The sequence below is a fragment of the Sorghum bicolor genome, chromosome 6 (genome assembly GCF_000003195.3).
Source record: "Sorghum bicolor cultivar BTx623 chromosome 6, Sorghum_bicolor_NCBIv3, whole genome shotgun sequence".
NCBI lineage: Eukaryota > Viridiplantae > Streptophyta > Magnoliopsida > Poales > Poaceae > Sorghum > Sorghum bicolor.
In genome coordinates this window covers 44,036,211-44,180,389 of record NC_012875.2, presented here as the reverse complement: position 1 = coordinate 44,180,389, position 144,179 = coordinate 44,036,211, and the positions used below count along the sequence as shown (strand labels likewise).

General features: G+C 42.7%; 9 protein-coding genes, 1 long non-coding RNA gene and 1 pseudogene across 19 annotated transcripts; 3 read left to right on the top strand and 8 right to left on the bottom strand.

Annotated features, from left to right (window-relative positions):
- LOC110436176 lies at positions 40,067-41,658 on the top strand. Its single transcript, XR_002453910.1, has 3 exons — positions 40,067-40,306; positions 40,420-40,572; positions 41,537-41,658. It is a non-coding gene; the product is annotated as an uncharacterized LOC110436176 (long non-coding RNA).
- On the top strand, positions 49,344-49,912 carry LOC110436477 (anthocyanin regulatory Lc protein-like). Its single transcript, XM_021463579.1, has 3 exons — positions 49,344-49,603; positions 49,695-49,791; positions 49,883-49,912. Exons 1-3 carry the CDS (start codon positions 49,344-49,346, stop codon positions 49,910-49,912), a joined length of 387 nt encoding a protein of 128 aa, XP_021319254.1.
- Positions 49,911-52,080, top strand: LOC8073018 (anthocyanin regulatory R-S protein). The gene is made up of 5 exons (XM_021462539.1): positions 49,911-49,984; positions 50,114-50,170; positions 50,289-50,984; positions 51,099-51,524; positions 51,657-52,080. Exons 1-5 carry the CDS (start codon positions 49,958-49,960, stop codon positions 51,726-51,728), a joined length of 1,278 nt encoding a protein of 425 aa, XP_021318214.1. The 5' UTR covers positions 49,911-49,957; the 3' UTR covers positions 51,729-52,080.
- Positions 56,148-60,842, bottom strand: LOC8073017 (G-type lectin S-receptor-like serine/threonine-protein kinase At2g19130). 2 transcript variants are annotated; one of them, XM_021462538.1, is made up of 2 exons: positions 59,197-60,842; positions 58,916-59,093 (listed from the first exon to the last, which is right to left on the bottom strand). In XM_021462538.1, exons 1-2 carry the CDS (start codon positions 60,356-60,358, stop codon positions 59,047-59,049), a joined length of 1,209 nt encoding a protein of 402 aa, XP_021318213.1. In that variant the 5' UTR covers positions 60,359-60,842; the 3' UTR covers positions 58,916-59,046. The 2 variants fall into 2 exon arrangements, with proteins under 2 accessions (XP_002446462.2, XP_021318213.1); XM_002446417.2 differs by having other exon boundaries at positions 56,148-60,832.
- LOC8073016 (upstream activation factor subunit UAF30) lies at positions 61,661-73,222 on the bottom strand. Of its 4 annotated transcripts, none has more exons than XM_002446416.2 (3): positions 72,974-73,193; positions 72,653-72,850; positions 61,661-61,958 (listed from the first exon to the last, which is right to left on the bottom strand). In XM_002446416.2, the coding sequence occupies exons 1-3, from the start codon at positions 73,181-73,183 to the stop codon at positions 61,830-61,832; spliced, it is 537 nt and encodes a 178-aa protein (XP_002446461.2). In that variant the 5' UTR covers positions 73,184-73,193; the 3' UTR covers positions 61,661-61,829. The 4 variants fall into 4 exon arrangements, with proteins under 4 accessions (XP_002446461.2, XP_021318545.1, XP_021318544.1 ...); XM_021462870.1 differs by having other exon boundaries at positions 72,653-72,871; positions 72,974-73,173; XM_021462869.1 differs by lacking the exon at positions 61,661-61,958 and adding an exon at positions 69,276-72,549 and having other exon boundaries at positions 72,974-73,222.
- On the bottom strand, positions 77,517-80,190 carry LOC8073015 (annotated as a pseudogene).
- LOC8073014 (transcription factor TCP20) lies at positions 82,264-83,413 on the bottom strand. The gene is made up of 2 exons (XM_021463578.1): positions 82,944-83,413; positions 82,264-82,288 (listed from the first exon to the last, which is right to left on the bottom strand). Exons 1-2 carry the CDS (start codon positions 83,411-83,413, stop codon positions 82,264-82,266), a joined length of 495 nt encoding a protein of 164 aa, XP_021319253.1.
- Positions 87,436-88,169, bottom strand: LOC8073013 (histone H3.2). The gene has a single exon (XM_002446413.2). The coding sequence runs from the start codon at positions 88,096-88,098 to the stop codon at positions 87,688-87,690; it is 411 nt and encodes a 136-aa protein (XP_002446458.1). The 5' UTR covers positions 88,099-88,169; the 3' UTR covers positions 87,436-87,687.
- Positions 94,283-100,499, bottom strand: LOC8073012 (RING-H2 finger protein ATL73). Of its 6 annotated transcripts, XM_021463405.1 has the most exons (5): positions 98,340-100,489; positions 97,929-97,977; positions 96,535-96,583; positions 96,220-96,423; positions 94,283-95,541 (listed from the first exon to the last, which is right to left on the bottom strand). In XM_021463405.1, the coding sequence occupies exons 4-5, from the start codon at positions 96,303-96,305 to the stop codon at positions 94,896-94,898; spliced, it is 732 nt and encodes a 243-aa protein (XP_021319080.1). In that variant the 5' UTR covers positions 96,306-96,423; positions 96,535-96,583; positions 97,929-97,977; positions 98,340-100,489; the 3' UTR covers positions 94,283-94,895. The 6 variants fall into 6 exon arrangements, 5 of the variants coding, with proteins under 5 accessions (XP_021319080.1, XP_021319077.1, XP_021319079.1 ...); XM_021463402.1 differs by having other exon boundaries at positions 96,819-100,489; XM_021463404.1 differs by having other exon boundaries at positions 97,929-100,489.
- On the bottom strand, positions 114,021-115,428 carry LOC8073011 (extensin). The gene is made up of 2 exons (XM_002446411.2): positions 114,467-115,428; positions 114,021-114,343 (listed from the first exon to the last, which is right to left on the bottom strand). Exon 1 carries the CDS (start codon positions 115,367-115,369, stop codon positions 114,518-114,520), a length of 852 nt encoding a protein of 283 aa, XP_002446456.1. The 5' UTR covers positions 115,370-115,428; the 3' UTR covers positions 114,021-114,343; positions 114,467-114,517.
- Positions 137,461-139,169, bottom strand: LOC8077583 (U-box domain-containing protein 27). Its single transcript, XM_021462513.1, has one exon. It carries the CDS (start codon positions 139,073-139,075, stop codon positions 137,732-137,734), a length of 1,344 nt encoding a protein of 447 aa, XP_021318188.1. The 5' UTR covers positions 139,076-139,169; the 3' UTR covers positions 137,461-137,731.

Here is a 144,179-nt window from a genome sequence, read left to right as displayed (position 1 = left end):
CTATCCATTAAAAACCATCCTCGGAACCGACTGCTTGGATCGGTGGAATTTCATAATCAGCAACCTTGAGAAAATCATTTTCCCAAACCTCTCCTGAAATACACCTAGTCCTTTCATAGGTGTCCGTCTCTGCCGACGCAACGACGTAAGAAGAATCTCCTAGGACAATTTCAATCTTGTCACCTACCCACTGAACCAAGCATTGGTGCATTGTAGACGGGATGCAACAATTAGCATGAATCCAATCTCTTCCCAATAGTAAGTTGTAAGCACCCTTTCCACTGATCATAAAGAAGGTTGTCGGCAAGGTTTTGCTGCCGATGGTCAACTCTACACATATTGCCCCCTTGACCGGAGACACATTCCCTTCAAAGTCTTTAAGCATCATATCGGTCTTGGTTAGATCCTGATCTCCTTTCCCAAGCTTCCGATACACTGCGTATGGCATGATGTTGATAGCAGCTCCACCATCAATTAGAATCTTAGTCATCGGCTGCCCATCAACCCTTCCTTTGACAAACAGAGCCTTGAGATGTTGCCTTTCATCATCGGCAGGCTTCTCGAAGATAGCTGTCATCGGATCCAGAGCCAATTGAGCTATTTGGTCGGAGAACTCTAACTCATCATCACTGGATGGCGCAAGGAACTCCATCGGCAACATAAAGACCATGTTGACATCTGCCGATGGACCTTCCCCCTTGGGGTCTGATTGCTGCTGATCCCCAGACTGACCAGAGTTCTCACCCTTGCTTAGCCCTTCTCGCCTTTCGCGCTGCAACCTCCTTTTCTGTGTCCTGGTCAACCCCTCTGGACACCATGGAGGAAGCGGCTTCTGCCTTGCTGCTGGGCGATGACTTTCCCTTGACTCCATCCGATACGTATTGGCGTCCCTGCAAAATATGAACTCGTCGGGAACTCGTGCATTAGCCATCTCTTCGAGTTCTTCCTGGTTCCTGGGAAAATATTGGACACGATCGCCAAGCCTGTCGTGCACGCTGAGCTTGCCCCCCAGCCGATCGTGAACAGACGCTCTTCCTCTGATCGGCACATTAGATCGCCGATTATCGTCGTGATAGCGCCGATCGGACCTGTCGTACCGATCATAACCATTGCATTCAGGGCAGTCTCTGACAGTGGGAAGCTTAATATTCTCCTCTCAACAATGGATGAAGAACGGACAATTCCAGTGATCCCTGTGCCGATCCCATTCCTGCCGGCGTCTTTCCTCTTCCCGACGATAATCCTCTTGCTGGCGCCTATACTGATCTTCCCGTTGCTGCCAATTCTCTCGAGGCCTTCTATGAGTTATAACGATGCCAGATCGAGGAGGCCTCCCTGAGCTGGTTCCTTCCTGGATCAAGCCCCTACCTCTTGCATCGGTAGTAGTAACCTGATGCTGAGGATCCACCGATGCACTTCTTTCGGCTGCTTCTGATGTTAAGACCTTAGCTTTTCCCTTGGCATCCAACATGTTTGTTGGGAAAGGATGTTGGTCGATCTTCATCGACTTCTGGGTCTTGGAACTGTCAAACTTGATTCTCCCAGACTCTATAGCCGATTGCAGCTGCTGTCTGAAAACTTTGCACTCATTGGTGTCGTGCGAAGTTGCATTGTGCCACTTGCAATATTTCATCTTCTTTAACTCTTCAGCCGATGGGATTACGTGATTAGGAGACAACTTGATCTGACCTTCCTGAAGTAGAAAGTCAAATATCCTATCGGCCTTAGCGGTGTCAAAAGCGAACTTCTCTGGTTCTTTATGTCCAAAAGGACAAGACATCAGCTTCTTATTTTTTACCCACTCTGCCAAGCCGATGACTGGTTCCTCATCAGAGTCTGAGCTTGTTGCTTCATTAACAAACGATACCTTCTTGTTCCACGCTCTCTTGGGTTCAAAAGGCTTAATATCCTGATCAGAAATTCTCTGCACCAAATGACTTAGACTTTCAAACTCCTGAGAGGCATACTTGTCCCTGATGTGTGGCAACAGGCCCTGAAAAGCCAAATCGGCTAGCTGCCGATCATCCAGAACCAGACTATAGCATTTATTCTTGACTTCCCGTATCCTCTGTACAAAGCTTTCAACCGATTCATCATTGCGTTGCCTTAATTTGACCAAATCGGTGATCTTCTTCTCATGGACCCCCAGAAAAGAAGTATTTGTGGAATAGTTTTTCCAGATCGGCCCAAGTAATCACCGAGTTGGGAGGTAGTGATATAAACCAGGTAAAAGCCGATCCAGACAACGACGATGAAAATTGACGAACCCTTAACTTGTCCCTGTTACCAGCTTCTCCGCATTGAATGATGAACCTGTTGACGTGCTCCATGGTCGACGTGTCATCCTGTCCAGAAAACTTAGTAAAATCTGGTACCTTGTACCGATGCGGAAGCGGGATCAAATCATATGCGGGAGGATACGGCGTCCGATAAGAGTAAGTATTGACTTTGGGTTTTATCCCAAATTGGTCTCTCATTACTTCAGCAATCTTATCGGCCCAGTACGCGTCGGCATCTTGCCGATGAGGTGGTTGTGGATCCAGCACCTGCTGGTAAGCCTCCACGTGTCTGTTCGGTGCACGATCTGCACGGAACATTGGGTTGATCATCTGGCCTCCAACCTGTGGACCACCAAGCTATTGCCCGCCAATCTGCTGTCCGCCGGCCTGCTGCCCGAGATTCATTGGCTGGTTCGGGATCCCCTGATTCTGGAACCCGGGATAGATTTGTCCTTGGTGGAACCCTGTAGCCTAGTGACTCTGTTGGGGTGTTTGCGGAAAGACTTGCTGCCCAAGCCATCCATTATTAGCGTTCATCGGCATAGGCCCTGCCGATGACTGGTAATTGGGCATCATCATTGAATTGACATACCCTGATTGAGCCATAGACCTTTGTTGCATCAGCATTGAGTCTGCCGATGTGTTAGGCATCTGGAACATTGGAGCTTGAGAATTCCCAGTGTAAGGTCTTGCAGTAGTAGTTATAGTATACTGGGGACTCTGGTTCATCGGCATATTGGGAGGTGCCGATGCCATAGGAGTCTTGCCTCTCATATCAGTCGTCTGCGATGTACCCGGCGTTAACTCTGGAGGTATGCCATACCCCCACCAGTTGGGAGGAGGAGTTAGTCCTATCATTGCCGATGCCAACAGATCTGTAGCAAGTTTAATCTGCCCATCTGAAGTCTGTGGATTAGTCGTCACCGGCGTAGATTGTGCATTCGTGACTCCCAACGTACTTGGAGGAACGGTAGTTTGTGAACCCGCAGCGGCCGCAGTAGCTGATGGAGCTGTGACCACCGGTGACCCTGGCTGATGATAAGTAGGGCCCACATAATCTGGTGGCAATTGTCCTTCCTTGAAAGTTCTTGCCACGGCATTGAAAACCGTATTAGACAGTACGCCAGCTTGGTTGATCAAAGCACGGTTGATAGCGCTGTCAACCATCTCTTGAAGTTTGCTAGGATTGGCTTCAAAAGTGACCTGCCGAGGTGCCGGCAGTGCATCCTTCTGAATCACTTCACCGCTCCTGTTTATGCTGAAGGACCTTAGGCATTGCTGCTTGTAATCCTCCATGGCTTTGGCAATAGCTTGCTTCTGCTCATCCCTGAGATTGGCTTCCGTCACGGGGATGACGTTCTCTTGATCAAACTCAGAAGTCGACATGTTGATCTTGATCTTGAATCTGTCCCACCGAGCGTGCCAAAAGATGTGTTGGTGCAAAAGTTGTTCTGCAAACACAAAGGGCTAATACCCGATTAAACGTTAAGGCGTGCCAGCCGATTTGACCTTACTATCGGCAAGGGAGGTAACTCGAATACTTTGGTCCTGACAACAGCGATGCGCCCGGATGCCACGACCAAGAGGTATTCATGCGGAACTTGAGAACACGCCGAGCTTAAGTCGACGAATTCCTAAGAACTCGTAGTAAAAAGGAAAACGTATGACGAAGTCGTCGAAATAGTAGATACTAGAATATGAGTAAAAACTTGTGTTTGATTGATTGATCGATGCCTTATTACAAAGCCCTAGGGTCTACATTTATACCCTGCTCAAAGAGCTACAACCAGACACGACTAGAACTCAAATTCCAAATTACACAGAATCCGTATACAAAACGATTTAAATAACTAAGGAAAACATAAAACTACCCCCCCCCCCCCCGTGACAAACTGGAACACCTCCACAGACTGATCGGCAGCCTCCAGACTCTCTCTCTATATCATCGGCAGACTACCTTACCATAGTCATCGGCAGACTTCCTTGTCGTAGCTATCGGCACAGACACATCACCCCTTATGGACTTAGTCACGTTCAACCGTTCCTCCATCGGCAACTCACCCTGCAGATCAGACACCACCATTTCATCTCGCTGATCCACACTTTACCGACCATGGACACGTGTTCAAAAACGGTGTCAACAATAGGGAACAACTGTGATGATGACAAAGTATATAGACTTAACCCTACAATTAGGCTAGATCATAACAAGAAAAAGGAAATAGCTAATGCACTCTGGTTCTGGTTCCGGTAAACTTTGTATAATATCGTCTTATCGGGCAAGTAACCAAAATACGAGAAGAAACAAAGTAATCTCCTACCAGGCACCTATAAGCTTATCAGTCCTATCAACGGGAAGTGGACTACAGAGGAATCAACGCAGCTATAAAGTCACCCTACCACTGTTCAGCTGATCAGGGGACATTCATAAGTAAACCTAGCCTAGGCACCACGCCTACACTATGAAATACTACTTCAACCAATGCGTCCATAGATCAAAGCACTCAATATGAGTTCCGAACCAAAGAATGAATAAGAATAAGTTTCTTACTTAAATCAGAATGGTAAGTATAAAAGTACCTCAGAACACAGCTCTGGGCGAGGGAACTGGATCCAGACGAATACAGCCATGAAGAAATGCCGACAGGCCGGAACTCCTCTAGAATCTCTACTCCTCTACTCAATCTCTCTAATCTCTAAACAAGACTAGATCTAGAAGAACTAGTCTCTCCTAATTGCAACATCTAGATGAACTAGAACTAGATGAACTATAACTAGATCAACTAGAGGGACCCTAACCCTAATTATGTAGAGAATATGAAGCGTCGTGGTGTAGAATGCCTCTTGGGGGGAGCCTTGGGAGTCATTATATAGGCCGAGGTGGAGTAGGGGGCAAGGAACCGCCATGTCAGTGATCCGCGTCTTCATCTTGTGTGCACCGTCGGATCAAACTGACTTAAAATCGACCGAGGGATACTTTGCTTGGCTTCTAAGGAGTCATAGGAGGAAGACTCCAGAAGGCGGCGGGCATCGGGCGAAACAGGGCGCCGACTGGCCCTAGGGTGGGGCCGGTCGGCCCCATCTTGTTTCCTCTACGGGTATCATTCCTTTGGGTGTCTTCTAGACCATTCCTGAGTCTTCTCGTGATGTTTTCCACCGCGGATGAGTTTCGTGGTAAATATGCACTAGAATCCCTCTTTTCAGCTCTGTGTGAAATAAACCCTAGAAAATGTAGAATCACCAAAACTCGTGGAAATTATCAGTTAAAACCCTAGACTAGTATATATTCATGTGTTCCCTTGTGTCTAAAGTTCTAATAAAAGTTGACGTTATCGACCGTCAACAATACCCCTAAGCTTACATTTTGCCAGTCCCTTCGCAAATAACCCAAAACTTGGATCAGGAGTTGCTACAATACTTTTATTTATTTTAAGTACACATAAATTTTCCTCTGGACTAACTTTCAAACTTACCCATTTTACCTTTAACCATGGAGCTTAACGGCTTTTGCATAAGTCTTGAGTAATCTAAAGATAGAACATTCAAGTCAAGCACTATGTCTCAAATTCTTCACAATACCAATATTCTAGGGTTTTGCGAGTTTTCAAAATAAAACTCAAAGCTTAATTGTATGACACCCTCAAGTCTCTTATTATGTAGTATTTATGGATCTCACTATGGCATTAATGAGGTTATGCCTTCCTACAACTAAGGATATATATAGTGGAGCTTATAGGAGTGGCAATAACAAGGATGAGCATACTTGCAATTCATATATTGTAAAGTCAAATAATGGATCCACAGAGAATCAAGGCATACAATCAAATTAAGATATGTGTGTGTGGAATGTGGTGGATAGGTGTGTATATAGTGTTTAGTGGCTAATCCTAATTCTACTTTTGCTCTTTGAAAAATACTCCCTCCTTAAAACTTTTCGCAGGAAAATATGGGCTATCTTTATTCTCTTTTTTTATTATTGTGGGAGGCGGGCATTGATATATCCATCTTTTACTCCCTTTTTTTATTTTTTAATACTTTTGCATAGCCACATGCATCCTTTTAAGAACTTAGAGAAATTAAGTGGGGGCTGTCCTATAGGCTATATTTCTAGATGTTTACTCCTAGTGTAGGAGAAAAAACATTTTTAAGGTGGACCTAGATGAGAATAGAAAATAATTGCGCTTACTCCCAGAGTAGGAGCAATGCATATGTAGATGGAGTGCGTGAGTGATCTTGATTTTAAAAGCATGACAAGACTTTCATAAAGTATACAACAAAGGTTGACTAACTCAATGTAAAGCAAGCAGCATGAATGCACAAAGGTTTTCCTAACTCTAAATGTATCATATATGTCTTTGGTAGGAATTTAAACTTTATCATACAAGAGCTCATCATGTAAGATTTTGGGTTTTTGAAAATAAATCTCTAGAACTTAGCAATGCTAGGAATAAGATAAATAGCAGCTTAGACCTTCATGTGTCATATCAATCAGTTACCTAGATTTAGCTCAAGCATATGCCTCCACAAATTTTAGGTTCAGAGTAAATTCTTTTATTAAAGTGGTTATGTCTAAAACTCAGGACAATTCATGGTTGAAAACTAGGCACTTGAAAGAAAGTACTGTAGAGCAACTATTCATCATCTCCAAGACAAACTTTAGTATTCTTTAATTTTTATTTGACTCTAAACTAGACTGACTGTAGACACACTCTATGATCACACCTTAATATATAGATAAGTATTTTGTTTTAATTTAAATTATTATTTATCTTTTTATTTATATTGGACTCACAAGACTTAAAGACGTGGACCTTCATGTGCCCATATATTTTTGGTATTTTATGACTATATAAAATAGACTCAATAATCGCCTAGGTATAGTTACCTAATAACTAGGGGATGCTCCTCCCCCAAACTAGATGTTTGCAATAGTTGGTGTTGATGATCCTTAGAGTGAGCTAACCGGCAGCGCTCCAGGTAGGTGCCACTAATAGACTCTCTCCTTGTCATAATGTTGTTCCTGCATAATTACACTTCAAAAAGAAAACCAAAACTCAAGGCTCGAATTTAATAATAGGTTAGCGGTTAGTCATAGAGTAATTGATCACCTTTAAGAGCTAGCTTTAATGTTGTCCAATTTAAACAGGATTTCAATTTTCTCTTATTTTTTTTTTAATTTTCTATTTATGATGTAGGAATTTAAATGCAATATTTTTGTCATTTTCATACAACCGCAGCGGATGTTTCTTTAGAAAATACCATAGGGTATCCACATGGGGCTTGTGATGCAATGAGTAATGCAGTAAATATTTTTCTTGTATTTATATCTTTTAGTGTGTAAACAAAATTATGCTACTAAACAAATTACAAATGCATTTAAAGAGATAACTACCATTCTAACCTTATGGCTAGGGTATAGAATTTAAAGTCTATCGATAGGACTTAGATAGAGGAGAACACTTACTCAGTGGGTTCATCGTCTGAGGTAACCTTAGTGTCACACCCATATTTTAAGAAAAAAATAGGATGCTTAAAAGACTCATATGTGCCACAAAAACAGTCGCACACATAAATAGACAAATCTCAAATGTACCATTGCAGTGTTTATTACATAGCGGAACATAATAAATCACATAGTCTTATACAATAAAGAGAACAAGAATGAACAACGCTCTCGACGGAAGCTCCACACAGGGACACTGTTGAGTGGTTGACTCCAAGCCTAGTACTCATAACGGTAGTCCTCATTCCAAACATCATCATTTGCATAACCTGGGGTGTTGGGAAATTGCAAGAGCACATATCGTACTCAAAAAGTATAACCAGGGGTTCATGAGGCTCAAATAGCTGACACTGATTTGACTGCATTTAGCTTTTAATAGTGGATAGCATGTTCATAATTAAATAGTAAATGTCAAGGTAGCATAAATAATCCAATAATCACATGATCAATTGTATGCATAACTAACTCATAGCATAAACGATAATCAAATGAACATAATAATAATAATGTAGATGTCCCCAAGGCCGCTCCTAACCGTGATCTCGGCTAATATACTAATTTTTCATACTCTGCAGAGGTTGTACATCTTTACCCATGAGTCATGATTTACCCTTTCGCCCGAGGCCCTACGACCTCTTAACCCACTAACAAGGAAGGTCGGCAGGGATCAATATGAAGCCTTTCAAAAGTTCATCTAACATGTTAGGGCCGCAAGGTTTCATGGGCGAGCAGATATAGATGCCCCCTTTTCAAATGGCACAATGACGCACAACCTATACACATAAGGACAGAGGCTCGCACTATACCCGTGTTGGCAAGCCCCTCTAGCGCCCTTACGGGTAACCTCTAACAAGCTAGAAAAGGTCTTCATACTGAGCTAAAGCCTGAGCCATTATAGCCCTCATGGTTGCACTGTTATCCCGGGTGATCACGTACATACAAGATCTCATATAGTTATTTGTCATCCTTTTATGTTCATTGCATAGCTATTAATCATCTTACAAGATCATGGATTATATCAAGCACTAGCAAAACTGTACCAAATGCATATCAAGTAGGTAGCAAGGAATCCAGGTAACAAACATCTATGATTTTGCTATGGTCGACAAGGTAAAAACATGCATATGATATATATGTGTATTTATAAGTGTATAGGTAACAGGGATGATTCCAAGATATACTTGCCTTGATCAAAGCTCTCCTGAGCCTCCTACTGGTCGTCAAAAGCTTGGTCTTGCTCACCAACGTAAGGCTCACCGTCTATTCCCAAACATCAATCAACAACACGCAAACCAATGTAGACAATCATACACAAAGCAAACAAGCTATAATTAAAACATTACACCAACAGTGAGAAATCAAAGATAAAAGTTTATAAAAATGCTCTACGCAAAGTTCACGAAAATCAGAATTAAAACATAGAAGTTATGAATCTTCTAAGATTTCCTATAGATAAAAAATTAATTAAAAGCTACTGCGAAAATAAAAGTTTCAAAACAGAGAATTAATACTTCTAACATGTAGAGCTCATAAATACGAATCTAACGAAATTTGAATAGACAAAAACGGAGTTAAAACGAATATTTTATAAGCAAAACAAATTCAATGGCAATTCTATATATATCTAAAAGCGTATTTTAAAATCAACCGATAGGAATACACCTTCCAAACAGAAAAGCGTAAAACCATAAATACACCATGGACCGTGGGTTGATTCCAGGAAAAGTCCAAGGACCCTTTAGAAAAATTCACTCCGAAGAGGTATCTTCTAATCCTATCCCTTCATCTTCGAGCTGACGGTCCACGTTTGCCAGGGGGAAGCCACTGGCGGCCGGCCGCCGGAGACCAGGCACGGCGTGGCGGCGCCATGGACAGGCTCCCCGGAGCTCACCGTTCTTGGGTCCCAAGCACGAAAATAGGAAACAAAACCACCAGGCGGTGGAGAAACTTACGCCGAACTCACCTAGGCTCTTGGACCCGACAGATAGGGAGTAGGAATTGGGCGCGATGGCAGCAGATGAGCTCCAAGCTTGGCAAGCTCCCGAATTTGAAGAAAACGGCGGCTAGGGTTGCTAATCCACGCGGAGATGCGAAGGAAAGCTACGGGATTGAGGGGCAAACACTTTATAGCGCTCGGTTTGCAAAAAGGTAACGAAATCACAGTTCCTAGGGACTGGATTTGGCGTGGAAGGAAGGAGTCCTTCCCGGTCACGCCGAAGAAGATGACGGGCGCCGCCAGCTGGGGTCGCCCCGTCAGCAAGAGAGAAGTGGGGCCTGCTGGTCAGCCGAAGAAGAGGGGAAGGGAGACGCGCGCGCCTGGGCCTTGGCCTGGTTGGCTGGGCCGCAGGTTGGGCCGGGGCGGGAGGAGAGAAAGGGGCCAGGGGGGAGGTAGAGGGAGTGGGCAGCGCGAGGAGGGGGAGAAAGGCTGGGCCTCTGCCAGCCGAAACCAGGGCTGGTGGTTTTTCTTTTTTTTTCTTTTCCTTTCCAAATCTTTTTCAAAATAGTTTTGAGTTCCTTTAATTCTCAAACAAAACATTCATCACAAAATAAACCATGGCCAGCATGAACACACAATCAAGTTTACTAAACTTACGATGAATTTTATTTTCCACAAAAATTATTTAAGTGCTAAATTTAAATGCTCACAAAAATACTTAATTAAATCAAATTAATTCCTATTAATTTAAAACAGGTTTTTGAGTGTTACAAATTCTACCCCCCTTAAAAGAATCTCGTCCTCGTCCTCGTGATTAAGCAGTGCATAAACAAACAATTGTGGATATGACTCTCTCAAATCATCCTCTCTTTCTCTAGTTGCTTCTGCTTCAGAATATTGATTCCATTGCACTTTGCTCATTCTAAAGATCCAACTCTTGGTAACTCCCTTTGTTTGTCTCTTAAGTTATCCTAACTCATTTATCCCCATTCTAAAAGGTCTTTTAGTTATAGGTGCAGTACCAGGTTGTAATTTGTTAATAATAAATTCAATGTCTCTAGTCAGGTGGCAGACCTGGCAACTTATCTAAAAATTCATCTGGAAACTTATTCACTACGCAGTCGTGAAGATCAACATCATCATCGAGCTGGTTCACTGTAGCTGTGGGTGGAGCCTGTACTGCTACATCAACACTGATTCTCTCACGCTTTGGTGTTGTCACAACTACTACTTTCTCTTTGCACTTAATCTTCGTAGTATATTTCTTCATCCAATCCAAACCCAAGATCACATATATGCCAGAAGTTCTCATACCCATAGGACTGACAGGGAAATCTACCCCCTTAAAGAAAGACTTGCTGAGAGGCAACAATAAGAAACTGGTATAGTCCCTTCCGGTGAGTTTACTAGCATATGGGTTTTCATGGCAACTAGTGGAATGCTATGAACTCTAACAAATGCTTATGAGATAAATGTATGTGAAGCTCCAGAATCAAATAAAATTGTAGCGGGGATAGAGTTGATACTGAACGTACCCATCATAATCTCTGGTCCCTCCTGAACTGTCTCTGCAGCCACATGGTTCACCTTTGCTCTATAAGAATTAGACTTTTGATTGTTGTTCTATTGGTTGAACCTCTCCGGGCAATCATATGACATATGTGCTTCCTTCCCACAGCGAAAGCATCTAGTAGGGGTATTGGGAACACTTCTCTTCAAATAGGTGGTATTTGAATTTCCTGAGCGGGGAGTCTACTGACCACCCTGCTGTTGATTAGGATTACGCTGAGGTGGTTGGTTGCGGTCCCACTGACTAATCGGTCCCTGAAACCTCTGTTGATTACCCTGCTGAGAACTGAAACGTTGGCGGTTGTTGCCACCAGAACCTTGTGCTAGCATTCTTCTCTTCTTGTCCTGGCCTTTGCGCATGTTGTCCAACACAATAGCATGATTCACCAGAGCCTGGAAAGTAGGATAAGTGTTTCCAGCCAGTTGCAACCTGAGTTCATAGTAAAGACCTTTCATAAAGAGACGTTGTTTATCAGCATCTTCTCTGACTTTATTTGGGGCATAGTGGGCCAATTGCTCAAACATGTCATGATACTCAGCCACAGTCATAGAACTCATCCTGAGAGATCTGAATTCCTCCTGCTTGAGCTCCATCATTCCTTCATTTATATGTCATGCTCTAAAGTCTCTGCAAAATTCCAACTAAGTGATTGGAGGAGCATTGTTGGGACGAGCAGCTTCATATGACTCCCATCAGGTCTGAGCTGCTCCCTGAAGTTGTCCAGAAGCATACAATAACTTCTCCATGTTATTGCATTGTGCTATGTTCAGTTGTCTCTCTACAGCACGAAGCCAATCATCTGCCTCCATAGGATCAGCTGAGTATGTAAATACCGGAGGTCTTCCCTTCATGAATTCCCCACGCTTATCTCTCACATGAACAAGTGGTGGGGGTGGTGGAGGTTGCTGCTATAGGTGCTGCATGAAAACATGCATCATCTCATTATGAGTTTGCATGAGCTCTTCCGCAGTAACCGGAACATTGGCACCCATTCCACGACCCCTGCCTCTGCCTCTTCCTCTTGCTGCCATCTGCATTCCATCATGGTACAGAATCATGTCTTAGTAACGTCCAACATGACAGTTACAAGAGATACTGGAATCTGAAATTTTTCTGGGTAACATCCAACATCAGCAGTTCAGAAAATCAGTCATATCTCAAGTTCTAGAATTCAAAAGGATAAGTTCTGTATGCCATTGGAAAGATAAAGAAATTATCTACAACTTTCATTTAGACCATATTAACAGATTCCATCGTTAAATTAACCAACAACTGGGCATAACCGAAACTGTTCCAGAATTCCAGACTGCACAGAAACCTCAACTTTGAATAGCATAACTCACAGCTCATAATAGATAATAATGTCATTCTTGCGGCATTGGAAATATATGAAAGTCTACTTATTCCCAAAAAAAATTGATGAATATTGCACAAACAGAATTTGAATTATACCAGAATCATTGTAGACTGCTTCAGAAAACAGCAAAGGACAAAAACAGAATTTTACCCATAGCCCACTATTTAGTTCATTACTCCTTATACCTTAGGCCTATAAACTAAATGAAATTATGGAGAAAATTCCACAAGATCATTACACTCATTACAAAGATCCAAATCAAGCATAAACATAATAACAAACCAAACCAAGCATCAAAGGTTCACACTTCAAGCATTGACTTAACTTGCGGTACTATCGTTCTCTTCCTATTAAGGCTAAAGATCCTACAACTCCTATTTCACTAACGCTAGAAAGTGGTAAGATAAGGTTCTAAAAGCATATCAAGCAAGGAGTGGGGATAAGAACAAGTCTTTAAAATAAGCAACAAGGTGAAGATGATCAACAATGACAAGGATATAGTATATAGGAAAATATCAAGGTTTGTAGAACAAGGATTTCATAGCAATTTCACAACCTTAAGATGGCAAATTTCTAACTAGGCTTGCGTTTGACAGTCGACAAAGCTCTGATACCAATTTGTCAAACCCATATTTTAAAAACAAAATAGGATGCTTAAAAGACTCATGTGCCCCAGAAATAGTCGCACACATAAGTAGACAAAACTCAAATATACCATTGTAGTGTTTATTATATAGCAAAACATAATAAATCACATAGTCTTATACAATAAAGAGAACAAGAATGAACAACGCTCTCGACGGAAGCTCCACACAGGGACACTGTTGACTGGTTGACTCCAAGCCTAGTACTCATAACGATAGTCCTCATTCCAAACATCATCATAACCTGGGGTGTTGGGAAATTGCAAGAGTGAGCACATATCGTACTCAACAAGTATAACCAGGGGTTAATGAGGCTCAAATAGCTAACACTGGTTTGACTGCATTTAGCTTTTAATAGTGGATAGCTTGTTCATAAATAAATAGCAAATGTCAAGGTAGCATAAATAATCCAATAATCACATGATCAATTGTAAGCATAATTAACTCATAGCATAAACGATACTCAAACGAACATAATAACATAACAAGTTCATCATCTTAATGTAGATGTCCCCAAGGCCGCTCCTGACCGTGAGCTCGGCTAGTATACTAGTTTTTAACACTCTGCAGAGGTTGTACATCTTTACCCATGAGTCATGATTTACCCTTTCGCCCGAGGCCCGTCGACCTCTTAACCTACTACCAAGGAAGGTCAGCAGGGATCACTATGAAGCCTTTCAAAAGTTCATCTAACATGTTAGGGCCGCAAGGTTTCCTAGGCGAGCAGATATAAATGCCCCCTTTCCAAATGACACAGTGACGTGTAGCCTATACACATAAGGACAGAGGCTCGCACTATACCCGTGTTGGCAAGCCCCTCTAGCGCCCTTACGGGTAACCTCTAACAAGCAAGAAAAGGTCTTCGTACTGAGCTAAAGCAGAGCCATTATAGCCCTCATGGTTGCACTGTTATCTCGGGTGATCACGTACATACAAGATCTCATATAGTTATTTGTCATCCTTTTATGTTCATTGCATAGCTATTAATCATCTTACAAGATCATGGATTATATCAAGCACTAGCAAAACTGTACCAAATGCATATCAAGTAGGTAGCAAGGAATCCAGGTAACAAACATCTATGATTTTGCTAAGGTCGACAAGGTGGAAACATGCATATGATATATATGTGTATTTATAAGTGTATAGGTAACAAGGATGATCTCAAGTTATACTTGCTTTGATCAAAGCTCTCCTGGGCCTGCTGGGGGTCGTCAAAAGCCTGGTCTTGCTCACCAACGTACGGCTCACCGTCTATTCCCAAACATCAATCAACAATACGCAAACCAATGTAGACAATCATACACAAAGCAAACAAGCTATAATTAGAACATTACGCAGCGCTACGATCACACAAACGTAAAGTTCACGAAAATCGGAATTAAAACGTAGAAGTTATAAATTTTCTAAGATTTCCTATAGATAAATAATTAATTAAAAGCTACTGCGAAAATAAAAAGTTTCAAAATAGAGAATTAATACTTCTAACATGTAGAGCTCATAAATACGAATCTAACAAAATTTGAATAGACAAAAACGGAGTTAAAACGAATATTTTATAAGCAAAACAAATTCAATGGCAATTCTTTAAATATCTGAAAGCGTATTTTAAACTCAACCGACAGGAATACGCCTTCCAAACTGAAAAGCGTAAAACCGTAAACACGCCATGGACCGCGGGTTGATTCCTGGAAAAGTCTAGGGACTCTTTAGCAAAATTTACTGTGAAGAGGTATCTTCTAATCCTATCCCTTCATCTTCGATGGGAAGGTCCACGTTCGCCAGGGGGAAGCTAGCGGCGACCGGCCACCGGAGACCAGGCACAGCGCGGCGGCGCCATGGACAGGCTCCCCAGAGCTCACCGTTCTTGGGTCCCGAGCACGAAAATAGGAAACAAAACCACCAGGCGGTGGAGAAACTTACGCCGAACTCACCTAGGCTCTTGGACCTGACAGATAGGGAGTAGGAATTGGGCGCAGTGGGAGCAGATGAGCTCCAAGCTCAGCAAGATCCCGAATTTGAAGAAAACAGCGGCTAGGGTTGCTAATTCATGCGGAGATGCGAAGGAGAGCTGCGGGATTGAGGGGGAAACTCTTTATAGCGCTCGGTTTGCAAAAAGGGTAACAAAATCACGGTTCCCAGGGACTGGATTCGGCGTGGAAGGAAGGAGTCCTTCCCGGTCACGCCGAAGAAGACGACGGGCGCCGCCAGGTGGGGTCGCCCCGTCTACGAGAGAGAAGTGGGGCCTGCTAGTCGGACGAAGAAGACGGGAACGGAGAGCGCACGCCTGGTTGGCTGGGCCGCAGGTTGGGCCGGGGCGGGAGGAGAGAAAAGGGCTAGGGGGAGGTAGAGGGAGTGGGCTGCGCGAAGAGGGGGAGAAAGGCTAGGCCTCTGCCAGCCGAAACCAGGGCTGGTGGTTTTTCTTTTTTTTTTTCTTTTTTTTCTTTTCCTTTCTAAATCTTTTTCAAAATTGTTTTGAGTTCCTTTAATTCTCAAACAAAACATTCATCACAAAATAAACCATGGCTAGCATAAATGCACAATCAAGTTTACTAAACTTATGATGAATTTTATTTTCCACAAAAATTATTTAGTGCTAAATTTAAATGCTCACAAAAATACTTAATTAAATCAAATTAATTCCTATTAATTTAAAACAGGTTTTTGGGTGTTACACTTAGTCAACTCGCCTTTTCATGGTGATGCCGCACGTGCCTTCTTCCATCTCACTTCTGTCTCTTTTGCTTCTCTCTTTTTTGGCTCCAGCTCTTCAGCTTTATTCTCTTTCTCCCTCATTGAAGTTGAGTGGTCCTCATGGATGGGCTCGTGCTTATAAGAGCAAGTGTTGCCTAGAATACTTCAATCTAATCATTCAAGAAGTTATTTCATTCGTAGAGGGGTCAGCTGTATGTCAGAAAGGTGTACTTCAAGTGATGAAGATGAATATTCCTAGATAATCTGTCTCTTGGAGTCATCCTGCAGAAAGCTCTCACAAGACACTAAAACTCGTAGAACAGTATTAGGATAAAACGTTAATGACTAGGATTGGGGGTTGTGGTGGCTTCAAAGTATTTTTAAGACAACAGTATTGTAGCAGGATGCTCAGTTAATTTTTTTGGATTTTACTGGTTTATATGCATAAAGTGCAAATGCATGATATATATTTTTATTCTTTACGCCACCACAGTGAGAACTCTTACAGCTTTTACACTACAAGGGTTTCACATGGAGCTTTATTTATTTATTTATTTATTTATTTATTTATTTATTTATTTATTTATTTATTTTTAAGATGCATGAATGTAGCATAGTGTAGGACTATTTTTGTTATTTCTATGTGTTGCCAATATAGGAAAGTAAACATACTGAAGAGAAATTAACTCATATAATGTAAGGAAGTACATATAGATAACTACCGATGTAACCTTACGGCGAGGGTTCGATGTTTTTCGTCCTTCGAACTGGACTTCTTCTTCCACTCTTGTGTATCTGTAACACTCTGGTGTTAAGCAGACTAAAATCTGGCATGTCATCATATTCACTGGCATTTCATCTGAGTTGATAACCTGAATATACATTCACTAAAAATAAGTTTAATTTCTCATGCTTGTGCTTAGAGGATAAGGTGTGTTTAAATTTGAAACCATAGTTATGCTTTTATGTTATGTGATTAGTGTTTTTGTGCTCAAAAGGGTACTTTGGTAATTTTCTTGTTTAATAATTAAATTTTGGACCAAACCTTGGTATTATGTCTCAAAGGTGTATTTTGAACATGTTTCAAGTCATCATTGAGTTATAATTCCAAATTTGGTTGAAATTCAAATAAATAATTTAAATAATTTAAAAATCATATTTGGTCCCTTTTTGCATAGTTCAAAATCTAAAAAGAATTCGGATATGCTTCAAAAAGCAAAGTTGCTCCATTTGTGATAAGGATCAACTTTGATGTATAACGTTTTTCAAGTTTTCATACAAAATCAAAAGTAATTTTGGAAATTCAGTTTTGCCCCTTTAAGCCTCTTTTTGGTTTTCAAACCCTAATTCAAAATCTAAGCATATTTTGTATATGTTGCAAAAATAAAAGATGTTCAGAATTTTATTCTGAGCATTTGATATTTTGGCATATTTTTATCTTCTATTCAAAAATCCAAAGTAATTTCATAATTTCAGAAAGGGCATAATGTTGAAAAGGTGGATGTTCCAGTCCCTGTTCATAGCGGTGAACAACCGGAGTTGGATCGGCGTTTGCCAGCGCAAGGCCACCGTTTTACCTCGTCCAAACACATGATCGAGTCCGTGGCAAAGGGAAGCAGCTGCTGGCGAAGTGGAGCGCGACGTGTCGTCCTCTCTTGCTCTCACAAACGTCGTTTTGCCACCAGTGCACCGAAGGACGCCGCCTCGTCCAAATCCAAAATTCACCGCAACGGTTGATCCTTATCCAAATTCACCATGGGCATATCTTTGTTACCTCCTTGCGCATCTCCAGAACCCACCCTTCTTTTCTCTTTCACACCAGAGCACCGGAATTCATCGTTTTCCTTTCCGCCGGCGACAGAGCGCCACCGTGATCAAGCTCGCCGTGGTCAGCCCATCCGGGCACTTCTATGCTCTCTATTTCTCTTGTTTCTGATCCGTCATGATGCCCACATGCTCATCGGCTCGTTCTTTTTTCTGTTGCTTCACAGGTGTCGCCGGAACGTCATCTTCTTCGTCGGAGCTCGCCGCCGGAGTCATTGGTCGCGTGGACGAGTATCACCCGGTTGTTCTCCGCTCCTTCTCTCTGTGTCAGCACGCTCAGGGTGAGTTTCTGGTCGTCTGCAATCTCTCCGTTTTGCCGTTGCTATTTCCTAGTCGCCGGCGTAAGCGCCGCCGTGGCCGTGTCCGCCGCCGCGCGTGGCCGGACCTCATCGGAGCAGTAGAGATGGGGCAAAGTATCTCCTTCGGTTGCGGGTTGCATGCATGTGCTCGTGCTCGCTTCAGTTTGGTTCAGGGTGGCCGGAGTTGGCCGGCGTAAGCCGCGCCGCCGTGTTGTGCCGAGCTCTGGACGGCTGAGTCGTCGGGGACCTAGCGGTTGTGAAGATAAGAAAGGGGAGGGGGTTGGTCGCGAAGTTCTTGACTCGTGTGAACAGTCGTCTGGACTGCGGATTGGTTTAGCATAAGCCGAGGGATCTTTTTGCAAAGACGCCGGGGTGCGCGGGTGTTTGGCCGGCTGGGCCGCTGTGCGCGCGAAGTGGGCCGCTCAGCTGGGCTAGTGCTGGGCTGAAAGCCCAGTTAGGGCTAAAACCTGAGTTTTTCTTTTTATATGATATAAACAGTAACTGCTTTTGTTATTTTTGCTATAATAAATCTATAGCTCTGTTAACTGTGATATTTTACATGTTGACTGCTATCATCCTTTTGCTAATATAAAAATTATGAAACTTGTGTTTTGAGCACCTTTGCTATGTTAAATAAATCCATGTTTTAATTGATAAATGAACCTTTATTGATTTATGTAGCTTTCTGTATAAATCCAAAAATCATGAAATTTGACATATGAATTTGTGTTATTATCTAGCTTCATGAATAATTTTAGATCTGTTTAATGAAGTGTGATCTGTTCCATAATAATGGTTATTTAAAAATGATATATAAAATAAATAGAAAACCTAATCATTTTAGGTTCTGATTGATCTTTGGGATTGATTGACATCCAGTGGTTACTTGGTATGATATGATATGCTCCCTGGTTATGGATTATTTCATATAAATGATCTTTGTTGTCTGATAACTACACAACCTTGCTTAATGGAGATGATAAAACTTGCTTAGTAGTAATCTATGCTTTGATAGCTAAGTTAATTGTTTCTATACCGTGAAGGTAAGTTGTACTCGAGGTAGTTATGTTTGTTGTTATCCTCCAAGAACATGTAACCTGTCTTTATCATGTCATGAGCATCTATTTGATCATGCATATGCACGTTTACATGTAGACTACGCTCTAGAGGAATCTGATCCTCAGTGGGTTGCTTCTGAGTTGGTGGATCCATCTGGTTTTTCTGAGCTGTCGGACTTCCCTTCCCACCAAGGCAAGCCCCGGACATTAAACCCTATCCTTGTATTTTCATAAAGTTATTTATATCACTTGAGTTAATATGATGCATTAGGTGAATAGGAGTTGAGTGAGTCCTATTTGCTGCATTATCCACCTTGATGATTTCTATATTAACCTTGATACCTGTTTTATGAAAATACTTAGTATGCTTAGCCCTGCTTATTAGATAGGTTTTCAAATGAGAAAGTTTTAAGGGTTGTTGTGGAATACTTTTATGGTCAATGATGTTTCAACTTGAGACCGGTCGGTGGACTTGCTTTAAGAATGGAGTCTTAAAGTAGTGTCTCCAACTGTGTCGATTAAGGACCGTTCCATTGTTGGCCTGCTGTGATTGAGACCTTTGAGTACAGCCCACATGCGATGGTAAGCCTTACCTATAGCTATTCCGATACTTGAGAACGGCTAACCGCGTACTGGGAGTGGAGAGATGGCGAGAGTAGCGTGTACCCACCTTACGGATCTGAGATGACCGGGAAACATCTAGATTGGCTGTAGGATGGTGGTGTACTGTACTCTCGGGTGACGCTGGACCCGTTCTTGTATGGGAGGATCTATAGAAAAGGTTGACATATGCAAGATTAAGTTCTACATATGTCGTGTGGTACTGAATCCCCAGCTGGGTTTCATCGATTCGAATCGCCGTGTTTCCTCGGATATGGAGCCTCAATCCTCACCCCATCATCATAGTAATAAATGAATTTTGGTATAAGAAAGAGGTGGTTTGCTTATGAAAGTTTGATAATAATTTGGTTAGTCATAAATGATGATCTTGAGTTAAAACTTGAAAGTAGGTTTTACTCTTAGTAAGCTTTTATGCAAAAGAAATGTTTTGATCTTGCTAAAGCCTTACTTTGAATCCTTATAGCCTGCATACCTGAGTCTTCACCTCCTTTCTAGTCGGTTAAGTCTTGTTGAGTACTTTTGTACTCAGGGTTTATTAACCCATGTTGCAGGTGAACCTTTTGATCAACCTTTTGATGGTCGTTGTTTCTTCACTCTTGTGGAGGAGAGTGATGATGATGAATCTGTTGTGTGACCTTGGGCAAGTAAAGCTTGTTGTGTGACTTATGGTTTATGTAATATAAAGTTCCGAACCTTTTATGTACTAAATACTTATGGTTTGTAACCTTTGGACTTAAGTTTCAATCTATGTCATATAACCTTTCCGCTTTTACTCTGATTTATCTTATCTATGAAACGTTGTAATACTGTAATGCTTAATGAGGGAATTCCTGGAAAGAATGTAACGTGGATGATTCGGGTTTCCCGAGGACACCCGACAGACTTCTTGAGTCATTTGGAACTCGTGCACTCCGATCAGAAGTCTTGGAGACAATGATGGGTGCATGTGGGCCACTTAATTCAGGAGGTTCTGCCACAGCTCGTATCAGAGCCAGGTTTCCCTTAGAAAGTATAACAGTATTCAATTTGAAAACTTTAAAGGCTTTTGAGTCAAACTAAAATTCAAATTAGTTTGAGTCCAAATTGCTTCTAAGCTTGTCTTATGCTTCTAACTTGTCTCAAATCATTCTTAGACTTATCCTTCTATCTAAATGGGTATGTTCTTAGTATAATTATGGTGATATTTATATATAAGAAACGATGCTTATAATATTATATTGCCCTATTTATGGAAAGAAAATTTGTACACTTTCATATTAAGTGACTAATTTAAAGTTAATTATTTGTTTAATGTATGCTTTGTTCGTAAGTACGTTTCATGCATCATTATTGATAACATGTAATTAACTTTCCCTCTTAAAAGTTGTTAATAAATAGAGGTAATATGTCTATCTAATTATAAAACTCTATCATTTAACCTTGGAACATATATAGTTCTAATATTCAAAATAAAAATATTTTGGCAGATGGCTCGTACCCGCCTAACCGCTCGCAAGTCAATCGGAGGTCGTGTCCCAAGGCACCAGTTGGCATCAAGGGATCCGCCACCCTCCGACAGCAGCGACAGCAGCACTGATGACGCCAGCGACGGAAGCGGGAGTGACACTAGCGGAGGTCCTCCTTCGCCAAGGACCTACAGGCTTATGAAGAATGATATGCGCCTGATGCTCACTGACAACATCAACCTGGAAGTTCATCTGTACCATCTGGCGGGGTATGTGGTCAATCTTGAGGCCTATACCAACATCCTCCATGAGGAGGTGCACCTGCTGCATAATGCCCTCAACCCACCCGAGGCTCCTGAAGCAGCAGAGGAAGGACCAGTTGTCATCCAAGTGGATAGTGATACTTCTGAGGATGAAGCAGAGGACGGACCAGTTGTCATCCAAGTGGATAGTGATACTTCTGAGGATGAAGCAGAGGAGCTGGAAGTTCCAGCTCCAGATGAGGATGTTAACAAAAGTGGATCGGACATGGATGATGACTAGGGGTTGAGTAGGCAAGAAGTATAACATAGTGTGATCTTCTGACTTTGTAACTTAGTTAGTCAGAAAACCTCTAGTATGGGTAGTTGTGTAAAATAGTGGTTTCAGTAGTCCTGTCCAAGAGCGGACTTGTATGATAAATAAGATGAACGTGTGTGTGTTATGTATGTCATGATGTATGATGGTTAAGTAAGAATGTTAATCAAAGTGTGATGTGTTTTTAAACAGATGCCTGCTAACAACCTTGGAGCCAGTTCTTCCCAGGGTGGGGATGATTTCCCTAATGCACCACCAGTTCCACCCTCTTTGGCTGATGCAATTGCAGCATTGATCAATGCAACAACTCTGTTAGCACAGAACCAGAATGTTGGTCAGCGTGGCCGTGGTCGCAATAACCGAGAAGAAACCACATATGTTGACTTCACAGATACCCGTCCCCCAGTTTTCACAAAAGCTGATGAACCTCTTGAAGCTGATGATTGGCTTCGCACCATGGAGCAAAAATTCAGTCTCATCAACTGTACTGAAACCCAGAAGCCAGCTTTCGCAGCTCAGCAGCTGAGAGGAGGCGCAGGGGTTTGGTGGGCAAACTTACTGGCTGTTCAACCAGCCCGCCACCGAATCACTTGGGGAGAATTTATGGAAGCCTTCAGGGCTCATTACATTCCCGATGGAGTTATGAAAATGAAGCTTGAAGAGTTCTTAGCTCTCCGTCAAGGGGATGAGCCAGTCATGCAGTATATTGGAAAGTTTAATCATCTGTCCCAATATGCAATTGAGCAAGTCAACACTGATGAAAAGAAGAAGGCATGTTTCATGAGGGGCTTGAATACAAAGCTCCAGTTAATGATGGCATCAAGTGGCAATATATCTTATCATGAGGCAGTGAACATCGCTATCTCCAGTGAAGAAAAGAACCGCAAACATAAGGAGGCTAAGAAGAAGAAGGGGATTGTCTCAGGGTCCGGATCATCTGGCGGCAACAAGAAGCGCCAGAGGCTCGTATATCATCCAGCTCAGCAGTTCCGCCCATCTTATCGTCCTTCTTATCATCCGCCCCAACAGCAGAATATGCAGAGGAGTTTTGCAAGGCCGGCAATGCCGTTCAATGTTCAACGTCAGCCAAATGTTCCTACTATCCGTTCGCCAGTGCCGCAAGCTGCAAACAACCCTTGTTACAATTGTGGGAAGAGTGGGCATTTTGCTCGTGATTGTCCATACCCAAGGCAAAATGTTCCAAATGTCAATGCACGAAGGCCAGTTGGAAATCAGCAAACAAATCAAAACAAAGGTAATGCCCAGAATCAGCAGAAGGGTAAGGGTACTCAGAAAACAGGAAGGGTTTTCCACACTCAAATTGAAGCTATACCTGAAGGAGAACCAGTGATGCTTGGTATGTTCCCTGTTGCCCAACACCCAGCGCTTACACTTTTTGATTCTGGTGCATCACATACTTTCATGAATAGAACATTTGCGGAAAAGCATAATATACCTATTGGTACAACCAAAGATGAGTTCTTTATACAGTCACCTGGGGGTCGACTATGCACTAAGGAAATGGTACACCAGGTACCAATAGACTTGGGTGGATATATATTTCCAACATCCATGATAGTGTTAAAAGATCCAAGTATAGATGTAATCTTGGGTATGAACTGGATGAGCCAGAGAGGTGCAGTTATAGACACCTTAAATAGAACCATCAAGGTCAACTTACCTAATAGCAAGTCTCAACTTCTTATCCATCTTCCTACCCTTAAGAGAGCAGTTGAGCAAGTATGTGCTATCTCGGTCAAGGAAAACAAGGACATTCCAGTGGTCTGTGAGTTTCCTGATGTGTTTCCAGAGGATTTACCTGGTCTGCCACCTGATCGTGATGTGGAGTTTGAAATAGAGCTCAAGCCAGGGACAGCACCAATATCCAGAAGAGCTTATAGGATGCCACCAAAAGAATTAGCAGAATTAAAAACTCAGTTGCAAGAATTGATGGATAAAGGTTTCATTCGACCTAGTTCGTCACCATGGGGTTGTCCGGCAATCTTTGTGAAGAAAAAGGACAATACCTTGAGGCTCTGTGTGGATTATCGTCCTTTGAATGAAGTAACAATCAAGAATAAGTATCCTTTGCCCCGTATTGATCTTCTCTTTGATCAACTTACTGGTGCTAAGGTATTTTCGAAGATAGACTTGAGATCGGGGTATCATCAAATTAAGATCAAACCAGAAGATGTTCCGAAAACAGCATTCACTACCAGATATGGTCTGTATGAATATCTGGTCATGTCTTTTGGTCTAACCAATGCCCCAGCACATTTTATGTACTTGATGAATTCTGTGTTCATGCCAGAGTTAGATAAGTTCGTGGTTGTATTCATTGATGACATTCTCATCTATTCCAAAACTAAAGAAGAACATGAAGAGCATCTCAGGATAGTGTTGACTCGCCTGAGAGAACATCAGTTATATGCTAAGTTTAGCAAGTGTGAATTCTGGATAGATGAAGTTTAATTTTTGGGTCATGTCCTGTCAGCTGAAAGTGTTGCAGTAGATCCAAGCAAAGTTCAAGAAGTTCTTGACTGGAAGTCACCAACTTCAGTACATCAAGTTCGAAGTTTCTTAGGATTGGCAGGGTACTATCGCAGATTTATCCCTGACTTCTCCAAGATCTCTAAACCAATGACAACACTGCTAAAGAATGATACTAAGTTTGTGTGGTCATCCGAATGTGAAGAAGCTTTTCAGACTCTGAAAAAGTTGTTGACCACTGCACTAGTGCTAGCTCAACCTGATATTGAAAAATCTTTTGATGTGTATTGTGATGCTTCAGGCAAAGGCATTGGGTGTGTACTGATGCAAGAAGGCAGAGTCATTGCCTATGCTTCACGACAGCTTAAGCGTCATGAAGAGCATTATCCGACACATGATCTAGAGTTGGCAGCTGTAGTCCATGCTCTGAAGATCTGGCGACACTATCTGTTGGGTAATACTTGTTACATATACACTGATCATAAGAGTTTGAAATACATCTTCACTCAATCAGAATTGAATATGCGTCAGAGAAGATGGTTAGAACTGATAAAAGATTATGATATTGAAGTACACTATCACCCAGGCAAAGCCAATGTAGTGGCAGATGCACTCAGTCGAAAGAGTCATTGCAATTGTTTGGAAGTCAAGCCTATAGACCTTACCTTGTGTTATGAATTTTAAAAGTTAAGCCTTGAAATGATTCCACAAGGGAGTCTTGCAAATGTGACAGTTCAATCATTTATCAAAGATCAGATTATTACAGCTCAGAAAGAAAATAAGGGTATGATCTTTTTGAAAGGAAAGATTCAGTCTGAGCAGAATTCCAAATTCAGAATAGATGAAGCTGGAGTGATTTGGTTCAAGGATCGTTTAGTAGTTCCAAAAGTCCCTGAACTCAGAAAACAAATTCTTGATGAAGCTCATGCAACAAGATTTTCAATCCATCCAGGCAGTAATAAGATGTATCATGATTTGAAACAAAGATTCTGGTGGACTAAGATGAAGCTTGAAATTGCTAGTTATGTGGCTAGATGCGATACTTGTCAAAAAGTGAAAGCAGTTCATCTTAGGTCTGCTGGAGAATTGCAACCATTGCCAATTCCATCTTGGAAGTGGGATGACATTAGTATGGACTTCATAGTGGGTCTACCCAGAACATCGAAAGGATTTGATTCCATATAGGTCATTGTTGATCGTCTGACCAAATCAGCCCATTTCATTCCTGTAAGAAAGAAGTATTGAGCTTCCATCTATGCTAAGATATACTTTAACAGAATTGTGAGTTTACATGGTATTCCAAAGACTATCGTATCTGATAGAGGGACACAATTTGTAAATGCTTTCTGGAAGCACTTACATAAGTCTTTGGGTACCAAACTTCTGCATAGTACAACGTATCATCCACAGACTGGGGGTCAGACTGAAAGAGTCAATCAGATCTTAGAAGATATGTTAAGATCTTGTGTGCTCAGTTATTTAGAGAAGTGGGATGAATGTTTGCCTTTAGCAGAATTCTCTTACAATAATAGTTATCAAGAAAGCATTAAGATGGCACCATTTGAAGCTCTATATGGCAGAAGGTGCAGAACACCTTTAAATTGGTCTGAACCTGGAGAACATAGTCTCTTCGGGGTTGACTTAGTCAAAGAAGCTGAAGAGAAAGTCAGGCTCATTCGAGAGAACATGAAGATAGCACAGTCCAGGCAAAAGAGTTATGCTGATAAGAGACGTCGATCTCTTATCTTAGAGGTCGGTGATTATGTATATCTCAAAGTGTCACCTATGAAAGGAGTCACTCGATTTGGAGTAAAAGGAAAGTTGGCACCTCGATATATAGGTCCATATCAAATCCTTGAAAGATGTGGAAAGGTGGCATATCGTCTAGAGTTACCACCACAGTTATTATCAGTTCACAATGTGTTCCATGTCTCTCAGTTGAAGAAATGTCTTCAAGTGCCTGATCATATCATTCATGTTGAAGAGATTGAGTTAGAGCCTGATCTAACATATTCAGAGTATCCTATCAAGATTCTGGATCAAAAAGATCGAGTCACTCGTAGAAGAACTATCAAATTTTACAAAGTGCAATGGAATCAGCATACCGAAGATGAAGCCACATGGGAGTCAGAAGAGTTTCTCTTAGAAAGTTTTCCTGAGTTCCTTTCTTCTGTCTTATCCTTGTAATCTGTAAGTGTTATGATCTACCCCTGTTTTTGTAAAGGTTGGTAATAAAAATGCTTGACAAACTTCCTTTTCCATTAGTTAGCCTTCAAGTTAAATCTCGGGACGAGATTTCTTTAAGGGGGAAAGAGCTGTAACACTCTGGTGTTAAGCAGACTAAAATCTGGCATGTCATCATATGCACTGGCATTTCATCTGAGTTGATAACCTGAATATACATTCACTAAAAATAAGTTTAATTTCTCATGCTTGTGCTTAGAGGATAAGGTGTGTTTAAATTTGAAACCATAGTTATGCTTTTATGTTATGTGATTAGTGTTTTTGTGCTTAAAAGGGTACTTTGGTAATTTTATTGTTTAATAATTAAATTTTGGACCAAACCTTGGTATTATGTCTCAAAGGTGTATTTTGAACATGTTTCAAGTCATCATTGAGTTATAATTCCAAATTTGGTTGAAATTCAAATAAATAATTTAAATAATTTAAAAATCATATTTGGTCCCTTTTTGCATAGTTCAAAATCTAAAAAGAATTCGGATATGCTTCAAAAAGCAAACTTGCTCCATTTGTGATAAGGATCAACTTTGATGTATAACGTTTTTCAAGTTTTCATACAAAATCAAAAGTAATTTTGGAAATTCAGTTTTGCCCCTTTAAGCCTCTTTTTGGTTTTCAAACCCTAATTCAAAATCTAAGCATATTTTGTATATGTTGCAAAAATAAAAGATGTTCAGAATTTTATTCTGAGCATTTGATATTTTGGCATATTTTTATCTTCTATTCAAAAATCCAAAGTAATTTCATAATTTCAGAAAGGGCATAATGGGGAAAAGGTGGATGTTCCAGTCCCTGTTCATAGCGGTGAACAGCCGGAGTTGGATCGGCGTTTGCCAGCGCAAGGCCACCGTTTTACCTCGTCCAAACACATGATCGAGTCCGTGGCAAAGGGAAGCAGCTGCTGGAGAAGTGGAGCACGACGTGTCGTCCTCTCTTGCTCTCACAAACGTCGTTTTGCCACCGGTGCACCGAAGGACGCCGCCTCGTCCAAATCCAAAATTCACCGCAACGGTTGATCCTTATCCAAATTCACCGTGGGCATATCTTTGTTACCTCCTTGCGCATCTCCAGAACCCACCCTTCTTTTCTCTTTCGCACCAGAGCACCGGAATTCATCGTTTTCCTTTCCGCCGGCGACAGAGCGCCACCGTGATCAAGCTCGCCGTGGTCAGCCCATCCGGGCACTTCTATGCTCTCTATTTCTCTTGTTTCTGATCCGTCATGATGCCCATATGCTCATCGGCTCGTTCTTTTCTCCGTTGCTTCACAGGTGTCGCCGGAACGTCATCTTCTTCGTCGGAGCTCACCGCCGGAGTCATTGGTCGCGTGGACGAGTATCACCTGGTTGTTCTCCGCTCCTTCTCTCTGTGTCAGCACGCTCAGGGTGAGTTTCTGGTCATCTGCAATCTCTCCGTTTTGCCGTTATTGTTTCCTAGTCGCCGGCGTAAGCGCCGCCGTGGCCGTGTCCGCCGCCGCGCGTGGCCGGACCTCATCGGAGCAGTAGAGATGGGGCAAAGTATCTCCTTCGGTTGCGGATTGCATGCATGTGCTCGTGCTCGCATCAGTTTGGTTCAGGGTGGCCGGAGTTGACCGGCGTAAGCCGCGCCGCCGTGTTGTGCCGAGCTCTGGACGGCTGAGTCGTCGGGGACCTGGCGGTTGTGAAGATAAGAAAGGGGAGGGGGTTGGTTGCGAAGTTCTTGACTCGTGTGAACAGTCGTTTGGACTGCGGATTGGTTTAGCATAAGCCGAGGGATCTTTTTGCAAAGACGCCGGGGTGTGCGGGTGTTTGGCCGGCTGGGCCGCTATGCGCGCGAAGTGGGCCGCTCAGCTGGGCTAGTGCTGGGTTGAAAGCCCAGTTAGGGCTAAAACCTGAGTTCTTCTTTTTATATGATATAAACAGTAACTGCTTTTGTTATTTTTGCTATAATAAATCTATAGCTCTGTTAACTGTGATATTTTACATGTTGACTGCTATCATCCTTTTGCTAATATAAAAATTATGAAACTTGTGTTTTGAGCACCTTTGCTATGTTAAATAAATCCATGTTTTAATTGATAAATGAACCTTTATTGATTTATGTAGCTTTCTGTATAAATCCAAAAATCATGAAATTTGACATATGAATTTGTGTTACTGTTATCTAGCTTCATGAATAATTTTAGATCTGTTTAATGAAGTGTGATCTGTTTCATAATAATGGTTATTTAAAAATGATATATAAAATAAATAGAAAACCTAATCATTTTAGGTTCTGATTGATCTTTGGGATTGATTGACAACCAGTGGTTACTTGATATGATATGATATGATATGCTCCCTGGTTATGGATTATTTCATATAAATGATCTTTGTTGTCTGATAACTACACAACCTTGCTTAATGAAGATGATAAAACTTGCTTAGTAGTAATCTATGCTTTGATAGCTAAGTTAATTGTTTCTATACCGTGAAGGTAAGTTGTACTCGAGGTAGTTATGTTTGTTGTTATCCTCCAAGAACATGTAACCTGTCTTTATCATGTCATGAGCATCTATTTGATCATGCATATGCACGTTTACGTGTAGACTACGCTCCAGAGGAATCTGATCCTCAGTGGGTTGCTTCTGAGTTGGTGGATCCATCTAGTTTTTCTGAGCTGTCGGACTTCCCTTCCCACCAAGGCAAGCCCCGGACATTAAACCCTATCCTTGTATTTTCATAAAGTTATTTATATCACTTGAGTTAATATGATGCATTAGGTGAATAGGAGTTGAGTGAATCCTATTTGCTGCATTATCCACCTTGATGATTTCTATATTAACCTTGATACCTGTTTTATGAAAATACTTAGTATGCTTAGCCCTGCTTATTAGATAGGTTTTCAAATGAGAAAGTTTGAAGGGTTATTGTGGAATACTTTTATGGTCAATGATGTTTCAACTTGAGACCGGTCGGTGGACTTGCTTTAAGAATGGAGTCTTAAAGTAGTGTCTCCAACTGTGTCGATTAAGGACCGTTCCGTTGTTGGCCTGCTGTGATTGAGACCTTTGAGTACAGCCCACATGCGATGGTAAGCCTTACCTATAGCTATTCCGATACTTGAGAACAGCTAACCGCGTACTGGGAGTGGAGAGATGGCGAGAGTAGCGTGTACCCACCTTACGGATCTGAGATGACCGGGAAACATCTAGATTGGCTGTAGGATGGTGGTGTACTGTACTCTCGGGTGACGCTGGACCCGGTCTTGTATGGGAGGATCTATAGAAAAGGTTGACATATGCAAGATTAAGTTCTACATATGTCGTGTGGTACTGAATCCCCAGCTGGGTTTAATCGATTCGAATCGCCGTGTTTCCTCGGATATGGAGCCTCAATCCTCACCCCATCATCGTAGTAATAAATGAATTTTGGTATAAGAAAGAGGTGGTTTGCTTATGAAAGTTTGATAATAATTTGGTTAGTCATAAATGATGATCTTGAGTTAAAACTTGAAAGTAGGTTTTACTCTTAGTAAGCTTTTATGCAAAAGAAATGTTTTGATCTTGCTAAAGCCTTACTTTGAATCCTTATAGCCTGCATACCTGAGTCTTCACCTCCTTTCTAGTCGGTTAAGTCTTGTTGAGTACTTTTGTACTCAGGGTTTATTAACCCATGTTGCAGGTGAACCTTTTGATCAACCTTTTGATGGTCGTTGTTTCTTCACTCTTGTGGAGGAGAGTGATGATGATGAATCTGTTGTGTGACCTTGGGCAAGTAAAGCTTGTTGTGTGACTTATGGTTTATGTAATATAAAGTTCCGAACCTTTTATGTACTAAATACTTATGGTTTGTAACCTTTGGACTTAAGTTTCAATCTATGTCATATAACCTTTCCGCTTTTACTCTGATTTATCTTATCTATGAAACGTTGTAATACTGTAATGCTTAATGAGGGAATTCCTGGAAAGAATGTAACGTGGATGATTCGGGTTTCCCGAGGACACCCGACAGACTTCTTGAGTCATTTGGAACTCGTGCACTCCGATCAGAAGTCTTGGAGACAATGATGGGTGCATGTGGGCCACTTAATTCAGGAGGTTCTGCCACAGTATCTCTCCATCTTGAGAGATGGAAGTCTTGTTAGTTGCATACCTCTAGTGATGATGATGTCACCTTTGTTCTTTGATTTGGCTAGCAGGTTTAAGGAGAGTTTTAATAGTAGTTGGTAGCATCTTGCTCAGTGTGCATGTTCACAGAACTTTTCACTTGTAGAATTAATAAACTTTGCTTCATGTGTTGTCTTATTTGCAAAACTAAGGTAGAGATCAAGTTCATGGGCTCTGCTGGTGGAAAACACCAACAGAACCAAATGTATTTATTTATTTATTTTTCTCCACCCTTAGGCACATTAAACAAGATAAAATTGTGTTACATGATTTATTTATTTATGAGTGGTAAGATCAAAAGATTAAGCATTTAATGTTGCATTTAAATTCACATGACAGAAAAGCAATTGCTTAACCAATGGAAGGATTGTCTATCTCTATATAAATTTTGAAATAAGTATGACTATCATCTTTCCAAGATTGAATATAATGTTTTAACTTGTTTAGTTAACACTGAGATGAAGAGAATGGTGCCATGAACAATTTTAAAGAGCAAAACATATTGAATTAATCAATTTAAGTTGTAATTTTGTGTCTTCACTTATGTGCACGCCAAGATCAAGAGAAGAGAGTGACCACTTACCTTCATTATTAGAGCGTGATGGCACTAACTGATGAAGGGTAAATGACATGTGGTCCTTCCTCTTGCATCTTGAGTTGTTCATAGACATCTTGTCTCCTCTGTTGCACTCATTCTTTTGTTATCTTTTGCTTCTTTAATCTGTTGACTCTTTTCACTCCACTCATTATTATGTCCGCAACAGATTAGTGGACAACACATACCCGAAGGAGTATACAGATTTTAAATATAGGTTGCTTGTCCAGTATTTTATTTTGCTCTATCTATGTTAATGAAAAGATAGTATTAATATTGTTTTAGCATAGATCATGTTTTATACAGACATGGCTCGAGACAAAGTAATTTGTAGTAGAAGATAAAGTGAATGAATCATTAATACTCATAGTTCTTTTATTCATGATGAACTGTGTCTTCTTCTACAAAGTTATTAAAGTTCCGCATGTCCTTGTCTCATCTCTAATTTGAATTTATCTCATGACTCACCCAAATTAAATTTAAAAGTTTTCCTGCAGAGGTTAGTCCACAAAATATCCAATGTCTACTACAGTATATTATTAGTTCAAAAATCAACCTAGACACCACGTCTACTTTAATTTAGGAAGGTATTTTAACCTAAGCACCACGCTTAATTCAAAAAGCCCTTGAAAGTAAAATCAACACACCTCTGAGTTCAAAAAATCAAACTAAACACCTTGTCTAATTATGACTCAAGAAAACGGTTTAAACTAAGCACCATGCCTAATTCAAAAGGTGTATGAAAATACTCCAAACCTTAAGGATACTATAGCAAACAAAGGTAACATGAGAGTTTATAGAGTGTTATTCAAATGGAGATGAAAGAGCATGATTAACAAATTGAATAAAGACCAAAACAACCAATATTAGCAACATAAGATTTTCTAAATAAGGCCATTCCCCCAAGCTAGACTTTTGCAAAGTAAATGTAAGCTTGAGTGGATGTAATTCAAAATTGCATAATGATAGGTTAGTGATACTTGGTGCTGCCATTATTAATTTTCTCACTTCAAACCTGAAATGGTTAGTGACAAGAATATTGACAATTATATTTCTATTCTATAGGTGCAAGCTTAATTTATTTTTTAAGAGTGGTTATTTTAGAATACAAAGTTGTTCTTGGGAAAACCTTCTGATTATTATAATTTGAGTTGATTGAGGTGGTTTCCTCTAGAACATTAGCCTTTGTGCACCTATATCTAGATTACAACGAGATCTATAATATTTATGATAAACATATGCATCTACAAGCACCCTCTTAATGATTTTATGAATAGGTAGAATAAGGGGGTTGAGGATCTCGTGTGTGATAATATTTGAGACTAATTGATCTAGGAGATTTCTCATATGAGCATGGGTCTGATAGGGTGTTTAATGAAATAATTCACATGCTTGACAATATGATCTCCCTTTTCAAACTCCAAGGGTGTCTCTTATGGTTGTATATAGGCAATAAGTTTGTCTCTATTATTTCATGCCTATGACATTTATTAGATATTTTATTTTCTAGGATTTCCCATGAATTGATGTCCCTAAGGTTGGTCTCGTCTAAAGCTTTCTTCTAAACTTGGGTGAGTTATGTTTATCAAAGAAATTGATTTAAGCTCAACATTTGAATTCAGACCAAGTTTAGATGCTAGTGCTAAAACTTCATCTTCTTCCATCCATTCTTTGACAATAGAATATGTATTTCTAATATGTTCTACGCGTTCTTAATATTGTTGTTTCTCTTCAAGGGTATTCCTATAATTTTCATGACTCCTATTCTTAGGATGTCTTGATGGATTTCTAGGGTCATTATGAAGTTTAGTAGAAGAAGCATAAAAAGATTTATTGGGGTCAAGGATGAGTTTAGAGATGGGTTCAAAGACATTTAATATGGGCATAGAAGGGGAGAAGATAGAATTTATTTCTAAGTGGCTTGGCTCTCCTTCTATGGCATTACTTGGCATGTCATTCTTGAATTCTTGTCAGTGTCTTTTTAGGAAGGAAAGGAAGTTGATGATGCTTTTCCCAGATACTCTTCTAAGAAGATCTGATATGCATTAATTTATGAGCATCTTGGCTAACTGAAAGTCTAAATCATTAAAGTGGAATTTTAAAGATTTAGGATTGATAGCTAAATCTTAAGAATGATGTGATTGTATTTTAGTTATCAAGACTTTGTATTTAGTTTAGATAATAAATCCTTTTCTTCTTTTGGGGAGTTTAGAAATAGCCAGAGCAAATCTTTTGAGCATAAACTCTTGTTTTTTAAATATAAGAAAGGACTCTTGAGAAGACAAATCAAGGGATTCCTTATAACTCTTGGTAAGATCTAGAAGGCGTCTTCATCTTGTGTGCACTGTTGGATCAAACCGACTTAAAATCGACGAAGGGATACTTTGCTTGGCTTTCAAGGAGTCGTAGGAGGAAGACTCCAGAAGGCGGCGGGCATCAGGTGAAACAGGGTGCCGACTGGCCCTAGGGTGGGGCCGGCCGGCCCCACCTTGTTTCCTCTGCGGGTCTCATTCCTTCGGGTGTCTTCTAGACCCTTCCTAAGTCTTCTTGTGATGTATTCCGCCATGGATGAGTTTCGTGGTAAATATGCACTCGAATCCCTCTTTTCAGCTCTCTGTGAAATAAACCCTAGAAAATGTAGAATCACCAAAACTCGTGGAAATTGTCAGTTAAAACCCTAGACTAGTGTGTATTCATGTGTTCCCTTGTGTCTAAAGTTCTAATAAAAGTTGACATTATCGACCGTCAACAAACGGTCAAAACAATGATACCCCTAAGTAGACAAAGTACAAAGATGGTGCTTAAAGCATCATATGAAGTTTCAACAGATTAAATCCAAATAAGAAAGCTTAAAGATGGTGTAATCTAGGGGAGCATGGTATGTACCGATCTAAGACTTAAAGAGAAATGAGTATACGTGCTCACTCCAATGATTCAAGATCGATAAATTGCTTAATACCATGTTGATGTTGTATGATTTGTACAACACCTGTTGTTGGCTCTTCAAAGAAGATGTACAATGTAAATAAGGATCTTGAAATACAGGAGCCAATTGAATCAATTGCCACTTGGCAATGAAAGAGCAACAACAGTCCCACATGAAAGAAGTGCTCGTTAGAAAAGTCAGTATTTACTATAAAGTATACGCTAGTAAAGAAATTCAAATAGAGAATGATCCCATCTCATTTGAATAAGTCATGAGAAGCATTCACTCATCTAAATGGCAAATAGCTATGGAGGATGAGATGAAAGAGATGAGTACCAACCATGTTTGAGACTTAGAAGAAGTTTCTAGTGGAGCTAAAATAGTAGCTTGTAATAGGTCTAAAAGATAAAGTGTGACTCCAAAGGAAATATAGAAATATATAGCATGATTTATGGCAAAAGGAATGATTAGGTTACAATGAGTGTTATGAATAGGTTACAATGAGTGTTAGTGGCACACTAGGATTCAGAGTTACCACAGATGTATGTAAAGATGATATTCCTTAATGGGGATTTATACGAAAAGCATACATGACACAAACCATTGGTTCTGTCATGGCAGTAAAGAACATAAGGGATGCCACCTAAAGTAATCTAATTTTGATTTAGAGCAAGGCTCTAGATAATAGTACTTAAAGTTAAAAGGTTAATGAGAAAGTTTGTGTTTTAAAGATAATGAGAAGGACAATAGCATTTATGCAAAGTCTAAGAATGGAAAATCGATTTTCCTGATCCTATATGTGAATGAAATCTTACTTATTGGTAGTGATGTTGGTCTACAGTAAAGAAGTCATTGTCCTCAAGTTTCAATAAGAATAATCTCGGTAAAGTGTCTTCCATTCTAGAAACTAGAACTCACGAGATAAAAGAAAAGGGGTATTAAAGATGTTGCAAAGGCATGCTTAGAAAAGATTGTGAAGAAACAAAGCATGCATACATGTAAACGTATGTCTGATCCTATGGTCAAGGGTAAGAGTTTTGAGAACCTTTGTGTTCCAAGAATCAATATAAGAAAGAACAAATGGACGTCCAATGTGCTTCAGCTGTTGGAAGCTTAATAATTGTATGAATAAGATCTTACCCTAACATAGTTCATGTATCCGGGATATTTTGGCAAAAGTCTAATCCAGATATAGATCACTGGAATGGAGTTGAGAATGTCTTGCAATGATGCAAGGATTTATAGGCCTCATGGTGAGTAAGAAAGAACAAGTACTCTCAAATAGTTGTGGGTACAAATGTTAAATTTAGGCAAGATGTTTAGTGAAACCCACATAGTAGCTAACACTCCCAGTTGGAGTTTTATTGTGGAAAAGCTCCAAAGAAACAATTATGGTGCCATCACTAATGCATACCTATAGTATAACTTGTTGTGAGGCTTAAAAGGCAGGCGAAATGGTTAAGAAAACCTATACCCAGAATCGATAATGGTTGTCAACAACAATAACCATTTAAGTATTTCACTCCTATGACAACGGGTCAAGTGTGCTACCAAACACATTGACAAAAAGTTACACGTTGTAAAGGAGATAGTCTGGAATCATATTAGAAGTATTAAGTGAGTGCTCACGGATCCACTTACCAAAGGCTTAACACCTAGTATGTTCAGAGAACACACGGTCGATATGGATTTATAGGAAAGCCTATGATTTCCGGACAATAAAGGGCCCAAAGTTAAAGTTACTATTTCAAATCAGAGACATGTATTGTAACTGTCAAGTCTATCGGCGAAAGACCGTGATGATGTAACATGCTCTATGCACTATTCTGTAATGGACGGGTAAAGAGAAAAGTGTTAAAGTCAAAGTTTAAAGGTTAAAGTAATAGTTGAGATCAAGGAGGAGAATGTTAGGTTGACCTCCGCCAGTCCAAGTCTAAAGACTGGGCCAGACCCTTGACCACGCCCTAATCGGGGGCGTCCAGCCCAATAACTTGGCTGGTGGGCCCCTATCGCGCAGCATATATAAAGAGAAAGTGGAGGTTGGGGCTAGCGGCACGAGGTTGACAGCCACCATATCCCACTATCCAAAACCCTAATCCGGTCTCGAGGGTAGTGTTGTTAGCGACAGGAAGCGCCACATCCTCGACGTCCATGACGCAGAGGAATCGAACCCAGTGCTGATCTACTACTAAGATTATGTAAGTCTATCAATGACAACCTCGGTACGGCTTCGGGGAAGAAGAATCTCCATCCGGATGAAACTACAAACCTATAAAACTGAGATGCTATTAGGTACGAAGTGTTTGGTTGGATGTTAAAGTTTAATAAATACTATAGTATTTTTATTTTATTTGATAATTACGTTTAAAAATTTCATCTAACAAATTATTCTCTCTTATTATGTTTTTAGTTCCGTAAATAATTTATATTATGTACTTCATATATACGTCGAGATGATAGGTGTTAAAAAAAATAGAAGCGACAAAACAAACCCTAACATGCATGGGAGACCTACCGCGACCGTACCGAGATAGACCCGACGGTTGTTGAGTGAGCGTTTCCTCCTGCCTTAGCTTGTGCACGTGTACGTCGTGCCACGTGTTCGTTGTGACCATGAAGCATTAGAGAGAGATCGGTGAAAAGTACCCTACTAGTACTACGCAACACGATTGGTCCCCGTAGTACCCTTTGGTAGGCAGGGTCGTCGTCAGTTTTTTAATTTTCTCTTATTATATGTGATATGACATGATGATGCTTTCTAACGTAGACATTATAATTATATTGTTAATAGATTTTAGTTGTGTGTAATAGTATATTGTTTAGTTGAACAGATTGCATATTGTGAAAAATATAGTGATTTGTTGACGTAGATAGTATAATGTATAGGCTAGTGGATTTTTAATTGTATGCAATAGTGAGTTGTTTGGTTGACAGTCTGCATGTTAAAAGAAATAGATTTAACTTTATAGGAGTATACACTAGTACAGGGCATACTATACCGACGACTGGTAACCTATTTCTACTTGCGTTTTTCAGCACCGCCTACGCTGAAGGCTAGTAGAATTGGGCCAATTCCACATGCGGTTCCTTATGAGCCGCCTGTAGAAAACATTTCCCGCCTATTTCTTCCTCCTGTATAATGAAAGAAACATGCCTCGGCACGATCGTAAAAGAAAAAGTACCTGATGAGTATGAGGCTGCAAGATAAACTACTGGTAATTGTCACTTCATGTGTGTGCTTGAATGAAGTTTTAGAAGAAGACAACCAATGGACGTATTAAAGTAATAGAATAACTGAAATATGGTCACGCATTTGTTTCTAAATTAATAAAGGAAACAACGTACAACATGAAGGCCAGATGAGGTAGCTAGACGCGCGAATGCTAATTAAATCATAGTAGTCATGCGTTGAATTTTCTTTTTGTGAAACGTAATGCGTTGAAATATAACATAATCACACGGAAGCTAGATTAAAATTAAAGGTTAATTAATGGATGTTTAATAATGACGTGGGTGATGCATGTAGGCATTTAGCTAACTATAGTCATGCAGTGATACAGTGTCTAGTGCGCATATATATACATGCACATAGGCAAGATAACACCACTCTCCTTATAGAGAAATTTATCCATGCAAAGTGGGGCGCCCAGGTTGGCCCCAGGCTCCGCCCAGGTAGTGCTTGTTAAGTGCACTTAGTAAACCTAATCATCAAATAAAGAAACTTGCACTTAACAAGCAAAGCGCTAAGCTAGCTACATGGTTTTAATTATATGTTTTTCGTAGGACCTACCACTATGCTATTGCCAATTTATCTGCTATTATGCCACTAATTATATTTTAGCTTTACTAAATACCACTCTCTAGTTTAGACGTGATATATTTTACTCAGGTCCGAGTGTTTTTTACTCTCTAGGTAAAACAAGAAAGTAATGCATGAAATTAAAGTAATACATGAAAGTAATGCATTGTCATCCTCAGTCGTCCGAGTGTTTAGACTAAGTTGTTATCCATATCGACCGCACTCAATCTAAACCCTAGTACGCTTAGTCATCCTAGTGTAGTATCCATATAGCCCTATGCGGTCTTCATCCAAGATCACCCTATTGGAATCACACGTTTTATCTAGTGTCTACGGCACTCGGCAAACAACAAAAAACACTTGGCAAACCATTTATCGAGTGCTACACTCGGCAAAGCCGAGACGGCAAAAAAGTTGATGGCAAAGTAGGCTTTGCCGAGTGTCTTTTACCGGGCACTAGGCAAAGCCTTTGCCGAGTGCTCATTTAACACTCGACAAACAAAAGTAGCCGTGACGGCCAAACTAACGGTGTAAGGCGGTTTGCTGAGTGTTCCGTCTGGGACACTAGAAAAAGTACCAGGTTTGCAAAGCCACAAGGTTTGCCTAGTGTCCTAGACTAGACACTCGGCAAAATACCCAGTTTGCCTAGTGTCCTGGCCTAGACACTCGGCAAACGGTTGATTTGCTGAGTGTCAAATGTCTGGCACTAGGCAAACCATCGATGCCGAGTGTCATGGTTTGCCTAGTGTCGGACACTAGGCAAACCACTAATTTGCTGTGTGCTATCCTTTGCCGAGAACAACACTCGGCAAAACGAGTGTCCGATAAATAACACTAGACAAAGCATGCGACAGTCGGCAAACAACATATCTCCGGTAGTGATCAAGCAAAAGCAAAGCCATACACGGTTCACAAAAAAGTTTGCATCATGTTTAGAGAAAAATATTTAAGTTTACAACATATTTGCAATGGGTTTCTTGATGATACGAAGTCTGATTCATATATAATTACACATATTAATTGACGGATACATTTGCTACTTCAAAATCTTATACGAGAAAGAGAGACCTTACCAAACAGTGTGACCACTGACGCGGACATGACATGAGTGTCCAAAGTCCAAACAAGGGGAAGTCTCTAAAGACACTTTCGCCGCTCCAAGGTCGTCGTCCTAGCATACGATCCTCCCTCGTTTTGCAAGGCAAGTAGAAGTAGAGAACTCCAACTCCTTTCGTTGCATCATCATTCCATAAAAGACGTTATATACACTGTTAGATGTTTTGGGTCTTGAGCCAAATAATTCCAAATAAAATTCCAAAGGCTCACTCATACATGCATGTATATAGAAAGGTGGGGAACTTTAGTCCGACCTTGCTACTTCAAGTGGAGTGAGACCAACTTAAAAAGTTGAGCTATCTCCATCTTGTTGAAGCAATTGGGAGAGAAAAAGGAAGAACTACACGCACATGCGCGCTCATATGCACGACATGCGCGTGAATGGTCCGGCGATTTCCCGCTTCAACCCTTGCGGGCATGCATGGAGGAGATTGCGCTGACCTATTTGGTAAGCAATTATTCTTATATTATGGCAAGTGCGTAAACGGCAGGTAAAGTTTCCATAATACGGTGATTGATTGCTTGCCTATTTGTTGCGTGCGACGCGTGTATAAATATGAGGTGAGACGTCGTCCTTTATACCGAGAGATTCATCTCCTTCTCGCCACACTACTGCGCTCCGAAGCCTACGTCTTCTCGCGTCTCAGCACGGGGTAGGGGGCATATCAGGTTTTTGGGAAGCGCCGTTGTGACTGCTCGCTGGACGTCTTCTTCCCACTGCGCCCAGTGTTCGCCGTTGCTAGCACTAGATCCCATGAACTTGATTCAAATCGTAGTGGTAGTTTCGATTCATATATCTGTCATACATGTTGTTAGTCTTTTTCTTATTATCAGAATTAATTTATACATCGCTAAATTGCTTTTATTTCTAACATACACTCCTTACTAAATGCGCTGCTACAGGCTGGGGCGCTAGCTAGTGCTATATAATACTTCTTGCGCGTTACGGACTTGCTCGGTCACTTGGAGCTCCACATATACCCATCTTGGATTCCAAGGTACATACGCCATTGCCAACAAGGTCTTGATAGAATATATATAGGCGTTCATTCCCGGAGCTCCTCTGATTCGATCTTGTCCACCGCTGCATGAAAGCTTTTGCATCTATATATATATCGTTCTGCTGCTTCTCCAGCTACTTTCAGCTAGAATCGAGCTGGTGCTCTCTTTGTGCGTGGTTCCTTCACATATATAGTCTACAGTATCAGGTATGAAATGGGAAATGGTTACTTGCCAATTGCACGAGCTGCTGGTATTATATTCGATCTTAGTTAGCTTCTTCGTCGTCGCTTATTGTAACGCATCTGGCTTCTGCGTGCAGTAAGGCGTGCGATATGGCACTATCAGCTTCCCTGGTTCAGCAAGAACTGCAGCAGCCTGCAGAGAGGCAGTTGAGGAACCAGCTCGCTGCAGCCGCGAGGAGCATCAACTGGACCTATGCCCTCTTCTGGTCCATTTCAAGCACTCAACCAGGGTAAAGTGTAAATAATATACAGTTGATTCCTATTTCGTTGGCAGTTTTCTGCAACGAACTTGGATAATGATCGCCACATCAGTTGCATGAGCTTTTATCAGCTTTATTATTATATCCCAGCGCATACATACATTAAATAAAGAAACTCGGATCCGGCCGGTGATGCGATTGTAGTCATTTACTTATCCTTTTTTTCGCACAAAAATGGTTAATTTTTTTAGTTTGCGAGGACGGTGTTCGCCAAGTTTTGCATCCAATTTAGTTATACTGAATAATGAAACCTTGTTACTCTTCAATCTCCTTTGTTTTACATCCAATTCTTTTAGTGTGTCTTCTCTAAGCTATGCAGTGTTGTGTTACCATCATTACCAAACTGGGAAACTTGTATCTTTCCAATTGTAATATCACATAAGTTTTGAGCCGAAACTAGATATACTCCTGTTACCTAGGTAATATCCGAAATAAATCCGAGCCATTGATTTACTTAGAGCATCTCCAAAAGTACTAATATTTTTTATAAAAACATGAAGTTTACAACTCTTAAAAAATATTGAAAGGATAAAGAAGGCCATCTTCAAGAGTTTCTAATAATTCACTCCTAAAATATAGGAGACAATTTACATCAAGAATCATATACTATTTCTAAATTATCCTAACCACTTTTATATATTCTTTCACTTTTATACATTTGCATTGATTTACCTAGAGCATCTCCAAAAGTACTAAATTTTTTTTATAAAAACATGAAGTTTTACAACTCCTAAAAAATATTGAAAGGATAAAGAAGGCCATCTTCAAGAGTTTCTAATAATTCACTCCTAAAATATAGGAGACAATTTACATCCAGAATCATATACTATTTCTAAATTATCCTAACCACTTTTATATATTCTTTCACTTTTATACATTTGCATCGTGGAACCCTTTTTTACTCTTTATTCTTTTTACGCTCTTTCACCTTTAGATTGACCGACAAAAACGCACGGAAGAGAAAAGATATACGCGACTCGGAAGCATGTAACTTTACACGGAACATGGTGACTTTTCCAAGTTCTAAAAGATTAGGAGGATGGACTAAGAGTTGTTGGAGAGGGGTTTTTTCTCATCTTGCTAAAAACCAAGGATTGAGAAAGAGATTTAAAGAACTCTTAGAGATGCTCTTAGATTTTTTGAATTAGTTACTTGACTAGCTAGCAAACATGCCGGTTGCAATGGGAGAAAATAAAACATACTCATTCTATTTAGTCCCGGTTAATAATAGCAACTAGGACTAAAGATCCACTTTTAGTCCTAGTTCCTGTAACCAGAACTAAAGGGGACCCTTTAGTCCTGGATTCGTAATGTCATATGGGAAACCCATTTAATTAGTCCCGGTTTCCCAACCGGTCCTGCATGCTCTAGTGTTTTTTTTATCCTCATGTTGAAGAATTTTCATCCATCTCAGAAATATTCTCTTGAATATAAGTTTAGCCACATTATATAATTCGTCCATGCAAGTATGTTCTTTGCCTACCAATATCGTATTGTGGTTTTATGTACGCATATACATCTACAGGTATATATCCTCCATCAATATCATACTATGAGTTCATGAGCTATGTAATACCCGATTTTAAGGATAAAATCAGATATACACCATATGTGAGTCTTAGAAGTCAAATCTCACATATAGCTACAAATAAGGGGTAATATCAAAAGACAATGCATAAATATATAACGTACTTAGTATAAAAGATATAACCTTTGATATCAAACAGCGGACAGACAACTCCAAACTTCGGGTATTAACTTCCCTCTACAGGATCCAACTGACTGGTTGATCACAAGCCCAAAACTTCTCCTGAGGTGTGGGGGAAATAGCAAGAGTGAGTCCATGTCGAACTCCACAAGTATAGCAACTAGATTGTATATATCCCACAATCTCATGATCAATGTGACATAAATAATGTAAAGCATTAAACAATAAATAATGAGTATTTTAACACACAGGAATCATCACCCTTAATGTAGATGTCCCCAAGGCCGCTCCTGACCGTGAGCTCGGCTAGTATACTAGTTTTAACACTCTGCAGAGGTTGTACATCTTTACCCATGAGTCATGATTTACCCTTTCGCCCGAGGTGATCAGCCTCTTAACCCACTTCCAAGGAAGGTCGGCAGGGATCACTATGAAGCCTTTCAAAAGTTCGTCTAACATGTTAGGGCCGCAAGGTTTTCTTTGCGCGCAGATATAGATACCCCCCTTCCAAATGGCACAATGACGCGCAGCCTATACACATAAGGACAGGGGCTCGCACTATACCCAAAACGGTTCAGCCCCTCCGCCCTTTCGGGTAACCTCTAACAAGCTAGAAAAGGTCTTCATACTGAGCTAAAGCCAGAGCCATTATAGCCCTCATGGTTGCACTGTTGTCCCGGGTGATCACGTACAGACAAATCATCAAGTTGCTAAAAAGTCATTTTTATCATTTATTACTTAACATTAATATAGTCACAGGATCATGGTCACAGAATTAAAATCCAAATGTTATACTTGCCTTAAACCAAATGCTCTTGCTGATCTTGATCACTGAAGCACTCTTGATCACCACGAATTGCTCACCGACTAATTCCGATCATCGATCACAAACATACGGCAACAAACATACACGAAGCAAACAAGGCTACAATTAGAACAGTACACCAATCATATAAAAATAGTATGAAAAGTTTATAAAAAGATTCTACACACCACTACGATCACACGAACGTAAATATCACGAAAATCGAAGCTAAAACGGAAAATTTATGAATTTTCTAAGATTTATATAGAAAAATAATTAATTAAAGTCACGAAATTATAAAGTTTCAAACTGAGAAAACAGTGTTACTAACATGTAGATATTTCAAAGACGAGTCTAACGCAATTTGAATGGGTCAAAACGGAATTAAAATGAATATTTTATGACCAAAAGAAAATCAGTGGCAAACTTGTAATTTCCTGAGCGATTAGTGCTGGGCCGGTTCGGAAACAAATAGCATAAACCAGATAGACGCTTTGGAGCGGGTTCATTTGGAAATACTTCATAGAAATACCTAGATTAAGTTAAATTATATTTGAGTTACAAAATCGAGATAAAACTAATTTTATTTTTTTTGAAAATGTAAATTAATACACACTAAATAATATTACCGTCGAGAGTTTTATATTACAAAAGAAATAGTCACAAGCTTAATTTATTTTAATCAAGGGAGATCATATTAATGTTTGCTTATAAAATATCATGGCGCAGAACCTATGTTTGCTTTTAATTTAGAAAAGTGGTAGCATGCACACTAATCAAATTAGTAGCTAATTTATTTAACTCAGAAACATGTGACGTGATTATCACTGAATTGGAAAGGAGGTTGGGCTGACCATTAATCATTATGTCACTTGTGGCATGCAACGGAGCAAGCTGGCTTGAGTCCTTCCACTGGTTTGGCTTTGGATTGCAGGATGGTAAGATGCAGCGACTGCTCAAATAGATATCTAGTGTAGTCAGCTGATGAGGATTATGCTTGAATTAGGATAGATGCGTGAACTAAAAGCAAGGTTATGCACGGTTCCTTACCAACAACAGAGAAGCACCAAAGAAGACAGCAGGCGTTGATGACCAGACCTGCTGCTCAAACGATTCTCCACCTCCGTGATAAGAATAGCGATAGTAGATGGATCAGCAATGCTGGGATGATAAAGAGGGGAAGAAAAATTGATTTACTACCTAGGGATTCCTAAACCTGGGGCTTCCCTCATGGTAGTTTTGGTGTGTGCTTAACCCAAAAAGTTGGTACATATATAGGGAGAAAAACTCGTCACATCCACATCAATTAGCAATATGGTACTAATTGATGTTGAAATCTCCATCTTTACTAATAGGCCTAATTAATTATTAAAGCCCATTAGTAAATAAAACATTTGGTCTTTGAATCATGATGACGTTGGATTTGAGTAAAATGAAGAAATTATTATTTTCGAAATTAATTATTTTCATGGATAAAATAATTCTAGAAAAGTTCATAATTAGTAGTTAAGCCACGAAAAATACTCCGAAAGCTTCGAAAATTTGGGAAAAATTCTCAGAGATATTATAGAACATGAGGAATCCAAATAAAGTATTTGGAGCTTATGATGAGATAATTTGGGGCATCTAAAATTAGATTTATGCTCATAGAAAAGGCTAGAAAAATACCCGAGAAGTTTGTAGATATTGCTTAATGGACGAGAAACTCAAACGAATGACTTAGGTTTGAAAGAAAAGATTCTGAGAGACCCTGACCGAAATCTTGAGCTAAGAGACAAGGAATTTGATTGTAGAAAAAGATAAATACGTGTCGAATAAGGAATATCGATCTACTAAATGTATTTTAAATATTTTTCTTACTATCAACACACAAAGGAGCAATAAGCAGACATCACCCAAAATCATATGCATCAGCATGTATACACAACCATGTTGCTAAGCCTTATGATAAACTTTAATCTAATGAAAAATATTATTTTTTTCCTATATTTTCATGAGCACAAAAAAAATACAAAACTAAATCGATTTTCATCTATTTTGAAAGGAGCAAATTTTAGGGTGTTACAAGCTACCATGTCTTTTAGAAGCTTCATCAAGTACTGCAGCACGTACATGAAATTTGCATAAAATTAAACAACGCTTATTATTAGGTGAAAGTGCATATCTTAACGTACGTGCAAAATGGTCATCAAAATATACAAACATGTCACGTTAATCACTTTAGGGTACATGAATACATGTTACAAGCAGCAAGCCTCAAATATATGTCACGTCTAATTAAATTAAAGTCTCCAATAAAAATATTTGCCATACCTAACATTATAACAATTCATGTACTTTTCATCCAACGTTAAGGTATTCATGTCAGTCAAATTTTCTTAAATTTGATTAGGTTTGTAGAAAATATTTGCATTATTGTATCTTCAAATAATTTTGTTATGAAAATAGAATCAACACATCTATATAATGATACTAATTATATATTATAAGTACTAATATTTTCTTATATATTTGGTCAAAGTTAAACTGAACTTTTTGACTTCTTGGAAACCAAATAATGACACTTATTTTGGGACAGGAGTATGTATCAATTAGATCTAAAGAAAGATTTTCTAATCTGAAAGTTCCCTCATTGAACCCTGTTTTATAAAATAAATAAATATATTTCACATATTACAGCCTGTGAGGTAACATGTAATCGCAACCATATTCGATGTCACAGTTATTTAAGAGTTCAGCAGCAAAGCTTTAGTTTAAATTAGATCACAGACTAGACTAAAGTGTTGGGCAACTGGAAACTAGTTAAGCCATTTATTAGGGCACTCACAATGCAGACTCTATTATAGAGTCTAAAGTTATTTATTACCTCGAACAATGTGGACTTGGAGTCTAAATAAGACTTAGAGTCTTATTTTTTCTACTTCTTTCTTCAATAAATATGCTGCCACATCAGCAAAATACCATAAATAATATGTAATTAAGTGTCTTGGACTATGTGATAGAGTCTTGCATTGTGAGTGCCCTTACGATTCTGTCTATCCAAGAAAATTCGTCAGTGACGTAGGCTTTCTAGTAAATAAGGTCAATCTCAATAGGGTTTTAATAGAGTTTTATAGGCACTAAATATGCTGATGTAGCACCATATTAATGAAGAGAGATGATAAGAGTTTTATGGGAGTAGAGAGATTTTCATAGAGATGAAACTCTTATGCACAATTTTCAAACTATGGATACGTTGAAAACTGTGTCATAAAACTCCCACTAAGGATGATCTAACAACGATTTGATCTGTTCTTCTTTAGTGAAATTACTGAATATCAACGAAACAAAATTTAAATGTTGATGTCCGTATAAGCTTGTTAAAATCTACAAAAATTTGATCAAATGTTTATATTTCAAAATTATACTAACTAAAAAATAAAATATGTGTGATGTAGTAGTATATCATATATATAATAACTCATAGATCTGTATTTAATATTTAGGTTAAAGTAATAGAGAGACTCCTGTTGTAAAGCTGACAGATGCACATCTCACATTACAGATCTGTCTTACCATGTGGTAAAAAAGAGAAACGCTATGTATCTGTCGGAATAAGTATTTTATTCTAAATTAGCAGAAGTGTCCGTGTGTTGCAATGGGTGAAAAGGTATAGCATCATCTATAGTTTAACATCCATGTCTTATTTTATCTTGAAAACAACAATTTTTCATTTACATCATTATATTTTTATTGCACTCAACATTATGCTAAAAAACATATCAGCACACTATAACAAATGAGTTTTTTGGGTTTCTCCTTCTATAATAATCGTTCGATCTGTACGCCGTGCAACATGAGCCCTACGTCATACGTGATCTTACTCTTCTTCTATAACAATCGTTCGATCTAAATGTCATGCTATATGAGTCCACCATCATCCATGATCTCACATGTAAGATTTAAGACCCCTATTCAATCTCACAGTAATGCTACCCATCATAAGTCACGTCCTTCTCTCTTGCATATTCTTGACTCCTTGATTTTGACTCGAGATATTTTCTTTTGTTTAAGTCATCAATAGCTCGTTCGTGGTGCAATTTTTGTTAAAGTTGAGACCAATAGCACACAATTAATCAATAAGGAATACAAATCAACGATGAGAAAATTATTAAAGATAGAATCATGTCCATGTATTATAACGGGAAAAAATAACTTGATAGTACGTGCCCTCCATACACAATGGTCATTTGCACTGGCAACGAAAGCTGGCATTGCTTGATTTGGCTAGTGTTGATATCACCATCCAACATGAGTGGTAGAGGCAGACACGCATGGCTAGCCTTGCGCGCATCCTCTTGCCTTTGACCGCCATGACATAGTGGTCATGCGTTTTTCTTTTGTTATTAATATTTTCTAGCTATTTAACAATTATTTGTTACTATCACCATCGTTTGTGTAATTTTTTATTTGCTTTCCGAATTGTATATATTAGTTATTCAAAAGGAATAATTTTAATTAAAGTTTATAATTTATAATAAAAGATGTTTTCTTCTTTACGCACAGTTTTTAAATTATGGTCTGCTCTTTGATTTTTGGCCTTTTCCTTTTTGTAGTTATTGCATGCCCAATTGCCCATGGTAAATCCCGACGTGTTCCCTGTTGGTCGTGCAAAGTTGTAGGTAGGCTAAGCGGCATCATTTTTCCGATTTGATTTTTTTTACCATTTCGAGCATGGTTCGGAGGTGTAGATAGATAGAGATAATTTTCAAACTGAACAGGATCGACTTTGAAAACCATAATCCAAGTAGAGATCGGAGTTGAAGGAAAAATATTGTGCACTGAAGCCTGTATGGACTAGATAAGCAGAAAGAAAGATACCTGGTGGACTGACATTTTTATAATTATATATTAGGGAAAGATATAAAATCTCTACAATAAGAGTAATTCTAGGCTTTTAAGGTTGCCTTATATTATTAGAGCCGCAAAAAAAAGGTTGTCTTATATTATTTGTCATTCTCGCTCCACAATATACAATTTTCTTTTTTCTAATACATCTCTATACATGTTTCTCTTCTCTTTTCGTTTCATTGTGAATCACACATTTTTCATTCCTTATAAATTCTCATGCTTGAGTTAATGGGAAGGAGAGAGAGTAGGTGCTAAGAAGAAATTATGTTGCAGCGTTGCATGAAACAAAAATTTCTAGGCTGACAAATGAAACGTTAAAAAAAACTCATATACATGAGATTATCATTTTCACCCAAATTTTGTATTAAAGGGGACAACGAAAGACAGATGCATTTGACTCTTGGACTTCCAATTAATGGGTAAAAAAACTTATTATTTTTGGGTCTTTTGGGTGAGCCTGGGGCTTCGCTTATATGCATTGTAGCGTGCTATAGTACTACTGTAGAAGAACCAATGAAGCCCATCTGACCCGGCTTCACCGGTTTCTCCTGCTTGCTAGTTCGTTTTGGGTGGAATGGAGAGGGGGAAAAAACTTTTGCTACAGTGTCATGAAGAAACTGAAGAGTAAGAGTCATGACAAAGAAAATTTTAGGATCTTAAGCTTTCAACACATATGACATATCTACATATGCTACAGTAGAAATTTCTGCCTCAAAGTTAGAACTATATAATAACTATTTATAACAAGTACAGTACTTGTTTTATAGCCATGTTAGTAAGCATTTCTACTGATATGGAGAAGAGAGGGAAAAACTTAGCTCTCAACTCAGTAAAACAAGCTAAGCACAGGATTAACGGGAACCTAGACAGTGGTGGACCTAGGGTTTATGGTTTAGGGTTTGTGGCATAGACGTCTCGCACAAGCTCATTGCCTTGTAGCATGGCCACGGACGACCACACGCTTGTCTCTAAGCGACTCAGGACTCCATGTCGATGTTGACCCCGTATGCTCTCCACATGCATGCATGCACCATTAGTGCTAATGTGTGCTTAGAGCTCATGACGTCAAGTAATTCATTTGCGAAGATATTCTTTATTCCTCATGTGGGTGTTTAGGGGCCTTTCTGCCCGCACGATTTACCTAGAATACCTTGCTGGCGCCACCCATATATAGCTAGTGTGAGACATGGTACCAAATAATAATAATAAAGACAATTTTTTATAGACATATAGAAGATAAGTATTGTCTAATAACTTGACTCTGATAACTTAACTTATATATAGTTAAGCATTTGGCTTTATATTGATCTTGCTTTTAAGGGAAAACATAGTTGCAGGATGCTGACGTGGACGGATGGGTTCTACAACGGCGAGGTAAAGACGAGGAAGATCTCCAACTCTGTGAAGCTGACAGCTGACCAGCTCGTCATGCAGAGGAGCGAACAGCTCCGGCAGCTGTACGAGGCCCTCCTCTCCGGCGAGTGCGACCGTCGCGCAGCGCCGGCACGGCCGGTCGGCTCGCTGTCGCCGGAGGACCTCGGTGACACCGAGTGGTACTACGTGATCTGCATGACCTACGCCTTCCGGCCTGGCCAAGGGTAGCGATTACTGCTTGATCCATACAGCAAACATATATAGCTGATGCGCCCCTGATAGTACCAATGATTTTTTTTTTTTGTGCTGCCACAGGTTGCCGGGCAGGAGTTTTGCGAGCAACGAGCATGTCTGGCTGCGCAACGCGCACCTCGCCGACAGCAAAGCCTTCCCCCGCGCGCTCCTGGCCAAGGTATGCACGTTCTCTCAGTTGTTCTGACGGGAAAGACCACTCGATCTGCATTCTTCTGTTATTATTGCCTTTCATGCATGTTTTTCACTAGTCGATTGCGATCTTTGTTGAATCATCATGAACTACGTGTGCGGTACCTGCATGATGTGTGCCTAACTGACTACGTATGGTCAAGCAGAGCGCGTCCATTCAGGTAAGCGCTTTCCAAGCTTTCTGATCTGGTCGGAAACATTACACTGGGGCACTGGGCACTTTCATACTGTGTAGTCTGCAGATTTCTCACTGCTACAACTAACTGCATCTTGGATCGTGTTTTCTGCAGTTAATCGTCTGCATCCCGGTTATGGGTGGTGTGCTTGAGCTGGGTACAACTAATAGGGTATGTTCAGTTGTTCACTGGCAAGTGGCAGTATAGATATATACTACATTATCTGAAAATGAGAAATTTTACAATGATATATTAGTGTATCACCAAACTAAATGATATATATTGTCAGGTGCCGGAGGACCCAGGCTTGGTCAGCCGAGCAACCGCAGCTTTCTGGGAGTCGCAATGTCCGACATACTCTGAAGAGCCGAGCTCCAACCCGTCAGCAAACGAAGCCGGCGAGACCGCAGACATTGTTGTGTTCGAGGACCTCGGTCACAATGCCATGGTGGAGACGATGACTGCCACAGGGGGACATGGACAGGAGCTAGGAGAAGCTGAGGGCCTGTCAAATGCAAGCCTGGAGCACATGACGAAGGAGATGGACGAGTTCTACAGCCTCTTCGAGGAAATGGACGTGCAGCCACTACCACTAGAGGATAGCTGGATCATGCTGGACGGGTCTAATAATTTCGAAGTCCCCTCACCGCCCCTGGGGGCTAGGGCTACTACTAACAACGTTGCCGACACCTCAAGCGCACCAGTTGACGGCTCTCGCGCGACCTGTTTCATGCCTTGGACGACGAGGCCCTCGCGGTCCTACTCCGATGAAGCGGCGGCAGTACCGGCCGTCGAAGAGCCGCAGAAATTGCTGAAGAAAGTGGTGAGCGGCGGCAGAGCTTGGGCGAACTGTGGTGTCGGGGGCACGGTACGAACAGCCCAGGAAAGTGGCATCAAGAATCACGTCATGTCAGAGCGAAAGCGCCGGGAGAAGCTCAACGAGATGTTCCTCATTCTCAAGTTGTTGGTTCCGTCCATTCAGAAGGTAATGAACACATATATGGCATCAACTTTTTTTATCCTTCCTTGTTGATTTGAGAACATTAGTTCGTTTGTATCAAAACTCGGAGACATTTTGTTTTTTTATAAAATTTGGCAGGTGGACAAAGTGTCGATCCTCGCCGAAACGATAGCCTACCTCAAGGAGCTTCAGCGAAAGGTACAAGAGCTAAAATCCAGTAGGGAACTTCTATCGCGCCCATCAGAAACAACAGCAAGGCCTACAAAGCCCTGTGGCATTGGTAGTGAGAGTGTCAGGAAGAAACTCTCTGCGGGCTCCAAGAGGAAGAGCCCAGACTTCAGCGGTGACGTGGAGAAGGAGCACCCCTGGGTCCTGCCCAAGGACGGCACCAGCAACGTCACCGTCGCCGTCTCGGACAGGGACGTGCTCCTGGAGGTGCAATGCCGGTGGGAGGAGCTCCTGATGACACGAGTGTTTGACTCCATCAAGGGCCTGCATTTGGACGTTCTCTCGGTTCAGGCTTCGGCACCAGATGGCTTTATGGGGCTTAAGATACGAGCTAAGGTATCAATGGCTAAAGACATGCCAATTGCAATCTTGTTAATTAGCAGTCATGTAGCTCCCTTGACTTCTTGCTGGTTGGACAGTTTGGTTTGCTGATGCAGATGCAGTTGTTTCTGTTCAATTTCTTTGCAGTATGCAGGCTCCAGTGCCGTCGTGCCTTGGATGATCAGCGAGGCTCTTCGTAAAGCTATAGGGAAGCGATGAACTCATGAATCGAAGCGAAGTTGTATTTCTTGCAGAGAAGGGCCTAAAATCGTGATATGCAACACATTTTTATCAGGTGTTTTGCAGGGTTCTGCACTTTTGGTTTTTGTCAAGAAAAAGAAGTTTAGATGGAAGCATCTTATCTTACTATTACTAATTAGAGGTCCCAACGAAGACATCACGTTAACTCTCACCAGACGTGTTAGGAAAAAACATAAATCCTAGAATAATCAGAAACATCCGGCCATTAATTTAGTAGACTCTAATCATCTCTCCGATAATAGCTATTGGATCTATTGTACACCTCTGCCATTATGAAAAACTTACTATCACTAATTGGAGGCCCTAATGGTCAACTTTCACCAAACGTGCTAGGAAAAAAGATAAATCTAGAAATTCTTACAATAATCAGAAACATCCAGCCTTTAATTTGGTAGACTACACCTCTGACATTATGAAAAATACTTAAAGTAACCCCTAATTTTATATAAATTATCCACATCTGCCATTATAAAAGATCATTTGAAATAACCCCCTGAATTTGTATATAAATTACCCACACTTGTCATTCTAAAAAATAATTCAAAATAACCCCCTAAAATATATCTAAATTACCCATTTTGTCATTATGAAGCATAATTCATATAACCCCCTCAAGTTGCATCTAAATTACCCACCTCTCTCAAATCTATATGTAAATACTAATATAAGCTATTATGAAAAAATCAGTATTCATAAAGTAGGAGAGATATATATGTATAAATTACAAACTTCTACAACTATGAAATTCAATAATCAGAATGCTATGTTTGTCCATGTATATACAAGACATATATATTTTAAAATTACAAACTTATACTGTGAATTAGTGCTTAGATCACATTACAAGTTCAAAGCATTAAAGTTTACAAGTCTTAGTTCACACACTTAGTTCATCACATGGTCACACATTACAGTCATCGAAGTCTAGTGGAAGTCTTTCAACATAACGTAGTTTTTATTCATGATAACGAATACATGGGTGTTCCACATCCATGCATCTATGAAACATGAGATCCTTCACCACTCCTGATCCGAAGAGGGTTCAGGAGCATAGAAAAGATCACACATGGTGAGTACTCGATTGTACTCCGCAGGACTTACCCTATAACACTCTGGTCACCACAAAACCCTACGATGTCACTAACGTCTCTTTCCTCATGCCAAATTCTAAAACTCGGCAACATAAACCCATTAACAAATAAACTTATTTTATTACATCAAATCAAACACATCATTAGTAACTATATGTGTGGGTGAATTAGTGAAGATGTGCTGCTAGTCCTCTTCCCTTCCATGCAAGCATCAAGTACCTAGATTGATTAATGCAGGGGTGCGATCAAACATCTGCAAACTTGTTTTGACAAGCCATTTAAATCATAAGTTGAATTAAATAACAACAATTTAACATGGAGTTCCACTTGTAGAATAAACATGATATAATATCAATATAAAATGAGTGACTTCCAATTTTGAACATAGCCAGATGATAAAGCTTCATACTAGCATGGACATATCACTTCAATTTACTTCATGAATGCAAATGAATGCAATGCAAAATGTCTCCTGCCTGCACACCCTACTAGGTGTGGATCTGTATCTCATAACGTTGTACCTGTAGGGTCGTGACCATAGGTCAACGACATAACTTCCAATGCAAATGAATGATGCATTGCACTTGACATGCTACGATAAGATTAATGTACACCATCAATGACACTTCAACTTCAACTTCAGGGTTGTGGGCTAGCCACATGTAGCAATATGGAATAATAACATCACCATGCATAAATAAATATGACCATAATTAAATAAGGTTGAATAAACCAAGGTCTTAAGTTTTAGATATTAGTGGCATGACATGTCATAGATATTAAGTTGTAGGTGATGAAAATGACATGCCAAAACGGTAGCAAACCACCGCTACATTCACTTGCCTATTTGCCAAACAAGATCAAAAGCACAAGTGATGATCCAAAGTGCCACAACCAGTTTTTCAACATATAACTCAGTATATACACACAATCAAATATGTAGAGGAAAGAATAACATGCTTCTATGCTCCAACCCGCCAAAACAACAAAGCAAGACATTTTTAAAATTCATATCTCTCAAACAATCCAGCTAAAATTAGAGTTCAAATACTTGATAGAAAGATCATATAGATTTCTATGAAAATCTCCATAGCACACTAGATCAATTTGTTAGAGTAAATAGTAATAGTACCACATTGTGTATCCACATAAAGTGTTAGTCTTATGTACCCTATATAATCAGCCCATAAGGCCCAATGTAATATATCAAATATTCCACCAATTATATTCTCCTTCACAATTCGGCCTGGACAAACTCCTAAGTCAACATCAAAAACTGAAGGCTGAAACTGTAACTGTAATCTGACAGAAAAACAGGACAGCCAACATCAAAATTTCATATCTGGAGTTATACCCAACCAGAAATTATGTTCTTTAACAATATGGAAAGCTTGTAAAATTATCTACAACCTTTATTTATATCACAATCTCTAATTCTGCTTTGAAGAGGGTGTAAAACGAGCTAGATCTTAACTACTCTGAATTTTCGACAGACTTAGGAAACAGAATTCAGAATTTCACATCTCCTAAATTGTTTGGCCTAAAATCTTGCATTTTGACTTCATGGAAAGATCTCTGAGTTCTCTACGTGTTCTGAGTTCATTTCAAAAATTAATTCGGCCTCCAAGATATCTAAAACCGTCAAACAACTGAAACTGTCAAATCTGGGAACTGCAGGAAAACATGGATTCGAGGCCTAACCTTGGAACCTCACCCCTAATCCTTTCCTACCACAGTTTATTAAACCAAATCCACCTCAAACGAAGTGCTATGATAAAGGATCAAACCTCACCTAGGGTACCACAGTGACCACAACACCAAAACTCTGGGTGACTACTCCATCCTCCCCTCCTCTTCCCCTTCTCGTTGCCTCCAACTCATAGCGATCCTCGCCAGTCGCCACTACAATCGTCTCGCTGTTCCAATCTATGTCGAACATGGCCGGCAAATCAAAGGGATGGGATAAAGCCTAACCACTTTTGCGGAAGGAAGAACGAGCACCATGGACAGTGCCGACAGCAGCGGCGGTGACAACGAGAAAACCCTAGGCCCTCTCCTACTCCTCTTTTCTTTTTTTTGTTGGATGTGGCACTGCAGGCTAGGGGTGGCTCTGACCAGGGTGTTAGAGGATGAGGAAAACAAAAGGACTCGACTAGGCAACCTTGGGTTATTATTCATGATACTGTAGCAGTACTTTTTATTTCATTAAACCTTGTAAAATTATATCTTGATCATCCAAACTCCAAACGATGCATATGAGTAGTCAAACGAAAAGAATTCAACGAGATCTATGCATCTATGGTGTCTGATCATCCATCCGAGTGATGGCTAAAAAAATATTTTTTGCCACTCATTAAACCTCAAGTTTAACTTTTTATCACATTACGCTTTCTAATATGCGAAATGTATTCTAGGTGTTACATACCCAATATAGTAAACAAGGATTATGCATTTGGGTAGTAGCAAAAAATATGTAACTTTGCATAAAAGCATTTATACCGGAAAGTAAAGGTGATAAATGACATAGCATTATTAAGCATAGCATAGATAATCAAGTTAAGCACTAGCAAAAGGGAAATCGTTCTTCCACGAGCCTTGATCTCCAATCCCAACTCTAGTCCACATCTAGAAGTAGAACTTATTGTTTTTAGTTTTATACTTTGTTGAGGGGTACAAGTTGACCCCACTTATAACAAGGGATATCGTCGCCCATAAGACCCGTCGGTATAGATGGGATACCTCGATGCTTCAACCTTTCCCCAACCCATCCATGATGTCCAACGAAAGGTTCGACTAGATGCCCGGTCAATGTTCCAGTCACTCCCGACTGAAGCCATCCCTCTTGCCAGTTTCATAGGCAAAACAGTCGCAATCAGTTACTTGGCTTGTCACCCCCATTGGCAACAAGTGGTCAGTATAATTTTATGTTCATACTCACTTCCATGGATATCGACAAACACTCTTCTATACCCAAAAACTATGATCAAAGTTCTCTAGACACTCCTCTGTCCAGGGTGTATAACTCATTGGATGCTCCAGTGTAGTGACGATCGCTTGTGGGTTACAGACATTGTCTATGCAGGTGATCTGAACAGCGAGACATTCAGTACTGACGAACACTCTGCTAGTGATGTGGGACTCTCTGTCAATAGTGACAATGAACACTTCACAACTTGAAATCCAAATCTTCACCTAGGGTGCTTGCATGTGTAAACTATTTTTAGGGTATACTACTAGGGTTCTATGGAGTATATCTAGCTGGCTATGGAGTATATCTAGCTGGCTAGTTCTAGCTACATCGGGTGCAAACTAACTCTAGGCCACAAATTGATATTTCCTAGGTTTTGGCTCTTAAAGATGTGATCCTAGGTTTGGCTTGGTTAGATTCTTACCAAGGGCTGCAACAACAAGGTACCAAGATCTCCTAGGTGATGGAGTAGTCGGATGATCTCCTCCTTGGTGATTCAAAACCTTCTTCTTCTTGCCTCCTCCTCCTATCTCTATATGGCAAGGATAAGAGGGCTCCTCCCCCTTCTAACCCCTACCTCCTGTGGACGACAGCCTCTAGGTGATCTCCATGGCCATCTCATGTTGCCTCCAAGCTCCTATCCCTTGTCCTTTCTCCTCCTTCCCTTCACCTCTTCCTTGCTTTGAGTGTGAGAGTAGAGAGAGAGATGGACTAGAGAGAGAGTGGGAGTGTGAGAGTGAGTGAGTAAGTTGGTGAGCTCTCTACCTTGGTGCCTCCACAAAATGGACAACTGTAGTGATGTGTGGGACCAAGTGATTCCCAAAGTGACACCTCTCATTTCTGCATGGGACGATCCTATCAGACAGACCATCATGACGGTGGACTCTTCGGTGGTGTCAGGTTACTAACTGACAGAGTCTAAACTTGTTAGCGCGTGCAGATGGACTGGTGGATAGTCTATGGAGTTAGCGAATCATCCGTCAATCCAACAGTGGGCAGTTTGAGTGCAGAGTTTAGTTTCTAACTATTTGATTTCAAAAGCAAGAATGCTCATGACATGATGTTGATGCTCACAAGAGTGTTAGGACTAGGTCATGACAGTGCGAGAGCCATGCCTCGCGGCAGCCCGCCTAACTCCTGCCTTGCCCCTACTGGCAAGCTGGCCCTGTAACGGCTACCCTGCCCCGGCACGGCCGCTCTGCACTAGCACGGCGACCTAGAGCAACAGTCCTGCCCCAGGGCAGGGCCCCTTCCCTGCAGAGTGGCCAAGCCCTAGCGTGGCGACCTTTACTCGCACGGCGTCATGGCAACAAGAGCAGCCAGCAACACCACCACCATGGTGCTTCTCCATCCCTGCCTCCCTTCACACCCTCTTTGCGCGGCCGCCCACCACCACCATGTCATCTTGGACGCCTTTGGTTTTCCTCTCTTCACGTTGATGTTCAAGCACCTCGCCTCTCTTTGCGTCGATGTTCAATCACGGCAACAACAGTAGCCAGTAGCACCACCACCATAGAGAAAGAAGGCATCATTGGCATTTCACACCACTGAGGTGCTCGATGAAATGGCAATGAGGTGAGGAAAAGGGAGGTGAGGGTGGTAAGGCTATCATGTTTGTGATGCAGGGTAGTCATACATGTTTGTACATGCAATTGCACCGTTTGGGCCTATCTAGTGTTGGCCACGCCCGGCTGGTACGCTCTGGCCACCCTAGTTTAGGCAAACAAATAGACCTGTTCCCATGATACGAAACCATCATACTTTTCTGTAAACTAAAAAAAGTGTTAACTACTGAACTAAATATCTAAATTGAATTCTGATTATATTCATCATGTTTCTTACTTTAAATCCTTCAAAACAAGATCTCACATGGATATATTTAGATGAAATTTTGTTAATGGGCATATATCTCATAATGATTGAACATTTTTTATGGAGCAAAGATGATATTCTAGGTGTAGGAAACAATGTTTTGTCTTCATAAGAAAAATATTCCTCTTATCTAGAGATATTATATGTTAATGTGATCGGTATTACCTCTTAATAAGAAGTAAGAGCTCTAAGAAACTTACATATTTCGGCCAAAAGAATGCAATTTACAAACTAGTTGATAGAGGGCTTCCTGCAACAGCTTGGAGTATCTTTGGGAGTGGAGGCACATCGACCTCACGTAGACCCTCTAGAATCTGAACAATCTCACCCATTGCCGGTCGATCGGACTCCTTGTCTTGGATGCACCAACAAGCAGCTCTGCAAGCTCGTTCAACCTCTTCCATATTGGCATTCCCTGACAACTTAGGATCCACCAAACTCTGCACATCACCCTTGAGAAGATTATTGGCAACTTGCAGAGGAAAATAAGCATCATTGTGACCACAACTAGTGCACTGTTTGTATGTGTTTCTCCTTCCTGATATAATTTCCAATAGCACCATCCCGTAGCTATAAACATCAACTTTTGTTGTAATAGCGACTCCGCTAAGCCATTCAGGTGCAAGATAACCTACAGTTCCTCTCATCGTCGTCAAGACTCCGCTAAAATTTCTTTGTACCAATTTTGCCATCCCAAAGTCTGCAATTTTAGGCGCGAATGATGCATCAAGAAGTATGTTTTCTGGCTTAATATCACAATGTATGATATATTCCTGACAGCTCTCATGCAAGTATGCCAGTCCTCTTGCAACTCCAAGGGCAATTTGATACCTGTTTCTCCAGTTCAGAAATGTGGCACTGTTCTGATATAGATGAACATCAAGAGAACCGTAAGGCAAGTACTCGTAGACTAGCAATCTCTTATTTCCCTCACAACAGAAACCAACCAGTTTAACTAAATTAACATGTTGGATCATACCGACTGAGCTCACTTCAGCTCTGAATTGTTTCTCCCCTTGACGAAGGCCGTCAAGCATTTTCACTGCTATGATGGATCCGTCAGGTAAAACCCCCTTGTAAACAGAGCCGAAACCACCGCTCCCTAGTATGGATGAGAAACCTTTTGTTGCCTGCTGCAAGTCAGTGTATCTAAATACAACAATTCCGTTGCCACCCTGTACACTGTTCGACACGCGACAATATCGCATCGTTCGTTTCCTCCAAATCATCAGCAGCAGGACAAGTCCAAACAAAGCCAGCATAGTTGCACTGGTAACAACCCAAGCCAGCATTTTCCTTCTGTGGTTTTCCCAAATCCTCAGCTCTTTTGCAGCAAGTCGAACTTTCAGAAATTCCGCCTTCGTAGTAGTAAGGTCACTATACTGTTGTTGCCTGACATTAAACAGTTCATCGTGCCAGACATAGCAGCCATGGTCATCACTGAAGGAATATGCAGTGCATGAGCAATTACTTAAGCAAACCTTTGCACACTCACCTTCATTAGTAACAACAGTTAAGCTCTGAGCATTCGAGGGCATTCCGGAGCATGGAACGGAGTAGAATCCATCTGTTGTTTTCTTGTCACTGCAATCCAATGGAGAATTCCTGATGCACCCTCCTCTTCGATCCTCTAGTAGCTCCCAATCCTCAAGCGACTTGATGGAGAAGCCCTTCATACAGTCGCAAGAGGGGCTTACATTGTCGTTGCAAACTGAATAAGATCCACAGACTGCATAGACATCACACTGAGATTTCGGCTGGACAGCAGAAATTACCCAATCCTGCAACTGCTCGTACCATATGAACGCCTTGAGTTGACCAGAAACCTCCAGCGAAAGGCGCATGACCATGTTGTCATCTCGCAAGGGGGTCACAAGATACACCTCTCTGTTGTTGTCGACGAATTCAGAATAGGCACCCATATCTGGTATAGCGTCGAAGAATCGGCCGTTCCATTCGCCGCTTGACCAATACGTCACTCCGGAATTCTGCTCAACGAGGATGAACTGAGCAGCACCAGTCGGGTCCAGCTCCAACGCGTAGGCGCCAGGAGCCTGGTCAGCCGAGTTCTTCCTGGAGACAAGACGGCGGTTGAGGCCGGTGACCTTGTCCCTGCCGAGCTTCGCGCCGGGGAGGAGGCTATTCGTCGGGTGGTCGAAGCTTTGCCACAGGACGTCGCCGGAGGGGCTCCAAGATCTCCGCACGACGAGGTTCCCACCGTCTGTCAGCGTCGCGATCGTGCCGTTGGTTGTGGTGTTGGCTTGGGTGGACGTGGACCAGATGATGGATTTGGTGGTGCGGTTCAGGACGGTAAGGTTGCCGTCCGCCGGGGACATTGTGAGCACCGCCGTGGTGAGATCAGCGATCGGATCGTCCTCGTTTGCGACCCACACGGGAGTTATGGTGGGGACTCTGTTGATCCATATGCCCAGGTAGTAGCAGCAGCTGGAGTTACCGCTGGTTCGGGTTTGGGATTGGAAGAAGCCAAGCGCGTACTTGCCGGTGCTGCAGACGAGCTTGTCGCTGCCGGCAAGCGTTTGGCCAGGCAACATGGTGTTGGTGTCCCTTCCAGGAGCAGGAGCTGAAGCAGATGAGTGCACTTCCAGGATGCTGAGCGGGAAGAAGATGAACACAAAGGGTAGTAGGGAGAGAGGCATAGCGGAATTAGTGCTAGAATTGGAGCCTTGTTAGCACAGGGAGTATGCATGCTTGCGAAATTTGGCGTTGGATGGTTTGGAAACGCCAGTCGATGCACGGCGCAGCTACAGAATCGTTGAGTTGGACCAGCATACCCTGGCTGGAAGATTTCTTTCCTCTTTGGTCTGCAATGGCGGCTGCGTGCCAAAGGGCTTTCGTCAAGATGCCTGAAGATTCCACGGTCCCGACTCCCTGCCGGCGTTCAATCATGTGATTTGTGGTTTGTTTGGCTCATAAGCCGTGGGAGAATGTACTGTTGGCTACTCAAGCGAACAAGGATCACATCAGAGGCTGCAGCAGGCTGACGATCCATTATTTTAAGTAAGAGTGTACACTATGTGCAAGCAGCTACTCCCTCCATCCCACAAATAATTGTATTTTTTTGACTTCTATGATTCATATTTGATTATTCATCTTATTTAAAAAAATTTAATAAATATTATTTATTTTTTCATAACTTATTTTATTGTTAGATATATTTTTATAATGATGTATTTATTTTATTATTTGAACAAAAAATTTAAATAAGATGAATGGTCAAATATGAATCGTAACGGTCAAAGAAATGAATTTATTTGTGAGACGGAGAGAGTAAGTAATTGTTTAGATCAAAAACCTTTTGGATTTTGGTACTATAGTATTTTCGTTTTTATTCGACAATTATTGTCTACCCATAAATTAACTATGCTAAAAAATTTCATCTCACAAATTACAGACAAACTATGCAATTATTTATTTTTTTTATCTATATTTAATATTCTATATATATGCTGCAAAATTTAATGTGATAGAAAATCTTAAAAAGTTTTGGATTTTAATGTGAACTAAGGCCTTGTTTAGATGCGAAAAGATTTTGGATTTCACTACTATAGCACTTTCGTTTGTTTGTGGCAAATATTGTTCAATCATGGACTAACTAGGATCAAAAGATTCGTATCACGATTTACAGTTAAACTGTGCAGTTAGTTTTTATGTTCGTCTATATTTAATGCTTTATGCATATGCCAAAAAATTTGATGTGACAGGGGATCTTAAAAAAAAAAAAAAAATTGGTTTTGGGGTGATCTAAACAAGGCCTAAACGAGACCTTACAGAAAGTAGTCAAGCTGAAAGTCACGATTACCGATAGAAGGATCAACAATGCTGACTCAGAAAACTAAAAAGGCTGATCCTACTCCCCTGGACCACGCCACCACCACCTATGTGAAAAATCCACTCTCGCAGAGGGGCGGCGGAGTGTGACCGGCGAGGCTAAGGCTGGGTGACTGGGCAAACGTGCGCTTTCAAAAAGACAAGCAACGAACTCAATGTATCGTTCGTGCCACTACATACAGCCGATTAATGGAAATTTCAGCAAAACAATACATATATATGATTTTGTCTATCCCATCAAGTTCCCACAAAATTTCAATATACAATACCATGTTGTCACTACCTTGGAAATCTTGGGAAATGAAGCTTAACGATCATTGGGAGTTCAGAGAGCTCCACTTTGGACTTGCCCAATAATACAGTCTTCAGCTTCTCATCACATTTCACAATGTTCCTATTCGTCGGGTCCTGCAAATCAGGATAGTTATTACCATCTCAAAAGAAAATCATGATGAAGCCACATAATAGAATTTTTTGTTTCTGTAACAAAAATCAGACACTGTTCTTCATTTTCACACAGATAGGTACGAGTGGCAGCCGATTGATAGCAGGTCATGTTACAGTAGAAGCAGCAGCTTATTCTTTCAGTTTCCTTCATCTAATCTGTTTGATTGTGACCCAAGCGGATCACAATAACTGACAACTGATTGCTAGTATGGTTTTCACAGAAGTGAATCCTAAGTGGTGTTTTCCACTTTCTGCATAGATTCATGCTGAGGGAAGGCCTTTCAGAGTTATTATTAATACACTATCTGCACGGCCATGTGGTCAGGAAGGTACAGAAGGAAAGAGTTGCTTGTCAGTTTTTCCTCGTACCAGTTTAGCCAGTGCCCAACTACAACAGTAGTCACCAAAAGAACCAGTGGAAAACACAAACAGTTTGGTCAAGACGGTGCACTAGTATTCTGACATACACTAGATCACTAGCATGTAATATTTGGCCAATGTGGGGAAAAATAATTTCTAATAAAACAATGGCCAAAATGAAAAAAAAATGTTGAGTGGTAAAATGAAAATAGGCTTCATGCGTCGTGCCAAAATAAAGCTCCCATTCTCAGAACTACACAAAACCATATGGACAATCTATACCTAATATTTATATTAAAACAAATAGACTTTCTCCTAGTCCTGTTATAGCTCTAGAAGAGGCAAGACAAGTGGAGGACGGACCAAACCAAGGATTATTTCTGCAGTCATTTTCATGAGCCTGGACTGATTTTTCAGTTGGCTTGGGCTTTACGTTACATGGTAAAAGGAACAGCCCACCGTTCAGCTCCCACATGTGCGCTACGCACCTCCACGCTCGACCACATACGCCCACAACTTTCTGTGTCGCTGAGATCTGGACCTAGCGCGGAGAACTGGACCTAACATTTTGCTCGTGCAGACATGTGTTGCGCTCACTTCCATCTTTGTTACCACTCGACATGTCTGAAGCAGCAGCGCAGCCATCGCCAGCATCACCTCACCCCGCGGCTGTGCTCCACCTCGAAGCGCATCATCACCCTAAACCCATATGTTGGTGTGCCTCTGCACCACTAGTCAGAAACGAATGAGCAACCTCCTACAGCACCATGCACCCTGTTCTTTTGTCTTGCTTGTTTAATATGATGTGTTGGTGAATCTATCTCTTGTTTGTGTAGATCATATGCAGATACAACCCTAGCCCCAAATCTAGGCCACTCGCTCACCTTCTTGCTGCCAGGGGTGGAACTGTTGCTATCGTGTCAACTATCATCTATTTGCACACAGCTTTGATAGATAGGTCGAGGACACTTTCATGGGAAGAAATACATGCAAGGAACGAAGCCATCGGCATCATCGTCCACTCCTGGTTATCATCAGCTTGGATGTGTTTGAATTGTTGCCTTGTTAACTACTCCTTAGGAGATTTGATTTGTAGTTTGTTGGCTATTAGCCAATCGGAAAGTGGGTCGCCTCCATCTTCCTAGGGCAACCAATGAAGCAAGCCAATGAGATGAGCCATTAGAAAGCAGACCAAAAAGACTGGTTGGACAAGGTTCCAAAGGTACTCCCCAACGTGCGCGGAAGAAAGGAACCAGTAGAAGGGTGGACCTTTCAAAAGAGGTGACGAAAGGAGAAATCCAGAGGCCAACATAGAGTCAGCTTTTGGATCAAAGGGTGGAGACCCTTATGATGAAGTTGGGCCTTAGAAGGGAGCCCGCCTCGGGAGAAGACCAAGTTCTGCTGTGAATGGTGAGATGAAGAAAGGGCTAAATTCGCTAATAACCTTGGGGCCTGGACATTGTGGAATCACCAAAACCAGTGTGTTTTTGATGGGGTAACACCTAGCATCACCAGGGCCTTGGTCACTGCAGGGGAGGAGCGCCGGTTATGGTGTATGGCAGGTGCTCGGGGGCTGTCCTTCCTGACTGCCCCACTCCCTGATGGTTAGCATGTATGGTTTCGGTCGCCTTGACAACTAGTTCACGAGCGCGAATGTAATCAGTCAAAAAGTGTGGTGTGTGGTGTGTGTTGTAAAGGGTTCTTAACCCATCTTTCTTCTTAGGCCTTGTTTATGTTAAGTATATGATGCAGATCTAGTCCATAGGCCTATCTATAGGCTCTATCTATATATAGCCGCTCTATATATAGCCGGCTCTATCTATATATAGCCAGGGGGCTCTCTATATATATGTATGACTCCATCTCTGGAGGGCTTGTACTTCGTTATTCCAAAGGTTAGTAACATGGTACCAAAGCATGGTTTAGGGGTCGAATTAGGGCTAATCTGATCCCTAATCACCCCCAAGATCCATTTTTTTTTCCGGTCGTCGCAAGCCCATCGCGTGTGCCGCCGTCTGCCGCCCATCGCGTTTCCTCTGTTTTCACGGGGGTCGGCACATCACCACCGTGTCTTCACCTTCGCGCCTTCGCGTCTCGTCTCCACCTTCGCGCCTTCGCGACTCGTCGTCGCGGAGCTGTCCGCTCTCGTGGGGGGACGCATTGCGCGTGGGGTCGTCGTCCGCCCGCGGGTGTCGTCTTCCCGCGTGCCCTGCGCGTGCCCTGCCCGTGGAGATTTGGAGCGCCCGCAGGAGTCGTCTTCCTGCATGCCCTGTCCTCTTCCGCCCGTGGCTCTTCATCCCTGCACGCTGCACGTGGTCATCTTCTCTACCAGTGGAGATTTGGAGTTTTCTTCCTCTGTTTCTGCAGAGACCATCTCAGGCTATTTCCAGTCACGGTGGTAGCGAAAAATTTTGGGTTTCGCTACTGTAGCATTTCGGTTTTATTTGACAATTATTATTTAATTATAGACTAACTAGACTCAAAAGATTCGTCTCGCAAATTACAGGTAAACTGTGTAATTAGTTATCTTTTTTATCTATATTTAATGCTTTATGCATGTGCCGCAAGATTCAATGTGACAGGGAATCTTGAAAAATTTTGGGAACTAAACAAGGCCTTAATATAATGAAGCGCAGCTCTCCTGCATTTTTCGAGAAAAAATACTACAGTGTAGAGGATGATGACCTGGGCTAGGAGCAAGAAAAGACAATAGCATACCTTTCGACAGTAGCTGTTCCAAATCATAAGATGTTTTGGCATTTCTAGATACATAGTTTTCACTCCGTATCTAGACACATTGTATATCTAGGTACATAATACAAGCAATGAGGGAGAAATCTGGAATCTTCTCTGTCAAGTCAGTACATAAACATTTGTTCAGGAACTGTGCAGGAGAGAACAGACAACTTTGGAAGGCTAAATTGCCGCTAAAACTGAAAATTCTTAGGTGATTAACCTTTCAAAATGCTATTCTAACTAAGGACAACTTACTAAAGAGAAAATGGAAAGGTAACCTTGCGTGTGCCTTTTGTCAGAAAGAAGAATCCATTAAGCACCTGATGTTTGAGTGCCCTGTGGTCAAATATGTATGGAGTATCTTGGAATAAGTTTTTGGGGTTACTGTGAGACCTAATTCATTTGCTCAGTTCTGGATATGGATTAACTGGTGCTTACCAGGGGGTATACAAGTATTGGGCAACTTGGAAGACAAGAAACAATGTTTGTTTTTTAAGGGAAAAGAATCAAGACGCCTACTGAACTCATATGTCTGATATGCTCTACACTATCATATTGAGCAGGTTCGCAGAAGGATGCGATGTCAACGCAGATGGAGTATGGCGTGGAAGTTTTCCAGAAGGCGACGCTCCGTTTTCATCATCATGAGTGGATGGATGGGGGAGACAACCAGATGGCGATTGTCTGAAGATCTTGAACCAAGGCGCATGAAAAGTTGTTTTTGCTGGAACCTGCTCGCAGCGTGTGTGCTGCTGAAACTTTTTGCCACCTGGGGCATTTAGTGTTTAGCTGGGATTGTTTTGGGGGAGGTTGCATTAAATGCCTGACGTTAACACTATTGGGTGATCGTAGTTCAGGGGGGAGTGCCAACTGGATGAACCTAATGTGTTCATTCCAGTGTGGTAATTTTGCGCTGTTATGGTTTTTACTTTCTGTGGTTACGAAACAAACTCATGTAATTTTGCTGCTTGATAGTAATGAAATTTGGCTTTGCTGTTGTGGAAAAAAATAATAAAAGCAATGAATCTATAATTTGGAACGGGGGGAGTTGTCAAGGGCCTGGTGATCTAGGGTAGCCGGCCCTCGACTACGTAGCTCGTAGTCTCGTGCCGTGTCTTCCAGAGCGAAGGTTATGCCCCTCTCGGCTTCTGGGCTTGAGAATGTTCGAGGGAGGAAGAGAGAGTTTGGTTGATTGATCTTGCTTGATTCACTCACGGGAATGTTTGGGGATACAAATAGCCATCCGGATTGCATGAAAGGGAAACTAAGTTTAGGACTAACTAAAAATAGCTAACACTAATATTTCCTAGCCACTGATTTCGAATCCCGCTTGGACCTCTTCCTCTTGCGCGCGCGGCGCGTTCCTCAGCTGCGGCTTGCATGAAAGGGAAACTAACAATCTCTCCTTGAGTTTAGGACTAACCAAAAATAGCTAACACTAATATTTCCTAGCCACTAATTTCGAATCCCGCTTGGACCTCTTCCTCTTGTGCGCGCGCGGCGCGTTCCTCAGCTCGGCGGATGTCGCAGTTGCGCCGGCGCCTGACGTACGGCTGGCCCCACATGACATCTCTCCCCCTGGAGAGCCAGCTCGTCCTCGAGCTGAAAGTCTGGATATGTGGCGCGGAAATCGTCGAGGTCCTCCCATGTGGCAGACGAGGGCGGTTCCCCCCTCCAAAAGACCAGCACTTGGCGAACGCCGCGGGCGAGGCGAGCTTGAGTGACGCGCTCCGGAGCTGGTACAACCGCGCCATGCTTGATGTCGGGGAGCGGTGGAGGTGATGCAGGAGGCGTGCCCACGAACTTCTTCAGTGTGCCCACATGGAACACGTCGTGGAGGCGTGCCTGGGGAGGGAGCTCCAAGCGAACGGCGACAGCGTTGATGACTTCGGTGATGCGGTACGGCCCGAGGAATCGCGCCTTGAGTTTGCCCGAGGACGCCCGCTGCATGGAGGCGGCTGCGCGGTGTCGGAGGCGGAGAAGTGCCCAGTCACCGACGGCATACGCCACCTGCCGGTGATGCTTGTCGTAATGTTTCTTTTGCACCGCTTGGGCTTGCTCCAGACGATGGCGGACGTCGGCGAGGAAGGCGTCACGTTCCTCCATGTCCCGGGCTACGACAGCGACTCGCGTCTCGCCGAGCTCATAAGAGCGAATGGATGGCGGGTCGCGGCCGTAGACCACCCGAAACGGAGTCTCGCGGAGCGAGGACTGGTACGCGGTGTTGTAGACGTACTCGGCCCAAGGTAGCCACCGGAGCCACTGGCGGGGACGGTCACCTGTAAAGCACCTCAAATACATCACGATCACCTTGTTGGCCGCCTCGGTTTGGCCATCCGACTGCGGGTGGAACGCAGTGGTCATGTGCAGCTTCGTCCCCATGAGGCGCATGAGCTCGCGCCAAAAGGTGGAGGTGAAGACCGGATCGCGGTCGGAGACGATGGACTGAGGCAGCCCATGAAGACGCACGATGTCGGCGAAGAACGCTTGTGCCACAGACTCGGCGGTGTACGGGTGGCCGAGGGCGATGAAGTGGCAGTACTTGCTGAAGCGGTCGACGACGGAGAGGATGACCGATTTGCCATCGACGCGGGGCAGTGCTTCAATGAAGTCGAGGCCGATATCCGCCCAGACGATGGTAGGGACGGGCAGGGGCATGAGCAAGCCTGTCGGGTGTAGATGTTCCGACTTGTACCTTTGGCATGTGGCGCACTCCCGCACAAAGTCCTGCACCACGATGCGCATGTTGGGGAAGTGGAAGTCGCGGCGAAGGCGGTGCCAAGTACGCTGGACGCCCTCATGGCCGTCGGCGTGCACTGCGGACACAATCTCCTGCAGCAGTGGTGAAGATGGTGGGATGTAGAGTCGACCGTCGTAGGCGACGAGGCCGTCGGTGATCGCCCACGGCGCGGTGCGCGTCCCGGCGGTGATCTCATCATGGACAGCCACCAGCGCCGGGTCCGTGGCTTGAGCATGGCGGAGCCGACTGATGAAATCGAAGCGGGGTCCGGAAACCGCCAAGACCGCGCCCTGCTTGGCCTCCTCGGTGTCCCTCCGTGAGAGGGCATCAGCCACCGTGTTCGTCGCACCGGACTTGTATTCGACGGTGAAGTCGAAGCCCAGGAGTTTCCCCACCCAGTGGTGTTGCGGAATTGTGGCGAGGCGTTGGTCGAGGAGGTACTTCAAACTGTAGTGGTCCGTCTTGACGACGAAGCCGCGGCCCCACAAATATGGCCGCCAATGGCGCACCGCAAGGACGAGCCCGATGAGCTCTCGCTCGTACGCCGCGAGGGAGCGATGTCGGGGCGCCACTGGCCGGCTGAAGAACGCGATGGGGTGGCCCTCTTGGATGAGCACGGCCCCAAACCCGTAGGAGGAGGCGTCGCACTCGACGACAAACGGCTTGGTGAAGTCCGGCAACGTGAGTATCGGGGCGGTCGTCACAGCTTCCTTGAGGGCGCAGAACGCGGCGGCTGCCGCATCAGTCCAGGCGAACCCCTCTTTTTTCAGGAGCGCCGTGAGCGGGGCAGCCACGGTGCCGTAGTTGTGGACGAACTTCCTGTAGTAGCCGGCCAAGCCAAGGAAGCCGCGCACCGCCCGTGCCGACCGGGGAACCGGCCAGTCGCGGATAGCTTGGACCTTGGCCGGGTCCATGGCGACGCCGGACGCCGAGATGACGTGCCCCAGGTACCCGACCGAGGATGCGCCGAAGGAGCACTTGGAGCGCTTGACGAAGAGGTGGTGGCGCGCCAGTTCGGAGAGGACGACACGGATGTGTCGCAGGTGGTCCGCCCAAGTGTGACTGTATATTAGGATGTCATTAAAGAAAACAAGGACGAACCGACGTAAGTATGGGCGAAGGACGTCGTTCATCAAGGACTGGAATGTCGCTGGCGCGTTGCAGAGGCCGAACGGCATGACGAGGAACTCGTAGAGTCCGTCATGTGTGCGGAACGCCGTCTTGTGTACGTCCTCCGGGCGCATGCGGACCTGGTGGTACCCCGAACGCAGGTCCAGCTTGGTGAAGAAACGCGCGCCGTGGAGCTCGTCGAGCAGCTCGTCCACGACGGGGATGGGGAACGCATCCTTGACCGTGAGCGCGTTCAACGCCCTGTAGTCGACGCAGAAACGCCATGCGCCGTCCGCCTTCTTGACGAGGAGGACCGGAGATGAGAACGCCGAGTCGCTGCGGCGGACGATGCCCTGCGCCATCATCGCGGCTCATTGGCGTTCGAGCTCATCTTTGTGGGCCGCCGGGTATCGGTACGGCTGGACCGTGACCGGCTGCGCGCCCGGCTTGAGTGTGATGGCGTGTTCGCGTCCTCGGGGAGGAGGCAGGCCGGTCGGCTCGGCGAAGACGGTGTCGAACTGCGCCAAAAGCTCCTCCAGGAGCGAGTCGCTGGCCGTGGTGGTGTAGGGGCCGAGGGCGCCAGGGGCCGGCACGGCGGACCAGCGCACGGCGTGTCCCGCGTGCTGGAACGAGACGGTGCCCGCGACCAAGTCCCACACCAGCTGTCCTAGGGTCGCCATCCAGTCCGTCCCTAGGACGATGTCGTATCCTGCAAGAGGCATGACAAAGAGGTCGACGGTGGAGTGGAAGTCGCCGATGAGCAGCGGGGCGCCGCGGAGGACGCCTGGACATGACACGCGCTCGCCATTGGCGACCGTGGCCGTCAAGCGCGGACGAGGTTGGATCGGCAGGCCGGTCCGGTGCGCGGCCTCCTCGCCGATGAAGCTGTGAGTGGATCCCGTGTCCAGGAGGGCGATGAGGGACGTCGCGCCCACCGAGATGCGGACCTGCATGGTCTTGCCGATGGCCACGCCCGCGACCGCATGGAGGGAGAAAGTTGGTGCCTCCACCTCCCCGGAAATGGCAGTGACCGCCGCCTCGCCTTCTGGCTTGTCGTCGATCTCGACGCCATCGACGAAGAAAATGCGCTTGCAGAACCTGTTATGACCACGGCTGTACCTCTCGTTGCAGTTGAAGCATAGGTTTTGGCGGCGGCGTTCCGCCATTTCTTCCGGAGAGAGGCGCCGCTGTGTTCCCTCGCCCCGACCCGGCTGAGAGGCCACCGGAGGTGCTGGCAGCTGCAAGATCGGTGGTGGCGCCGGTAGTGCAGGTCGTGGTGCTGGCGCCGGAGGGGTACCGCGCGGGGGCGCCCGAGGGGGGTGGGGAGGCAGCCTCTCGGCCTCCATCATCTCCACCTGGCGTGCGAGGCTCATGGCCGCCGCCAACGTACCGGGGTTGTGGATGCGGACGGCGTTGCTAATCGGCGGAAGGAGTCCCCCCGTGTAGAGTTGGACACGTTGGGCCTCCTCGAGGCGACCTGCGCGCGGTAGGAGAGCCTGGAAACGGTTGGAGTACTCCTCCACCGTCCCGGTGCGCCGGCACTCGGCGAGCTCGAACATCGGGGCGGAGCGGAGGGGGGGTCCGAACCGCAGGTCCAGGAGGTCCTTGAAGCGCCCCCACGTCGGCGTGCCGTCGTCGTCTTGGAGCTGCGTGAACCACAGCTGTGCAATGCCGTCGAGGTGGTACGACGCGATCCACACCCGTTCCTCCGCCATGGTTCGATGTTGGCGGAAGTAGGCCTCACATTTGTTGAGGAATAGCATCGGATCGGTCGTGCCGTCATAGCGGGGAAAATCCCACTTCTTGTGCTTGGGGTGGAAGTCCTGATCTCGCGGGCCTTCGGAACGACGATCGTCGCCGCCGCCGGAAGACGATGAGGACTTGTCCTTCATGGTCGCCACGTCGGACTTGAGGGTGGACATCTCCATGCGCATGGACTTGAGCATGTCCATGACCTCAGCGAGGGTGGGTTCAGCCATGGCGGCTGGGATGGTTGCGGGGGCAGTGGGAGATGGCGGTGGACTGGGATTTGCGGTGGAGGCTGTGGAACGGGTGGGCGATGGGTTTGGTGTAGCTGCTGGTGTCGGAGATGATGGCGCGGCGGCTGAGGATGCCGAGGATCGAGTGGATCGGGATACCAGGTTGTCAAGGGCCTGGTGATCTAGGGTAGCCGGCCCTCGACTACGTAGCTCGTAGTCTCGTGCCGTGTCTTCCAGAGCGGAGGTTATGCCCCTCTCGGCTTCTGGGCTTGAGAATGTTCGAGGGAGGAAGAGAGAGTTTGGTTGATTGATCTTGCTTGATTCACTCACGGGAATGTTTGGGGATACAAATAGCCATCCGGATTGCATGAAAGGGAAACTAAGTTTAGGACTAACTAAAAATAGCTAACACTAATATTTCCTAGCCACTGATTTCGAATCCCGCTTGGACCTCTTCCTCTTGCGCGCGCGGCGCGTTCCTCAGCTGCGGCTTGCATGAAAGGGAAACTAACAATCTCTCCTTGAGTTTAGGACTAACCAAAAATAGCTAACACTAATATTTCCTAGCCACTAATTTCGAATCCCGCTTGGACCTCTTCCTCTTGTGCGCGCGCGGCGCGTTCCTCAGCTCGGCGGATGTCGCGGTTGCGCCGGCGCCTGACGTACGGCTGGCCCCACATGACAGGAGTAGTAGACAATGGAGAGGTCACATCAACTACAAACAACCCCTACCCATAGGTTTGTAAAGCAGGTCATTGAGAAATAACATAAGTACTTGTGGAACCCGCTAATGTTCCAAGGGTCCCTCTTGTTCGAGGATCTGTCCCCTAACATTAGCAATGCCAGGGCTGACTATACATGAGTATGGCAGAACAATTGATGTTAAGCATGGAATTATTTAGCTACATAAACCACTGTTCGGAGCCTCTTATGAGGGATTTCTATGAACCAATACATTTTACAGTATGCTTGAAGGTTTCCACTAAGGGGCATTAGATAGAAACATGGAAGTGATATACGAATGTCCGAATCACATGTTGAAGTGCTACAAATGCCCATTTTTGGCATATTTGTGGGTATAACCAGGTATAAACGGGGTTCAACATGGAAACATAACTACTTTATCAGCTCCAAATTAAATTAAAGCGCTGAACATAACGGTGCCACCTAAATTGTCAGTTCACGTGGACGATCTGGAAACAGATGGGAATACCAAGCAGCATGAAGGGAATGAAATCTTCAATGCTAAGCTATCAAGATCCTAAACGTCAACGGTTCTCATCCTAACCAAGTATAAGCTATCAATACACAGAAGACCATTATTAAGCATTTTTGTGCATATAGTGGCAAAGTGGACAAAAGTCCTGAATTATCAAAACGTCATTTGACATCGCACAGATCAATTCCCACACCTGTAAACTTAAACACCTAGATTTTGGAAATGACATAATCCTTCATATAATACTACTAACAATAATAATATACCGAACTCTCATCTCATAATATGTTGGCAGCATGAGCTGCCAATCTGCTGTTTTCCCATCAGCCAAAACTTCATGTTTTTCCCCAAATTCAAGTTCTATCCCAGGTCAGCGCAAATTAACTCTGACGAGCAAGCAACCAAATCCTGCCGCAACAATTAATGAGCCCAACTAACACCAATCATAGCGACTAATTACAGATTTCTTCATAAAGAAACGAAGGGGCCCATACATGGGAAGAAGAATTACCTGAAGTTTGTTGTCCTTGATGTACGACCAGACCCGGAGGAAGAAGGAGATATGGGACATTTGGGACCGGCCCCCGGCGAACTCTCGCAACTGGGTGGGCAGGTTCACCAGATCCATCAGCCCCGCAACCTTCTTGGGGCATTCGGCCGCCGCCCGCTTCAGCACCATCTCCCGCCCACCCACTGTGAAGAAGTGGCTCTGGATTCGAAGGAGAGTGAGCTAACCGAGCCAATCACAGAATGAACAAATCGGAGCAAATCAACGCAAATAGCAAGCAAAAATTCTGTCGAATACATCAAACTGAAACAGGGTTTCATGCACCTGATCAGCACTTGCTGCACTCAGCGGAGGAGGGAGTGACAGGGTAGGGTGGCGCCGGTGGGGAGGTCTGGAGGAGGGGGGGCACGCCGGCGTGGAGTAGAGCCGGCGCTGGGGGAGGCAGAAGGAGCGCCGCCGCGCTCGGGTGGGACGAGAAGCGCAAGAGGGGGCCCAAGGGGTACGGGGTACAGTCCGTCCCAATTGGAGTGACATTGTAACCGTGTGTTTAGTTGGAGAGCGGGGCGAGTCGGGTCGGAGCGAACCCATTTCTGTGGCTGTTTGGTTGGAGCATTTCTGTGCCTGTTTGGTTGGAGGATAGGAGGGTTGGGTTGGCTCCAGGGTGGAATATTTCTCTCAGATGCGGGTTGGACTCATCCGTCAAAATCTGGCGGACGGAGCCGCTCCAGCCGGGTTGGCTCCCACCAAACACTAAATTTCTTCAACCAAACACTGAACGGAGCCGCTCTGTCCCCAATTCTTCAACCAAACACTAAAATGGGTTGGCTCCGTCCCCAAAATCAGAAGTGCAACCAAACACTGGACGGGTTGGCTCCGTCCCCAAAAACTGGGTTGGATCCAACCCAACCCACCCAACCCCCAACCAAACACACGGTAAGAGCATCTGCAAGAGCTTGGCTAAAATTAGTAGCTAAATTCTAATGTTTAGCTATTTTGTAAAATAGATAATTTCTTAAAAAAAGAAGATGTTCACAACAGCCTTGCTATCAGATAGTTAGTGTCAGTGGTTGGCTATATATGGCCAACGAAAATTAAAAGGATAGCAAACTTTCTATTTTACAAAACCAAATAGTACATCTATTGGAGTCTATTTTTCTACTATAAAAATTCTAAAAGGCCTCCATAATAGGAATAGAAAAGCTGTTGGAGTTGCTCTAAGCCTTGTTTAGATACAAAATATTTTTCAATTTTGATTAGCACTTTTATTTATATTTGACAAACATTATCTACATGGACTAACTAAGTTTAAAAAAATCGTCTCGTGATTTATAGATAAACTGTGTAATTAGTTATTTTTTATTTATATTTAATGCTCTATGCATGTGCGGTAAAATTAATATGATGGATAATCTTGAAAAAAATTTAGATTTTTTTATCTCTATTATAATTGAAAACTTTTCCAAGCCAATTCCTTCTTTCAAGATCAACTCACAACCTACCTACTACGGATGCAACGGCTGAGATTAAAAGTTTGATGAGGCTTCCCACTCTCCCTCACCCGCGCCCATGCGAGTTTCTGAAATGCAACCCTGAAATCACGATGCCTATCCATCCCTAAAAATCAGGCCAATCACACAACACCCTTGCCATATCAAAAGTTGCCCATAAGATGTGTTCCGCCGCCTCCCATCAACTTCATCCACCCCAAACACATCATCTAATCCACGCACTCTGACTATATCGACACTATGTCATTCCATCCCCGGCTGCCAATGAACCGGTCCCGCAGATTCGAGGATGAGGCGTGACTCACCCTAACGCCCACAAGCAACGTTGTCGTCTCCCTGGTACTTCGCATCTCAATCTAAACTTGGGTGGTGCTGGTCAATTCTGTACATGACAAAAAAGAATAGACATAGCCAAAGCCCTAAAACCAAGGCCAGGCAGCCATGGCCGGCAGCAGCCAGGGAGCGCCAGCGCAAGGTGGCCAGCAGCCGGCCACGACCGGCTAGACGTGACCAGCGATGGCCATGGCCCTCTGGGCGACAGCTGCAGCCGGCGCCGGAGGCTGGAAGTGGCCAACACACGTCTAGGGCTCATGATATTTTACATGGAGTTAATAGTGCATTGTTCTCGAACGTTTTAAACTAAATAAGAATTGAACAATTATGCATTATAGAAAGAAAAATGATGAATTAATGCTATGTTTAGGCATCTGCAAGACTCAGCTGGATTCATGCATCTCATCAAACTGACATTGATTTTTTAAAAGGTTGTTTTTGTTTCCTGTAGTTCAAGAGTTAATTGATGAGTAAGTTTTTTTGGCGCACAAATAATACTATAACAGCTGCCGATCCTAACAGAGCTAATACCATAAGAATTACTATTAAACTGAAGCTTAAATCTCTGTCTGCATGTGGCATCCAAAAACACTACTAAACTGAACTCAAACTGTTTCTGACATGGGTTGCACGATCACGGACAGTCCAACCCACAAGATCGTAGAAGATATGATTTACTAGGACTCTTATAGATGTTGCAATCCAAATAGAACACCTTCCATATAGCCGATTAGAAAACTTTCCTTATAAGCCTACCCCTCCAGAGTATATAAGGAGGGGTAGGGATCCTCTAGTCAACATCCAGATACAAATCTTAGGTTTAATCCTAGAGATATCTCATATAACACAATCCACCAACGCACAAGACTAAGGTATTATGTCAAGTTGACAGCCTGAATCTGTCTAAATCTTATGTTCTTGTGCTTGTGCTACCATCTAATTTTGATCATGCGCACCTCCACCACACAATCTACCATCATGTGTATACCCCTTGGTGAACTACCGATGATATTTCGTTGACACCTCCTCTCTCTCTCTAACACACTGAATCCTCTCCCACCCCCCTCCCCAAAAACAATGAGGTTCACCCCCTCCCTTTCCCCACAACAACAACGTCCCCCACTCCCTTTCCCCACAACGGCGGTGCTCGCCTCTCTCTCTCTCTCTCTCTCTCTCTCTCTCTCTCCACACACGCCGGCCTTCTCCCCGCAGCGGCGATGCCTGCCCCTCTCTCTCCCCACAGCAGCGGCGCCTGGGCGGTGCGTGCCCCCCCCCTTCCTCCCTCCCTCATCAACATGGCCTCTCCTCAAGCTGCTCGTGTGGCCGGTGGTGGTCATGCAGCTCGCACGACCGGTGGCGCTCGAATAGCTCCCAATGGTGGTGGCGCGGCCGGATCTGGTGTTAGGGTGGGTGGATCGGCGAGGAGGTGCCCGAATCACTACTACAAAATTTATTAACCACGGCGGACGTTTTTCATTTTCCGTGGCGGGCAAAGGCACCCGCCACGCATCTAAGGTCACGGTTAATAGTAGACTCACCGCGGCGGTCGCCTGTACCCGCCACGGTAAATTGATTAACCGAGGCGGGCACGTTAGGACGCCCGCCTCGGATAATTGTTACAAAAAAAATAAAAAAACAAAGCCCACTGGCGAGCCCACCGGTGAGCCCAATCCTAGACCCAGTGCCCACGCGCCGCCACGACAGATCCGGCCAACCCTCGCGCGCCAGGTCGGAGGAGAGGGAGAAGGGGACCTGAACGCCACAGATCCAGCAGGCCCCGCACACCTGGCCACTGGTGAGGGAGGAGGGGACCGCTCCACCGCGGATCCGACTGCCCCCGTGCGCCTAGCCACCGGAGAGGGAGGAGGGGGCGGCACCACCGTGGATCCGGCGACCCCTATGCACCAGGCCACCGGAGAGGAAGGAGGGGGCACGCTGTCATGGATCCAGGCGGCCCCACGTGCCTGGGCACCGGAGAGGGAGGAGGGGGCATGCCGTCGCGGATCCGGCCTCCCCATGCACCTGGCCACCAGAGAGGGAGGAGGGGCATGCGTCGTCGTGGATCCAGCCGCCCCCGCGCGCTTGGCCACTTGAGAGGGAGGAGGGGGGCGCGTCGGCGTGGATCCGGCCGCCCCCGCGCGCCTGGCCACTGGAGAGGGAGGAGGAGGGCGCGCCGCCACGAATCCGGCTGCCCCCCATGCCTGGCCGCCGAAGAGAGAGGAGGAGGGTGCCTTGCTATGCCGCCCCGCTTTGAAGTTGGGGAGGGCCTCTGCCACCGGAGACGAAGGGGAGGAGGGGAATCGAAGGGAAGGGGAGGGGAAGAGGGCGGTCGGGTTTTGCGAGGAGAGGAAGGGGAAGGGGAGGAGGGCGGTCGGGTCTAGCGTCGCGAGCGGCAGGGAGAGATAGTGCGGGTGCGGCTGAGGAGGGAGGAAGTGAAGGTGAAACCCTAGGTCTAGTATATATGTGTGACCTTGAAATTGGGCCTCTTGGGCTAGCGGGTTGGGCCTGATTTACTGAGGCGGGTGAAGTTATAATGCCTGCCTCGGTTAATGATTTACCGAGGCGGTTACGTTAAGATGTCCGCCTCGGTTAATATATATTAACCGTGACGGGTATTTTAAGGGTGCCCGCCTCGGTTAATCAATTTTGCGAGGCGGTTTATGTAACCGCCTCGGTTGAAATTTTTGCCCGCCTCGGGGGGTGTTTTCAAAAGGTCACGGTAAATCTTTTTTGTAGTAGTGAATCCAGTGAGGAGCTAGATCCGAGGCACAGATCCGACGAGCAAAGCGGCGGCATGTGGATGGGCTGGGCTCGTTGGGTCTGTCCACATGTTTTCTTCTTATTTTTTATTAATTAACTGGCGGGCGACCAACTGCCTCCGTTAAGACCAAATTAACCATGATCTTTGCGCGGAGGCGAATAGGATGCCCACCTCGGTTAATCATTTTTGTGCATCTCGGTTAAGTTTTCTTAAATAGTGTTTTATTCATGGTAATGCACCCCATCCAATGAGTTTAATGGTGCAATCACCTGGGTTTCTGCGTAGGAATTAGAAACTAGAGGTTAAAGTAGATTTTTGCTTTCTTGCGAAATCTTGAAGGAGGTGCAGTGTTCCAGAGGAAAGGAAAGATTGTTTTCCATTGTTTCAAACGCTATGCTCCACTCGTGTTCCTGCGTTTTTGTTTCTTTTAATTTTTCTATAAAAATCTTTTGATCTAAACTGCCCCTTAGAGCCTAATACTATAACAACAGATTGTAGGGCGATCAAATTCATTATCCTGAATGCATGAAGCAATCTTGGCATTGGAGGCATATCAGGCTCAGATAAGCCCTCAAGAAACTGTACTACCTCAACCATTGTAGGGCGATCAAATTCATTATCCTGAATGCACCAACATGCAACTTTGCAGACTCTTTCAACATCATATAGGTTGACATTGCCATCCAAGTTTGCATCCACAAGGCTTCCAATGCCTCCGTTGAGAAGCTTGTCCACGACTTGCACAGGAAAACACTTAGCATGGTCATCATCAGCAAAAGCTTCTTTACCTGCGTTCCTCCTTCCTGATATAATCTCCAACAAAACCATCCCATAGCTGTAAACATCGACTTTCGATGTAATAGCTGTTCCGCTAATCCATTCAGGAGCAAGGTATCCAATAGTTCCTCTCATTGTAGTTAGAACGCAGCTAAAATCCCTCCCTAGAAACTTTGCCATCCCAAAATCTGCTATTTTTGGAATGAAAGATGCATCAAGAAGTATGTTTTGTGGTTTGATATCACAATGTATTATGCAGTCACGACAGCTATGATGCAAGTACGCTAGCCCTCTAGCAACACCAAGAGCTATCTGATATCTAATGTTCCAACCCAAAACGGTACCATGGCTCTCGAACAGATGGACGTCAAGGGAACGGTTTGGCATGTGCTCATACACTAGTAGCCTCCTATCACCTTCACAACAAAACCCGACAAGTTTAACCAAATTGACATGCTGGATGATGCCTATTGAGCTCACTTCAGACCTGAACTGCTTCTCTCCCTGGTGGGCACCATCTAGCCTTTTCACGGCTATGGCAACCGAGCCACTCAGGCACCCCTTAAATACAGAACCGAAACCACCTGTGCCTAACTTCTCCCAGAAATTGTTAGTTGCACGTTTTATATCAATATACCTGAATGCAATGATCCCAATGCCACCCTGATCATTGTCCACTCGATGACTAGACCTCTTACTGCTTCTCCAGATCACAATTAGAAAGATGAACGCTAAGGTGAGAGTACTTACACCCGCAGCAACGCTAACACTGATGATCATTCCATGTTTATGGTTTTTCCCACTTTGCACCTCTTTTGCAGCAAGACGAAGGTAGAGAATTTCTCCACTGTCATCAGCAGCTACATTGGTTAGATCGTCGTGCCAAACGGAGCAACCGCCTTGGCCGTAGGAATACGCTGTGCAAGAGCAATTACTCAAACAAAATCCCTCACATGATTTTGCACTTGTGGCATTCTGTATACCTATGCCGTTACTGGGCAGCCTACTGAATGGCATAGGATAGAATTTTTTTGACATGCTTGTATGTTTGTTGCTGTCGTTGCAATCCAATGGAGTATTCCTGATGCACCCACCAGTCCTGTCCTCCAGTTCCCAATCCTCAGGCGATCTTACAGAGAAGCCCTTCATGCAGGAGCACAACGGATTTGCGCTGTTAGAGCAGACCGTGAAAGCTCCACAGACAGCATAGACATCACATCGACTTCTTGGAGAGTAGCTGAATGTGATCCAATCATTTCTATCCCAGCCCCATACGCGCACCTTCCATTGACCAGAGACATCTAACACAACCTGAAATATTGTGCTCTCATTCACCAAGGTGTAGGAGAAGTAGAACTCTTGGTCACTGTTAACAAACATATAATTGCAGTAAGCGGGATCCGACATCTCCGGTATTGCGTTGAAGTATCCGCCATTGCCATTCCACTCGCCAGAAGACCAATACTCCGTAGATGATTTCCATGACAGCCTCATGCTCTCATCAAGGCCAGGAGCTAGGCCAATGGAATAGACACCAGGAGCTTGGTCATTCAGATTCCTTCTTGAAACAAAACGGCGGTTCAGACCGGTGACCTTGTTTCTGCCCAATTTTGCACCGGGTAGCAGGGTGTCAGTTGGGTAGTCAAAGCTCTGCCAAAACACGTCCGAGGAGTTGGAGGAGCTCCGCAGGACGAGGTTCCCGTCGCCCGTCGGCCAGCAGAACAGCGACGGTGCTGTTCGCCGTGATGTTGGCCTGGGTAGACCAGACCATGGTGGTGCCGTGGGCTATGATGACCAGGTTGCCGTCGTCGGAGATCATGAGCTCCGGTGAAGAAAGATTGGAGACCGGGTTCCCCGTTGGCGCTCCACACCGGTGTCAGCTTGGGGACCTTGTGGAACCATATTCCAAGGTATGAGTTGGAGGTGGTGTTGGTGGAACTGTTGCTGTTATTGGTCTGGAAGAAGCCGAGCGCGAACTTGCCGTTGCTGGAGACAAGCCTCTCGTCTCCGGCCAGCGAGCCACCGCGCGAGAGTGTATCTGTCGCCGCAGAGCATGAAGGAGCGTGCAGCGACAAAAGGAACTCACAAAGAACGACGAGGAGTTGCATGGCGAGAGAAGTATGTGGATTGGAAGATGGGAGATCGATGGGAGAAGTTGATTTGCTTGCAAGGTAGCGCCGTGGCGATGGTGTAAGCTAGCTAGGACGTTGAATCGCATTGCAGTTGCAGAATGCAAGAGGCCATGTCGTTTTTCTTATAGAAATTGAGGGAGCCCACGCCAAGCGCCCCCGTCCACCTCCCATTCTTTCTTTACCCTTGCACGGAGGTAAACAAAACTTAAAAGGTCCACATTTTTTACCAAAATTGCAGCTACTTGCTGCTCCCGGAGTCCCGGTTGCTTGACAGCTTGACTTCAGAAGACAAGGAAAGTAATTATAAGATTACTCAATTTTATATGCCCAACCGATGTTTGCATGCTTTGGTGAAGCAAATGTAACTTAACCAATCAGGCAATACGTACACATCCTACTAATGGTTTCACAATTCACATACGAAGTGAAAACTACTTCACAAAATTGTCGATTTTTTAATCCAATTTGGACGACACATTAATGATTGTGTTTGAACTTACATATAAATTTAGGGGTTACTTTGCATTATTTTTATAATAACAGAGATGGGTAATTTAAATGCAAATTTAGAGGTGGGTAAATTAGGTATAAATTCTGGGATTCTTTTAAATTATCTCATAAATAGCAAATGTGTGTAATCTACACACAAATTTGAGAGGGATATTTTAAATTATCTTTCATAATAGCAAGCTGAGTAATTTACATATGAATTTAGGGTGTTATTTTAATTTACCTTTCATAATGAAAAATGTGGGTAGTTTAGATGCAAAGGATTACTTTATGTGTTTTTTCATAATGACAAATAAAGGTGGATAACTTTTTATAAACCACTTCTGATCCTGGAGACGTGTTCCACCATCAAGATCCATGCATGATTACAACATAATCAGTGGCAAATTATTGTATCATGTAAGAAGTTTAGAAGTGCCAAGAAAATTCTCACAAAAAATGCCCAGCCATCCATTCAGTAGACCTAATCGTCATTGACAATAATGTCCATATAATATGTCTGTTTTTAGAAGCATTTTGTAGCTATCTATTAACATAGTCTAAAGTGACCCCTAAATCTAAATTACCTATGTCTGTTACTGTATAGCTCAATGAAGGAATAGTTTTCCTCTTTTTAATGCTCCTTGATCCTTTTTAGTATGTGGGATTAGCTAGAATGTAAAATATTATAGAAGGATGGAATATATCAATATATGGTTGGTTGATTTTGATTCTCACTGTTTGCAAAGAAGCACTACCAAACGGGAACTTCTTATAACTTTTGGCGCAACATTTCTTATCAATGCTAGTCATCAGTCAGATCTATCCTTTTGCCCTTTGGTTCGGTATCTGACAAAATGTGTCTGTCTTTTTTCTTTTGGTTTCCTCTTGTAAATTGATAGCATGATTATTAGACAATAAATAGCATGCATTACCTTGTGGGGTCAACGACGGCCAGCTGTTTTATGACTCTTCGGAACATGGAATCGTCATCACGCTTATAGTGGTAGCACAGATGTGGAAATTGATGGTAAGAGGAAATAAATCATAGTCTGAGAGTCCAAGTACTGACTGGGAAAACAGAATGGACTCGCTTGGCCGGCAGTCAGAAGAGAACAAAACTACTACACCCATTTCAAACCATGGATCTAAAAGATTGTTCGGGGTATTCTTTTTTCGGTCAAGAATGTCCTCGCCGGCAGCAAGCAAATATTAAACTTACCCTCACATAAGAATACTAATGCCTATAGGAAAAATTTGGTGCACATATGATTAGGATGTGTTTGACAAACATGATTGCAGTATTCTGAAAGGATATATATCATGGTTGCTGTCTCCCTCACGCCCCTGCCTAGCCCCAGCCCCGTCGTCGCCTACTTAGCTTGACTTGACGAGTTCCAGCCGCCAAGCAGCTCCTCTCCCAGTCACACACACTAAGTGACACGACCGAGTGGCTACTCATCGACCGCCTCTCACACTAAGCACAATCGAACAAAAGTTTTAAGAATGGAACAAACAGATTCTGAAGCCTTGCATGTTGCATGGGCGACAGATCGACTGGGATCTAGGCCCCTTGTCAGGGAAGAGGACGAGGCTGGGTAATGAATGTTGGAATTAGCCCAGGATCAGAACACCCAGACTGCAGCACACAAATGCATACCGGGGCAACAAATGTTCAGAAGAAAAATCAATAGGAAAGATAGGCAGGACAGTACTCTTTTTTTTTGACGAAAACATAACATATATATTAAACCAAACGAAGTACAAGAAGGTTCCCAAAGGGAAACCTTGATACAACGAGGTCTAGAGACCAGAAATAAAGACAGCAGCGTCGACTAAGGCGACGAGATCGACTTGCATGCCAGCGGGGGAAATACGCAGAGGCGTCCAGGACGCGTGCACCTGGATGGATTGACCGCACAAAGCGACGGTTGAAGGGGAATCGGATAAGCCATCTAAGAAGACATATTCCGGCAACCGAAAGATGAAGTTGTTGACGTTGTCGGAGGAAGAAGAAGCTTGAACCGATATCCTAGACGAAGGCAGCATCGTCGATCCAACGCCGAAGAAGTAGCTGTCTGATTGGAACAAAGGTAACAAGGACCACAGACACTATGCATACACTAATCAGAAAGGGATGAGAGAGCCGAGAGTCTCTATCCGAATGAAGATCTATAGCCATGCAAGTGAGGTACGAAAGAAGAAAATAAAGAAAAATAAAAACAAAAACTAAAAAGGAGAAAAGATGGAGATGCTCAGAGGACTTCGCCGGGGAGAAGGACAACGACACGGACAGGGATGCAGTGGAGGTCGCTGGAGCCGGGGTCGACGACGGAGGCGGCGATGTGGGGGGCGGAGAGGATGTAGTGGACGGCGAAGGCGTGAACGGGATGGTGTCAGTGTCGGTGGCGGCGTCGATGGCCGGCTCGGCCTTCTGCAGCAGCCACTGCACGGTCTCGCCGTCGGACTGGCCGAGCCCCCGCGCGAGATGGAAGATCCGCGCAGCACACAGCGCGGGCATCAGGATCCGGCGACCCCTGCCGTCGTCCTTGGTGTGGCGGTCCTTGTTGGAGCTCCGCTTGGGCGCGAGCGTCTGCTTCCTCAGCTCCCCGGGCTGCGCCACCACCTGCAGCTGCTGCTCCGTGCCTCCGTGTTGCTGCTGCTGATGCTGCCCGGAGCCGCTGGAGATGGCAGATACGCCGATACAGAGGAGCAGCGCCGCCTGGATCTGCTGTGACACCTCGGATGAGTTCTTCTTCTCCATCTTTCTCCAAAGCTTTATTTGGCTAGAGGATCTTACAAGGAAGAGGAAGAGGGGAGCAGGAGATGCAGGGGGCCGGCCCTCCTGTCCTGCCGCCGGCGAGGACGCCGAGGAGGACAGGGGACCGGCGGCGGTGAAGGGAGGGAGGAGTTGTTGGGAGAGGATAAGGATAGCTACGCACTCGGCGGTATCCGCACAGCGCGTCCACGAGTCCTGATGTCTCGGCAGGACAGTACTCGAATGGACTGGGGAAAATGCAGTTTTTATTTGCTATTCCAATACATGCGTTGAGCAAACTATTTATGGACCAAAAGAAAAGTTTAGGCAGCATGCCTTTATTACATTTTTTTTTTTTGACAGAACTGGAGGGGCGTGAGCCCCTGCAGGAATTTATATAAAGTAAAAAAGTTCGGAACAGTTAGCCTTTATTACAATTCCCACGCACACACTCTAGTAATGGTGATTGGCTGACTGCTCACTGCCATGGCCACTTCTGCGAGTGTAAGCTTCAGGCCATGAGACATACTCAAGAGCAGAGTCAGCATTCTGAACAAATTGAGGCCTCTAGTGCTGGGTTCAGTGATTGATGAGTACAAGGATACACGTGGGTAACTTTATTTTGTAGGATTAATGATAAATAGTTCATATTGACCTCCAGGGCACTTCCCAATTTTGGAAAGGCCTACATAAGGTGAAGCATTTGTATAAATGGGGTGCTGAATATAATGTTCACAAAGGGGAAGCTATTAGTTTTTGGCATGATACTTGGTTTGGAGGTCTTCCCTTGAAAATACAGTATAGACAATTTTTTAAAATCTGTCAAAATCTAGAAGCTACAGTGAAGGGTATGTGGAATGAGAGTGGATGGGATATCCCTCTTAGAAGTCTGCATGGGGCTATACTTGATGAATGGAATGATCTGCACAGGATGTGAGTATGGATGGACTAGGAGATGATGAAGTTAATTGAGTTCTGAAAAAATCAAGGAATTTCTCAACTTAATCGCTATATACTTGTCTTACTCATGGGAGAGTCAAGAACATGTTAACTTATATGATTTGGAAATGTAGGATACCCTTAAAAGTTAAGGTCTTCCTTTGGCAAGTTTTACATAGGAAATTACAAACTGCTCTTTCTCTAACAAAACGGGGATGGCAGGAGAGCCCTCTCTGCTGTATATGTCCTGAAATTGAAACGGTCAATCATCTTTTTTTTAGGTGTGTCTTTGCACAATACATTTGGAGTTGCATAATGGATGCTTTTAATCTACATGAATTTCCAACATCTATACATGATGTGATATCCTGATGGATGCCAAGGAGGCTTCGGATGCCTAAGAAACTATATGTTTCACGTTTTTTTGCAGGAGTGGCTTTGGTGATCTGGAAGAATAGGGCCCTGTTTAGTTTCCCACCCAAAATTTTTTCATCCATCTCATCGAATCTTTAGACACATGCATGGAACATTAAATGTACATAAAAATAAATTAATTACACAGTTTAGTTGAAAATCGCGAGACGAATCTTTTAAGCCTAGTTACTCCATGATTAGCCTTAAGTGCTACAGTAACCCACATGTGCTAATGACAGATTAGTTATACTTAATAGATTTGTCTTGCAGTTTCCTGACGAGTTATGTAATTTGTTTTTTTTATTAGTTTCTAAGAACTTCTCCCGACATCCTTCCGACACATCCGATGTGACATAAAAAAAATTTCATCTCCAAAGCCTAGGGCCCTGTTTAGATTGAGGTTGAAAATTTTTTGGGTGTCACATCGGATGTGTCGGAAGGATGTCGGGAAGGGTTTTTACAAACTAATAAAAAAAGAAATTACATAGCTCGTTAGAAAACTGCAAGACAAATCTATTAAGTATAATTAATCTATTATTAGCACATATGGGTTACTGTAGCACTTAAGACTAATCATGGCGTAACTAGGCTTAAAAGATTTGTCTCGCGATTTTCAACCAAACTGTGTAATTAGTTTATTTTTTATCTACATTTAATGTTCCATGCATGTGTCCAAAGATTCGATGGGATGGATGAAAAATTTTTAGGTGAGTAACTAAACAGGGCCTAGGAATAAGATGTCCATCGAGAAACAGTTCCCTAGTACACCTGATGCATGATTCACTCGGCTGTCAATTTTCTGCATACATGGGTGGACCTGCAAAGGGAGAACAACAAAACCAAGATAAAGGAGATGGTTCAATCCTTATCTGACTGGATGTTGCAGAAAGAATATTTTGTTAGACCCTTTTCAGATGTTGCAGTCATTTAGGGTCCCTTTGGTTAGGCTTTTGAACCTGCTTTTGCTTTTGTAAAAGCCAAAAGCCAACCAAAGGGTCCAAAAGCCACAAGTGCTTTTGCCCAAAAGCAGCTTTTCTCGTAGTACAAATCCAAAAGCAACTCACCCCCTGCTTTCACTAACTTTTGGGATCTGTTCAGTTTTTTTTCCAAAAGTTACAAGTGACCAACCAAATGACTTTTGGATTTTTCAAAACCCACATCCCACAGCAGCTTTTCAAAAGCTCAAAGCTCACAGTAGTTTTTCCAAAAGTCACAGCCCAACCAAACACACCCTTAGACTTGTGTCTTCAGTTTCGATGGGGTAGGATCTTGTCCTAGGGTTGGTTGCTTGGTTTGGTGCAAGTTTGCTTCCCAGGTTTGAAGTTCCGCCGAGTTGCTGAGTTTGTTTTTGTTTTTGTTTTTGTTTTTGCTTTTTTTTCACTACATTTTTAAACTGGTATCCCTAATATGTAAAGACTCTGTTATTCGCTTTCTTAAAAGCTGAGTTAATCTCCTTTCTAAAAAAAGTTCATATTGACCCATTAAGGCAATTTGGTTTTTTTTTCTAGTAATTAGATTCGACATATTCTCTTTGTTCCTTAATAGCTGTCATTGTTGGTGTGCATGCTATAAGTTTAAACTCGATTTATAGAAAATACGTGCAATATTTTTATCTCTAAATAAATTTATTAAAAAACTAAATTCAAAGATCTTTCTAATGATACTAAGGCCTTGTTTAGTTTGCAAAAAAATTTAAGATTCCCCGTCACATCAAATCTTTGGTCACATGCATGGAGCATTAAATATAGACGAAAATAAAAACTAATTGTACAGTTTATCTGTAATTTGTGAGATGAATCTTTTGAGCCTAGTTACTCTGTGATTGGACAATATTTGTCAAATAAAAACGAAAGTGCTACAGTAGCTAAAAACAAAAAATTTGCCAACTAAACAAGGCCTAATTATATAACATAAATATTAATATTTTTCTAATATATATTTAATTAAAGTTGTTCAAAAATTTTAGAAAATGGGCACTGTAGCACTTTTGTTTGTATGTAACTAATATTTTCAATCATATATTAACTATGCTCAAAAGATTCGTATGAGGTGCCGTGAGAGGACCAAGGGTAAAACTCGTGTGGGACAGGCCAGCCTGCCTATGGGCTATGGCACAAATTCGGGCCTTGTTTAGATACGAAAATTTTTTGGATTTCGTTACTGTAGCACTTTCGTTTGTTCGCAGCAAATATTATCCAATCATACACTAACTGAGGTCAAAAGATTCGTCTCGCGATTTACAGACAAACTGTGTAATTAGTTTTTGTTTTCATTTATATTTAGTGCTTTATGCATGTAACGCAATATTCGATGTGACGGAGAATATTGAAAATTTTTTAGATTTTGGTGGAAACTAAACAAGGCCTCGGTACAATTTGTGGAACCTACTAGTTTAGATAAAATACTTCAAAAAGATTGAGCATGGTTCCTGAATTTCGCAACCAGACACCTTATCAACAGCTATCTTAACTACTCCGCCCATGTAACATCATATACTCATATCGAGTCAACAGATCATAGACTTAGTTCAGAGATCTAGGAAACGTCAAAAGTAAAGAAGAAAACAGCAAGCCCGACTCACCTCTTGGATGAAGTGGAATGGCCGGTCCAACCAGTTTTCTCCCGCGACAGAAACAAAGATATGGTACTCAAAATATGAACTTTGTCAGTCAACATCCAACAACATACTCAGTATCCCATAATCTCGGATTTAAATCTTGCTCCACGAAAGTATAAACCAAATGCAGGAACCAACACATGAAGTGGCATAGCACAGGCAACAAATCTTGCAACACCAAGCCACTGAACCACATTCCATCACAGCCAGAACAATTTGCCTAGAACATCAGTACAACATAGCAGGGCAACAAAGTCATCCTCTTCCATCCTACCAAGAAACCAAACGAAAGAACAGGCAGGAGCAGCGCTCAGGCCCTCTCGCCCCTGATGCGGCGCGCGAGCTGGATGTCCTTGGGCATGATGGTGACCCTCTTGGCGTGAATGGCGCAGAGGTTGGTGTCCTCGAAGAGCCCCACCAGGTACGCCTCGGCGGCCTCCTGCAGCGCCGCCACCGCCGACGACTGGAACCGCAGGTCCGTCTTGAAGTCCTGCGCGATCTCCCGGACGAGGCGCTGGAAGGGGAGCTTCCGGATGAGCAGCTCCGTGCTCTTCTGGTACTTGCGGATCTCACGGAGCGCGACGGTGCCGGGGCGGAACCGGTGCGGCTTCTTCACGCCGCCCGTGGCCGGTGCCGACTTGCGTGCCGCCTTGGTGGCCAGCTGCTTCCGCGGCGCCTTGCCGCCGGTCGACTTGCGCGCCGTCTGCTTCGTGCGGGCCATCGGAGCGAGAGGGCTGCGGTGGGCGGCGCGAGGAGATTGGAGGAGGATTCGAAATGGGAACGCGGGTGCGCAGCTGTGGATGCGGGAAAGTGTTTCGGGGCGAGTATTTGTAGCGGGCAGCAGCAAGGCGGGATCGCGAAAATTTTGGGCGAGGCGGCGAGGCGGGGAAAGGGTGGGTGGGTGGGGTCTCGTCTCGGCCGTCGGATGGAAATGGACGGTGGATGTCGCTGCTGCTGGTGCCGATCCACGTCACGGGGTGATGGTGCAACGCCATTGGTGGAGACGGTCTTGGAGTGGATCGTGAGCCCCACAAGGTGTCTCATGTGTTCTGTCTCCAGAGTTTTTCCTCGTTGGCGAGGCGACCGACCGACGAGAGCGACCGTGAGGTCCGTGAAGCGTGAACACATGTCATTTTAATAACAAAAAAAAAACGGCACTAAAGGTATTCATTTTTTTATTGATACAGTGGAAATTACAAGCTGCGTATAGGAAAAAAGGAAATGAAAAAACACCAAGCTTCTGATTACGTGTTAGTCTAATCACGTGTTATGCAACACAAATCTACCGCCAACCTGCTAGTTTTTTTTTAATTATGATGGCTATGTATGAAACTCAACTGTAACAAACAAAGAATAATTATTTCTAAGATACACGGACTATTATTGTCTAACCATGAATTAATTAGGCTCAAAAAAATTTTGTCTCGCAAATTACAGGTGTGCAATTAGGCTTTGTTTAGATCCAAAAGATTTTTGGATTTTAACATTTATTTGAGAAATATTGTCCAATCGTGGAGTAACTAGGCTTAAAAGTTTTGTCTCGCGATTTACAGGCAAACTGTACAATTAGTTTTTGTTTTCATCAATATTTAATGATGTGGAGTCAAAAAAAAATAGGTTTTTCATTTTATAATTCTGTGATTTACTATGATTTTTCAAAGGTTCAACTGAAATAAATAAAAGACAAAATTGCCTTTGAAAACCGGCTTATAACCAGTTAAAGAGGTAAAATGAATGGTTTTAAAATCTTAGGAGATGGTTTACACGATTTTAGAGTTCAGAGAGTGAAAACAGATTTTCGTAAAAGTTGAGGGAGATAATATGAACTTTTTCTAATTTTAGTCAGGATTTTTTTCTAACCTACTGCCTGAAAGATCCATGGTTTGCAAAATTTTGGGTGTTTGGCAATCTTCATTATTTCGCATTAATTCTCAGTCCTAAATGTAAAACGATATGTGTACCTGGAGATCGATCAGTATGGACCCTACATGTCACATCTACCTTTATCTCTTCTACCTTTTTTTCTATCTCGTCACATCTGGATCTGCATAGTTGTTTGGCCTCACTCCACCTCCACTTCTACGCTTCCTAGCCATGCGTCATTGCGTCAACCTCGTCTATGCCGGTGGCACCCTCGCCCTACGCCTAGGCCCGAGTCTATGCGCAGCGCCTCCATGATCGATCGTGCTGGGGCGGGAGCATAGGCGAGAAGGACACCAGAGGCAAAAACGTTTTCGGTAGGAAAACATGGCTCAACCCTCGTGGTATATAATTCATCACTGTAGCACTGTAGTTTCTATTTGGCCGTTATTGTTTAACTATGGACTCGAAAGATTCATCTTCCAAATTATAGGCAAATTGTGTAATTAGTTATTTTTTATCTATATTTAATGTTCTATGCGTGTGCCACAAGATTCGATGTGACGAGAAATCTTAAAAAGTTTTTGGTCTTTGGTTGGAACTAAACAAGGCCTTAATCCATGATTCATTTCACGGCTTAACTACTAGATACTAATCAAGAAAGAATCAAGTCATTTAGAAAGGATTCTCGATAATTCTCATCAAGAATTAGATTTTAAGTGGTTCTAAACACACCCATATATAATCTATGCAAATTAAAAATAAGTGGTCATGCTTAAAAGTTGGGATGGCTACAACGTGGACGTGTCATGCCGTGGTGGACATGGAAACGGGGAACCAACCACATGGGATCAGAAGGATCAGGAGACGTGGAATGTTTAGATTCAAAATTCTTTTGAGATTTTGACATTGTAGTAATTTTAATTTTATTTGACAAACATTGTCCAATCATGCAGTAACTAGATTTAAAAAATTTGTATCGTGATTTACATATAAACTATACAATTAGTTATATTTTTTATTTATATACTAGTAATTATGCACGTGCGACACGCACGTGTTTTTTAAAAACATCATTATACAATTAATTATTATGCTAGAAAGACTAAATCATTAACTTCAAAGAGATTTAGACTCCATGAATATTCATTTCTTATTTCTCAATGCATATATCAGTAAAGGCGACAATTAGATCAATTGTGTCCATAGGCTTAATTAAGATAAAAATATTTTTTTATATATATAAGCAAAGAACCTATCTAACCAATTTGCGACATAAGGAAGATCTAATAAGAATAGAAAAGAAAATACCCAACCTAGTGTCGAATAAAGGCTGACAGTGAGATCCTGGTGGAATATAAATTTCAATGAAAAGTATTAAAATAACAAGAGAAGGACTCACGTACAACTTTGAACTTTGGTTGGGCTCGTTGATTGCAATGTGCTCCAACAATTGGTATCTACAGCAAGCGATTCGCCCGTCTAGAGGCTGGGCAGCGGTCGGTCAAACTTGTTGAAGCAAAAGCAAGCGTGTGAGAGGAATTGAGGAATTGAAGGTAGTGGGCACGGAGCGCCTCTGCGCGCTCAACGCAACTTGGCCGGACCGGAGAATCTCCAGACGGCGCGTGCGTGCAGAACAAGAGCAAGCGCAAGGGACAAGGTTGTATCGAAGGGACGTGTGCTTCACCAGCTCTTCCCGATCGCCATGGTCACCGGTCTCTACCTCGAGTCCAGTGAATATCACGAACCTTGTGACGCACGACGAGCTGCCTGGGCCGATACGGTGCTGATGATCTTGAAGAGCCTTACATACAAAAAGCAATGCTGCTTAGCTTCTTGCCTGTAGGATCTCTGGACCGGGTACAAGCCACTTTGGGACAGCCTCTTGGGGGTATGCGAGGGGCTCGGCGACATAGATCGACGCGCGTCCAGCCTCTCAAACCACGGCTGCCATGGGATCGGCAAAGGGAGCACAGTCTCGTCGTGCCTCCAGCCAGCCGCCGAGTCCTGAAAACTCTGACCCAACTGCGCACATGTTGTCTCGTCAGCCCCTGTGCTGTCACACCATGCTGCCTCCAGTGGACACGACGACGACCGGCTCCACGAGCTTCCGATCTGTTCTTCTTCATCGATCCACATGAGGACATTTCGTGTTAGCAGCCTTTATTTACTTTACTTCCATATAATGTATTCTACTTTACTTCCTTATATATACGTATTCTACCTTAACTCTACCATATGCGGTGTAGATGACACGGTCAAGTGCTAATTGAGACCGAGAAGGAGTTGTGTGCTATGTGTGATAAGATCTCAAATGACGAAAGGCTCACATAAGGCCTTGTTTAGTTCCCAAAAATTTTTAAGATTCTCTATCATATCGAATCTTACGACACATGCATGCTGCACTAAATATATATGAAAACAAAAACTAATTGCACAGTTCATCTGTAAATCGCGAGACGAATCTTTTAAACCTAGTTACACCATAATTAGACAATGTTTGTCAAATAAAAACGAAAGTGTTAGAGCATCCCCAACCGTTTTGCATAATTGGTTTGGCAAATGAGGGAGTTTGCCAAGTCTCAAAAAAATATGGCAAAGGTGAAAAGAGGCAATCTCCAATGGTTTGGTATTAATCACTTCGCGCCAATTTTTCAATGCCAAGTGTGAACAGGTTTGGCATATATCAATCCTTCCTCTTTTTTGCCAAGTTAACAAAATTGCAAAGTCTAAATGCCAAACCGTTGGATAAGTGTTTTTAAGACTTTTTTGCAAATACATGAATGCAAAGCTTATTTGCAAAACGGTTGGGGATGCTCAGTGTCGTTTTCCAAAAGTTTTTGCCAACTGAACTAGGCCAAAAACGGTGTCAAGATCAAACGGTCCTTTTTGGAGTCTAGGAAAAATCTTGGTCTACGAGGAGTCTAGGAGAAATTATTATTGTTATTATTATTATTGTTATTATTATTATTACTATTATTATTACTATTATTATTACTACTATTATTATTACTACTACTATTATTACTATTATTATTATTATTATTATTATTATTATTATTATTATTATTATTATTATTATTATTATTATTATTATTATTATTATTATTATTATTATTATTAATTTTGAAGTGCACACATGCACGAGGAAGTTCTATCTTGAAAGATCAAATTTCTTTTTTCTTCACGTGTTGACGTGGGAATAGAGGGAGTCGTGGAGTCGTGACACAAGAATAGACAGATCATAGAGTCCATTTAGGATTGTATGTGCGTGATGCGAGATTGAGTTGTAGACGTTTATATTTTATACGTATAAGATGTAAGATCACATATGATGAAAGGCTCATATAACACGAAATTCAGATATGTAAGATCACGTATGATGAAAGGCTCATATAACACGAAATTCAGATCGAACGGTTATTAGAGAGAGAGCATCTCTCAAAAAACTCGCTCTTTTATAGTGTGATTTAATGTTCCATACAAGTGCCGTAAGATTCGATATGATTGAGAATTTTGTAAAGTTTTGAGTTTTTGAGTGCATCTAAACAAGGCCTAAATCAGTCATCTGGCGTGCCTGCCATGATATATACAGCTTCTTGAAGTTCCAGTTACCTACTCCTACTCCTGATCAGCTCATCTTTCGGCATGATCTGACCTCGCCCGTGGAGGCGTGGAGTGATGGGCGTCCTGTAAATTTAGCGCCGCATCAACTCGCTTTCGCCGGATGATGATGCCTTTGAGTTCGCAGATGAAAAATGCGGCACGGAAACACCATTGGGGATTGGATTTGCATCCTTTTATCTTTGTCCAAATAGTCTCGTTTGAAAAGAGGTCTAACTAACTCTAAAACATTTGTGGGTTTTTTCTTATTTATTTTTTTGGAATTCGATATTTCTAGCTCCATAAATATGTGGATGCAGAGCTATGGCCTACGGGTACTTGTAAGCTGTTTTTTTTTGCATGTGTTCTATAATACTCCGTTAAGTTGAGTGCCAGTAAAAGTAATTCATATTTGACCAAATTTCTAGTGAATCTTATTCATATTTATGACTCCAAAATAATTTATTATGGAAATACATTTCGTAAGGAATCTAAGATATTTGTTTGATATCAATAAATATTGATAATTTTTTTATTTATAATTAATCAAACTTAGGATACTAAACCATGACACTGTGTTAAAATTGTATATTTTTTTCCTAGACAGAGGGAGTACAAAGGTGAAGCTTGGAGAAGTTGTGGCCAACAATAAAACAAATAAACAATGCTGCTGTTGAATGAATTGTGTCGTGAAAATGTTTACATCTCGTCTCTCAGCTACTCCCCTCCATTTAAAATTATAAGTTATTTTTAGCTTTTCTAGATATCTCAATTTACTATATCTAGACAATGTATATCTATATAACATAAGCTATTTTACCTAGAAAAATCAAAACAATTTGCATTTTAGAAAGAGGCAGTATTTTAGAAATTTCTCAGGTCCAACCCAGATATTTTAGAAATAACTGTTTTGGCCACAAATTGGCAAGCAGAATAGTATAAGATTTCGTCGAAAACTTATGTCAACTTGCTGAACAAACGTTAATAAAAAAACAGAGTACAGGTATGACAGCGTAACATCGACGATTGAGTTGAAAATGGCATAAACTTGGATAGTTTGGCGAATAAAGAGCTGATGCTGTTGCCAGATTTCTTTAAAAGTGCCGTCAATATATCCGGCAAACGGGACCTCTTCGAATAGCTGTAGCACTATTCCTGAATTCTTGATAATAACAACATAGTGGAAACATTGTTATCATTCTGAAGATTCCCGAGCCAAATAGCCGTTTAAGTTCTGAAAACACACACACAAGCGTATCTTTCTTATGAGTGGGCATCCGGGCAGTTTCTTTCTCGGCGAGCACAAACCAAAGTTCTTGTTGATTTTCAAAGCAACAGATACGATAGCCACATAGCTAAACCAGCTATCTCCAAAGGCACTAGCTTAATCGCTTTAGCCTTTAGAGCAAAAAACAAGAGAAAAATATCATGAGCAATAGCAATTTGACACAGCACATGAGCTTCTATCATTGGCCTATCAATTCTTCTGTTGGCCTCACATCAATTCACACGATGGCACGAACAAAATAGCAAACAATTAGCCAATGTGCATCAGGTATAGTTGGGTGTGGGCTCACCTCTCAATTCTGCGGGTGCATACATGATGACCACTAATAAAAATCTAAAACCATGGCCTTGAAGCAAAGCATATCACAAGCCCTGCTGAACCCCGGACCTCTTCATAATGGCATAGAATATGCCGTTCCCACTGAAATCTGAAGTAGCAGCTAAAGCTTGATCTCCAATCACCATAGTGGTCGTGCAGCACTGCCATATGATTAGACCGGCCAATCATGTCTCTTCTTTTTACATTTTACAAACTCACATTGAAACGGTGATTCACAAAAAGGCCCACCAGAGCAACTGGTATTGTCCATGGCACATTCTCCAGCAACAATCGGCACTGACACATCAAGTCAAAAACTAGAAAAATCTTTACATCTTTTGTCCAGCAACAATGTACAAACCAGACTGGCATTAAGATCTAATGAGCACAATTTTTTGTTTCTACCTTTTCTCGACCTTTATGTAACAATTAAGAAGCAACTGAACATTCTAAAAATCATAAGGAGTTACCAAACCTTCAGGTCTGAGCGGCACAAGGACAGGGCGAGCAGATGCAGGCTCTGGCTCGGCCCGGCTTGCCTCAGAGCAGCCAGAGGCTTTTTGCTGCACTCTAGACAGGGACTGCCGACATGTTGGGCATGTTGACCGCGCCAGCAGCCACCGGTCGATGCACCGGACATGGAAGCCATGCTTGCATTTGGGGAGGACCCTGACATGCTCCCCTGCCTCAAAGTCTGACAGGCAGATTGCGCACATCGGGTTAGCAGCATTGAGCTTCAGCCCAGCCGAGTAGACCAGGATCGGCATGGCTCGGAGGGCCTTCCTCCTCATCCCGCTCTGAGCAAGCCGCGTCGCCTGGTTTGGTTCAGGGCCCACCACTATCTGGCTCGAGCACCGCAGTGCACACCGAACGATGGAGTTGAGCCCAAGAGCGCAGATCAGTGCACACAGAAGAACAGCCAGGATCATGACGATGTTTGCATCGAAGTTGCTTCCTGGAGCCCCACTATCTGTGGCCGCGGCTCCATCTAATGGGTGGCTTGGACTAGAGGGATGCCCAGAGAATGGAGTGTGCAGCAGTGTCCTTCTTGGGTACTCCATGTCCTTGTGCACAAACCCAGCTTTCTTCAGAGTCCTGCAAGTGCAAATCTCTACTAGTTGCGTAGGTATGTTCTTGTTTTTAGTCTGCCTCATGTAGAATCATAAACTGGGTCTGCGCTGAAGTATTTATAGGCTCTTTGAGGCTGCAATAATATAGTATGTGGATTATTTTATTTGGTATATGAAATGCTGCCTCTTTTGCCCTTGTCCCTTTCGTCTCTGCCAGCCAATTGAGACAAAAAAGCATTTGGCAAAGGTTGGAATGTGCACAATTGGAAGCTTCCTTGCTTGTGCAAGTGGACTGCATCTCAGTGGGTTTTTGGGAATCAGAGGGCCACACACAGCACAATCTCTTGTCTGCCTGATAATAATGTATAAGGCCTTGTTTAGTTCCGAAAACTTTTTGGTTTTCGGAACGGTAGCACTTTTGTTTTTATTTGACAAACATTGTCCAATCATAGAGTAACTAGGCTTAAAAGATTCATCTCGTGATTTACAGGTAAACTGTGCAATTAGTTTTTATTTTCGTTTATATTTAGTGCTCCATGCATATGCCGCAAGATTCGATGTGACGGGGAATCTTGAAAAGTTTTTGGTTTTTGGGTTGAACTAAACAAGGCCTAAGAAGTACATATGCAAAGCGTGGAGACTACAACTCAGATTTGTCAGGAAAAGGAAAATGGCGATTTTAAAAGGGTAAACATATACTGACCATTTGGGTAGCTGCATCGGTTGCATCCTCTTCAAACCAGCTCTAAGGTTATGCTGGATGGCTGTAAATATTTTAAGGATCATCATGTGCGGCTGCAAACATTCTGGCTGCAGTCAGCTATTTGACCTCTGTTGGTGGATTCATGACTTCACAAGAACTGAGTCACGTGCTGGTCCATGCAAAGACACGTCATACTCACAACGCCTGCAAAGTGAAATGATGTGGCACCAAACATTGTTCACTTTTTGGCATTAAATTTATCTCTATAATACGGAGTCATATTTATCGAGCTAAGTAAAAGAGAAATATAAATACCTATCACTCGGTGCAATTCCTCTTTGTTTTATGCAAACAAGACTCCTAACTGCGGAAAAAGAACATGCTGAATAAGTCAATCAATTTGAATTAACTCGATTCATGTGTAAGCTGATCGATGGCAACTTGGACTAAAGTATATAGCCAAAGACCACAGCGACATTATTTAACTTATAGCTACAAGAAAGATAAGACTGCAGCTAATACTAAAAAAAAGGGAAAAGCAATCATCTAAGCTTAAACACAAAGGAAATGGAGCAGCTATATATTCGTTGCGCACTCACAAAGCATATGTTTATCCTTTGTTGCTCTGTTTTGATCCTGTCCACTTTGTGTGGACCAAAAGCAATCTAGCAAATTGGAGTCTGATATGTTAGCTTAAGACTGCTTGGGCTATCAACAACATCCTACTAGGTGCAGCACCCCTTGAATGAGTGGTTAGTCGACAAAAAGCAATTTAGGCACAAAAAATATGTTAAGCATGTTATCTATGGAGCATTATATAAACTATGAGTGTTGCTTCCTAAACAAAGCTGAATGCTTCTTTAACATGGTGCCTACATACACAAGCTCAGCTGGAGCAAAGTCAATTACATATTGAGAACTCATTTATCGGTGTAGCATGGAAAGGATTGATCACAGTCACCAAGTTCCCAGGAAGATTTTGACAAGCCACAAGGTGGGGACGAGATTGCTCCTGTGTTCTTCAAACAGGAAAGACATCCATAGGACGATGAACACGGCATGGTTTCATGTTCCCAGGGACTATGGCTGATTCGGTAGCCCCATTAAAAATGAAATTGAGGAAGTACTTTTCTTTAGACAAGTGGACTTAACAGCTATGGTTGCTTTGATGAGGATTCAATAACATGGCGAAGCACTTCTATTTCAATTTGAACCAATGGTTGTCACAACAGTTCTCTGACAAACATATAGCCTCTTATCAGTCATGATGCAATTTCTAGTTGTATGCTCATGTGCAGAGAGCAACACAATCATATGAGCTCTGTAAAATGTTTAAAATATAAAATGGTCCCTGTTTCGGATATGCACAACGAACTCCTTGATTGAACCATGCATTTGCCCAATGCATCTTCAGTGTGAAGTTGTAGACGTCTACGTGGGAGTCATATGACTATTCCAGGCTATCCATAGTTAACCTTATCTCAACCCATCACTTTCTGCTTTGGAGCCTTAGATCTATCTAGTCACTCTTAAGTTACAAGCAGGGTTTAATACCTTATCAACTTAGTCAGCAGGAGAGAGAGCATTCGTTCAACAAAAAGTGATTAAAGCAAACCAGGAAAAAGAAATAAAAACAGAATAAAAGGTATGGCTACTGATCAGTGGTGCTTCCAGATTACTCAGTCAGAAAAAGCTCAAGAAAAATTTACTTGCATAGTTACAGGAATGCTTCTGGCCATTTCTGCCTTGCCTGCACTCCTGCGCAACATAGCCACAAGTATTAACAAGGTGAAATCCAAAAAATGAGAGAAAATGACCCTGATACCTTTGCTATAAATATCTACTAAATGATAGAGAATGTAGGATAAGTTGGTAAGTGAGGGAAGAAAGAGAAAAGGGTGCGTCGATAAATTCATATGTAAAGTTCATATTTCACAACAAGATGGGAAAACCTTTAAAATACTACAAAACTAAGAAAAGAGTTGACAATCTCAATAGATAATGCAGATGATAAAAGTCATAAAGGTTGATTAGGTCTTTACACTACTTTTTTTTTCTGAAACAGTGTGTTTTTACATCCATATTAATATTGAAAAAAGACTTCTGAGCTCTGACAGTACCGAATAGAAAAGGTCAGCAAGGCCAAACTCTCTCACTTGCCAATTCTCATCTACTGCCTGTCCAAAATCAAGCGACCCAGTAATGTGTTCAGGACTGCTGCTGCCGCCTTTACAGTGATCTAGCCATCAGATACCATACAGCAAGCCAGAATTCAGTTGAAAGTGCATACATGCACTGAATTAAATAGTACAGGGGATATGTGCTCTAGCAGACTGAGAAACACTCATCGATGTTATAGGTGGAACCCATGTGTCTGAACAAATATCTCTTCATCTCATCTCCAGTTTCTCTCTTCTCCTCTGACTGCAGATGCAGCTTGCCCAGTGCGGGGAGCAGTGCAGCGCAGGGCGTGTAGCGGCGGCCTGCCCAAGGCTGGGTGGCGCAGAACTCTGCGCGGCGTGGCAGCCCGCATGCCAGCTCGCCCGGTCTTTGCAGAGATGCAGTGTCAGCACCCGGATATCAGAGAGAGAGAGAGAGAGAGAGAGAGAGAGAGAGAGAGATTTTGAGGAGCTGAGAAAAAAAAATGGGGAAAGGGGTTTAGAAAGAGGATCTGATGGAGCTCATTTTTTACTCTGACCCCTCTATTGCTGGTTATAGGGAAATAGGATTGGTTTCAATCAACTGGTGGAGTTGCTCTAACACAAGATTTTACAGATTGATCTAGAATAACTAAGTACCATATGCAAAGTGTTTTCCTAGTAACAGCATTTTTTCAATCCAATACTTTCCTCAAGAATAATCTGAAGATAAGACATAAGAGCTCAGACAGAAATATAAAAAAGAACAGTACAGATATCAATGGAGGCAAGAAGTCAAGATCGCATACCATATTTATTTAATCTGAAACAATTACCAGAACAATTAACTCTTTATATATAGATTGGGTGAATTCATACCTCACATACACACTTCTAGAAAAAGGTGACATTTAAATATTCAGGTGTGACTCACATCACAGGTAAAATAAAGTGTGATAAGCTTATATCACTTTATGCTAACTCTGGTCCCCAATTTTGTCACTGCAGTCTGCAGATAAGGCACACAAAGATAGGGAGAGGAAGAGGTCTGGTTTTATGATGCAGCATACCTTTTCTAGCCCAATGTCTGAGCATCTTCACACCATTTGTATGATGAACATCAGCCTTAGTTATTACAATTCAACAAATTGAATATTACCTCATGAATTTTAGCAAAGGTTTCTTGAAGAACAATTTACCGAAGCAAGCTAGCATACATTTCATAAATCAGAGAACTATATCAGCTACAAGTACAAGGTACCAAAGACCAAAGTATGATTAACGATGGTATCAAGAGATTCACACCTTTCTTGATTATTGGCTCCTTCTATGAGACTATGACTGATAAAAACATGTTGAATCAAGGTAAAGGCGAAAGCAACATCTAGTTGATTGTGGGATCCTGATCTTATCTGACAGATAGATTACCTTTTATGCTGTTAGTGGTAGGTGGAGCTGCATGCATTATACTAAAGTTATTGGCTTCAAAATAATCTAGATGGCACTGAAGGTCACAAATAACTAGCCATTTTGGACATTTAGACCTCAAAATGGCACCGCCACTTCTCACCTGTATCTACAATAGAATTTGCCAACAGGGATCTAAAAAGGGCTCAAATTAGTCCTAGGACACAACTCACAGATACTCAGGACAGCTAAAGGTCCAATATGCACAAGAGATGTTTCTGTTAAACATGATAATGGATGCTTATGTGCCACTCTGCCTCACCAGAATGGGATATTCTAAATTTGCCCTAATTGAATTGACTGTAACACTTGACAACAATTCTAATTTTCAACCACAGTGTGCCTCGATAATACTAGCTTGCTAAGCCTACAGAGGATCTCAGGAGGAAGTGAAGGGAGGCTGACGCGAGCTCAACGAGGTGGCGCTTGGTGCTACCGACGAGGCGACAAGGCAGCGGCAACACCGCGCCGCGAGGACGCCGACCTCCCTCTCCCCCCATGACCATGTCGGCTGCGTCGGCCTCCTTCGCCCCTTGCAAGTTCCACCACCAACCACCTCGTCACCTCGGCGGCTCCAGTTCCTCTCCGGCGAAGGCAGAAGGCTCCGCCGCCGCCTCCACAATGTGGGGCTGTGGCCTGTGGGCTTGTGGCTGGTCGGCTTGGCACTTGGAAGTTTGCACGATTCGTCGAACCGGCGGGCCTGCTGAGACACAGACAAAGCCCAGCAGAGGATATCTGGTGAAGGCCCAGCAACCAAAAATTCTTGTGTTGCTCAAAGAAGAAACCAAAAAATCTTGTCGTTGAATTTTGGACTTAAACTCTTATAAAACTATTTAAGTTACCTTATGTCCTTTAATTACCTTTATATACGACTTAGAAGTAGTTTTCAAGGTGATTTTATTCAATTTTTCGTTAAAAAATCTAATAAATACATGGTAGGGATTTTTTAACCACCAAATATGTCTCTAAGATTTAATTTTAAGAAAAATTTAGAGAGATGCAATTCTCAATAGGCGAAACAACCCATCAAAGAAAAGGTCCCCGGCTGAGGTCCTAATGACAAAAGGCATGGTAGTTGCCAGGCCCAACAACAGCCCGGAACACTGACCATCAACTTATCGATGGTCCGCTGTTAGCTGATTTTTTTAAGAGAAAAACATTGCTGAACGGCTAACAGATTCGGCTGATAAGTTCAAGCGAACATATTGTTTGCTGATGGTGAAAGTAAACACACAACTATTTGTTGGTTAATCTTCATTGAGTTTCAGTGGTCTTTTTAGGAACAAAGACCTTTTTGGTGAAAGGAGATGTAGTTCAATACAAGTTTCATTGTAATTGGCTAATAAGGACTTGTTTAGTTCGCGAAAATTTTGGGCTGGCTACTGTAGCACTTATGTTTGTATTTGATAATTATTGTTTAACTATGGACTAACTAGTCTCTAAAAATTCATCTCACAAATTATAGACAAATTGTATAATTAGTTATTCTTTAATCTATATTTAATGTTTCATACATGCGTCTAAAGATTCAATGTGATGGAAAATCTTAAATTTTTTTGAGAACTAAACAAGGCCTAAAGCAGAAGATACAATTTGTTTGAAACATTTTTCTTCTTGTACTTGTGCTTCGTAATCCAACCAGCTAGTATATATGATATGAGATGCCATAATAGCTACAATGAAACCGTTAAAGGTTACTCTCATTCTCGTTTCACGAGAAGTCAACTTTTTCTAATTTTAACTAATTATATATAAAAGAATATTAATATTTATAATATATAATTAGTATCATTAGATAGATCATTAAATATATTATCATAATAAATTTAATTAGAGATATAAATATTGCACGTATTTTCTATAAATCTAGTCAAAGTTAAGAACGTTTAACCAGCAAGTATCCCATAATGTCATGTATTTCTGGGACGGAGGGAGTACATCTCATTGCACCACTGACCTTGAGAGGACATAAAAAATGATTTGATAAATTAGACGATAATTATATATTACCTCCTATTTTTAATAATTCAGCCAAAGGATGCTAGATTAGTTGGTCTAAGCACTCCGGTGCACCTCCCAGGCCTGAGTTCGAATCCCAATGGGTGCAAATTTTAAGCTGGGTTTTAAAAAATCCATCATTCGTCCTCAAACCAAAGCACTGGAGGGGTTCCAGGTAAGAAGACACTTTCTTCTTAATTTGAAAACTACGACGGCAATCTTAACCGCCTCGGTCGAGTTTTTTTATTTCTAATAATTCATGTTGGTTAGCTTGAACTAACTAATGTCAATTAGTAGAAGTTGAGGGGCGTACAATTAGTATTATGGACAGGGACAATTTATATAATATGGGTTCCATAACATAAACACAAAAGGATGAAGAGACATTTTGATATAAGACTTCATCGACAACATGGTCCAAATGGATTACATAATTTATTCAATAACATTTTGATTGGACATGATAAAGTATGATAAGAAAAAAGGGACTCTTTCCGAAGTAGCTATTGAGCTTTTGATCTCTTGCTGAAAGTTGAACTGCAATCTTACTTAGGTAGTGTTTATCTTGACCTTCGCATCAAAAATACCACGGAGGCGATGCTCCATCTTGACTTCATGGCATAGGTGCATTACTCGGGGCAACATGATATGGGATCTTGGGACCTTGCTCAGATGGTGAGAGAGCATTATAATTTGCCGGTGAGGGTGCTATAGTTGAATACATTGATGGAGATGGTGGCGGGAATTTCCTGTGGCCACGTGGTGGTGGTGCCTTACCATGAGAAGGCGACGGTGGTGGTGGATATTTGTGTGTTGGAGGTGGCGAAACATGCGGCGGGTAGCGAGCTGGAGGCGGGGGCAGGAAGTGGTGAGCTGGGGGTGGTGGAGAATAATGACCGTGGGGTGGAGAATAAGGCGGTGGAGCATGATGAGCGGGAGGTGAAAAATGAGGCGGTGGTACATGGTGAGCCGGAGGCGGTGGTGAAGGGTGAGCGGGGGGTGGAAAATGAGGCGGCGGTGAATGGTGAGTAGGAGGTGGAAAATGAGGCGGCGGTGTGTGGTGATTTGAGGGTGGTGGTGCATGGTGTGCAGGAGGAGATGGAAAATGCGGCGGCGGTGTGTAGTGAGTTGGGGGTGGTGGTGCATGGTGTGCAGGGAAATGAGGTGGCGGTGCATAGTGAGCAGGAGGTGGTGGTGCATGGTGTGCAGGAGGAGATGGAAAATGAGGTGGCGGTGCGTAGTGAGCCGGAGGCGGTGGTGCACGGTGTGCAGGAGGAGATGGAAAATGAGGCGGCGGTGCATAATGAGCTGGGGGCGGTGGAGGCTGATGAGCCGGGGAAGGGCTTGGTGGAGCTGCATGGTGGTGGTGGTGGTGATGGCCATGGTGGCCATGATGTTTGTGGTTAGGCGAGCCGTGGTACGACGGTGGCTCAACCGGCGCTACCGACTCATGGTGGTGGTGCTTCCCGTGCTCAGAACCAGGGTGTGCAGCCAGCGGCGCCTCCGCATAGGGCTCATGAGCCGCCGGTGCTTCTACCGGTGGGAAGGCAGAGGGAGACGACGCAGCGCTGCAGCACGAGGAGAAGGCAGCGGCGGCAAGAGCAACAAGGAGGGCGATGCCCTTCATGTTCGTGGTGGTGCTGGTGCCCATGCCTGTGGGTTTTGGCTTGCCTCTGATGCTCGTCCATTTCGCGCCTTATATAGTGGCCATGGACGTTTGAATCTTGAGTTTGATGTTACCAATCCCATTATCTTGGGTTGGGTGCTGCTGGTGGACAAACTGCCGATCGAGGGCTATCTATCTATCCCAAGAATGTGCGAGCGTTTGACTGGGCCGTGCTTCACGGGGACGACGGGGCCGCAAATGCCGTGTTCTTGGACCTCGAAGCATGCAGGCACTTTATTAGCAAAATTCACGGCTGAGTGCACATCAATTAGCAAGTCTTGTCTCTTCAAAGTGATGATGAAATGAACGTTAAACCTGGCTTTGGAGATACATGATTTGGATTTTACAAAGTGATTCATCCACAGATACACATTACTGCATCTAGATATACAACCAATTAAACGCTTTCGTTTTTAGAGGACCTGCATCCATTTAGACTGTTTTCACTCATTCAGAAGCATGAAGCAGAGACGAAGCTACGGCTTGCCAGACCCCGACGAAATTTGAGAATACCAATGGAAAAACGCTGTACCCATATTCAGATAAGATATGGTTATCAGACTTGGATTTGCCGGGGAGTATCTTGAGCGACCGGTTAGATTTTGACAGATTCTATTGTTTCAAAAGATTTGACAGGTTCTCTACCCCTGAACTGAATGGGTAGGGGAGAGTTTAATGGGCTCTGGACCTATATCCATCGGTCTTGGCTGTGCTGCTGCAGGTGTGTTTGGACCAAACTTCACCGAGTGGGCTTTGGAGACCTTGCGATATCTGGATTCTGGACCCAAGAATTTTGTGGACGGGGAGAACGGTCGAGTGGCTGATAGTTACTCCGTCGTCGGCAGTCCGGCAGGAATAAACCTTTTTGGGTGCGTCGTCTGACAAAATTGGCCTTGCCGTTCCACATCCGCACTGTACATTTGACTTGTGCTGTGTGCAATCGTGTCGTTTTATTTACTCTAGTTTAGTTTCATTATTACTGAGTTCTGATTCACTGCAAGTCCTAACTCCTAATTAAGCATTGCAAATCCATCATATATAGATACGCTGAAAAAAAATTCATCCTAAAACAATTTGACTCGTTACACTAGTACAGAACAGGCCTTTGGTCACTTGCCCAAAATGAACAATAATCTCGGCCCAATCAGCGTCCGGAACAAAAACATATTTAGTCCTGGTTGACTCACCAACCGGAACTAAAAGTCTCCTGCCCAACGGCTATGGTGTCAGAGATCGGCAGAAGAAACCTTTAGTCCCGGTTGGTCTCACGAACCGGGACAAAAGCCTAGCCTTTAGTCCCGGTTGCTACCACCAACCGGGATTAAAAGCTGTTGTCCCGGTCGTCTCACCGGCCGGGACTAATGTTGGAATTTAGACCCGGTTTTTAAATAGAACCCGGACTAAATGTCATTCCCCATATTTGAACTCTTCTTCCCCTGGCCGAGTCTATCGATCTTCACTCTTTTGCTGTGTTCTTCATTTGGAGTTGCTTGTTCTTGCTCTCATCTCCGGCTATTGATTCATTTCATCATTTCTACGCCGTCATCGACTTGTTAAGAGGTCACTAGCTTCATCTTCTCAACATTTAGCAGCGGCATATGTCATTTCCTAGTGTTATGTATGTTGTTTTTTATTTTATGGTTTTTTAAGAGGTTATTAGCTTCATCGTCTTTTCAACATCGACACGTTTTTTTAGAGAAATAGTGATAATATATTTTTTATTTTAATTAGTTTAGAAAAAAATTAAAAACATATAATACTTTAATTTGCTATTTTTGATCGATTTAATTAGTTAATTATAACTAGTATGTATACCACATTTCATGATTATTTAGGAAAATAGAGAATTTTTGTGCTTTTTTAATTTTGCTTGTTTAGAGAAATTAGAAATAGAGAATTTTAGGTTTTTTGTTACTTTAATTTCTCTATTAAAAATTAGAAACTTATAATACTTTAATTTGCAATTTATGACAAGATTAATTAGTTAATTATAACTAGTATGCATACCACATTTCATGATTAGTTAGAAACATAGAGAACTTTTGTGCTTTTTTAATTTTGCTTGTTTAGAAAAATTAGAAATAAAGAATTTTAGGTTTTTTGTTACTTTAATTTCTCTATTAAAAATTAGAAACTTATATTTATTTAATTTGCAATTTATGACATGGTTAATTAGTTAATTATAACTAGTATGCATGCCACATTTCATGATTAGTTAGAAAATAGAGAACTTTTATGTCTTTTTAATTTTGCTGGTTTAGAAAAACTAGAAATAGAGAATTTTAGGTTATTTGTTACTTTAATTTTTGTATAAAAAATTAGAAAAGTATAATACTTTACGTTGCAATGCAGACAAGGACACGTCATTGGATGTACAATGTCGATCGCCGCTCCAAAGAATTCATTGATGGTGTGCATTATTTCTTAAGAGTGGCCGAGGAAAACAAGCGGGACAGATTCATATGTTGCCCATGTGCCTTGTGTCAGAATTTAAAGGAATATTCTAGCTCTAGAAATATTCGCTCACATTTGTTGAAGTCGGGTTTTATGCCAAACTATGTTTGTTGGACCAAGCATGGAGAAAACGGGATAATGATGGAAGAAGGTGAAGAAGAACAGTTGGAGCCTGACGACATTATTGCTGTTACCAACTGGGACTAAAGGTGGTCCGTGGAACCGGGACTAAAGGTGGGACATTTAGTCCCGAAACCTTAGCCCCGGTTCCGTAGCCGGGACTAAAGGCCCTTACGGCCTGGGGCTAAAGCCCTTCCCTGTACTAGTCTTATCTATCTTTTGCTCTCTGAAAAAGGTTTGACTCTCATCTATTAGTGATGGATCTCTAGAGATGTCATGGGGCCTGTTTGGAAGAGCTCTAGCATCTTTAGATCCACAAAAACATCTATAGATCCACCTTTTCTAGCCAAACACTTCTACATCCACACTATAATCCACCATATAAAGAAGCTTCACAAAAACCATGGATCTACCCTTAGATCCATGTATTTCATGGAGCAGCTCAAAGGGTGCTATGAAAACTTAAAGTTTGGTGAGGTTTGAGAAAAAAAATACCCACCACTGCTACTTATTACACAAGATACCGATTGTTGTATCCCATTCTATTTTTTCGTCCCCACTCGCTCCTCTGTCCATGCATTGTGTCATTGCTCCCGGGATCGGCTTCACCGCCACTCCCACCCCCACCACAACAAGCATGCATGCCCCACCTAAGCATAACCGCATGATCCGCCCCCACTTGAGTTCACGACTGCACCCCCACTCAAGCCCCACCATGATCGGCGCCCTCCACCCTCTTGCACCCCATACCTCCCTCCCTCTCACACTCCCGGCCAGTCACGGTCCTTGCAAGTATCGCGGATGGAGGCAGGAGGAAGAAGATGAACCTTTTTTATATTTTGATGCTTGGATATTTTTAGAATCATTATATGTAAGTTCATGTTAGAGTTAGAGCACAAGTGAAAAAGAATATAAGTCAACATAGCCCATGACACAAGCATTATTATATTATAGCCCATAACAAAGCTTGTCTAATGAAATAATTTTACCAAAATGAAGAACTATTAGAAGGCAAAGAGTGAAGACAAAGTTTTGCCTAATTAAGAATATTTACTTATTTCACATATTTTTTTCTACTCTTAAATTCAAACGGCTAACTTGTATTAAATTTTGAGACCTTAGATCGAAGTGCTGGATTGATAGTGATTATTTTATGTTGCACAACCGTTTTATGACTTTAGTTAATGAATTGTTTCTCATCATAAGAAACAACATGTAAGCACATATTATCCGATTTTAAAGTCCGCTTCCGCTCTGATACCGGTCCGATAGATTGTACCATTTCCGACATTCCGTATTCGTATCCGAATCCGCATGATATCCGATCCGCTCTGAATCCAACAATCAAGAAAAAAGAATTAGGATATAAGAAAGCTATTATCCGCTCCGATCCGATCCGTTTTTATCCGTGCACCGGCTGCCCACTCCCTTAATTTCTTCTGATTGTGCCGCGCATGCAATCCATGCTCATGCCTAGCTAGAGGGCAGCTGTAGTAAAACACACCGCTAGCACGTAGTAGTATGCTTTATTGGTGGCATGTGCGCAGCATGAGATGGCTAGCTAGAGTTTGAACGTTAGGCGAAGCTAGACAGGGAGACGGTTCCGGCATGGGCGGCATTGTCTGCAATGGCATGGTCAGTCGTCGATCGGAAAGGCAATGCGTGTAGTGCTTTAGGTTGGATCCGATCTGGAACGTCTTGTGTATTTCTAATTTCCCGTAACGCTAGCTTTTTGCATGTGGGAGGGAGGTGTCCATACACACACGTCCGATGTATCTGTTATTAGAAATATGGACGATTCCGAAACTTGGTGTGGTACGGTAGTGCACGGTGCATGGTACTGTTGTGAATCGTCATTGGGTCGGTAGCAGTGGAGAACTCCGGTAGTCATGATGATTGATGAGCATCTCGGCACGCCGTGTGCACGCGGCGGCACTGCTCGCCTCTGGTGTGGCCCGTCCGACCGTGTGTCCCTGCGCGGGCCAATGATTGCATGTTCGCACTGGGCCGGGATGGGAAACTGCAAGTCTTCAAGCAGTAGCAGTAGTATACGAGATGGATGCAAAAATAAAAGCAAGGAAATTAAAGACAAAACTAAAATGATCACATGTACTGTATGTACTCCGGTACTACTATCAAAAATGCTGGGGGTGTACAGTGGAGGCAGGCCGTCGTGGCTACAACTACAAAGCTGAAACCGTTCGCAAAAAAAAAAAAAAATACAAAGCAAGCTGAAACACTGGTACATGTGTGGACAAGTCACGCAGCTCCCCTTCCCCTAGCAAGGAAGGCGCCGCGGATGGAGAAGAGGTGGGGAGCGGCGGAGGCACGTCCCCGTCCCCGTCCCCGTGGCCGAGTTGTCGGCTTCTCCGCCATCCACGGCGCGCTCGTTTCATTCTCCGCATTGCACTCGCGCGCGTGCTGTTTCCTGGTCGCGTCCGCCTGTCCTCTCCTTCCTCACCCGCGCCGCGCGTCCGTCGATGGAGCCCCCGGTGCCGGTGGTGTCTGGTGTCGGGATGCGATGCGTCCCTCCCTCCGATCCGATCCGATCCTCCCGGGAGGGGAGGGTCAAAGCCCCAGCCCCCAACCCCCGTTGTCGTGGCCCCGATCCACCGCTAGCTCTGCAGGTATCGCCCGCTTGTTTCTTGTGTGTGGCTCGCGTGTTTCCTGCCCCTGCACCCGTCCTGGTCCTGGCCTTTTTCTCGATCCTTCTCACCCGTGCTCCCCGTGGCCGGCCGGCCCCAGCCACTCTCCGTCGTCTCGGAACCGTGGTGGGGCTCCGACGACTGACCGACGGAGGGTTTTTTTTTTCCCACAAACCCTGTACAGTAGCCTACTAGCGTATGGAGCTCTCGGCTGCTCTCCGTCCTTGGCCTCTGTAAGCACTGCCAACCAAACCGGCCATTTAGTTCATTACCGAGCGCACTCTTTCATCTGCTGTTTCCACGCAATTACGTCTTTATTTTTTTTTCTTTTGTCGATCTAGCTACACTCTACATATTCTATACTAAATTTAGCTGCTCGTCGTCGATCCAAGTTAGGCCTATCTGATGACTAGTGTATATATAAAGCACACCATCTTTAGGGGTGACATTATTATCTTCTTTCTCCTCTAATACTACTAGGAGTCTAGGAGCTACAGTACCTACCATGTTACCAACTCACAACGAATCGGTCAATCAGTACGTGTTAAACAGTACTCCTAATCTATTCCTCCACAGACCTAGGATCGCTGATTTTTTTTTTACGAACTTCATTCACAAATTGGCCAGCCATTTTATTTCTGACTTTTCCGGGAACAACAAGCCGTTGAACCCGCAAGGTCATTTCTGACTTTTCCGGCAAAAGTTTTTTGATTTTATCACTGTAGCATTTTCGTTTGTTTGTGGCAAATATTGTCTAATCATGGACTAATTATGATCAAAAGATTTGTCTCGCGATTTACAGGCAAACTGTTCGATTAGTTTTTGTTTTTCGTCTATATTTAGTGCTTCATACATGGGCGCAAGATTTGATATGACAAAGAATCTTAAAATTTTTTTAGTTTTTGGGTGAACTAACCATATAATGACACCGGAAAGAAGGCTGTTCTGGTATCTTTTCTTAGGCATGCAAGCACTGAATACATAGTTTGGAAAGAACCACATCACAAGAAAGTTTTAAAATACTGTATGCTGTTGACCTAGTAATACGATTCATTCAATGCGAAGCAAAACTAATTAATTAAGGACAGCTGTGCGTTTATCATGCATGGGAGGCCACGGTCAAAGACGGGTACTAACCACGAAATCAGCAGAACGCAGCGATAAAAATGAAAAGTTTTACAGGCAGACGACACCTGTTCCTCTTCGTACTAGGAAAGAAGAAAGGAAGGTCCTGGTATTTTATCTAGGGGAAGGCATACAAGCACTACGTACAGGAATCACTAACACATGGGTTGGAAAAGAACCACATATGGTTCTAATCAAATTGTTGAACAACAGGATTCAATCGACTCGGCGGCGCAACCATTCTTCCACTCCATGTTCCTGCTTGTAGCTTGGACTCTTTGGAAGGAGAGGAACTCAGTAACCTTTGAATGCTCTTTGGTCAGCGACGCCACAGATATCTGCAAGGCGGTGGCCATGGATGCGAGCGACTGGGCTTTGGTAGGGTTTCACTTGATCTCAATGTCGGCTTCAGCTTGGTCGCAGTTCTTGGGTTCTTTGTAATTTGCATTTTGGTTTCCAGTAGGCCTTGTTTAGTTCTACAAAATTTTAGGTAATCGACACCGTAGCACTTTCGTTTGTATTTGACAAATATTGTCTAATCATAGTCTAACTAGGCTGAAAAGATTCGTCTCGTCAATTCCGAACAAACTGTGCAATTAGTTTTTATTTTCGTCTATATTTAATACTCTATGCATACGTCTAAAGATTCGATGTGACGGAAAATCTGAAAAATTTTGCAAAATTTTTTGGGAACTAAACAAGGCCTAGCTAGGCTTCGTTACTGGTGTTGGTCTTTCGCCTTCGCCTAACTTTTGTAACATGTTGTTACCTTCCGCTTAATGAAAAATGGGCTAACCCTCCGATCGCGAAAAAAAAATCAATATAAAGCGAGATTAAGAGTCTGTTCTCTTGAGCTTATCAACCTATAACAAATTAGTGAATAATATTTTTAATCATAATTTTTTAGACAACCGAACATGCTAGGGCAGTGGTACCTTCCTTACAAGATGCGTGGGAGGTTGCGGTCAGTGTGCTGTACCTACTAGACCACCAAATCTCTATCGATACGCTTAAGCGCGCTGTGTGCAGTACTTCTAAAAACAAAAAAACACACATGCATTTTATACCTCAGAGAATTGGGTAAAAAAGCACAGGTCATTGGGTTTATCTTTTTGAAAGGTCTTCGTCTTAATTAATTCAACTGTCCTATTCTATGGCGTGAGCTTCCGGGCAGGACACTTAGGGCTTCCCCATCGCTCCACTGTGGCGTACTGCCCCGTCGTCTAGGTAAGCACCGAGCGTCCAGATCATCGGCTTCAGTATCCCGCCGCAGGGTGTCAGAGAGGCTTCTAGAGGAGTCGATGGCTTCGTCTGACAAAAGCGGCAAGCCACAATCCGAGAATGCGGCAAGCCACAATCCGAGAATGCGTTGCGGAGCTGAAGCCTCCATCTTTCGGAACACAACTTTCTGTGAACGAAAGTGGAGAGAAAACTAACAGAGAGAAAGGAAAAGTGACGCAACTTTCTAGGTCAGGCCAGAGCACCTAATGACTTGTAGTCTGCATTGGAAGTTTTGGTAGCTCAACCTGTATGGCATGTTACTTTAGTCTGAGGCCTATGTTCATATTAGTGTCCATTGGGGAAGCCCTACACGGCTAGCTCCTTTACGGCTTTTTCTCATCGATGTTCAGCACAGGGAGGACAAGAGCCACGTTACCACCAATCAAAGCATGCTCTTTTTCTCATGCAGGATGTACTGGTACTACTTTTGTCACCGCGATCACGCGCGCCATTTCTTGTAAAGTTTTCTCGCTGCGGTCACCGTAAACTCATTTTGGTCGATCGAAAACCCAGAACGCAAAGGCAAACCTACGTTTATATGCGCGCGATCTGTAGTTGTGCACATTGCTACCAAAGTATTTCCCGCACATTGTAACTCTGATTTTCAACCCTTCTGATACGTCGAACTGCCCCAACAAAATACCAAAATTATTCGTACTGAACAAATCATTTATTTTAGGTTCATCTTTTATACATTTTGACGCGCTACTTTTGCATGTTCCTGCCATTTGCCCTGCCTGTTTTTCTGAGCGGTGAGAGGTATGGTAAGGCAAAGCTCTTTTCTCCGGTTTAAGGGTCTGTGTAGATCTATTTTTTTAGATTTGGATATTATAGTACTTTTTTGTTTTTATTTAACAAATATTGTCCAATTATAATTTAATTAGACTTAAAAAAAATCGTCTCGTGAATTACAGATAAATCATATAATTAATTATTTTTTATCTATATTTAATGGTTTATACATACGTTGCAAGATTCAAGATAACGAGAAATTTTATAAATTTTTAAAAGTTTAAAGACATCTAAACAAGCCTAACTCTTATATATCTTATCTCTGACATGCGCATGTGGCCACACCGCCACAAAGAAAATGATGTGTCATCCGTGTGAACTCAAGTCGACCGTGACCGTGAGCGCCTACTAAAATGTGGTATCATATGTCCTTATATATCTACTAGACCGTCCTGATAATATCCCCCATTATTCCATAATCTCCTTATGTCATGCACTGTGTTATATGTACGGGGTACTGGTAATTCTTTTTAGGCCCTGTTTAGTTTTCTATCCAAAATTTTTTTATCCATCCCATCGAATCTTTAGACACATGCATGGAACATTAAATGTAGATAAAAAAATAAACTAATTACACAGTTTAGTTAAGAATCGCGAGACGAATCTTTTAAGCCTAGTTACTCCATGATTAGCCTTAAGTGCTACAGTAACCCACATATGCTAATGACAGATTAATTATGCTTAATAAATTTGTGTAATTTGTTTTTTTATTAGTTTCTAGAAACTCATCCCGACATCCTTACGACACATCCGATGTGACACCCAAAAAATTTTCGTTCCCAATCTAAACAGGCCCTTAACACGGAAAGTAAAAAAAATATGGTTACAGGTTTACAGCAATGGCCACTGGGTAAAGTTACCATGCCGTACACCAGCGTCAGTATAGCATCTTTTTTATTCACCGACTGTCTAGTGTTCCCTTTGTTGGGGCCTTGTTTAGTTCCGAAAAGTGAAAAGTTTTCGGTACTGTAGCACTTTCGTTTGTTTGTGACAAATATTATTTAATCATGGACTAACTAGGATCAAAAGATTCGTCTCGTGATTTACAGCTAAACTGTGTAACTAGTTTTTATTTTCGTCTATATTTAATGTTTCATGCATGTGCCACAAGATTCGATGTGACGGGGAATCTTAAAAACTTTTTGGTTTTCAGGGTGAACTAAACAAGGCCGCAGTTAAAAATACACCAGTGTTCTTGTCTTGGCTCCTTGCCTTTCACCAGTAGTACTAGGTCTAAATTTTTTTTAGATTTCGCAAATATAATATTTTCGTTTTTATTTGACAAATATTGTCCAATTATGAAGTAACTAGACTTAAAAGATTTGTCTACCGATTTATAGACAAACTGTGTAATTAGTTTTTATATATATTTATATTTAATACTTAATGTATTTACCGAAAGATTTAATATGATGGCCTAATAACGACCACGAACCGCATTTGGTTTTTGAAGACGCGGCATTGCGGCAAGCATCTCGGTTTTGTCCTGCTTTAGCTCTACACACATGGGTGGATGCATCCTTCCATCCCTACTCCCTAGGATGTTTGGGCAATCGGTGGTCTGCAGAGCCGGGCCGGGGGATGGGATGGGGATGGCCCGTGTGTGTCTGGGTATGGGTATGGGTACGGCTTCGTCGCGTCGAGCGAGACCGTAGTCGCAGCGCGTGACGACACCTCACGTCGCCGCAGCCGCAGACTTGCATTGCATGCATGCATGCAACATGCTTGCCGCGACCTTGGCCGATCTTTTTAGGCTTGTTTAGTTTGCAAAATTTTTTGTTTTTGGTACTATAGCATTTTGTTTTTATTTGACAAACATTGTCCAATCACGGAGTAACTAGGCTCAAAAGATTCATCTCACAAATTACAGGTAAACTGTGCAGTTAGTTTTTATTTTTGTCTATATTTAATGCTCCATACATGCGACCAAAGATTCGATATGACGGAAAATCTTAAAAATTTTTAAGAACTAAACAAGGCCTTACTGTAGAGGTGTCAGTGTGACCACACATCTAGTCACGTCATCGATGGAAAGAGCTACAGTAGCATCGAGAGGACTCAAGGCCATACGGTGCAGCGAGCCTGCGACAGACTGCAGAAGATACCCAAAAAAAAAGAACTAGAACAAGCTTTTTCCTTGCATATATTTCCACATTTTATTATGGTTTTACACCAATAGTTGCAATACCATTACCCACACAAATACACCTGCTAACACATGGACGAACACACAAAAACTAACACACGGGAGGACAGGAAACAGACGGAGCAGCAGAGCTCTGCATTATTTTTTCTCCTGCAGCTGGGGATGATGCATGGATCGGCCGGCAGCACACCACAGAGGAGGGAGGGGTACGACTCGCTCCTCGCCTCTCATCATCATCAGCAGCTCATCTTGGCCGGCTGGCTAGGACACAAACTCTTCGATCGATCACCTTCTGCAACACAAAAAAACGGAACCGATTGTTAGTGAGTACAGTATGATACATTTGACACAAGCATATATAGAAAATGTATGTATGTATGTATGTATGTGCATGCTCCATTCTTGTAGCACGTACCTAAATGCTCCGAGACTGACAGCAGAGTGGGAGACCTCATCACTTCTTCGTCTAGTAGTAAGGCGGCGGCGGCGGCGGCGGCGGCGAGCTGGGGGTGTGCGACACCGGCGGCGTGTATGTCGGCGGGGTGGGCGCCGGCGGCGTCGGCTTCGGTGCCGGCTTGTAGGTTGGCGGCGTGGGCTTGGGGATAGGCGTGTGCGGCGTCGGCTTAGGGTGCGTCGGAGTTGAGGTGGGCGGCTTGGTAGCCGGTGGCTTCGGGGTCGGCGTGTACGTCGGCGGGGACGGCTTCGGTGGCTTGGGGCTCGGTGTGTACACCGGCGGAGTCGGCTTGGATGTCGGAGGCTTGGGGCTCGGCGTGTGTGTCGGAGGCTTGGTAACCGGTGGCTTGGGGTTCGGCGTGTACACCGGCGGGGTCGGCTTGGGTGTAGGAGGCTTTGTAACCGGTGGTTTGGGGCTCGGAGTGTACACAGGAGGTGTCGGAGGCTTGGTAGCTGGTGGCTTGGGGGTCGGGTAGGTAGGCGGCTTGGTCGCCGGAGGCTTGGGGCTCGGGGTGTAGGTCGGAGGAGTACTGGCTTTCGGCGGGGGAGGGTAGACCGGCGACTTGGGCTTAGGGCTCGGCGTGTAGGTGGGCGGCGTCGGCTTGGGAGTAGCCGGCGGCGGCGTGGGCTTGGGGCTCGGGGTGTAGGTGGGCGGAGTCGGCTTGTGCTCCTTGGGCGGCTTCTCCGGCTTGTGGCCGTGGCCCTTGGTCGGGGGCTTCTCCGGCTTGGGCCCCTTGGCCGGCGGCTTCGGCGTCGGCGTCGGGTAGCCGCCGCCGTAGCCGTAGCCGGCGTCGGCCTGGATCTCCACGACGGCCAGGGTCACGGCCACCAGGGCCAGCAGCAGAGCGGCCTTGCCACCCATCATCCTCACTCTCACTCTCAAGCTCTTGTTCTGGTGCAGTCAGTGTGAGGAGAGACGCTCACCCTGGCACCGCTTTTATACACGGAGGAAGGGGTGGGGGTGGGGGTGGGGGCCTCGGATGCCCGCTGGGTCTGGGTCCTGCTCGGCTCTCGTGAAGCCGCCGCCCTCCGATGGAGTGAGGGCAGGGGCAGGGGCAGGGGCAGGGGCAGTGCGGCGAGAGGCATTCATCAGGCAGCCATGTCCCATGTGGGGGAGGGAGGGACGGGAGGCTTCCCGCGTTGGTCACTCGCTTGGACCCGGGCCAGTCTGGACCTGTTGACGCACGGCAATGGAATGGATAGAGCCGTGAATAGCTACTAGGGCGGGCAGGGGCAGGGGCAGGGGGCAGGTGCAGCATTCACGTCGTTGCATATCCTGTATAAAGTATTTTTCTACCGTACACAGACGCAGGCCGCATTATTGTGTGCATGCATACACTCCCTTTGCACTGAAGTAGCAAGAAGAGCCATGTGACGTTTGTGCACCTCGCCCAGATCAAACGACGTGGATCAAGCACGACTCCACAATGCTTCGTAGGGGGAAACACAGCACACTAATATATGGCCTTGTTTAGTTCACCGCAAAAACCAAATTTTTTTTAAGATTCTCCGTCACATCGAATCTTGCGGCACATGCATGGAGCACTAAATATATATATGAAAATAAAAATTAATTACACAATTTATCTGTAAATCGCGAGATGAATCTTTTAAGTATAGTTATTACTCCATGATTGGACAATGTTTGTCAAATAAAAACGAAAGTGTTACAGTACTCGAAATCTAAATTTTTTGCCAACTAAACCAGGCCTTAGTTCACCCTAAAAATCAAAAACTTTTTAAGATTTTCTGCACATCAAATTTTGCGGCACATGCATGGACCATTAAATATAGATAAAAATAAAAACTAATTGCATAGTTTGCCTGTAAATCGCGAGACGAATCTTTTAAACCTAGCTACTCCATGATTGAAAAATATTTGTCAAATAAAAACAAAAATGCTACGGTATCTAAATTTTTTTTTGATATAAACAAGGCCATAGTCCTTTGAGCAGTTGTTTTCAGGAGCAGATAACTTGATATCATCAAAGTCCTGTCATTCATTCAACAATATTCTTTTGAGAAAAAAAATCTACTTCACCCCTTTAACTATTTTTTTCACGATTTGGGGATATAGCCCACTTTTTTATTAAAAGGAGTGAATTATAAGTCAGCTATAAGAAAACCCTCATAGATTACAAACCACTAAGATAATATTGAGTAATCTAGAATAAATATAGGAACAACAAAGATACAAAGAGGAGAGCGACTATCCTCAAGACCCAAAACCTAAAACTGTGCCTGCAATGCAACAATGTAGTGGTCGTCAATACAGAGGACCGTCCAACAACAACGACGGTAAAGCATTCGTCAACGAACAAAACAGCGGCAAAGCATCCGCCAACGAACCAGATCAGTCTCGGTAGCAAATGAACTAGTAGAAAGGAGGTCGACGACAGGGTGGCAAAGCATCCATCAACAAACCAATCAGCAGCAAATTAGAGCATCTGCCAACGAACTAAACGGCGGCAAAGCATCTGCCAAGAGAGCAGCAATAGTAGCTAAGCAACCACTATGATAACCAACGATGACCAAGCGGACAAGGTCAACAATCCAGAGGCGAATCTATGTGTATTCATTGGGGTCAGCTGACCCCGATAACTTGCCAAAAATTCACTTAAAGCTCTTTAATCGACCTGCAAATTATTCTTTTAAATAGAGAATTAACATGTGTGTTGACCCCGTTGTTTAGTCCTTGACCCCAGTGACATAATATCCTAGATTCGCTCTATCAACAACTGCAGAATAGACCAAAGCAAGTGGAAATGAAACACAACAGGTATAGTCAGGGACTCCTGAGAAGCCGACGGTAGAAAGGCCACTTCAGCAAGGGGAGGACGCTCATAGAAACTATGGACGCGTCGCATTGGCCTTAGAGACACCCAAGACGGGACTTTCGCCCTTGAATCTGGCCATGATGGCATACGAGCATGGGGCTCGAAGAACAACGCCTCCAAGAAAGTATGTGGCGCCAAGACGTCAACTGTGGGGAATGGACTACTTAGGGATTGTTTGATACATGGCTAGTTATTGGTACTTAAGCTAAAATTTGGTTCGAAATATCTATGGTTGGCTAGCTAGCTGACTAACTAGTTGAAAACTTAGCTTAAAAAATTAGTCCTATTAGCACTCATGTTTGGATACACTAGAACTAATTTTAAGCTAGCTACAATTAGCTCGCTAACAATTAGCTCATGAATAAGAAATTAGCTAGCTAACACATCCTAAGTTACCACGTACGTGAATAGACATCAACAACCTTGGGTTAGGTATGTAAACTGACAAACGTAAGAAATACATGAATCAGAAATTAGACAGGACACCTCTAAAGTAAACTGCAATAAACTACACACCTACTTAGCGATAAATAAGATAAAAAATCGATGAATTGAAAATCATAGGAATCAGAAAATATTTGTTCGTGATACCAACTATGAGTGTTTTTAAAGATTTTGAGAGGTATTGTAACAATTCTTTTACTATACATATTTAATCCGCGAAAAAATTTGGGTTTCGCTACTGTAGCAGTTTCGGCTTTATTTGATAAGTATTATTTAAATATAGACTAATTAGGATCAAAAGATTCGTCTTGCAAATTATAGATAAACTGTGTAATTAGTTATCTTTTTTTTATTTATATTTAATGCTTCATGCATATCCCGTAAGATTTGATGTGACGAGGAATTTTGAAAATTTTTTGAAACTAAACAAGGTCTAATCTTACACTGACACACTACTACTATATATATACCGTGTTGCCCACTTACCCTCTCATCGACGGTAAAATTAAAGTCATATAACTAGGGATAAAAATGGTACGGATATTTTCCGACCGTATTCGAGACCGAATTCGTTTAGAGGGGTTGAGATCTGTCCGTATTCGAGTCTGAATGTTTAATATCCGATACCGTATCCGTATCCGAATACTTAAATCGTATATTTATGATGTCAACATCCAATCGTATCTTATCCGACATTGTTGATATTATCCGTATTCGAATCCGAATCTGTCACACCCCAAAATTTTTGATTTTGGGCTGTGCGTAGAAAACATTAACAAAAATATATATTTTGATATTTGGATAAAATTTACCAAGTTTAGTTTGGAGTCACTGCAAATTTAGTTATAGGAGAATGTTAATTTTCAAATTTGTTTTGAATTAACTTGATGAGCTTTTGTTGATGTGAGGTGATGCTTGCTTGTCGCTTGACTTTGTGTTGTGAGCGGGTGCAGTTTTAATAAGCGCGTTTAGTAAGTCGTTGATCTCTATCCGGCGTGTCTCCAGTTTTTTTTCTATATAATCAAGTCTTCTCTTTCTTGATCATTAATCTTTTTATTTAGAGTTTCCATATCCCTTTATTCTATTTTAAATTATTCCTTTGGGTACACCTTCCATGAACCGACCTATTAAAACGTATGAAGAATTATTTTCAGCATTTTTCCTGGAATTTATTTCCACTTGACTCTGAGCATAATCTAATTTCTAGATGCTCCTAGATATCTTTTCATGAGCTCTAAATACTTTATTTGGATTCATCTTCCAATTCACCCATGAGTTTGTCATGCTTTTGTTAAAGCTCCCTTTTACTTTGTGTAAAATTCTTGCTAATTTGGGCTCAAACCCACCATCCGACCGCAGCTCAATTTGTCCGACGTCTTATCGTAGGGAGACCAGGAAGCCAACTCCTTTTTGATCTTAAAATGGCCCATATCTTCTAGCATATATATATATATATATATATATATATATATATATATATATATATCTTGCAACAGAACAGGCTCTTGCTTTTGCCCTAGATCGTATCTGCCGCCGCCGGTGCCGACTAATCTCCCCTAGAGCCATGCCGTCCTACTCCATCCTGGCCACCGCAGTCGTCATCGGGTACAGTATTTTTCGGCTGTTGGACGAATTCATCTGCTCGTCGATTTCCTCCGTTTCATCAATCGGCGCACTGCAGAAACTGTTGTCCTCTGTGTTGATCGGTGGTACTGTGCAGAGGTGGAAGTCCATGCTGCTGTTACCGATTACCGCTGCCCGGCGCTGCGTTCTCTGGCTTTCACTCTCACCGACACACATGGATCAAGGTAATTAGGACTGTGGTTTGTGGGTGAATTTCAGAATTTTCAGTGCACGCGGATCGAGCGAGAAATCAACATTTATGTATTACTTTTGTTAATCGGTGGTAAAAGAAATCAGATTTAGAATTTCTTTTTGCTCCATGAATACGTGATGTCGTGGATAAGTTTTGTCACCGTTTTCCTTTAGAAAAACAAATCTAGAAATATAGAGAAAATACATTAGCTTGTTTTAGCTATAAAATACTCATTTTAACTCTGAGTTTGTTTGTTCAAGTTGCATTAGACTCATATCAATGTAATCTACGCGTTAGTGCTAGTGTTTTTCATGTCACATGTTTTCTATATATTTCTAAATATTTAATTGCTCAATATCCTTATAGTTAGTTTTATAATTAAAATAATATGGGTTTGTCTATCCTTTGTAATTATGTGAGCATGAATTTAATTAATAGCAACTTGAATATGTTTTAATTATATTTTGCTTAGACAATCACGATATATACCATAAACTTATTTTAGTGCTCACATGTTACGTAATTTTATAAGTTAAAGTTTAACTGGCATAAACGATATAAAATTATGTATGAATAACATATGATCATCTCCAACACGTATCATGTATAATTTGAATAGATGTTCTCACATATTCTTTAAAAAGTTAAAGTTTACTTTGATTAAAATGATGCTTGCATGCCTATATTTAAAATATGATTATCGATTATATAATAGATATATTCATAAATAAAATATAATAAGTTCTACTTTGTTTTTAAAATTAAAATATAATTTGACTAATTTGAATTAGTAGGTTACGCATGATTGTTCTTAAATAAAACATATTAAGATCATTGTTGTCTCTTTTAAATTATCCAAAACTACAGGTAGTCATTTCTTTATTACGATAGTTTTGCTTTCGGCGTTTCTCATAACCTTAGCATCGACCCGTAACGTTTAGTGCGCTCTCTTTTAAGGCTTTCTTTTTTTGATTGGTGTGTTGTTCTTAGTTTCTTTTATTTGTTGCTTTGTATGTTTGCCTATGCGTGGTGCTTCATGCGAGTAGACGAGAACTGTTTGTGGGCATTGAAGATCAGAAGATGATGACAGAAAGCTGATGATGTGAGGATTAAGCAAGTGTTTAAGGCAAGTATAACTTGGGATCATCCTTGTTACCTATTCACTTATAACTACACATATATGTCATATGCATGCTATCACCTTGTCGACCTTAGCAAAATCATAGATGATTGTTACCTGGATTCCTTGTTACCTACTTGATATGCATTTGGTGTAGATGTGCTAGTGCTTGATATAATCCATGATCTTGTAAGATGATTAATAGCTATGCAATGAACGTTAAAAGATGACAAATAACTATATGAGATCTTGTCTGTAAGTGATCACCGGGACAACAGTGCAACCATGAGGGCTATAATGGCTCTGGCTTTAGCTCAGTATGAAGACCTTTTCTAGCTTGTTAGAGGTTACCCGAAAGGGCGGAGGGGCTGAACCGACACGGGTATAGTGCGAGCCCCTGTCCCTATGTGTATAGGCTGCGCGTCATTGTGCCATTCGGAAGGGGGGTATCTATATCTGCTCGCAAAGGAAACCTTGCGGCCCTAACATGTTAGACGAACTTTTGAAAGGCTTCATAGTGATCCCTGCCGACCTTCCTTGGGAGTGGGTTAAGAGGCTGATCACCTCGGGCGAAAGGGTAAATCATGACTCATGGGTAAAGATGTACAACCTCTGCAGAGTGTTAAAACTAGTATACTAGCCGTGCTCACGGTTAAGAGCGGCCTTGGGGGTTCTTGCTGCGACGACGATGAGCTTGTTAAGTTGTTATGTTCATTTGATTATCGTTTATGCTAATAATTAATTATGCTTACACTTGATCATGTGATTAATGGATTATTACTGCTACCTTGACAATTGCTATTAAATTATGAACATGCTCTCCACTATTAAAAGCTAAATGCAGTTAAACCAGTGTCAGCCATTTGAGCCTCATGAACCCTTGGTTATACTTGTTGAGTACGATATGTGCTCACTCTTGCTATTTCCCACCACTCCAGTATACTACTAAGAGTTATCAGAGGAGCGAAGGAGTTACGAAGGACGTTATCAGGATACAAGAAGTGCTAGGCATATGTTACCCCCAGTCAGTCGTCCCTGTGAAGATTGAGCCTGAAGATTAGTTATTGTGTTACGATTCTCTGATGTAAGTGTTAATTATAAGTATGTTTCCGCTATATAACATTGTTTTTGATATTATTGCTTCTGTTGTTGTATGTGTGGACTTCCTGGGCACACATATGGCTAGCCTGGTTTTGTTCTTTAAAATCGGGTGTGACAGAATCCGACCAAAAATATAAAAACAAATATGATATCAGTGATATCCGTTCGTATCCGATCCGTTTTCATCCCTACATATAACTAATGTGTTCAACCGAAGATAAGCAGTGAAATAATGGATCCACATCTGCCACCTTTTAGGAATATGGCTTCGTTATTAAGTCTTTGTTTAGTTCGTTAACTTTTTTGGATTTAACTACCATAATATTTTTGTTTTATTTGACAATTAATATCTAATCATAGATTAATTAAACTTAAAAAATCGTCTCATAAATCACATGTAAATTGTGTAATTTTTTATGTACAAGTGTCTAGAGATTCAATATGATGGGACAAAAAGAAAATTTGTAAAACTAAACAAGGTCTAAGTATGCTTTTGTGCATTTTGGCTCTTGTTTTACCTTACCCAGAGCATTTCAGCATGTTCTCTCGTTCTGCCCTAGGGAAAGTTGCAGAAATTTTGAGTAGACACACACACACCCCTCATTCTGCAAGTGCAAGGAGCTCGTGTAGTGTGAAAATGTTACGCGGTTCTGCAGGAGGAAAGGGAGAGGATGTTGCTTGCCCACCCACAAATCGCTGACGACGACGAGAAGCTCTGCATGTGCATTCATCTGAGCAAAGGCTTTTTTTTTTTTTTGACAAAAGAGCAAAGGCATTTTTGATCGTCGCTGAAAAAGCTGAGCCGGTTGTCTTCTTCCCCCTCCTCCCCGTCCGTCCGCCGAACAAAAACCACAGGAAAACAGGCGAAATCGATCATTTCCCCGGAAATCGAGATCGAGATGCTCTCGTCCTCCTCATGTTCAGCTCGTCTTTATTGGTGTGGCCACGCACAGGCACAAACACCGCCCTGAAAATCGCCCAGCGGCACGCACTAGAGTGTTTGTTTTGGCGGACACCATCAGTACTTCCAGAACCAAAATATCCGAGGGTTACATAAGACTGTGTCTCGGTAACCTGCATCCTGTCGGTGGGAATCGTCGTATTAGCTATAGTTTTTTTTTTTTTGCGTAACCTGTTTCATGTACAATAAAGTATTTTGAGATTTTCTGTGTTCCAAATGTTTCGTCGTATTAGCTATAGTTTTCCTTTTCTGCTGTTTTGTGAGATTTCTGTGTTCCAAATGTGGCCTTAGCAAGGTGAGACGGGACTGATGAACCGACTGAAGATTTTTTTCTTTTTTGTAACATGCAGCAATGCAGCTCGACTGCTCGAGTGAGCTCATCAGCAATAGGAACTAGTACATATCTTGCTATGATGCATGCATACAGAACACCTACAGTTTCATCCATTTCACACCAAGGAGACGACTGAGGCCTTGTTTAGATGTGAAAACTTTTTAAATTTTACTATTGTAGTACTTTCGTTTGTTTGTGGTAAATATTATCCAATCATAGATTAACTAGGGTCAAAACATTCGTCTCGTGATTTACAGACAAACTGTGTAATTAGTTTTTGTTTTCGTCTATATTTAATGCTTCATACATATGCCACAAGATTCGATGTGACGGAGAATCTTGAAAAACTTTTTAGTTTTTCAGTTGAAGTAAACAAGGCCTGAATAGCTATAGCCAGCTCTTTGGTATCATGCATGGTTCACTACATATATATACCTCCAAAGCTGTTGCTGTTGCTCAGCTAGGTTTGGCATGCACGTCTCGGTGCCCTGAAATGGCAAGAAAAAGATCGATCTCGCGCGCCAGCTAGCTAGCTAGTATCATAGCAATGTTACCGCAAGGTATATGGTTTGGCAAATGGCAAGGCTTGGTTGGTTGGGTGCCACTGCGATTGAAAGGTGCTCCCTCGCTGCACATGCAAGGCCACAATGAAAATAGCATCGCTTTGCCAGTATATCATGAATATGAAAATGAAAGCACATTCCCATAGGTCTGCTTTTCATTTTTCAACCCTTTTGCAGCAGTGTTGCAGAGATTTGCAGTCTCACATAAGTTGCTAGTAACATGCATGACCATCACGAGAGTGTTACATAAATTACGAGTGCAGTGTGTGGGTCCGTGCATTGCCTGCACACAAGAAAAAGGTTGACTGTGACACAGTATCTTGCATTGCAGTGAGAATGTGTGATGACTGCAATTAACAGAGCTTTTCTTTAGTTCCTTTAAGGGAACATTAGGCCGAGGGCACGTGCTACGGTGCTATGGTTCTGGATCTGTACTGCAAAATATCAAATATGTACTGCTTTGTATACCATTATTAAGTGTATGCATGATTGTACTGTGAAATTTTTCAACCCACCTCCTGGCATGGGCATACATGACAATCCATATTATAGTATGTATATGTCTGTCCTTGGCACTTGGTGTATGTAATTCTTTCGTTCGAGCAGATGAGATTCTCGCGTACTTCTAGAAAGTTCCTCATCGAATGAGAGGCCTTTTCTCTACTAAGGCCTTGTTTAGTCCGAAAAGTGAAAAGTTTTCGGTACTGTAGCATTTCATTTGTTTGTAACAAATATTATCCAATCATAGACTAACTAGGATCAAAAGATTCGTCTCGTGATTTACAGCTAAACTGTATAGTTAGTTTTTGTTTTTGTCTATATTTAATGTTTTATGCATGTGACATAAGATTCGATGTGACGGAGAATCTTGAAAAATTTTTGGTTTTCAGAGTAAACTAAACAAGGCCTAACCCCAGTGAAAAAAAGGGAAACTTTGGTAAGCGCAAAGCATGACGTATTTTATACGAAGTGTATGGTCATTTCGAGCAAAGTTAGGCTTTGTTTAGTTCGTAAAAATTTTCAAAATTCTCCGTCACACCAAACTGTTATACTGAGCAGAATTCAGTATTGTTCAGTATCCGCGTTTCAGTATTGTTCAGTATTTCGTGGTCCTGAGTGTAGTATTAGATGATACTGAACGCGTTTCAGTGTTGCTCAGTATTTTTTTCTACTCAGTTTTGATTTGCGGTGTAAAATAATATTCTACACCTAGGGTGTAGAATAGGTTATATATATATATATATATGGTAAATTTTTCCTACTCCCTGGTAGTAGCTACTCCCACCTAGATTTATACGACTGAGCCAGCATCTCCAACCATTATGCATTTGAAGTTATGCATTTTAGGTAAATTGCAAACCCCCAAATAAAAATAACAAGGCTAAAATCGGGTGATCTCTAACCGTTATGCAAAATGCCGAGTCCATCTTCTTTTTTTTTCCGAAAATTTTGTTTCGCGGCACTCCTTCCCGCGCGGTCAATCGATCCCGCGCCAAACAGCCCGCCGTCGTCTCCCGTTCACCAATTCCCGCGCCAAACAGCCGCGCAGTACCGATTGTGAGCTGCGCAGTTCGTCGTTCCCGTTCGCAGTACCGATCGCAGTACCGATCTCCCGTTCCGTTAGTTCTCGTTCACCGTACCAGTTCGTCGTCTGTTGGCCATCAGTTTGTCGTCGTATAGGTTCGCCCCTTGGCTCCAGTATCGATCTCCATCAGGTCGCCGCCATCAGTCAAGCTGGCGAAGGAGGACGCGCGATGCTTCTCCAATCGCGCGAAGTGGTGGCGGCGCGAAGGGAAACCGCGCGAAGGGAAGAAAAAAGCCTGCGAGGTGGAACCGAGAATCCCGTGATCTCTATTTACATAGCCGGACTTCTTTGGCATATATGCCAAGTTTCCCCCTCCAAATGCATAGCTATGTAAAATGCAAAGTCCAAATGCATAACGATTGGAGGGGTTTTTTTTGGAGTTTTATGTATTTTGGTAAATGTCAATTCCATTTGCATAATGGTTGGAGTTGCTCTAACGTGGCGCTGGGTTCTCGTTAGCGGGTTAAAGAAAAAAAACGGACCCGTTCGTATTTTGAATATTGAATATAAATACGTACATATATAGCTAGCAGATCTCAGATCTGCTTCACCCCATCCGTCACTTCCGATCGGGACGGAAACTCACGGCCAGCTCCTGTCAAAAGTCTGTACGCATACTAGTATACTCATATCAATATTTGCGAACTACTCGTGTAAAAAAAATATGTGCACATTTAGCATACTATTTTTTTCTCCTATAAATAGTTCATATACTCTATAATAAAATCTCATTAGTATATGGACATACTCCCAAATATACGCTCAAGTATATGGATATACTAAAATTCCATGAGTATATGGATATACTAAAATAATTTCCGAAGTATATGGATATACTCCCAAGTATAAGTATACAAATTTTCTTAGTGTCCATATTTTATTTACACAAAAATATATACGTCAATAAAGAATTTAGTATCCATTTTATTTTATTTGAAAGAAGCAACAAACATACGCCACAAAATATGGACATGTAACGTCTTGTGGCTCTTCGTCCGCATGCAAGCGGGCACAACAACTACACAAAAGTGCAGGAGTATTTAACGGGTTTTGATAATGGACATATACCCAATAAATATAGTGGGAGTAACTACTCCTCCTAGGAGTATAGAAAACTCACCCTATTTTATATATATATATATATATATATATATATATATATATATATATATATATATATATATATATATATATATATAGGACGCGTTTCTTTTACACGCGCGTGTAGTTACTCTCATCCTAGAAGCGTGTAGCACGGACGCGGCCTCTGTCTCTATGCTATGTCTACATGGCGACCGGTGAAGACATACGTCGGTCATGAGGTTAGAGGCAACAACTGAGTGGTGGCCCACCAGACACTAGGAATACCCAAGATTTAAATCCTGGCTCCGCCGCTGATCCCACGAGGTTATCCATCCATCTCCCGCTAATCTCCGGAGATTGGACTCGACTCCACCTGTCAGCCGGGATATCTACAGGGCTCGCAGATGTTCCGTATCGGGCCAGGCCACCTGCCGGCTTAGCTGGCACACAAATCTGCATATATATATATATATATATATATATATATATATATATATATATATATATATATATATATAGCATGGTCTCAGGCCCGGTCCTGGAGGCAGGCAAGCGGGGCGGCCGCCCTGGCCCCCAATTAGACAGGGCCCCACCCCCAAATATGCAAACCATACAATAATCTTTAATGTATTTGTATATTTATATAAATTGTTGCATATGAATATTGCTTTTGCATGTAGAGTTAAGTATTTATGAGTATATATATACAAGTACTATTCTACACCTCCGAACTATTATATTAAACAATGATATTCAACGTTGTTCAATACTATTCTGTATTTTTTCTGCTTAGTTTTGGCTTACGATGTAGAATATTTAGGCCCTATTTGGTTTCTCCTGCTAAATTTTAGCCAGCTAAAACTATTTTAGCTACTCTTGGGTGACTTGTGTAACTAAACTATTTTAGCTCTTTTTTAGTTAATGTGTTTGAAAGTTTAGCTATTAAAGTGACTAAAATTTAGCGAGAGGAACCAATCAGGCCTAGAATAACAACAACTACAACCTTGTTAGTTTCTAAAATTTTTTAAGATTTCTCATCACATTGAATTTTTAGACGCATGCATGGAGCATTAAATAAAGATAAAAGAAATAACTAATTACATAGTTTACCTGTAATTGGTGAGACGAATTTTTTGAGCCTAGTTAGTCTATAATTGGACAATAATTGCCAAATATAAACAAAAGTGCTACAGTAGCTAAAACCAAAAAAATTTCCTTAAGCCTTGTTTAGTTCCTAAATTTTTTTGTTTTAGGTACTGAAGCATTTTCGTTTTTATTTGGCAATTATTGTCCAATCATGGACTAACTAGGCTCAAAAGATTCATTTTGCGATTTACAGGCAAACTGTGTAATTAGTTTTGGTTTTGACTATATTTAGTGTTTTATGCATGTGCCGTAAGATTTGATGTGACGAAAAATTTTAAACTTTTTTTGGTTTTTGGGAACTTAATAATGTATAAAGCCCCCAGATTTTTTTTCCGCCCCGGCCCTCAAAAAATTCAGGGCCGGCACTGCATGGTCTCGCTCTCGCTCGTGGATGCAAATGCAAATGCATGGAGATGCTAGCTGCTGCGATGGATCTGATTGGCATGGATGACTGACGAGATAGGAAAAGGATAGGACGGAGCGAGCCCTTGCTTTTGACGCAAAGCACGCGCGCCATGATTCGGCGGCGTACGTGGTGTACGGGCTTTCTACTGTAGGAGCCACGCGGGAGGGGGGTGCTGGTGATCCTGAAAATAATGGACCTCTCTGGAAGCTCACGAATACGAGGAGCTGGATTCAGTGACTTTACTCTATAAAGTCACGATGTAACTTTCCGTTCATCTGGTGCGTCCATTCAAAATCTAATGGACCTAGTGATCTCAAGCAAAAGCAATCTCTGAACTTGGCCATTTTAACCTGGGAAGCTGCCTGCTGGATGCACGTGGATGCGTCCTGGCGACGACAGAGCATGAAGGTGAGGATGTCGCCTGGCCGGAACAGGCAAGAACCAAGTCGATGGCATGTATCGGCATGGCGACTCTTGCATACGCGACGAACCTGGTGGCCATGTTATTTGTTGTCCCCTTGCCGGCGAGCTCTTGCACCAGCAGTAGCAGCACTGGCCGAGCTCCGTCGTGGCGTGCACCATGGCCGGGGCTGCAGCCAGGCGCATCACTCGACGCTCGCCGCGCACTCGCGACTAGAAAATGGCAGCCTGTAGGAGTGCTCGGATGACTCGGCCGGGCACCGCTGCCTTCGAGTCGTCGGCCACATTGGCGAGCAAGAAATCCGCCAGCCTACCCACGTCGATCCTCGCTCCAATCGCGCATTCCGCGAGCCAGCGACACGGTTGAGGCCGCGGCATCCACAATGCTGCACGCACTGCCCACGACAGTGATGGTCGATGGCACTCCTACAGGCTCTGGCGGTGGGTGCGGCTTCTGGTGGCAGCTGCGGCCGTCCGTGATAGCGATGGCGACGGGCGACGGCGCTCCTGCGGACTCTGGCGCGCGGCCGCTTTCGTGCGGGAACGGAACTGGGCCTCAAGAAGTATTGTAGCCGTCCGATGCTAACTGGAGGATGGAGATTCAAAGAAAGTTACAACGTGACTTTGCTCTGTAAAGTTACTGAATCTGGCTCCCACGAATACGGCCAGTCAGATAAGCATCTACTAGGTGGTACTGGTACTTATAGGAAGCCTCGTCATCACAACGAGCAGGACCACTTCACTGTTTATTTAGGCTGGGCATGAATGCGGAGCACACTCGCCGTTTTCACCGTGTGCACATAATGGCTGTGTCGTGGGTTATTATTCACCAGTATTTACACTGCGTAAATTTGATGAAGCCTCCCTCTTCCCTCTGTCCATAGTCGATCCGTCCATACCTCTCAGTCGGGACTACGCCTACTTGAGAGCCGATCTCGGGTTTCAACGCAAGCAGGCATGGGGGATGTCAGATGACTTGGTATTGGCGAGTACAAATTGGATTCGCATGTTCAATTACTATTCCATTAGAATAGTAATTACCACTAGTCTACACTACGCAGTACACGATGACCACGGGGATGCAGCAGTGCTGTTGGACGGAACGAGTCTAGCTACTACCCATGCCACATTCCCAGGGCTGTCTGTTTAATGTAAAATTATGCACTCGCCTGTACCAGATGAAAGCGGGGAGCTCTGCATAGTGCGACGAACAACCAGTGCGCTCTCATCAGTAATTTAATTTGTTACTACACCTGTTGACATTTCTGCTCCTGATTCCTGAGCGACGTGCTGGCGAGTTGCGTCTTTTTCCCGTACGTTGCGTCATGAATCCAGCGTGTAGGAAGGAGTAGCAAGGAGACATGTATTAGCTTGTCTGAAAAGTTATAGCTAAAAGAGAGCGTTCGCTGATTTATCGTGAAAGAAGAATACTGTGAGGTATAAAAGATAAGGGAACAAAGCCACGTCTAACTGTGACTGACTGACCATTAGACGGACTAGCCCACACCATTGGACTGACTGACGACTTGGCTGGCCCAACACCGCAGGAACTTGGTCACTTTCCGTGGTGGTTGTTGTTGTTGTTGGCAGCAGATTGGACCGGTTAATCCGATGGCCCAATATCCGCTGAAAGTGTAGTGCCATTCTGTTGGGTTGTTGGCCCGACAGCAGAGTCATGCATGACTTCTGCTGCCAGGCCCAAGCGCTAGATAAGGCTCAACACCCGCTACGCCGGCCCAGAGTGTTGTAATAGGAAACGAAAAACTCCATTTTAACCCCCTCAACTATTACAAAAATCAGTTTTTCTTCATCAACTCTAAAACCAGACTAGTTCCTCCTTCATCTCTCAAAACTAGTCACTTCTCTTGTGTTTATTTCGGCTGAATCTTTGAAAAAATCATACTAAATCACAGAAAAATTGTAAAACGAAAAGTCCAATTATGTTGCATTCCACGTGAGTAGATTTATACAATGAACATATGATATGGTACTCCACGTGAGTATGCTTTAGTACACGTGAGTAGATTCCACGTGAGTATGCTTTAGTATAATTTTTTTTTGTTTTAACTTTATATTTATGTTTTTTGTAATTAATTCATGGCTGTTGTTTTTGTGGTCTAATTATGGTGAAATTTTTATGGTGGGCTAATAATTGCATTCTTGAGCCACAATAAAAGTTTCATGCTCATTGAATAATGCATGATTGAGTTATAGATGTATCTTGTTAAATAAGTTTTAAATTAAATTAAATCTTTAGCTCAGTCATACATGATCCAATGGTATGAATTTTTTTAGACTCCACATGTTAATATCTACACAATAGACATACACTATAGTATGTTTTAGTATAAAGTTTTTGTTGTAACTTTAGATCTATACTTTTTTGTAATTAATTCATAGCTCCAATTTCTATGGTCGATTTTTGGCAAAATGTTTATGGTGGGCTCATCATTGAATTATTGAGATGTAGAAAAAAATTCATACTTAATGGATCATGTTTGACTGAGTTATATTTTTATATATATAAACCTAGATAAATTAAAAGATAAATCTATAACTTAGTCATATATGATCCAACGGGCGTGATTTTCTTTAGTACGTCTCAAGCACGCAAATTATTAATCCAACATAAAAGTTTCATATAATTGGACAAGATAAACTGTAACTTAGCAAAAAAAAAGTTTATACTAAAGCATATCATATCATATGCTCACTATGTAGATCTACTCATGTAGAGTCCAACACAATTGAATTTTTCTATTTTATAATTTTTTTCGAAGATTGAGCCGAAATAAACATAAAAATAAAATAGTAAAACCACCAATGGAAACAGTCATAGAGGTAAAGTGACTGGTTTTGAGAGATGAGAGAGGAACTATGTCTGGTTTAGAGATGAAGAAAAAACTGATTTTTACGATAGTTGAGGAAGGCAAAATAAACTTTTTAAACAGGGAAGAGACGTGAGTCGTAAGCATCGAATAAGAAAACTCTGAATTGAACTCTCTGAATCCTTCCTCGCCTACCTCTGTCTGCCTCGTTCTTCCTTCCTGCTTCCCCTTCTCAGTCTGCTGCAAACAAACAGCCCAAGCTTTACGCGGATAACTATACCATTTGGTGGTCATAGATTATTTTTTTAGTAAAAAGTGGTGCATAAATCTTTTTTTTTCTCCAACATACTGTACAATTGATGCGTTTTCTACACTAGAATGGAGGTTTGTAAAGTTCTTCAGGTCCAGGTACACAGTTACACTACATATTATTATCTCTCGTCAGTTTTTTTTTTTTGACAAGATATCTCGTCAGTTAGACTCATCGTTGAGAAGAAGAAGCGCCATATTTTTTTTAGGTTGGTGTGTGTTTACTGAATGATTCCGTACCATCATTTTTTGTTACTGAAACATTTGTGTCTTACAGAGAGATTCCTTCCAACAATAATACAATTTCAGATTGAGCTTTAGTCATCATCAGTCAAGAAAAGTGACGCAGGTTCGCAGTGAAGAGCAAGAAAAAACTAGCATATAGCAATAGGGCTATCTCTTGAGTATCAGATAAAGGCTGTGGATGGCACATGGCGCCGCAGCAAATTTGAGTCTCTAAACGATTCTAGATACAAAAGATATTATTAACTACAAAATTGAATAACGTATTGAGAGCTACAACTTTGTGTGGACCAAACCAACACGTGAGATCATTCGAAAAATTCAATTTTTTTTTTCAGGATTATAGAACTTAAAACCAATATTTAAGTCTCTCAATGAATTCAGATTTAAAAGTTGCCAGCTATAAAGTTATAGGTCTTACTAAAACCACAACTTTGACACATACTATCGATAACCGACCTCCTTTCAAAGATTCGAAAACCTAAATTTTAAAATTGAATATTTGAGTCTCTAAAATATATTCAACAACAATCAACAAATTATTTCTGTCCCAAGCAAGTCGGTAGTTCATTTTTTTATGGTAAACCCAGAGCCATTTTTGCTAGAAAAGCAATATAATACAAAATAGTGTCCAAAGTTGCAATGGTAGGTGAAGCCAAGGATGTAAATGGTACAAATTTTTCTTTAGTACCATCCAAAAGAGTCTCTAATATTGATTTAGATATTTTTCTTAGATATTATTAGCAGATATAAATCCAATCCAGATACATTGTGGGGTATCTGATACAAATAAAATATTACCAATATTACATATCTAAAAATTAGATATACAAATAAAATATACCCAAAAAACATATATCTAAAAATTGAATAAAATATATCTAACTAATATCGGACACCTATAAAACATTGTTTTGGATCGGTTTTTCTAAGGATTCAAACCTTTAATTTAAAAAGGAATTAATTCTTTTTCTGAGCCAAAAAAGACATCTTTTGTATCTATATCTATATCTACTCCGTCCGTCCTGCAATACTGTGCGTTGTGACTATTCTAAGATAAAATAAGAGAGAAGACAATAGACACATGTGCTCCTTACTTAACTTCCTAATCTATTGAAATCTGATCCTATTCGCATGATTAAGGGGTGCAATCTAAGTTTTCTTATAGAAAATATGGCATGCACTCAATCACTTTTCTCTTCCATAACTTTATTTAAGTAAAGATTATCTTCTTGTTCCTTGAATGTACTATATTTGGGGACACATCTCAAATGCCAGAATGTACTCTATTCCAGGACGAAGGGAGTATATATAATTGTAAATCAATTCAGTCTCAACCAAAATGACCAAGGGCATGGATGAATTGAACTACAAATGTTGCCCTAGGTCCTACTAAGAACTCACTCCCGTCGCCCTCTACTCAGGTTGAACAATGTGGCACTAACTCACAACATGCGCTAAGCAGCTAAGCTACAACTAGGACGAGATGTTAACTGTTTAAATTGAAGCATACATACATGAATTCGTTTCCCTTGCCAAGGCTTAGTAAGAGAACACCACGTCAGGCCTAATGTGTTTTTAAACAAACAGGAGAGGCTCAGGAGGACCTCTACCGAAGAATTTATTAAAAAAACTATAACCAAGGAGAAGTTACAAAAGCTTAAAGGAGAAGGGAGAGAGAGAGGTTGGGGTTCAGGGGACAAAGAAGGAAACAAAAAAATTAAGGCAATTACACAACTTGCTATAGCCATAACTCAATAGCTGGAAAATATTTCCTCTTTGTTCTCCATAGGAGTTGTTTGAAGATGTTTTTGAAGATTTCTATGTCTCGAAGGCTGCAAGCTAGGATTCCTTTGAAAATATTATCATTTCTAATGGTCCAATTGCTCCAGCACATGATGATAATTACTTCCATGAAGAATTATTTTTGCAATTTGTGTTTGAAAGCTTTCAAATCTTTGGATCAGGTCCGGTGAGCTAATCACTGTTAGGGCAATCTAGGCCCAACATTCCCTGGCATGGCTACATTCTAGGAGTAGATGGTCCACAATTTCTTCAAAACTTGCATTGCACAAGATACAATCATAGGAAGGGAGGAACATATGCTTTCTTCTCAATAACTTTCTGGTACTGACCCTATCCTGTACAAGGAGCCAGAAGAACACGTTATGCTTTGGCTGACAAGAGGATTTCCAGATCTAACTGAAGATTGGAGCTACCACATTACTTCCATTAGATGAATATAGGCTTGTTTGGATGTAAAAGAAGTATTTCCCCAAATATAGTACCAAGTATCCAAATCATTGCTGGGCACTAAGTTCTGCAGGATTTCTTGCAACTCTTAAGGGCCTGTTTGGAACGCAGGAATAGAAAACGGAGGAACGGAAAAAAACACAGTAAGAGCATCTCCAAGAGCTTGGCTAAAATTAGTTGCCAAATTCTAATGTTTAGCCATTTTGTAAAATAAAAAACTTCTTAAAAAAAAGAGATCTACAACAGCCTTGCTATCAGATAGCTAGTGTCAGTGGTTGGCTATATATGGCCAACGAAAATCAAGGAATAGCAAACTTTTTATTTTACAAAACCAAATAGCACATCTGTTGGAGGCTATTTTTCTGCTATACAAGTTCTAAAAGGTCTTCATAATAAGAATAGCAAAGCTGTTGGAGTTGCTCTAATAGGATGTAGTATGTAGTGGTAAAACAGAGGAAAGGAAAAACACAGGAAATAACTTGAAAGGGGTGTTTGGAACACAGGAATTCATAACAAGGGAATCATGAGTCTGTGAATGATAAAGAGTCATTGTTAGTGCTTAATAAAATGATAATATATACTGTGTTAGTTGCATGATGCCGGCGGACTCGGCAGCGTGACGCAGAGCGGAGCAGCGACCAGCAGCAGCCTGCTGCGCGCTTGGGGCGGAGCAGCAGCACAGTGCCAGGCGCAGGCAGCGGGCCCCAGCCTAGAGCGGAGCAGTGGCGTGGTGGCCGGATTTGGCAGCGGGGCATTCCGTTCTTATAGTGATTAGCTGTTCGTCTTTCTCTTCCCGTTTGATTTTTCTCGGGCAAGCGCAAAAGAAAGCAAAACAAGAGGTGAGAGCAGATGCTTTTTTTCCTGTGAAATCGTGTTGTTGCTACAGTCTTCCGGAGGAAAGGTTTCATTCATTTCCTTCGTTCCAAACGGTCTCCTTATTTTCCTTTCCTCCGTTTTCGTTTTCTTTACTTTTCCTATGAAAAAACTACGTTCCAAACAGGCGCTAAAATTGAGCAAAAGCCTGAACCGATAGGGGAGTTGAAAAGGCCAAAAGGAGGACTCACAGCAAGTACACTCTTGAAAGAGATAACTGGCTTCTTAGCAAAAGAGAATAGTTCTGGAAAAGAAAGTTTGAGAGGTTAACCATCCCATTAATCATCCCAAAAAAGACAGAAAGCTCCATCCTTAATCTGAACAGAGGCCAGACCTTTAAATTTATCAAGCAATTTCAAGATATCTTGCCACCAAAAAGACCCTTTCTTTGTATGATTTGGCAATCTCCCTTTGGAGTAATGTTTCTCTCAGACTAAACGCACACAGGGAACTTCATCACAAATGAAAATTCTATGTAACTGCTTAAGAAGAAGTGCCTCATTGTGAGTTTTAAGTCAAGAACTCCGAGACCTCCAACCTTTTTTTTTTTTTTTTGCTTTAGTTACGTCCATGCAACAAGTTACTAAGGCTGCAGAGGAGCCGGCATGCAAGAGCGAACATTGGGAGGGAAAAGTGAGGCCGCAGTGGAGCAGAATCAACCAACCTGTTAGCTTGCACTGGAGAGATCAGTGACTCCCATCCATCTTTTCTACGTGTATGTTAACTTTATTCTGAGGCGGCCAAAAATCTTAGGATATGGTTGGATGTGTTAAAGCTTAATAGTTATTGTAGCATTTTCGTTTTATTTAACAATTAGTATCGAATCATAGACTAATTAGACTTAAAAAATTCGTCTCATAAATTACTCTCTAGTTGTGTTTTTAGTTTCGTAAATAGTCTACATTTAGTACTTCATACATATATCTAAATATGTGATAGGAGTTAAAATTTAACAACACCAACGTGTTTAGTTGGTGAAGGGAAAAATTTCGCGACACTGTAGCACTTTCGTTTGTTTGTGGTAATTATTGTCCAACCATGGACTAACTAGGCTCAAAAGATTTGTCTCGTTAATTTTGACCAAACTATGCAATTAGTTTTTATTTTCGTTATATTTAGTACTTCATGCATGTGTATAAAGATTCGATGTGATGAAGAATCATAAAAAATTTTAGATTTTGGGTTGGAAGTAAACAAGGCCCAAGGCCTTATGTTGGCCATGCTCTTAGATGTCGGGTGGAAAAAGGACCCAGCAAGCATGTTTTTTGATGCGGAGTGCGGACTCCTGAGTGTAAATGACGACTTTAGCTTTTCTTTAACTCAATGACCATTTTGGAGTTACTTTCTCTAATCACAAACATGACTACATCAAGATTTGTGTTAAGCTAAACTTTTTCTTAGTTTTTTTCTAGATTTGACAATCAATGTGTAAAGACTCATATAGATTGACAATATAATATTGATACTAATATATATTCAACATAGCATATAACCCTTTTTGTCTAAGATAAGATATTTATTCCTACATAAGTGTAGTCAAAATGACACATTGAAGATCTTGTATCTGATTAATGAACTTAATTATATTGTGATGGTAGACAGTACGATCTACTTCCTCCATCCCAAATTGTAAGTCATTCCAAAAATCTTGGAGAGTCAAACTTTTCTAAGTTTGACCAAATTTATATTATAAAATGATAATTATTATGGTACGAACTAAGTATTATTAGATTATTTCTTAATTATATTTTTATAGTATACTCACTTTACATTACAATTTTTAGTATTTTTTTCTATAATTTTGGTCAAACGTGAAAATGATTTCACTCTCTAAGATTCTTGGAATAACTTACAATTTGGGATGGAAGGAGTACAATACTAAGCCGGAAGATCCTAGGTGTGAAAATTAGGCCCATTTTCACGAAGATTGCCTAGTGATCAAGTGCTAATTAAACATGCAACATGATGCACAAAACGTTCCTTTCACCGGTTACCGATGGGCATGGGGACAAGCACTCTGGTCTATAAATTATTCCAATAGTGAAGACGAGAAACAAACTGAGTATACTTTGGGATTACATAGCTGGGTTATGCTTAGAGCTCACCCAAGACATCTGGTCTCATGACTTGTGGGTCAGTCATGAGTGGGTGGAGTGAACTAGACGTGATGCTACACTGGTCAAATCCATCATGGGCTCTGGTCAGCGGCAACGTGAACGTGCTCCATCCAGGCTTTTCTATCCTAATGGCCAGTAGTGCGCATGCTGTACCCATGTCTTGTTGATCTTGCTTTCAGACTACGGATTTGTAGGAGTAATCTGTCCTTCTAGTCCAGACCACGACATCCTGCATTAGGCAATTCTACAACTTGTTGCCTGATAAGCACTTCTATGAAAACCTAGTACGTACGCATTACCACAAGTGCAGACCAATGATTCGAAATGAAATCATTTGATGTGATCGTCGTCGTTCAGCTTCTTCGTAAGTTTTGATGTGAGCAGCAACAAGCATTATTGCTTCCAGTAACAACCTTATCATTCCACATCTCCTGTCGATCATCATTTCTCTGAAAATTCGCAAATCTTTCAGGAGGAATAATCAAACGCTTCCAATTGCTTTGGCCTAAAAAATCAATTCTTTGGTTAAGTTGTCCCCTGTGCCTGTTCTGATCATGTCAAAAACTCTACCCATGAACTGTACAGATTATTATTCTTCTCCCCTCCACCATGAACCAATTGTTCTTTGTTTCTCTATCGACTTACATCAAAAGAAAATGGAAAAAAATATCAAGAAACATCACAGGAACAAGAACACCATCGCCTGCAATTTAATCGATTCATCGAATCCATTTGATCAGCTAGCCCAGGAAGGATTCCGGCAAGCCATTCTCGTCCGCTTCGCTTCCTCAGAAGGGCATGATGTGGGTGGTCTTGGAGTCGTAGCCGGCGAGGCAGCTCTTGGCGTTCACCCTATAAATCTTGAGCAGCTCCAGCGCCATCTGCCTCGCCGCCGGCGAGCACCCGCTCTGCATCAGCAGGAGCAGCCTCGTCAGCCCGCCCTCCGCCGCCGCGGCCGCGTCCGCCGCGCGGCGGTCCCGGTACCGGTGGCAGACCGCCCAGAGCACGGCCACGGCGGCCTCGGCGCCGTCGCGCCCGGACTTCATCATCCTGCCCACCACGGCCGGGATGGCCTCCTCCGCGTCACCGCACAGCGCGGCGCGGCCCTCGGCGCAGCCCACGGCGGACTCGAGCACGCGGAGCGCCTTCGCGGACGCGCCGGGCTCCGTCGTGGCGGCGCGCAGGGCGCGCACCGCGGCCTGGACCGCGCCCAGGCGCACCATCTCGCCGCGCGCCCAGGCGCGGCGCGACCCGCCGCAGACGCAGATGGCTGCGGCAAGGCAGGAGAGGCCGGCGTCCACGGCGTTCCTCTCCAGGGCGCCCTTCTCGTCGACGGTGCCCACGAGCCGTACCAGCTCGGCCAGCAGCTCGGACGACTCGGCCACCGCCGCCTTCGCCGCCTCGTCTGCGGCATTGGCGAGCAGCAGCTCCGCCAGCCTCGCCGCGTCGACCCTCGCCTCCAGGCCGCCGCTACCGCGGCGCATCACGCGCGCTAGCGACGCGGCCGAGGCCGCCGCGTCGGCGGTGAGGCCGGTGGCCACCCGCTTCTTGTTCGCGTCGTCGATGCCGTCCGAGGCCAAGATCTTGGCCAGCACTCTGGTTGCCGCCTCCACGCCCTCGACGCCGGTTTCCTCGGGTCTTCTCCGGAGAACCGACGCGACGGTCTCGGCGGCGCGGCCGGCGCCCAAGAGCGCGTTCTTTTCGAAGTCGTCGACGTCGTCGTCGGAGAGATAGGCGGCCAGCTCGCGGAGGGCCGGGGACGGGTCGACGCCGGCGGAAGCCACCTGCCGGACGAGGCTCGCGGGGGAAGAGGTCCGTGTCGCCGAAGAATTGTCGGTGGCGGTGGGGGAGCAGGAGGCGGCGGAGGCGGCCCAGTGCGCGATGAGGCTGCGGAGGGTGAGGTTGGGGACGAGGTCGGTGGAGCGGAGCGGGAGCATGGTGGCCGGGCACGTGGTGTTGCCGGAGTCGAGCCACCGCTGGATGGAGGCCCGGTCGTAGGTGACGCCGGTGCAGAGGCTGACGGGCGAGCGCATGACGTCGAGCGAGATCGGGCAGCGGAAGAAGCTGGGGATCTTGACCTCCAGCGCCTGGTGCTGCGGGGGCAGCCTCATGGCCGTCTCCTTCCGGACCATCGGAAGCTCCTGCTGGCGACGACGGCTGCCGGCCGGAGGACGAGGGAATGCGGCCAGAAAGGGAAAGGGAGGTGGAGGTGGTGCGGGTGCTGGTATATGGAAGGCCAGGAAAAGCGACGGTGGTGGACTGGTGGTCGTCGTCCTCGCGTCGGCTCGGCTCTACCGTGCTCGTGTCAAACGTAACAGTTACTACAATTTTTTTTTCCCTCTCCGGGAGAAGTCTTCACGTGTACCCCTCAAACACTATATATTTTCCTTCCACGCTTAAAAGCCTTTTTGTTTGGTTCTGTTTTCCTTATATATGGCGTTGAAGCGTATACATTTACATAGTCAAGAAATCAAAATACAAAATCCATGTGAGTTCCATATTCTTCTACAAAACATCTATGCTCGCCAAAGAACATCTAGCAACTCGGAGTTTTAATCAAGGAGAAAACCAAAATTATTATTGGCTCGAACTTTTAGTGGTATTGAATTCATGGCACTATTAGGCCAGTCTCAATGCATAGTTTAATGACACAGTTAACAATACTAGTAACTAGGTAACTGAGCCACAAGAGTTTTATGGGGATGAAACTCCTCTCACATCTGATGAAACTCCTTCATTTAATGATCCTGCCAAGTCAGCAATTTTGCTTATGTGGTATCCTATTTAATGTGTATGACACTCTCATGAAACATGCATTGAGACTGACCTTAGTGAATTCATGATATTAAACTTCTCGAGCTCTACCAATCGGCAATTTTAACATAAAATGGTAGAAAACATGTGTACTCTAAGAGTGTTTTGTTGCAAGGCACGACCAGCCACGCCACACTTCATGATAGCCAAGTAGCATTGTTTGGTTTGGAGCAAAGGTGTGACGTCCATAGTGTTTCCACGCAACCAGCGGCGTGCCAGGCTGTGGAGATACACTCCGTATGTGGAGAGATTATATTAAAAATGCACCAATATTCGCATCATCAAATAAGCTTTTATTAAATTCTACATGAAATATGTCTTGGTAGTATGTTTATTTCAACTTGTATATATTGATACATGCTTCTTGTTTTTTTCAAAAAAAAAAACTTAGTGAGAATGATATAAATTAACTTAGCATAGATAGATTAAACTAGTATGAAGTGGTTCTCATTGATAGATCTTACAATATTCTATATCAGCATCGTATCTGATTGCGGAGAGGCTACATAGGTTGATCTTATAAGATTCTATATCAACACCGTATCTGATTGCAGAGAGGCTACATGGGTAACACCATACCAAATCTCCCCTCGCACCCACAAACCCCCTTATCATCATCAAGCTCAAATGCGATTTTTTTATTCTACAAGCACATTAGCGTTTTCTTGAGTTTATCAGCCGAATCTGTTAGCCACTCAGTAGTGTTTTTCTCTCACAATAAATCAGCCAACAATACTTTCTATCATAGCTTATCAGCTAAACGAATAAGACACATATTTGCAAACATGAGGTACTTTTTTTTAGTCAAAAACTAGAAAAGAGGGTGTGGAATACATGAAAGGGAAAAAGAGGGCTGTGTTCAAAGCAGGGCAGGCAGGAAAGGTAGTAGGGGAGTCAAAAGGAAGAAATTGAGGGTGACGTATGGGGCGGGGTGAGAGGTTGCTTTCCCGGCTGGCTACTCCCCCCTGCTGCCTGGTCCAGTCTCACCTAAAATCTTTTTATTTTAAAAATTTCACATTACAACAAATCATACAATATATACATATAGAACATTAAATATAAATTAAAAAAATAATTAATTATACAACTTATCTATAATTTATAAGATAAATTTGTTAAATATAATTAATTTATAATTAAATAATAATTAATAAATATAAACAAAAATACTATAGTCTCTAAATCTAAAAAGTTTTTTATGAGGGCAAATTCGGAGGCCCAGCAGTGCGTGCGTGAGGCAGGGAGTGCCCCGGTCGTCGGTCCATGGTCAAAGCCGTCGCGATACGGGGTCGGTCGGTCGACGTCCGCGACGCGACGTAACCCGCCGCACTGGGCCCAGACTGCTGGTGTGGACGTGTGGTGTCGCACGGCGTTTTTTTCTTTCTCGCTGGCTGTTGTGTGACTGTGTGGCTGCGCCTGCGTCTGTCCGTGCCTGCTTTGGTCGACACGACCCCGTAGGTGCACGTTTTCGCCGGTGCGGACGAGGAGCGGGAGCGCCGTGTGCGTGTGGTTCTGGTTCTCTGCGACTCTGCAAATGCACCTCCTTATAGAGACGAGTCTGGAGCCTTGTTTAATTACAAACTTTTTTTACAAAATAAACACCACCGTAGCACTTTCGTTTCTATTTCATAAATACTCACTCCATCCAAAAAAAAGTAACGTTTTTTATTTTTAGACATCATGTTTGACCGTTCGTTATATTCAAAAATTTTTTATAAATTATAAAATAAATAAATTATTAGTAAAGTATCTCTAATGATAAAATAAGTCTTAACAAAATATATAATATTTATGTAAAAAATTAAATAAGACGAATGATTAAGATGTCTAAAATTCTAAAACGACACTCTTTTTTTTGGGACGGAGGGAGTATTGTCCAATCAACTGCAAAGTCACCACCACAGCTCCCCTCCCCTCCCCCTCCCTCGTCTGCACGCTGCAACATAAGGATGAAGACGTTGAAACACCAAAAACGTGATATTGCAACACGCCCGACGAACTACTGTAACAATAAATTATAGCAGTTAAAACACTATGAACGCATAGCAGTGCAACAACAAAAAAGGACAACAGTTCCAACACTGGGATGATGAAGTTGAAACACCTTGAACATAAACAAACAAAGAAAAAATAGCTGAAACATTTGGTGCAGCTGCTGAAACACAATGAACATACTACAACAACAACACCCGACAACTGCTCCAACAATAGGCAACAAACTACTGCAACATGCAGACTGAAGAAAATGAAACAACATATCAAAAAAGAAGTACTCCAACAATGACTGAAACCCGCTGCAACATCCAGAGGGAACTATTGCAACAAAGGTGAAATCTGAACCCGAGAGCTTGCCAGAAGCCTAGCCTACTAAAACAACAAGTGAAAATATGCTACAACATCTGGAGAACACCATTGCAACACACGAGAGAGCTGAACCTCAAGAGCTCACCGAAACCCTAGCCACCACCACATCCCTTAGATCTAGAGGAGGAGGAGGAGGAAGATGAGGAGGGGCCAGATTAGATCCAGGACTCTAGGATAGGAGAGAGGGGGAGGAAGGCCTCAGATCTAGATCCCTCCGCCACCTACCTCATTGGAGCCACCGCCGTCGTTCTCGTCTCCGGTTCCATGGAGGTCGCGAAGCGGTACAAAGAGGAAAGACGCGACTCAGCGAACGTCGTATCCCTCCTCTCTGATGATATAAAGGTTGCGAAAGGGGCAGGGATGGAGGGAGGGAGGAAGGGAGGAAGGAAGGGAGCTCGCCGAAAGCCATCGATGTCGTCCTCCTCTCCGGTGGCTTGTAGGTCACAGAGAGAGGGGAGGCATGACACCACACAAGTAGAGCGAGGGAGTGGAGGAGGAGGAGAGAGCGAGGAGAGCGTCACGAGCGCTGCAGGAGTGCGATTCGAGGAAAGGGACAACAGAGATAGATAAGATTGGTTCGGCAACATCATTTATTGGGCCGCAGGCCCGGGTGCGTGGCGTCTGGACTGGACGGACGCCCGCACATTATCATTACCGATAAAAATTTCATGTCTAAAAAATGTATATGTTAGGGGATCTTTATAGTGGGGAAGCCCTCGACTTTATACAATTCCCCTTTTGCCCCTAATTTTGCTATTACACTCAAAACTAACCTCTATTTCAGCTAGGGGCAACTTGGTCCTTATACAACGAAAATTATTTATTCCTTTGGCTTTGTTGAAAGAGGTGAGCCTTCGCACGCCGAAGGGGTCTACACAGGTTGGATTCATATTGACTTCGTGTTGGTCTAGCTTCGTCTTTGTCATATCCTCAAGTGAGCCATTTGTCTTTGGCCTCACGCATTTGTCTTCGGCTTTGCACATTTATCTTCGTCGCCATTCGACAAGAGTTTTCAATACCAAATGATCCTACGAAGCTAGCTGACCCTCAAAGCATGAACATATAGTACAAGCAAAACAAGGAAAATGATTGCAACATATAGTACAAGCAAGAACTAGTTATCTAATAAAAAAATAGATACAAGACTGAAATTTACTGCATAGGCGCTGGATAGGCCAATTATTGGTTTTGGAAACTAAACCAGACCCTAGTTACATTGCATTATTGGTTTGTTGTAGTCAAGGCACCCAACTGAGACCAAGCTTAAAATAACCTGATGGACGAAATATTCTCTGTGATGCCGGCACACAGATTAATGGCACATATGCATGCTGGTGCCCAGCGAGCATGGCGGATTCTTCATATATAGGGCAATAATAGCTTCCCCAATGACAGGCCATATCTGTGCTTATACTGTTGTTGACAGGCCGGGTAAATTTATTTATAGCTAAACTACTAGTCGCACGTCTACAAAATGGATAAAAAAAGTCACTTTATTATGGACTCCACATCTTAGACCGGAAGCGACACCGCATAAATATAATGGCAGAAGATTTGTCTGGAAAGGGAAAAAAAATCTGCATAATAATCATTGTGTCAGTCAAATCATGGACCTTAATCTGTTCCAAGTCCCATCATGCAAAATGGAGATGCCCGCCCCACCTCGGCCATCGTCTCCCCCTGTTGCGCGACCAGCATGCATGAGCATCATTGTGTGCAGTCACTTTGAGTGAAATCACGGACAATTTGGGCCACTTTATATGGAAGAAAGAAATATATATAGTACGCGGATAGCGTTAGTGCACTTTTGGTTGATCGAGGAGCTGGCCGCACCCAACGCTTTGCGCCAACCATCTCTTGTGGCTCGTCCGTCCAAGGGAACAAAACAACCCCGATTGAGCTAAGTTAGGACTTGTTTAGTTCCAAAATATTTTGCAAAATTGATACTGTAGCTTTTTCGTTTGTATTTGACAAATATTATCCAATCATAGACTAACTAGGTTCAAAAGATTCGTCTCGTCAATTTCGACCAAACTGTGCAATTAGTTTTTATTTTTA

Coding starts and splice junctions, on each gene's coding strand:
- LOC110436477 (XM_021463579.1), top strand. CDS start 49,344: ATGCTGACGTGGACGGATGGGTTCTACAACGGCGAGGTAAAGACGAGG. Junction 49,604..49,694: donor GCCTTCCGGCCTGGCCAAGG/GTAGCGATTACT, acceptor GTGCTGCCACAG/GTTGCCGGGCAGGAGTTTTG. Junction 49,792..49,882: donor CCCGCGCGCTCCTGGCCAAG/GTATGCACGTTC, acceptor GTTTTTCACTAG/TCGATTGCGATCTTTGTTGA.
- LOC8073018 (XM_021462539.1), top strand. CDS start 49,958: ATGGTCAAGCAGAGCGCGTCCATTCAG. Junction 49,985..50,113: donor AGCAGAGCGCGTCCATTCAG/GTAAGCGCTTTC, acceptor TGTTTTCTGCAG/TTAATCGTCTGCATCCCGGT. Junction 50,171..50,288: donor AGCTGGGTACAACTAATAGG/GTATGTTCAGTT, acceptor ATATATTGTCAG/GTGCCGGAGGACCCAGGCTT.
- LOC8073017 (XM_002446417.2), bottom strand. CDS start 60,358: ATGCCTCTCTCCCTACTACCCTTTGTGTTCATCTTCTTCCCGCTCAGC.
- LOC8073016 (XM_021462869.1), bottom strand. CDS start 71,291: ATGCAATCCGGATGGCTATTTGTATCCCCAAACATTCCCGTGAGTGAA.
- LOC8073014 (XM_021463578.1), bottom strand. CDS start 83,413: ATGGAGAAGAAGAACTCATCCGAGGTGTCACAGCAGATCCAGGCGGCG. Junction 82,289..82,943: donor GCGACCTCCACTGCATCCCT/GTCCGTGTCGTT, acceptor TGTGTGCTGCAG/TCTGGGTGTTCTGATCCTGG.
- LOC8073013 (XM_002446413.2), bottom strand. CDS start 88,098: ATGGCCCGCACGAAGCAGACGGCGCGCAAGTCGACCGGCGGCAAGGCG.
- LOC8073012 (XM_021463401.1), bottom strand. CDS start 96,305: ATGATGATCCTTAAAATATTTACAGCCATCCAGCATAACCTTAGAGCT. Junction 95,542..96,219: donor CCGATGCAGCTACCCAAATG/GTCAGTATATGT, acceptor TTGCACTTGCAG/GACTCTGAAGAAAGCTGGGT.
- LOC8073011 (XM_002446411.2), bottom strand. CDS start 115,369: ATGATGGGTGGCAAGGCCGCTCTGCTGCTGGCCCTGGTGGCCGTGACC.
- LOC8077583 (XM_021462513.1), bottom strand. CDS start 139,075: ATGGTCCGGAAGGAGACGGCCATGAGGCTGCCCCCGCAGCACCAGGCG.